The sequence below is a fragment of the Cygnus olor genome, chromosome 2, assembly GCF_009769625.2.
Source record: "Cygnus olor isolate bCygOlo1 chromosome 2, bCygOlo1.pri.v2, whole genome shotgun sequence".
Lineage (NCBI taxonomy): Eukaryota > Metazoa > Chordata > Aves > Anseriformes > Anatidae > Cygnus > Cygnus olor.
This window is the reverse complement of record NC_049170.1, coordinates 67,257,025-67,401,203: the sequence shown is the minus strand read 5'-3', so window position 1 is coordinate 67,401,203 and position 144,179 is coordinate 67,257,025. Positions and strand designations below refer to the sequence as shown.

At 40.3% G+C, this 144,179-nt stretch overlaps 1 protein-coding gene across 5 annotated transcripts; it reads left to right on the top strand.

The window, feature by feature from the left end:
- The first annotated feature begins 39,754 nt into the window (after positions 1-39,754).
- On the top strand, positions 39,755-135,159 carry STAC (SH3 and cysteine rich domain). 5 transcript variants are annotated; one of them, XM_040548584.1, is made up of 15 exons: positions 39,755-39,882; positions 51,128-51,244; positions 53,365-53,711; positions 53,958-54,044; positions 54,636-54,735; positions 82,940-83,213; positions 103,444-103,544; positions 105,747-105,828; positions 107,539-107,654; positions 111,753-111,825; positions 116,012-116,076; positions 117,064-117,152; positions 120,647-120,698; positions 120,828-120,965; positions 132,905-135,159. In XM_040548584.1, exons 5-15 carry the CDS (start codon positions 54,637-54,639, stop codon positions 133,001-133,003), a joined length of 1,188 nt encoding a protein of 395 aa, XP_040404518.1. In that variant the 5' UTR covers positions 39,755-39,882; positions 51,128-51,244; positions 53,365-53,711; positions 53,958-54,044; position 54,636; the 3' UTR covers positions 133,004-135,159. The 5 variants fall into 5 exon arrangements, with proteins under 5 accessions (XP_040404518.1, XP_040404515.1, XP_040404517.1 ...); XM_040548581.1 differs by having other exon boundaries at positions 54,320-54,735; XM_040548583.1 differs by lacking the exon at positions 132,905-135,159 and adding an exon at positions 125,961-126,751 and having other exon boundaries at positions 54,320-54,735.
- The last annotated feature ends 9,020 nt before the right edge of the window (positions 135,160-144,179 follow it).

The window sequence follows — 144,179 nt, the reverse complement described above, 5'->3', positions numbered from 1 at the left end:
GTGTTAATCCATAATTAATGAACGTATGGTGCTTTGAGACCTATAGATGAAAAATAGTTGTAACAACTTCTTACTATTACATTTATTCGAAATTAGAAAATCCTGCATTTTACAATTAGGCTGGATGATTTCATTAACTATGATCTTGATGTGGAACATTATGAACAAGAGCTCCAATCTGAGCACTTTCAGAATTCCTACTACAGAGATGATTAAGGAAAGTGTGTCTGTTTTGTAATGACAATTAAAATGCATTTTTACTCGGTTATTTTTCAGGAATCAAAATGAAACACTTCCATCTTCTAAAATTATGCAAATATCTTCTACAATCTGCTGTTGCTCTTGTTCTTTCCTTCTTCATTTTCCCATAACTTAAATACACTGAAAGTGAAGTTAATGGGAAAGTTTAATTCTCAAACTGTAACCCTATAACCTTTTTGAAAATGGACAATTTTTGAAGGAGTATTAAAAAAAATAGTTGAGATGATAACTAAAAGCTTTAAACCAGAAAAAGCTACATCACAGTTGGTAATCAGAAGAGAGAATGATTTGTGCAATTCTAATTTTTCTTCCTCAGCAGTTCTTGATCATGTTTTGGCTTGGTATCTTCTTTTTCTTTTCAGTAAGACCTTTTCAGTAAGATCTAAGATTTCAGCATGTTTAATCCTGAGTTGGTATCCTGAGGAAACTCCTATTTCTCTAGAACACAGTTCAGCTTTTGCAAACACTTACCAAGTCTTCTTTAGGTTCAAACATTCAAGGTACAAGCAGGACTCTATTCCTGGTTATGAAAGTAAACATACTGAGGAATTAACTGTATATACCTCTAGCTGATTATTCCTCTGATCCCTCTTTCTTTACGAGCCCAGGGCAGAACTAAAACAGACCTTTTTTTTTTTTTTTTAACCTTCCAAATGCATCTGTAGGCTAAATCCTGTCAGCATAAGACTTTTGTTGACTCACAATAATGGGCCCAGAATGGAAAAGAGAAGGACAGCACAGTAAGCAAACAGAATGTTATGATCAACTCACCTGAAAGGTTACATAATACTCTCTTCTAGTGGCAGTGCAAAAACTGTGTGTCTGGGGGTGTGGAGAAGGTGGCTGTTCTGTACACATTTTCCCATGCTTCGCCTTTCCTTGAATTTAGATAGACTAATTGTTAGTAATTGTCAGGTTGAATCTTGATGCTTAAAGGATTGTGCAACTCAATGTTTGTTCAAGGCACAAAATTATATTTCTACTCCCTGTTAGGTGTATTAGACCTGAGCATATGAGATGCAAATGTGGGAATATACATCACAACATTCATAGTTGCACACTACATAATGTGGCCATCAGTATCAGGAAGTCATCCTTTGTGTACCTTAGCAGGCAAAGGACAAGCTGAAGCCACTTATGTTGCTTGCAGACTACAGAAAGTTGCAAATAGATCTTCCTCAGTTGTAGTGCAGAACCACTGATGATGATTTACACTGAAGACATACCTTGTAGTCTTTGCACAGAGCATGCTTTCCTTTTAAGCATTCGTTTAACTCCTTATGGGGAATTGGAGTACTCTAAAGATTTATAGGCTATGCAACTCATCAGTGTGCTTGAGTTCTGTTTGGTGTGAATTGGCATATATCAGGCCAATGTGGTATTAACAGCTTTGTTAAATATCAGATGAACACATGGATTATCTTTATTATAGCTAGTAATGCATTATAATAGTACTGAACTCCAGAATCTAATGTAATACCCATCTGGTTTATATGTAACTAGAGAATAAAACATATCATGCCTACTGAAGCATTGCTATGTCTAAGAATGTTCCTCATTTTTTTCTGGGTTAAATTATCTCTGTAAATTCGTATCTCCTAAGATCTGTACCTTCACTGTTTCTTGTTCTAGCTGAATATGTTGATGACTGCCTTCCCCTTCTTTCCTTTTAGAAATAATGGTTCTTCATGGCACTTATTTTATACTCATACAGCAAAGTATTGGACACAAATAAGTTAATGTAGAGACCCAAGGGGATAAGGATAGGAACATGTTACTACTTCTGGTGTCCTCCTGGGACTGAAAACACTGGTCCTGGAGAAGACAGGATTTCATCCTCTTGGAAAACTCACTTTAAAACTCTTAACAAAGTTATCTCTGAGTCTAATAGGACTAATTCAAAACAGATTTCTTTCTTCTGATAGCTTTGGAAAATAGTGGCAGGAAATTTTCTTCTCTGGCTGGTACTATTATTAGAGTATATAGCATTGGGCTACATATCATGCTTTCCAGCTCTGGATAAACAGAAGTGTTCCAAGGGTTGAATGACATAAACATTTAATTTAGAAAAACAAGGCACAGTGCTCCCCCATGCATATTTATGGAGCTTCTCACCCAGTAACTCATCCTAGAGGACTTTGAAGAGCAAAGCAGCACTCTAGTATTGTGACAATAAATGTTAATATAGTTTATAAAACTGAGAGTACTTTCTGTCAGTTCAAAGCATCTATCAAACAAGTGTGTCTTTTTATTTTACGTTAAAAGTAGATCAGGAAATGCTCTTTTCCTTTCTTCAGATATAGAGTGAGTTAAACAGTGAAAATTAAAACAGACCTGTTCTAATCCTAGGGATTCCAAAGGGAAATTAATACATATTTTCTGTTCTTTAAATTGCCTGTCGTTTATCATGCTTATGAATTCACATTAAGTGTAACCTAATCCCAAGACTTGAATTAAAATAGATAAGACATGGTACTATTTATTTATTTATTTATTTAGAGCTTGGAGAGAAATGGGACATACAGTTAAGATTATCCCCACAAGCTATCTAGAAATCCCCTTTGTTGTAAGTCATGTGTTGTTTTTTTTTTGTTTGTTTGTTTTTTCTGCACAGGTTATGTATATGTTAGTTGAAGAACATGTCAGATTTTGAGAGAAAAATTGCAGGAGTGTTGTTGCATGGATGTGACAATGAAGGATCCTCCCAGTTCTTCTTGTTGCAAAGCAAAAGTAAGAAAGGATGTTGAGAGTCTTTTCCTTCTCCCTTACAGGATAGATATCTGTAGACATACTGAGGATAGCTTGAGCAGCTGAAGATGCAGTGAAGGATGAAGTGAAGTGGGAAAATACCCATAGGGAATTTTCAAAAGTAATTATCTGGACCTTTAAGTACCTGAATACTATCCAAAAATTATAGTTCTTTCTGTTGCATACCTGATTTTGATGTTTCTACTCTATGACAATCTTTCATCAGTGCTGAAATAGAAAGGTTAGTGCCATAGCAACAGTTTCCATTGTGTACTATAATGACCAGAACTCAAAGCTTCAGAGCACTGCACTGTTAGCCTATCTTTAGCCTGCTGTTTCAGCCCTTCTCCCTTGCAATTAAACAGGACTTGCGTATCAGCTAGGTAACTGTTCTCAGAGATTTATGCAAATCACTGCTTATGCATGTTTACTGCTGTCTATAGGTACACAGTCATGAAGGATGTTCCAGTAGAAGTGTGCAGCCATTTTGTGCAGTTTAGAGTTAGTAATGACTATAGGTAGTTCCCTAAATTTAATGATCTTAATTTCTTTTTAAATTGGAGTCTTGAAACACCACCATGGATGCATTTTCCTCTCTTTTTTCCTCTATCGTCTGTAGGATTTACCAAACGTTTAGAGTGGGTAAGTGGAATCTTGACCTTCTCTTCAGGAGCATCCATGACTTCCATAGTAAAATGCTAACATTAGATGTTTTGTGAGTAAAACATGTTTTTCACTCCTTTACACTGACTACTCTGTATAGACCGGAGATCGCATAGCAAATTCCTTACAGATGTGGGTGAGAACAATGCTGGAAACTTCAGGGAGCCTTAAGGAGTAACACAAATATATATTGTGACTATGTAGTTTGCATTAGGATGGTAGGTTGCCTGTAAAACTCCAGTACTCCAAAACGTCATTATTAAGTGCCATTCAGGCTTCTCCATCAAGACAGGGAATATTTGTTTGAAAATAATTGCCAGATCTGCCTTTCCTATCATTTATGCTGGTGATCAGCCCAATCTTCTTCTCTATCAAAGTATGCTTTCCTAGCATATGGCTAAAAAAGCAGACTCTGGAACAAAGATCTAGTTAGCCCTGTATTTTGACAATGCACAGAAGCTGATTCTGCTCCTGGAGATACTTGATGTCCATTTGTTCATTCATTTATTCATTTATTCTCTTCAAGTCCATCTCATTTAGTAGAAGAGCCTTGTGACAGTCTCTTTCTGCCCTCCCTCTGTCCATGTCCCTGCAGTGACCTCCTGGGCTTGAGAAGTTGGGCTTCCTAAAATAGTAACCACTTCTCACTCCATCACAATTCCTTTTTATTAGGCAATAAATCCATCATAACTATTGTAGATGTTTAATGAAGTTAGAGGAGGTGATTAGGTATCCCTAATCCATAATTACCATCTTAAATTCACGTCATCCCCTCTGCTTATTTGCTAATGTTTCTCTGACACTTCAAGTGAATATCCACATACAAAACAAGCCTCCCTTTAACTGTTCTTGTTTCAAAAAAAATATTCATCTGTTTCCCCAGGCTTTTTGGGTATTCCTAATCTTTTGATTTCTTTTTGATAAAGAAAAGAAAAAGCACCTGGGTGCTGGAGATGTCTCACTATTTGATCAGAGTGACTGGCTTCTGCTGGCTTTTTTCTAGAAGGAGTGAAATGCACCAAATAGAGAACACACACACAGCCAGGTGGTGGTGGTAGTATTTATCCCCAGTTGTTTTATAGGGACCTTGTCTCCCAAGCAAAAACTGTAGGATGTCTCCTTCATCAAAGGAGACATCACCATCCACATTTATTGTGTCAGGGAAGTGATAGGCACATTTCTGGCCATGCCCTCTGGTTTATGTCTTGTCTCCCAGAGTTTGGGTGTACAGAGAGGCTCCATTGGTAAATAAGTTTTTGTTTCTGTCCAAATGCTCTGTTGTGGACAGAACAGAGAAGGGTCCCTTTATGAAACCTTTTTTTTTTTCTTTTTTTTTTTTTTTTTAAGAGAAATAACTTGGTGTGAGGTGGAGTGAAAAGGGGAAGAGGGTATGGAGAGAAAAAGAGAGTAGCTGTGTCATATGGCCTAATATAGACTAAATAACTTAGTAACTTAGTAACTGTTGATGCTAAGTTTGTATTTTCAGTTAAATTTTCTTTCTGACATTCCTTTGTTGCTTATAGCTTTCTTCAGTAATGTTCTGCTAATATTTATCTTCTGTTTTGGCTTGGATAATTTACTTCTTCTTTCCCCATCACATTTTCACATCGAATTCTGATACACTTAAGCTAAAATTGCTTTCTATTTGGGTGTACTAAGCAAATACCTCTCTAGTTGTTGTTGTGAATTTAAATAAATCATGTTCAAAACACATTTCCATATAAACCTAGGATCATTCAAGTGGAAGAGACCTTGAGAAGTAATCTAGTCCAACCTCCTGCTCAAAGTGGAATCAGTAGATGCCCTTTTTGCTTCATCAAAAAATTTGCATTAATGAAGCACAAGTGGATGAGTTTTTAGCCACCATACTTTGAGACCATGCATTAAGCAATTTGTACAGGATGAAATTATCTCGTGAGTTCTGCTGGCACGGTATGAGTTGGTCACTGCTGGCAACTTGGCTATAGTCATAAATTCATGTTGACAGCTCTCTTTACAGCCATCATGCTGCTCTCATAGGAGCAGCAATTAACGTATTTGTGGGGCCTGTTCAGGTTCTTCCTCCTCACTGCCCTATTCTTTCTCTGTTGATTTTTATAAAAATGAAGAGGACATGAGATTTTCCTAGGGACCTTCACGCCATGCTTTTCCTACCTAGGAAGTGAGGGAGAAGCTTCAAGTATGACCATATTGTCGTTAGGCACAGAAGGACAACTGAAGAAGTTGCTCACATCTCCTCATCCGAAAGGGTTACTTCTATCTGCGTAGCATTCTGAGAGAAAGTCATAAGGGAGACGAAAAACAATTCAAGATGCAGCATGTGCCACCCACCCCAGGCCAAAGGCCTTTTTGATGTTGTCCTGAGGCTAGGATGGTACAGCATTGAATACAGACACGTTATGCCTCCATTAAGTCACTTTGCTTGTACCATGGTTAGATTAGGGCATACACACACTGTGAATGCCCAGCAGCAAGTGCTAGAAGTCTATCTAGAACAGTGTTCTGAGAAGCTATGAGTGTGACTGCAGCAAACTTCTCTCTTGTTCCTCATATCAATTTCATTTATATTGCAGCATATCCTAAGATACAGATGTCTCCAAGGACTGTGAATACACTACAAGGAACAGAGAGCTGATATGCTGCTAATAAGTTTTGTGTCAAGAGGAGACTCTTACTAGAATTGTGTTAAAAACTCGGTATGTTTGGAGGAGGGAGAGGGGAGTAGAAAAACTTTGGGGGCTGCGAAGCTGCTGCTTTGCAAACCATTTTGATACTTTTTGCTGCAGTTTCTTTGCAATGTCACTTTCTCTCTCCAAACTCCCTTCAGCACAGAATGTGGGAACCATAAGGCAGAAAGACAGGTTTCATACAGTTTTACATTCTTTAATTAGCTGGATCTCCACTGTGCAGTCAGCAGGATCTTTTTTTTTTTCCCTGTAACAGAGTAAGATGAAAAGTAAGAGAAGCTCTTTCTCTGAAGAGAGATGCCCTTTATCTAAATAAAAAAAAAATTGAAAACATGGAGAATTACCCTTAGCACTAGAATACCATCTTCTCTTTCCCTCATTTAGTGTTTTCCATTTTGAATCAATAAGGCTATGAACAACCTAATGTAACTTTGAAATTGTCCCAGACCATGTAGTGAGTTTGGACCAGATGACATCCAATGTTGTCTTCCAACCTAAATTAGTCTATTATTCTAAAACAAAACAAACATAAAAAAGTCTTAATCCTATCTAGTAGTGAAAAGTAGATACTTTCCCTTCTTTTTGCTTTATGTTACTGCAAAAGATTAATGTTTATCCCAAAATTTTGGATACCTAGAAGTTTTTTTTCAAGGACTAGGAGGCACAAATTGTTCTAGATGTGAATCTAGAATTCAGTCCAAGTAAAACCTTTTGAAGCCTGGCACTGTTGTGTTGTATCCAAGGGCATTTGACATCAAGAATGAGATTCTAGGGAAAGTACATTTTCGGAAATGTATGGTAGGTGTTGATTCTAGCTCTTCATGGAAGCTACCTCAGCCAACCTGATCTAATGGGTTACATCCCTGCCTATGGCAGAGGGATTAAAAGCAGATGATCTTTAAGGTCTCTTCCAACCCATGCCACTCTATGATGCTATGGAATTCCCATACTGTGCAAAGGGGCAGGCTAGCAAACAGGCAGTTTGGACTGTAGGCCTGCTGGCTTCTTTTCCCCAACCATTTTTGTCAGGTGGTGTGAGTTTCAGAGGAATAAGTAAATCTATTTGTATATTTGAGTTTGTGGGACCTGAATTATGAGTAGACTTTTGAGTGCATTTCTCTAGAATGTACTACCAGTTGTTCTGACAGATGGAGATTAGCTGAGGGGATGTTCTAGTGGATATAATTAGATTTAATAGGGCATGATAAAGAAAAAGGAAATATGGAGAGAATATTGGAAAAATCTTATCATATATTTGATACATTATAACACATTAGAGAATTTAAAGCTTACATTGGTATTTGAAGAAACAACAAAGAGAGGTGGAGATTGAAGCAGAAAGACAGCAAATTGTTGAAATAACATTATGCAAGTTGCCTGAAAAGGCATGTTCAAAGTATGTATAATAAAATAAAACTGTCTTGGTTGATTCGCTCTTTTGTTGGCTACTGCGAAGAAGTGGGACTTTACAGGTGTTCAAAATCATGCTGAGAAGTATTGGAATCCAGTCCTCCAACCACCAGCTGGCTAACACTTCCCAGATTACCTCAGCCTGCCTCTATGTTGGCATCTTATCTAAAATGAGTAATACTGATTTCGTATCAACAACAACAACAAAGGAACAGCATTAAAAATTAAGATAATTCTCAGCAAGATTGCAGTTTGAATTGTCTGGAAAGGAAAATGTTCATCAAACTTTTCAGTGGCTGCCTTAACTACTATATAAACTACTATGTCTACTGTATTGCTTCTAAACAGGAAAAATAGTTACTGTATGTATACGTGTATGCATCTTATGCTATTTCTAGGAAATGTGACTTGTCTTCCTTCCTTTTGTTTCCTGCAGAAGTTGAAGAAATGTTTCTGGCATGACTATTTTCCATAAATGTATTTTTTCTTTTTCCAAGATACAGGCTTCAAAACCTCTACATCACCTTCTCCCATACCTAATATTTGTGGGAAGGAATCATGCATCTTGAAGGATGTAATTTCAAAAAGCATATTGGCTTATTGAGAGTAAGATATTTTCAGTATCAGTAAGATACTTTCTCTTCCTGTTACATGTTATTTCTTCTGAAAGTTCATCTGAACTCCTCTTCTGCTTGTGATCCTCCTGCTGATGGATGATGACAGAACCATGTAAAATATTGCCAAAAAAATTTAATACATGGTACATCATCTATCATCTAGAATTTATATGTTCTAAAGTCACTGCCATTCTTTATTTAAACATAATATGAAATCATAGCTTTTTTGAAAGCTATGAAATACTACCCCCACCTTTTTCAATATCAAGGATGTCGTATGAGTCACTGTTTCATTTAATTCAGCCAGTGACAGCTGTTCATGCAACCTTAAAGCAAGCAGAGTAATGTTACACAGTCCTTGAACAAAGCGCATTGTGGGACACATTACAGAAAGCCTCTAGCATGACTGGGCAACCATCTAGAAGGGCTTTGTTTGGGAAGTGGAAGAGAAGCATCAGTTAAATGACAGGGGTTGTTCACCTTTGTTAGTATAGCAAGGCGATTTGGTTGAGTACCCAGAGAATAGAGTTTAAAAAGAAATTAAAAAAAGTTGTTGGGTGATGCTCTGTTGAAACCCACTTTTCCTTGAAAAGTTTTTGTTGCACAAAATATTTTGTTGTTGTTGTTGCACAAAATATTTTCCAAACCACGTGCCTTTTCTTTTTATCATTGCAACTAGATGTGGTTGGTGCTGTGGAGGTAGTTATATTATGAGGAGATCTGGGAGGAAGGTAAGGGGAAGCTGGGACTACTTTGTTACTCTGCATTTAGCCTTGTCCATGTTGCCTATGAGCAGGTAGTGCTTGGGCATGACTGTTGTTCAGGCTCAGTCTCCTGCAGCAAATAAGATATCACTAGCGTTAGCTTCAGCCTCACAGAAGCTCAGGTGCCACTCTGAGGCCTTCAGGGAAGCCATGAGACTGACAATGACTGAGGAAAAAGAGACCAGGTGTATGTCTATAGATGGGATCCTGAGGGACATGCAGGTATATCCCGAATGAATTGCAGATGGCAATGTGAAGGCACAGGTATACAAGTGACTTCAGCAGACAAGAGGGTGATGTGTTTACTGCTTTTTAGTAAGGAAATGAGAAGATACAATGGGATATTGAGCAGGACTGATGAGATCAAAGTTTCTCAGTCTCTGACTTTGCCTTGTTGTTTTGTTCCCAGCTGAGATATCCTCACTGGCTTGGTGGAGTGAACCGTGTATTTATACTGCCTTAGTTAGCCAAAATCTCTAGATCACTGAAGAAAATACACATTAAATTACAGAGGTCACTGGGATTGCTGTGGATGCATTTTAACCTAACTACTAAAGAAAATAATTGTTTGGGTAACATCCCAAGCAGTGAACTACTGGCTCAAGATAGGTGGGAGATTTTTTGATAATGGCTAAAATCCCTTGCAATGTGTATGTGTTATTTATTATCAAGACTTTTTAAACCCCACAAATTGACATATTTGGCTGCCTGGAGGATGGTTCTGCTGAAAACACAGATTGTGTGATACAAAGTTCTGTCTCATCAAATTTATGATTATCAAGTGTAGGAAAATCTGCTTTGCTCAGAATTTTGTAATAATTCACTATAAGTTATTTTGTCATATCCTTTCATTTGAAAGAGAAAAATGCTCTTAAATGATTAGGCTGGTGGGCCCATGTATATATGGATGTCTGAGGAAAGCATCTCTCTTCTTGTATGAGTTTTTTGGCCTAGGTCAGTCCATTGGGTGGTCTATTTCTATTACTGAAAACTCAGGATATAACTCTAGTGTAGCTGAACTTTATTATAGCTTTTTGTGAACTTTTCTTTGGTTAATCAAGTGGCTGAGATTAAGCTTGCTTCATTTTACACCAAGCAGGTGTCCTTCTATGTGTTTTAAGGCTGCATAGCCAATCAACATTGATGAACAATACTCTCCAATATCTTTACTAATGATCTGGACAAGGGGATCGAGTGCACCCTCAGTAAGTTTGCAGATGACAGCAAGGTGGGAGTGAGTGTTGATCTGCCATAGAGGGTAGGAAGGCTCAACAGATGGATTTGGATAGGCTGAACAGATGGGCTAAGGCCAATTGTATGAGGTTCAACAAGGCTAAGTGCCAGGTCCTGCACTTGGGGCACAACAACCCCATGCAATGCTACAGGCTGGGGGAAGAGTGGCTGGAAAGCTACCCAGCAGAAAGGGACCTGGGAGTATTGGTTGATAGCTGGCTGAATATGAGGCAGCAGTGTACTCAGGTGGCCAAGAAGGCCAACAGCATCCTGGCTTGTATAAGAAGCACTGTGGCCAGCAGGACTAGGGAAGAAATTGTCCCTCTGTACTTGGCTCTGGTGAGGCTGCACCTTGAGTACTGTGTTCAGTTTTGGGCCCCTCACTACAAAAGGGACGTCGAGGTGCTGGAGCTTCTCCCAAGCACCAAGTGATAAGACGAGGGGAAATGACCTCAAGTTGTGCCAGGGTAGTTTTAAGTTGGTTATTAGGAAAAAATTCTTCATTGAAAGTGTTGTGGAGTGTTGGAACAGGCTGCCCAGGGAAGTAGTTGAGTCACCATCCCTAGAGGTGTTCAAAAAACGTGTAGATGTAGAGCTTTTAGTGACATGGTTTAATGACGGACTTGGCAGTGCTAGGTTAATGGCTGGACTTGATTATGGAGGTCTTTTCCTAAGTGATTCTATGATTGTATGAATATTAAAAGAAATATTTCAGGTGAATTTTACTGACTGCCCTAACACAGATTAATGTATAAAATTTTTTTCCCATCAACATAGTCATGCCATTTGCTTGTATCATTTTTGCTGGCTGAATCCATAGCTGCTAGTTATGCACATCATGATTCTGCTGGCTGAGCACTACATATAATTGCTTCCCAGTCTCTTTAAAACCTAAAACAGTTTATCACAGACTTACTAATTACATTGTTCGTTCTAACCAGGCTGACAGACTGAAGAAGGTATATGTGCAGTCTTACACCCGGGGCCTATAAACGGAGTAGAAATGTTCTACTGAAAATGTATTGATGGTACATGGTATGGAACAAACTCAGCATTATATGTATAGACTGGAAAACTATCACAAAAGCTGCATATACACCAAGCCTGGATTCACTGTTTTCTGTTCTTTTCAGCAGTTTCTGCAGAGCTTTTGTATAAATCTTTCCTCCTTCCTTTCCCACCCCTGAATAATGCTGAATTTTTCCACTCCACAAATATTCCTTTCCATCTCCACTTTCCTCCCCTCCCCAGCTCCCAGTGCTGTGGATGGAATTGAAATTATGCTTGCTATTTTTATTTGATAACTTAATCTGCAGTACATAGCACCTTATTTGACAAAACATCACATTTGTGCACAAGCATACAGAGTGATACCAGCAGAGATCTGAAAATAGTGTGTGCTCGCTAACATTTCTATTAATTGTTAAAATCTCTTCCTGTTACTCTCCCACCACCTACGTTATTTATTAAGATAAAATCCTCTGAAGTCTGAAACCCAGAAGTAATCCCTTAGTATGTTTTTATGCTGGCTTCCTGTGCTAGTTTTAAATGAAGGGAAAAAAAAAAAAAAAAAAACAGAAAAGAGGTTTCTATTACAGGTTGGAGTACCAGCATCACTAACTTTATGTCTCATTCTTTTACTTTATTTTCCTCTCCTTATTTAGATATAGAAAGCTCTGAGTTTTGGCTCACGTGCAATTTGTAGGTTTCTATTTATTGTGCATGCTTGCAATTCAGAAGATCTCGTATCCCCTTCTCCTTGCAGGACTGACTTTGGTACTGCTGAATTAAAAGCAGGAAAGGGGCTGCATAGGTGCTATGTTCTGTCCCTGGCTTACAGGAGAGGAATAGAAGAGTGAGATTTTTGGAAAGTTGTTCCAAATCTCAAGGCTAACCTTGGCTCCCTGAGGAGTCAGAGCTGCTCTTAGACTGTATTAATTCCTGCTGTAGAGGCATAGTCCCAGTCAGTCTTGGTGCTGCCATAGATGTGAGGAATTCCTCTCCACCCCTGAGCATGATGCAAGTCCCAGTGGAAAGAGCAGAGGGAGGCTCAGAGTTGGCTTCACTGTACTTCTAGTGTTTTCCCCTCCAGCTGTTTCTATAATGATGCAAAACTCTTCCAAAACTGTATTTTACCTCTGATCCGTGCTTAGAATCTTAAAAATCTATCAAGTATACTTGTTCTACATTTTAACTGGTTTTTTTTTTGTTACCTTTCTATGAAGGAAGGATGCTATCTTATGATAATTCTGCAAAAGATGAGTTTTATAAGGATTCAGGATGAAGGCTGGAAAATTTTTCGCAGTTTAATTGAAGGATTAGAAATGGAGAGCTCTGGTCCAAGTGGCCCAATTTTATTTAGGGGCCTGTTTACATAAGCTGAGACATTTGCAGTGGCTTTCATGGTAATATACTTCAGTTTCCAGACTATTCTGTGACCCGTTGATTCAATCTGGGGAGTGGGAGGGAAGAAATGAAAGTAAAAACACAATAAACCTACTTTTTTTTTTAAAGTATCCAAATGAGAAAGTGACAGCATCCAAAGTCTTGTGCTAGACATTCCAGCAACAAGCTTGGAAACAGTGACTAAACTCAGCCCTAATAAAGGACTGCCATGCAATTAGAGTCATCTTATGAAGATTAAACTGCTCTGCCCTCTGGGAAACACTGCTTTTATCTCATTAAGGATTCTTGCCACTTTACAATTAATAAAAGGCAGAAGTTTCACCTCTGTTGCAGATAGAAGATAGCTTGAGAGGAATATTCACAGTCATGTTGCTGGACAAAGGCTCACCTGCATCCAGAAGGATGTTGATAGCACTGAGCTACCAGCACCTGCCCTGGATACAAGGAATTATGTGACTGGCTTCCACCAGAGAGATTTAAACCTCTGTGGCAGGACTGAAATGAAAACAACTATAATCAGAAGAGGTTGTTTTGTCCTACAAAGAGTTTTAATTCAGAAATGTGTTTTGTGACTGTTTTATCTAGAGTATTCTCTGTCTCCTTTTCACAACATTTTGACTTCCTTTGTGATAGAAAGCATTTTTAAAAATGTACAATATGTTTTTTGAAACCCTCTTGTAGTGTAAAGAGGTGAGCATGGACTTTGATACTAAGTACCTCAAATCAGAAAATTGCTGACACTTACCTATGTCTTCGCCATTGTCATCCAAAGCAGGTCTGCACTTTTGTGATTTCACCACAGGTTTGCAATGCACAATGTTGCTGCATAGCATAGGACTGTACTTGATCTATGCTGCTGACAGTACAGATGCTTGGAGCAAGTCGTTAAACCTTGTCTTCAGCTTTTTTGCTTTTCAGAAGTAGTAAGTCAAACCAAATATAGTTCAGAGTGGTGAAGAACTATTGCTTTTGATTTGGTAAAACCTATTGCAAAGCATGAACATGTTCATGCCAGAGGCAAGATGCTGCTTCTGCTTATTACATGCTGCTGTGGTGCAATATGTGAGGTGGAGTAATCACTGAGAAGGAAGGAGGAAAATAAGATCCAGGATTCAAAATCCAAGTATAATTCATAGATTGTTGTGATCTAGAACTGCTCAATGGCAACAGCCATCTTCCCAGTGCTTCCTATGAGATCTAGGTGAGAATTCAACTGCCCACTGTGAGACTTTTGAACCACTTGAATGAAAAAGGTAGTCTTAAAATTAACGCTAGAGTATCTCTGTTTCTTATACTATTGCTTTTTTATGAAATTCTTATCCTATCATTCAAATACTCTTAAAAAAATGGTAAAAAGTAAATGTCTTGAAGGCACCTTAAAGCAAATTTAAATTGACCTTATTTCTACTCTGGGGCTCCTTCCTTTGCAATAAGTGAGAACAGAACCCATTCTATCTATTATCTATTGATGTACTATTATCTTTTCTCTCCACACGCAAGCACAGAAATTCCTACAAGGAATGAATTTTTCAAGCAACAAATTAAATTACATAGAATTAAGAAGGTAAAGACTTCCCTGAAAACAGGATCCCAGAAAATGTGCTGAAAAAGAAACTCTAGGAACAAGCTAGAGATAACTCAATTTACATCAGGGCTGTATGATGTTTTTTTCTCCTTTCTTTTCTCTGCCATGTCTTCAAGGTGCCTTAAGAAAATACTGTTTAACAGTAAAACTGAAACTTTACATGCATAAGACAGCATATAGTATAGTACTAAGGTTCTTGTGAAGGATGAAGATTTGATTCTCAAAACCTATCAAAAAACAATGATCAGTCACGTGTTTGAATATTCGTCCATCTTCCTTTTCTGGGAGAAAGGATTAAGAGCATATAAATGGATAAAATTAGTTCATTTTGAGATGATTTCAAGAAAGTTTATATGGTTTCCTCCTTCTTCCATTCAACCTAGTGAGCTGGTGCTTTTTTTGCTGCTAAAATATGAACTAGACCATAGAGAGAATACCTTGAAGTTTTTAGAATGCAGATAGGTGATGCAAACAGGGCAATGCTGTCCTTAAATGTGCTTGTAGATATGTGGCTTCTTTCCAGAAATGAGATGTGAAATATTGCATGAAATATATGTATGTGAGAGCGGGGGGGGGGGGGGGGGGGGGGGGGGGGAGGGAGAGGGTATCATCTAACTTCCTTGTGAAAATTGCAGGTTTTTTAACAGGCTTTTGTTACAATGATTGCAATAACAACAACAACAACAAGAAAAAAAAAAAGGAGAAAAAACACTAAATGAGTGATTTGCTGTGGTTCTTAATCCTAATCTTTTAACAAATCCAAGATTTTTAGCATGACTGATAACTAGCACTGGGCAGAAAACAATTTTCTAGAAAGAGCCTGGAATATACCCTGTGATAGACATAAGCATTTTGGATGATGTTAATTAGGATAATGAATGACATGACAGATACTTGACACACCAAGTGCTTATGTCTACTACCATTCATTCACTGACTGCCAATTCACATCCTTTCTTCAGTTCATTTCGTTTGGTGCTGGCACCCAATGTATACAACCAATTAGCATTGTGCAATGCTTATTAGGTCTTTCAGTTACATACTGAGTAAATTGCTAGTTTGTTTTGATGACCACCATAGGGCTATCTTTAGATGAAAAAAACATTGTTATTTTTAAACTGGAAGTGGGACACTTAAAGGAAACTTATTCCATATTTAAGTTATATAAGAACTTAAGTAATTTAAATAAATAAGAACTATTAAGAAATAGTTCTTTCCCTTGTACATGTCATTTTCTCTGGCCCTTCTGCGTGTTTGTGTCCATCCCTCAAGACACTGCTGTTCCAGCAAACTTTGTGGGAAAAATCTTGGTGTAGCTACGGTGAAAGCATTAGGTCTTATATATATGTTATATATATATATATATATATATAGTGTATATATATATATATATACTATATTCATATTTGAAGGTGAATGTCATTAAATATCGGGTCCTTTATTTTAAAGGATTAAATATCGGGTCCTTTATTTTCTCTTAATTTACAGTAAGAATATAGCTAATGAGTAAAGTATTTGGAGGATGTTGCTTTCAAAGGGGATCTCCAAAGAAACAGAAGGTTTTCAAAGTTTCTTGTCATGAGTTCATCGTTTCTGTGCATTCTTATAACACCTTTAAGGAGACTTTCCAGCTCATAGAAATAGTGCTTTATCATTTCAGAGTTTTGTACCTCCTTCTTTCTTTCTTAGTCACTTCTGCTAATTGCTAGAAATATTTATTATAAAGAAAACTGTCATTTCTCTATTTCAGTTCATCTTCTGCTTGATCCTTTAATGATGCTGTAATGTTGTGGCATCACTGTGGACAGCAAAAACCCTTTAGAAAGAATGGCTTTTATGTCTTGCCTGTGTATTTGGTGGTTGTTTGTGTTTTTTTTTGTTGTTGTTGTTGTTTTTGTTTGTTTTTCACTGTTCTGCTAGTATTATCCTCAGTTTATATCTAGAGAAGCAGATGTTTGGGTTAGTTTAAGTAATGCTGTAACAAAGCCTTGCATTTTCAGAACTTGCCAATAGGCCTGTCATAAACAAAATGTGTTTTAAGGTAATCAGAGCAAGGTTTGCAAAGGAATAAAACTTTTATTTAGGTCTGTAATTAGTTGCCATACTTTTAGATTCATTCACTATGTGCTATGTTCAGCTCTTCTGAGAAAACACTTTTTTTCTTTTTTCTAACAATTCAATGAATACTAAGCCATTGAAGAAATTCATCCCCAGTTAATGTCTGCTGAAGTCTTTCTGACATAGGTGGTCAATTTAACAAAGTATGACAAGTAGTCAATTAAATCTACATACATTTCACTGTGATATTGAAGTGAGAATAGGAAATCTCTGAGAGAAGATGCTTGGCTGTTGTTGTAGCTGTTGTTGGTATTTTAATTGTACAAAGAGTTTTCATGAAGAAAGGATATTACTTATAATTCAAGTAGCTAGAATCAGTATGTATGAAGTAGCTGCACCTTATACTATATACTACATAAATAGAAATATATTTTCCCAAGATTTTAGGATAGAAATGCAAGATAGGTGGAGACAGGCATGAGGATGCAAAGAAGTTCTTGGATAATAATGAATGGGTTTAGCACATCTGTGGCCTAATATGTTTGGTTGTTAATGCATGGGAGGCAGGAGAGGAATGGGCACCAATTTGTCTCTTTTTGTTATCATCAGAGTTAAGAGTTTTAGGGAAGACAGGGTTGATAAGGATGTAATAGTAAGGTTATTAATAACTTGCTTGTTCCAACCTTTTCACATAGCATAGAGGAAAGCACAGAGAGATTATTTTCATATTTACCAAGGGAACAGTGAAGGCCAGCAACTTGGGCTGAGAAGTGACATCCCTCCTCGCTTTGTATGAAATCAAAGATGAGGGATTGGGAAGGCCCAAGTCAGGAAGGAGCTGACTGAAAATGAGAGGAAGAAACCAAACTTCAGCCCTGTATGGAGAGAGCAGACTTCTGGCTGTTCAAGAAACTAGTTAGTAAAGTCTCCTGGAAACTGCTTTTGAAGGTATTGGGATCCATCAGTGCTGGTTACTTTTTAGGAGCACCAGAGCAGGAGATTTCAAAGTGTCAGAAGTCAAGCAAGTGGGGCAGAAGGCTTGCTTGTCTGGGCTTGGATCTTCTTCTAGAGCATAAGCAGAAAAGGAAAGTGTATGGAAGCAAGGTAAGGCAACACAGGAGGATACAGAGTGCTGTTCACCATTATAGGGAGAAAATTTATATAACTAAAGCTCAGAGTTGAAGTTTCCCAGTACTGTGAGGGACAACAGAAAGGGCTTCTTAACATGTGTTAACAGCAAAAGGAGAGCCAGAGATAACATTGGTCCATTACTTGATGAGGTTAGTCACCTCATCAATGGGGATGTAGATAAAGCACAGACATTTAATGTCTTCTTTCCCTCTATTTTTAAGACCAATGATGGTCCCTGGGACCCTCAGAGCCCTGAGCTGGGGGACCATGACTGTGGGAATGACAAATTCCCAGGTGACTTTGAACTAGTATGGGATTTGCTGCTCCAGCTGGATGCTCCTAAGTCTATGGGCCCGATGGGATTCATCCCAAGGTACTGAAAGTGCTGGCTGATGTCATCACAAGACAGTTCATCTCTTCTCTCTGGTGACCAGTGATAGGACCCAAGGGAACAGCTTGAAACTGTAACAGGGGAGGTTCAGGCTGGATGTTAGGAAAAGGTTCTTCACCAGGAGGGTGGTTGGACACTGGAAGAGGTCCCAAGGACTTGGTCACAGCACTGAGCATGCTGGAGTTCAAGAAGTGTTTGGACAGTGCTCTCAGACACATGGTCTGATGTTGGGTTGGTCCTGTGTAGAGCCAGGACTTGGACTCAGGGATCCTTGTTGGTCCCTTCCAACTCAGGATATTCTATGATTCTATAATTCCAGTTATTACAAGACAAAATCATAAAGTTTGTGGCATCACAAAGAAAGGGAAGAAATGTTAAAATAAATAGGCTAGAAAGCATGTCTTTCCATAGGTATTGTTGCAGGAACACATTAGGACTGCTTCTCAGGACAACGGATAAGACTGAATTGCAGACCTCACTAATTGTGATTTCTTGGGCTTTGTTCTGGCAGCAGGAGTTTCATTTTCTAACAGTGTGTTACTCTAGGTATGCTTAATTTCAGATATAATATAGGTGTAGTTGGGCCCTGTAATAAACCTTTATTTTCAGTTTAATTTGTTAGCTTCCAAAAACAGTGTAGCTTACAAAATTTTCGTTTCAGCTTATGAAATGGCATGGAAACTAGGTAGCTGTTAGGTCATCTTGATAATAAGTTTCACATCTCAGTAGACTTAGAATGCCAGCAAATTTTCACTATCATGCAAAACGTCTTTCATATTCCATATTTCCACAGAAAGCATAATGACTTCCAGTGTACAAATACAGTCAGAGCTCATTCGCAGTAATTTCTCCAGTGCATATAATGTGTTTACACGCAAGAACAAACTTCAGTTTTGAAAGGGGCACTTACTGTGAGCAGTAAGGGTTTGAAAGATAATTAAGTAGTTACGTGAAGCACTGTGTGTGACCCTAGGGAACATGAGTATCTCAGGACCAGGTTTGGGGACTACATTAAGGCAGTTACCTTTAAAATGACTATTTAGAATGTTCTTATTTACTTCTATGGCTTATTCTAGATTGATGGAATGAGCCTGAAATATTTCTGTTTTTCTATTATTGTACACTATTATTTAAGTAACCTCAGCAGTCTGACAAATGTTAAAACCAGTCTCCAGAGATGTTTTTCCCCTTTCTCTTTGCTTTCTATATTCTTTTTTTTTATTTTATTTTTTTTTTTCCCCAGCCTGTTTCTCTGGCAGGACCCAAATCTCCTCTGTCAAGAAATATGAAAGCAACAGAGGAATTGTTGACAGCTCTGTGATTCCCTACTTGGCTGGAGACTGACCATGACAGAGAACAGGCCAACCTCAAGACTTCTCTAAAGCTGTTTACCCAAAATTTGCATTAAAAACATTTGATGGGGTTAGGTCCAGTCTTCCCCCTTCTTCCCTCCCCACCCTGCATCTATGTGTGGTCAACATTCAGACATATCATAAATTGATCCCAAAAGATCAATGCAGTCAAACCAATGAGCCTTGGGAGTATAAGTATGCCTCTTCTGAGAAAGCTTTTTTCAGTAACTGCTTTATGAATACTTCAGATAACTTTTTGTTGTTGTTGTTTTTAACAATTCTGCCTGGATTTCTTTATTTTAGCTTAAACTCTGAGGTACATTTTAAATGACTAACCACAACTGCTGTGTTTGGATTATCTCTTTGTTGAGTCATTAAGAGAAATTACATTTCTAAAGAATTTATTAAATAATACGAATTAAAATATATCTTACAAGTGCTAGAGTACATGCCCTTCAGTCCTTTCCCATTAAATATATCAGTTTCTGCTTGCTTTAAGTCTCTTGTTTATTGAGAGACCACAATTCAATTTCATGCAGTTTTTTTTCCCATATTGAGTCCATCAGCAGACACAGTTCCATGGCTAAAGTCATAGTCAAGAAATCAGATACTACACTTTTTGTAAACTTTCTTAGAGGTTTTAGGCAAGTCATCTGATGTCTTCTTGCCTTCTTCTCAACCTCAAGAAAGAAAAAAGAAAGAGTAGTAGGAGGTTTAATCCCCTGTTTGTTTCATTCATCTGAAGTGCAATTTTGATGCATAGGTATTTATAAAGAATGAGATTTTTGATGATTTGGGTCTCCACCTGGAAACTGCTGAGGGGAGTTAGTTTTAGAAAAGCTTGATCAAGATCTTTCTGAAGTATTGCAGTTTAAGCATGTAGAAAGGCTCATTTCTGAAATCTTTTCCAAGATACATTGAGGTAGTTCTGTGGAGACTATTAAAAAGTAATTGCAGAGTATTTACATCCTTAAGGTGGCTTTGTACAGAATATTTATATTATATCCATGCTCATGTCTGACTTATATTACCTTTCATAGAAGGACACAGGTCCTTAGGATATAGAAATGAAAACCCGTATATTATGCTTAATACACATATTTTAGAAGCATTATGTTATATAATGAAATTGCACAGCTTGTAAGACCACATGCAGGGAAATGATTTCTCAAGAGTATTGTTGGAAAACAGCCTTGGTTTAACGTGGAGTATAGAGGAGATATGATACCATACAAAGAAACTCTGTTCGCTGTTTTACAGTCCCCTAGCAATTCTAGCTTTGGGATCCTGTGTCCTAAATGCCCTATATTAATTAGATTGTACTTTTGGTAATTAGTTTTCCTAATGCAATATAGTCAGTCCTCTCTGAAATTTTCTTCTGATGCCTAGGGACACATTACGTCAAAACCTGATGAATGCTATATGCTTATGCATGCAAAAGATGAGTTATAGTCAAGCTCACTCCTCTATACTAGGATAGTGAAGAAAGAGATAATTAGAACAATCATCTTTCTGTCTGCTCCAGCAGGAAAACCAACTTGTTCTTCTTCCATTGTAAGGTTAACGTCTTGCAATAATGAGAACCATGGGAATTTAACCACTGCCACTAGCGATGGCAGATACTTTTCAGTTTCCATCTTTCATTTAGGCTGGTGGATCATCAACACCTGTGCTCAGTAGTGGATGTATCAACCATGTGCACTGATCACCAAATAGCAACTGGTGTAGAGAAGGGCAACTTTTTTTTTCCCCTCAAGATGTATTTTTACACCCAAAATTGTAGCTTTGACTTGACCAATTTCTTTTTTCAAGCTTGACTATTTTACTGAACTGTTTAGAAGAGCAAAGGAGGGTCAGAATATTTTGTTTGATGCTTCTTTCAGTGATATTTTCCAAACTGATAATACCTCGTGTTTAAGTATATGTCACCATGAATAACATATTGGAAAAAAATACATACTTTCTCTGATGAAACCTAGGGTTTGGGTGTTTTCTAAGTTGCTTTACATACTAGGGAACTTTCTGTACTCCACAGAAGTCTGAAGAAGTCTTCATGACTCAAGCAGAACTGAAATGCTAAGTCCCTTGAATATACTAAATTGATTTGTTAAATTATATCAGATGCTGCATATTTTATTACAGTCCTTGAATATTTATCTAACCTGAAAGGACTATGGAAAGGTTAATGAGATATTTCTGTACAGGATTTTTAATGACAAGGAGGAAAAAAAAAAAGGAATTTCTATTTACAGAAAACTATAGGATATTTTATTAATTGGTGAAAGCGGGAAAGTTAGAATATTTGTGCCATAAAAAAAATTCAAGTTATTCTCTGATGAAATGTTTCAGAAGTTCAATAAAAATTCTCAAAAAATCTCAAAGGCAGATTCTGTTGAAATCACACAACACTGTTAGGCAACTTATTACAGTACATTTTCACACACACACACACAAAAAAAGTTTAAAATCTATCCCATGGGATGCATCTCCTGTAATACTCTCATCCTTTGGATACAGTGGATCAACATTCAGACAGATGGTTACAGCTGGCATTACAGGGGGACAGTCTGAGGCTAAGCTGAACTTGGAATCAAAGACAGACAGAGGTGCTCTGGTTTGCAAGTGCTCTTTCCACTTCTCTTGTGTTGATGCAGATTTTGAGAAGTTGCAATTAAAAATAGGTTTCCAATACAGTTGTCGTCGTTGGGATCAGCCCAGGGATATGGGTGAGAGCACAGTTTCCTGGCAGGATGGCACAGGAGGCAGAGGACAGGAACAGGCAGGGGCTGGGACATCTTATGTCATTTTTACTTTAGAAGGTAGAGTATTGTATAACCATGCCCTTAAAGAAGTGTACTTCTAGGTAGTGTAACGCAGGGAAACTGTGAGACCTAAACTCATTTTTTATTTTTTTTCAAGCCTATGCAGTGATGAGACATTTCAGTATATTATTTTATCAATCTGATAGGCAGTTAATGCTTTTAGACGAAGAAATAGAAATATTCTGAGTTGAACACACACAAAGCACAGTATTTCATTTTCTTCATATCTTAACTGAAACTTTTTTTCAAAAAACCCCCTACTTTTTCCATCAAGAAGCTGTTCCAATAGAAAATTCCCCACTGGTTCTAATTAAGTAGTGTAAATATAAAACATAATATACACATCAAAAAAGTTTTTACTGTTTGTGGAGCCTTTGTCAGGACCAGAAAGTGTGCTCCATTTTAAGTGCAGAGATAAGTGCTACAATTTGCAATGTCCCTAAAATGGGAATGAACTAAAATGAACTCATTACAACATTGTTTATGGCAGGCAGAAAAGAACAAACCTCAAATATGTCAGTCAAAATGTTTTGTTTTGTTGATTTTTTTCATGTCATGTCATGGAAAATGAGAACAAAGAAAAGACCAGTTGTCACATTCTCTTCTTAGTTCTCACTTGTGGACAGAATTTAATATTGTGCCTCAGAAGCAGAAAGCACAGCAGCAGATTTCCTGAACAGAAAATGAGACTTTAACATTTAAAGGAGCCCATGAAAAGAGAATATTGAAGCAATTTCTCATTTCATTTGCCTAGCACATTTCTGCAGCTATAGCACAACTATATCGAGGCAGGCTTTTGCAGTGAATGTGAAACAGAAAAGGAGCATTAGGGGTCAGCCTGTGATGTGGGTATTTGTCTAGTGAGGTTGGTACACTCCCTGTTGGTACTGCAGTCCAATGTGATCCAGCTGGCTGTGACTCACATGCCCAACTCTCCTCTCCATGGAAAGCAAAATAAGAGGATGGAAGGTAGAAAAAGGGTTGTCCTCTAATCTAGAGACAAAATGGCTCCAGGTTGAGCTCTCAACTCTGGGAAGTGACTCCTGCAGTATATCTGCAATTTTTTAGCCTCAGCTTGTCTCCTGCACAAAACCAGAGCAAGTACTTCCCCTGGCATCCTCATTATGCTGTTATGTGGATGCCTGCTGACAATTTTAAGGCATCTTCACAGCATGCAACACAGTTACTTAAAGCAGCAAACTCTGTCCACACGGATATTTTAAGTGCACGTTTTTGTCATGGATGTTCATTCATGTATTTTTCACTCATTGACTCTTTAGAGGCATTTTCTCTGATAGGTTTCAGAGGTTGTACTAGATGAACTTAGAAGTCTTGTCCAACATGAATGATGCTATGATTCTATGAAAGGCAACAAAGCCTGGAATGGGACAATTAGTATGTGAGGCTAATAAGAGGATTAGTCTAACTTACTGTGTTCAAATAGCTAATACAGTTACTGAACAAATTTTACTGCATTTAAAGTTTGTTATACAACATGTGAAAAAAAACACGTGTGACAGTAAGTACTGCTATTCTTTTTACCTTCATTTTGTTGGAAAAATAAGCATTTGGCCCAGCTCCATTGCAGCTTGGGCCCATCTGATCCTTTTTGCCCTTTGTCCTGTAAAGAAGGGGTAACTAATTTGCATCACAAGAGTCTCTTCTCTTTCAGCAAGACCAGACTTCAGTTTAGAAACTACCTGAGCGCAGCAATGTGGAGATTTCCTTAGACAACGTTGCAGTCCCTTAGGGAGCAAGTTCCCTAACTTCAGTGCTAAAAGAACAAAAATCAAACTCCATAGCAAAGATAAAGCACACAAAGGGATGGGGATTAATTTCGTTAAAGCCTTGACTGGAAAACTTGATGGTTAACAGAACTAATCAAAACTTAGGCATTCACACAGTTTTTGAATTAAGGGGAAGAAAGAGCCTTTCTCTTATTTCCTAGTACTTTCAGATATGCAGAAAACCCATGAAAAACGATGATAAGCTTATACTCTTAAATTAGTAGAGACTCTGAGAGGAAGACTTTGATGTAAAGTTATTTAGCTCTCTCTCTACTAACACTGTGATCTATTTAATTATAGACACAGTATGTTTTATAAATATTTTGTTTACAGCTTGCTGCATGAAAGTACAGGAAAAATATGGAAAGAAATTTATATAATTACAATTTAATGATCTGTATTTTAATTGAGATTTTACCAAATAATTTTGCAAAAGGTCAGGAATACTCTGGTAATGCTGGCATATGTTTAGGTGCTTGGGGTTTGAATTCTCCTGCTTTTTTATAGTAAGACCTTTAAGGGCACAAAGGTAGGAGCATTAAAATAGGATTTTTTTACTCACTCATGTTTGTGCTATGCTAGAAAAACATCTCCTCTTTGACTGATCAGAAGTAGCCAGACATAAATATATTATATAGTGTGTTGAAGAAGCACTTTAATTAAAGTTGATAGTGAGGTCTACACATACTCACAAGACAGGTAGCTGTGCTACTGTTACTCTCCAAGGTGCCCACCCCCAAATTCTTCTTTGAAGACAGAAATACAACATCTTCATTTTCTACTTGTCTAGTCCTGCAGGTTCTGCCCTGATTCCCTAACAGATACTCGACAGATATTGTCACTTATGAATAGAGAGTTAAGAATGAGGTAGTAGAGGAAGCTGCCAGGACTGCTCCTAAGATATCTTTCTGCATGATTTATTATGGTGTGACAGTTACCATCTTGGTTAAGAAAGCAGGAATTGAACCAAGATATCTAATGGCCTGTGATACTACTATTTCATCCTTATTTGGAGCTGTAATGCACTCTTCTACCCTGTCACTTTGGTCCAGAGGACAAACGTGCCCTTAGTAACGCTAAAGTTAACGCTCTCCCCATTGAATGGTGGTGGAAACTAATTTTCTAGAGCTTTTTGTTGCATTTCCTAGGGCAACAAAGTTCAGCTACTGATATTCTCCCCTTTGTCTTTCACTGATAACTTTGATACAGTTAGCAAATCTTGTCAGAAGCATGGAACTTATCTTTGTGACTGCAAGGTCGGAGGGAGAAAGAGGCCCAAAAGTGTCTTTGGGAGAGATGGTAAACTTGCTTCATGTTAACCCATCTGTACGGGTTCTTGCTATTTAGATGCAAGTCTGTTGGAAATCAGATCCTGTCATGTAAGGTACTGACAAAGCAGTTACCAGTCTGGATTTTGCTACTTTTATAATAACTTTTTTGTATGTCCATATTTCAGACCAAGCACTGAGAAAAATACCAAATGAATGCAGCTCACTGTTTTCAAAGTAGTCCTCTGTAGCAATTCGTGTTCCCCTACTGCTATGTTCAAGGAGCCAGGATTATCTACTTAAATGTGTTTCTTTCCTTTGTGATTTTTCTTTGCTGCCAATTGCTAAGGCATTTTTGACAATTACTAAATCACATGTTTTGTGATTTCTCGATTACTACAGGTACTGAGATTTATTTATTTATTTATTTAAGTATAATAATAAATCAAAATGTTCTTGGTGAATGCACAAAATGAAAATGCAGCTCTTCCCACTTTCAAGGATAAAAGCATCAGGATATATCTCTCTGGATATTGTCATCTTTCAGATGTGCAGAGGGATTCCTACCATTTTGGAGTGTGTTTGGAAGTCACAGCTGGGTGCATTACACTTTGGGAATGGATTGAAAATTGTGTTTGAAGTTAGTTCTTGTAGAAATAACGTTGTAAGTCTGTAACTTTTTATGTGCTGGTTTTTAATTTTCCTAGAAACCTCTTCCTTGTCAGTATCTCACCTCCACTGTCCAGCCTTGCCTTTTCTGCTATAAACTCTAATCCATGTAAAATAGTTATCTTAGTCTGTGAAGCCATGAACAGCATCTTAGGGAATTATTTGTTGTGGGCATTTAGATTTGCAATGTGTGAATATTCACTAAGCTCAACCATACTTACAAGTCATACAAGACTTACTATTTGAGTGCAGCCTTGAGTGGCTACAGTTCAGTTCCCATTAAGTATCAGTTGGGAGAGCCGCATGTGTCATGTAAAGTACACGAGTGAAAATTTTATGCTTCTTTCTCTGCCGGAACTTTTCCAGCTGTGTGCATGTGTCAAAACAGGTTATGTACTTAAATTATGCATAGAAGTCCTCCATAAATAACCTCCTCACTTGGATAAGAAAGGTCTCTCACGCAATACAAACATCTCACTCTTCTACATGTATCTTTTGTAATCCATGTCTTGGATATTATTCTATATCTTATTTTAATGGGTACATTTCAGCTTAAATACCTTTTTTATTTCATTGTCTTTATCTGTGCTTTACCCTTTTTATAAAAGAAGTTTTTTCTCTCAGACACAATGTGTAGCTATCTCAAGGTAGACTGTAGCTGAGAGTCTCTGGCTTCCACTTGTGATTACTTTTGTTTCTTGTTTATGGATAATGTATTCTGTGCTTTGTCATATGCTAAGCAGCCAGCCTGATGAAAAATATACAATCAGCAAACAAACCGGTACTTAAAAACAGGAAAATCAATGATGCAACTCATTGTCTGTACTCTCATTTAACCCTGTCTGATATTCTATTAGACTTTGACCCAAGCTTCCAGCAGGTGTGTATGCAACCCATGAAACACTTAATAGAGACTAATACTGCATTATTTTCATTATTGCAAAATAGTATTGAAAATAGCATTGCTTGCTATAGCTATTCGATCTAGGTTGAAAAAATAGAATACTCAGTTGCGTTAGACAAAATTCAATTTGTCATGTAGGGTCAGAAGTCTAATAGTCTAATAGAAAGAAATTTTGCAAAGAACAAATTTATCCATAACATCTATGCTTTGCCTTTCTTTGTATCAGCCTACTTGCCAGTAGTGGAAATAATGTGACAGAGTAGAGGGAACACCACTGTGGTATCCTAAAGAAAATTCATATCATGTTTAGAGTAACATGTTAAACTGTTCTTCCTGTACAGAAATAAGCAGCAAAGTTTCCTATAGGATCTGGGACAAAGCAGCTGCGACACTTACTGCAAGCCATAATTCTTAGGAAAAAGAGAGGGCTTAGACTATGATGTTGTCCCATGAAGCTAAACATAGGGGAAAATTAAGCCTTTCTGTCTCATTTTGTACTATTGCAGAGTTGTGAAATCCTTGGAGGATGAAAGGACAGATCTGAGCGTGAAAGTGCATGATATTTTCTAAGCAAAGGATGTTAGTTCTATGAATCTAAATGTAGAGGGTGGACAGACTGCATAACAGTTACAAACTCCTAAACAAAGTGTGAGAGAATTATAATTACCATGAGTGTAAAATCACTGTTTATGTAATGCCATAAGAGTCCTGAACCTTGCAAGAAACAAAGAACCAGTATTTTCAGAAAGTCTTGCTATTCACTGATTGGAGCTTCTAATGTAGGCAGAAGGATGCATTCTGTCTTGTAGGAATGTATTTTCTAAATAGAAGGTAGATATGTAAAGAAAAGGAGATGATGATAATATACCGCTTTTTTGAGGACTATGGTTTCAAAGGACTAGCTGCAGAAACTGAATGCAAAGAAACACCACTCCACTCCAAAACTGTGTTTAATATAGAATATTCCAGAGCCTTTTAGACTTTTTCTCTGACTAATCACCTCTATACACATTTGCTCATACCAGAAAGCATAGAGCAAGTTGAACTTACTGTCTTGATCTTCAGAGCAGGGATGAGTCTGCATGAAGTTTTCTTCTTTTATGCTGTTCTTCACCTCTTTGAATGTTTTTGGTGTCATACTTTTATAGTAAAGCTCAGGTAGTTTAGTCTCTCAAGTTTTGTGGGGAGGTATTGGCCTTGTGATGTTAAGATTGCACAGCTGCCAATAATAAAGGTAGATGTACTGTGACTTTGCACAACTTCTTACTCAGGGAAAACTGTACAGATGGCCATAAAACCAGAAGTGATGAGTGTGAGAAACTCCTCTTCAGTCTAGGGGGAAGGCGGTTACTTCACACTCTAGTGGTCTTCCCTTTCATGCTGTCAACAGCTATTTCTCCTCTATTGACAAGAGAGAGAAACCAGGACTGCTCCTGTGCTTATTGCTGTCCCCATTGATTTGTTCATACCAGGAGAAACAGGCAAAAAGCTCTTGTTCTTTACATTTAATTCAGAATTTGTCTTACTGGGGCTGAGTGGGGTGATGGCACATTGAACATCCCCCACTGAACTGATCCATTGCATTCAGGGAAGGCTGTTGAACCATATGACTTTGAAATAAGCGTGTTTTTTTTTTTTTTTTTTTTTTTTCCCTCTACTACTAGGGATTTTTTCCAAATCTGACAGCATTGGATTGCCAATGGTTTTGGTGTCAGATGCGAGTAAGGGAACAGTTAGAGAATTATTTACCTAGAGGGAAACTCATTTAAAAATCCTTCCAAACAAAAACGATGTGTCTGTTCTCTAGCCTTTTTATTTATTTATTTATTTATTAAACCTTTGGTCATGAAATACAAAAATAATGATGAAAAGCTAAAGGGGAAGTGCTGAGATGGTGAAAAAAAATAATAATTTGATAGTCCTAATGAGTCATAGCACTGTTCTGCTTACTCTTTTCTCCAGTTTCTTATTAACAGCCAAATGGACGTATACAAAGGAAAATTTCTTCACACTGGCTTACAGCTGAGCTGTAGGAACCTACTTATGATCTCTCAGCCGGTCATCTCCTCTGCCTTTGTACAAGTGACTTCTCAGGATGCTAATGAAAAGGTTGAATGTTTTGGCTGCTTCCAAAAATAATGTCTTGTGAAATGTTCCTGAGTTTTTTAAATGCATTATTTCAGACCTCTGAATCACTGAGATGTGCTACCAGGGGAAAACAATAGCCCCAGTAAGCCATAGTTAAATTTATGACTAAAATGCTATAAACCCAAGGCTTGTACAAACAGGATTCTAATTCAGTGAAATACTCCAAAGCCAAGATGGAGGGTGAGGACAGCAGCTACCTCTGAGCATCTTCTTGTCAAGCTGCATAGGCTGTTGTTTGTGGTTCAGGGTGTTGAATTGTAAAGCTGTCCTGTGCTGCTGTTAGGAGACCCAACTCTTCAGCCTCCACTCCCATTCATTGTTTAGCAGCACAAAGGTGGGACACCGATATCTCTCAAGGAGCATTCAGATTTTCCAGACCTTGTTTAATTCCCAAAAGACAGTGACAGCTCTGATGGCTGTGACTCAGGTGAGTATTTTGGCACGATCTAACATGGTGTCACCTGCTAGCATTGCCTGGCGTGGCTGCAGTATGTAATTTTCCCTCATTAAGGATGAGAATTTGCATCTCCAAAAGAAGATTCTCTTGCACAAGCTCCATGATTTGGTAACATCAGACAAAGCCTAGTATTATCAGTTTTAATGAGATTGTTGACATCTTCAAATGGGCAAATAAAATGAAATAGCTCTCTCGGCTACAGAAATTGCTATGATTTATTCCAAAGAAGCACAGTAGGCCCTACAGTCATGACAGACCTTGCTCCATGCTGTTGTTCTTCAGCTTCATCAGTGAACTACAGGTAAAGGCAGGGAAATGTCATCCTTATTAATTTTCAGTTTATACTTGTATTTGTTTTTCTTATCAGAAACATATTATGCTGTACTCACTATAGAGCACAGAGCTAGGATATATAATCATCCTTGCATTTTTAATCCTTTTCATCCCCTCTTCTTAGATCAAAAAATGTGCTTACACATTAATTTTCCATTTTATCTTCCTAATGCTTTTTGATCTCCTCTCAGCCATAGTGGGATTATCCACCCTGTTCCAAACTCTTTTATTTACCAGCTCCCTTTCTTTTGTACATTGTTACATACAGGTTGTTTTGTATTTTTTTTACCCAGCATTATAATTCTGTAGAGGTGTGGGTTTTTTTTTTTGTTTGTTTGTTTTCTTCAGCGACTAAACACTTGTTATATATGGTATGATATTACATTTAGAGGAACTGAGGGCCCAGTGTGTTAATGCCTGTTAATGGGTGCTAATAAACTCATGGGGATGTGCAATCAGAAAAGACCAAAGCTTTTGATACACTTCATGTGAATGTGTTTTCTGAAAAACATATAATTTAGTTCAATGTGCAATTACTACTTGATTGAATGGCATATCTGATGGTAGTTTTTAAGTGAATGTTAAGAAATCTGGAAAGTATCCTATGAAATGAGCTTAAGAATAGGTGAAATGCTTTTGACAAAATTGGATGTGATGTTAGATTTAGGCAAAAAGTTTTTAGACATTGTTTACTAGCTGAAAAAAACAATTTCCCTGTGACCTAAACAGTCTACCAGTGGGAACTTGGTTCAGAAATCATTTTTCTTTGGGAAAATTGAGGGCTTTATCATAACATTCCTTCTCATGTGTCACGCTGCATTTTCAAAGTGAAACCATTTTCCTTTTTCAAATTCACATAAACAAAATTAAAATTTTGGAAAGATAGCCAATGTCAATGGAGAAGGACAGCTTTAAATCCTAAAAAAATGTTTTTGCTTCTTTAAATCTAGTGAGAAGTTGGGGGAGGAAATAGTACAGTTCAGAATACCTCATCTAAATTAGTTTTTTTTTTTTGCAGGCTGGTTTATGATTTCAGTCACTAACCTCAAATAATCAATTATTTCTGCAGTTCCATCTTTCCAAATGCTATGCTGAAAAGCAGATTAAAAGTTTTGAGACTTTCTTTAATTATTCTTACAGCTGTGGACTCTTGCCTTCATACATAACTTGTAAAATAGCAGAAGAAAATCTGTCTGTCTTCCTTTTGTGTCCAGGACTAGAAGGATGAGTGAGAAACTCGAAATGAGCTATTTTACTAGGCACAGAGAACTTGTCAAAGTTGTCCCCCATCATCCTCTGCCTAACCCCCTCTCCCTCACAAACCTGCAAGATGTTCAGAAAGGTAATCCAAAATTCTCATCCTGCTATAACTGATTCCTGAGTTTCTAACATAGAATCATAGAATATCCCAAGTTGGAAGGGAGCCATAAGGATCATCGAGCCCAACTCCTGGCATCACACAGGTCTACCCAAAAATTCAGAACATGTGACTAAGTGCACAGTCCAAATGCTTCTTAAACTCCAACAGGCTTGGTGCAGTGACTGCTTCTCTGGGGAGCCTGTTCCAGTGTGTGACAACCCTCTCAGTAAAGAACCTCTTCCTGATGTCTAGCCTAAAACCTCCCCTGCCTCAGCTTGACACCATTTCTATGGGTCCTGTCACTGGTAACCAAGGAGAATAGATCGGCGCCTTCCCCTCCACTCCCCCTCATGAGGAAGCTGTAGACCACGATGAGGTCTCCCCTCAGCCTCCTCTTTTCCAGGCTGAACAGGCCCAGTGACCTCAGCCGCTCCTCATATGTCTTCCCCTCTAGGCCCTTCACCATCTTTGTAGACCTTCCCTGGACACCCTCCAACAGTTTTATGTCCTTTTTGTACTGTGGTGCCCAGAACTGCACACAGTACTCGAGGTGAGGCCGCACCAGTGCAGAGTAGAGTGGGACAATCACTTCCCTTGACCTACTAGCAATGCTGTGTTTGATGCACCCCAGGATATGGTTGGCCCTCCTGGCTGTCAGGGCACACCGCTGGCTCATATTCAACTTGCTATCAACCATAATCCCCAGATCACTCTCTGCGGGGCTGCTCTCCAGCGTCTCGTTGCCCAGTCTGTGTGTATAGCCAGAGTAGCCCTGTCCCAGGTGCAGGACCCGGCACTTGTTCTTGTTAAACTTCACGCGGTTGGTGATCGCCCAGCTCTCCAATCTGTCCAGATCTCTCTGCAAGGCCTTTCCACCCTCAACAGAGTCCACAACTCCTCCAAGTTTAGTGTCATCGGCAAATTTGCTCAAAACACCTTCTAGTCCTACATCCAAATCGTTTATAAAAACATTGAAGAGGACTGGCCCTAAAATGGAGCCTTGGGGGACCCCACTGGTGACCATCCGCCAGCCTGATGTGGCCCCATTTACCACAACCCTGCCCGCCAGCCAATTGCTCACCCATCGTATGATGTTTTTGTTTAGCTGTATGGCGGACATTTTGTCCAGTAGGATCCTATGGGAAATTGTGTCAAGATAGCTTTACTGAAGTCCAAAAAGATCACATCAGCTGGTTTCCTTTGATCAACTAGATGGGTGATCTTATCATAAAAGGAAATCAAATTTATTAAACAGAACCTACCCCTTGTGAACCCATGTTGGCTGGGACCAATGACTGCATTGTCCCCCACGTGTCCTTTAATAACTTCAAGGATAATCTTGTCCATAATTTTACCAGGCAGTGACTGACAGGTCTGTAATTGCCAGGGTCTTATTTCTTGCCCTTCTTGAAAATTGGTGCAACATTTGCCAGATTCCAGTCTACTGCGACCTCTCCAGATTCCCAGGACCACTGAAAAATAATTGAGAGAGGTCCTGCGATGATGTCAGCGAGCTCTCTAAGCACCCTGGGATGAATCCCATCCGGACCCATGGACTTGTATGGATCCAGGTGAAGCAGCAAATGCCGCACACGTTCAGGGTCGGTTGGGAGTTTATCATTCCCACCATCATGGTCCTCCAGCTCAGGGCACCCTGGGTCCTGAAGCCCATCATCAGCATTGAAGATGGAGGCAAAGGCGGCATTAAACATCTCTGCTTTGTCTATGTCCTTGTCTGTGAGGTGACCTTCCCCATCAAGTAGCGTACCTATGTTTTCTCTGGGCCTCCTTTTTCTGTTCACATATCTAAAAAAACCCTTCTTATTGTCTCCCACAGACCTGGCCAGCTTCAACTCTAATTGGGCTTTGGGCACACAAATTTTCTCCCTACAAATGCGAACAGTGTCCCTGTATTCCTTCTGCGTTGCCTGACCCTGCTTCCAGCAGCCGTACATTTTCTTTTTCTGCCTAAGCTCCAAAAGAAGATCCCTGGTCAGCCAGGCCAGTCTTTGGCCTGCCTGCTTGACTTCCGATATTTTGAAATTGCCTCATCCTGTGCTTTTAGGAGGCACTGCTTAAAGACTGACCATCACCAATGGACGCCTGTGCCTTCAAAAGCAGTTTCCTAGGGGACCTTGCTAACTAGTTCCCTGAGCAGCCTGAAGTCTGCTTTCCTCATATCTAGGGCTGAAGTTTTGGTGGCAGTTTTCCTTCTGTCACCAAAAATTTTGAACTCAATCACTTCATGGTCACTATGACCGAGATGGCCGCCAATTGCCACGTCCCCCACAAGACCCTCTCTGTTCTCCAGCAACAGATCTAGGAGGGCGCCTTTCCTAGTTGGCTCCCTTAGCACCTACACCAAGAAGTTATCATCTAGGTGCTTTAGGAACCTCCTGGACTTGCTCGTGTCAGCTGTGTGGTAATCACAGTTGACGTCTGGCAAGTTGAAGTCCCCCGTAAGGACAACTTGTTGAGATTCTGCCAACCTTTGATCAACTTTTTTCATTTAAGGAAAAACCAACATCTCCACCCCCTCACCCATCCCCGGAAAAAGAAAACAGTAGTGAAGAATACAAATTGTTAGCATTTGTTTGTTTGGCCAGAGGTTCAAATTATTTTTCTATGTGTTTCTTCTCATTCCTTATAAAAAGAAATGCCATTTTAGAAAAGTGTTTAAATCATTTTGATTCTGAAGTGACAGAACATTTTCTATAATATCAAGTCTGTTTCTGTAATCTTCTTTTTACATTTTTGTCCTAGCAAATGCATTGTTTTGTGTATCTTAATAAAAAGGGAGTAAAAAATCAATCAAAAAGTCATCATACAATTTCCATGTCAATCTAGTTAGAAATTATCTGTCAGCAAAATAAATAAATAATAAATAAAAATGCAGACATGCATTCATGCTAGCCCAAAATAATACAAAAACATCACAAAGCTTATCTGGGACCTTACTGTTTATCTTTCTGGCTGGGAATCCGGAGAAGTGAAAAGCATTTTGACATTTCATGGTAGTGGCTGTGTCTACATAGTCCTGTAAAGACATCCCAGCAGCAAGTTCAAGCCCTAAAGCTTCAGCTGTCTGTCTGCTGTTGAACTTCAGGGAACTGCCATGCAAGCACAACACCTGATGTGCTGGGAGTCCACAGAGGATATTTTAAGTGCACCTTGTCCCTGTTGTGCTGTCAGTAGGAGCCAACGTGAACAGCATGGCAGACGCTCAGACAGGCCGCTACTCCTCCCTCAAAGGGCTGTGCACCCATGGAGCCCCGTGCTGACCGTGCTCCTTGACAAACTTCATGCTAGGTATACACACTGTTCTTTCCCTTTCTGGGCAACCCACAGGGCTGTGGTAGCATCAAGCTTTCTGCTACAGCCATGCCTTTTGCAGGCACCTCTACTTCTGACTTCACCAAGGGAGAAACACATCCCAGCCGCACACGTCACCTGAGCTTGCTTTGCATCTACCATCCATGAGTAAAGATCTACCCTAATGAGCTCACCACTTGCAATAGCAACTGGCAGCCCTCTGAAGGTCCTTCTTTTCTACAAATGTTGTCTTCACACCTTTGCCAGGGTTGCTCAGAGATCAAAATCTCAGTGTGTGATCCCAGGGTGGCAATGGCCATCACTGCATGCCTTTCTGCAAATGTGTTCACACGCTTTAGGTTGTCTTAGGCCTATGCAGCTTCTTTCCATGGCCATGACTGCTGCCATCTCAGCCTTGCATCCCTTCTCATCCTCATCAACAAGCCCCAATCCAGATGGTTTTACTAGTTTCAAATAGGTACCAGTTCTGCTTTTTTTTTTTTTTTCTGCGTAAAAGTTTAGCTATTCTGATCTTCCCTGACACATACCATTCCGTCTGTGTCTAAATTGAGCCATGGCCATCCGCTCCAATTCTTTGAGCTGCTGCAGGCTTTTGCTGGCAAACTTAGAGCTCTGTCACTTTCCTCATAAACACTGTTTCAGGAAAATTTACTTCCACCTATTGGGGTTGAAATCAAGTGAAGGGATTCAGTCCTAACTACAGAAGACAGCATAAAGGACCATAAAGTGGGAAATTACATTTGTTAAAGGCTATATTTCTACCCACCTTTTTTCCCCCTTTTTATATGGTTCAATGTAATATTAATCAGTTTTTAAAGGGTTTATATCTTCTGCCTATTTTAGTCAGCAGTTCACACCATTTCTCTTTGAGAATCAGATCTGAGCAAAACTTAGGTGGTCCTCACATTTTGGGCCTTAATTTCAAAACTGACTTAATGCACAGTAAGCGTTTATGCACCAGGCTAAGAGAATGGATTTTCAAATTTGTTCCAGGGTCTGGATTGTGTAGGTGCTTCTTAAAATTTCCCCACAAATGCTACAGCATGAAGAAGTTGAAAGTTATCTGGTTTTGAAAACAAACACACAAATAAAAAACATGTTCTTTGTCCTGCCAAGGGATGAGTTCATTTGAAAAATCCTCCTATATTTGCGGATACCTGGAGATGTCAAATGTATAAATATTCTTGGACTGATGGCCCAGTATACCTGTTGCAGACCCAGTTCTTCCTGTTACTAATAGAGAATTGTAGGTGTCTTGCATATTCTGGTAGCAGAGAAAGTTTATATGCTTTTGTTAAGTTTTCTATATTTCATTTTTCAGAATTTAAATCAAACCTTTTTTCTTTCTTTTTTTTTTTCCAATCAAAAAAAATGTTCAGGTCAATGCATTTTTGCTCTAATTTAATTGGAAGGTTGTGCGGTTGGCAGGTTTTGTTTGTTTGATGAGGTTTTCAATTCCCTAAGGTTAGAGTGGTTTGTGATAACATGTCTTTTATTTATAACCACTGAAAGGCACAATCAACGTTTATGTTATTTTTCAGTATTCTAGTATAAGTTTACCACTTTCTTAATGGAGCCAGTGCCTATTGATAATGAAGAGCAATCAATACTTGTAGGAGTCTCCATCTTCCTCCTTTTTATTTTGTCATCAAAGTTTTCTTCTCTGTCCAGATACTCTGCTTGAACTGAACAGTTGCTGGTGTTTAGTAAACATGAAAAACAGTGAGGTTGGCATACAAGGTAGGATGGATCTCTAACTTGTTACTGGCCTTGACATAGCCATCCCCTTGGTACAGAAGCAGAGTTGCGCTTGGCATCAGAGGCCAGTGGGGTGCTGGCTGCAGCATGAGGAACAAACTGTGCAAGTGTTGATGTTGGCTGGAAATTATGACTCACTTCTATCCAAACATGATGCACCAGTGTCCAGTATTATTGTGGAGGATTTCTTGAGAGTACCCTTGACTGCAGATTTCCTTGATAGACTTAACTCAGACACTGCCCATACATCATTGCATGAGAATGACGCCAACCCTAAAATAGAAATAAACACACTTCAATTCAAATTACAGAAGGGAAAGGTTTCAATTTTGTATTGAGAAAATGCACTGTTTCTCCATCAAGCCACTAAAATGTCCTGCATGCAGCTGTGGGAGGGAATGAGGACTTGGGGAAGAGGAAACAGAGGGAAAGTATGGAAAATTGAATCAGAAGATTATAAGACTAGAACCAAGTGCCATTTTAGTGTCTCTGATAATTTAAAGAGAAAAATCTGAAATTCCTTTTTTTTTTTTTCTCCTTTCTCTATTTCTCCTTAACAAGAATAATCAGTTCTCTCACGTGTCCAGTTAGGGACTTTGTTCTGTTTCTGTGTAGATCTTGAACATTCACGATCCTTGTCTTCAAGGATGCAGTACAGCAGCCTTGGAAAAAGTTTTCTAGCAAACCATGTAGTACAAGGGGATTTGGACAAACAGTTGGTCCCTGTCCTTCAGGCTCTTTGAGATGAGGCAAAAAAATAGGGCTTTTCATACAGGTATTGTTGTTAAGAGGAAGAGCCAGAGACTAGAGCCCACACCTGGCAGGGTACCTGACAAGCTCACTCTGAATGCAAGGAGGGAGAACTGATTATGAAGAGTAGGGTAGCAGACACTTTCACAGTGATCCTGACATCACCAAGAGAGGTGTGTCAGCCCCTGAACTTCTCACTACTTGTTGATGAAAAGAACAAAAGTGCCAACAAATTTTGAAAGCATCCAGAACCCAAAGAAACACATTTTGAGTAGGTGTTTGCCCAAATGTGAGACATGTTGGGTGGGGTGTAATGGGATAGCACTGGAGTTCAGAAGAAATGTGTAAAATAAGGCTCCTCCTTTCCTAATGACTGATGCAGACGAGTTTCATTTTTCTTGAAGCAGACACTGCTTTCCATAATCCATGATGCTCTTTTAGGCTGCGGATTCTTAGGGCTGTTTCTTTCTCTTTCTACAACTTCTGCAGTCATCAGATGAAAAGCATAGCTGCTGTGAGCTTGAAAGTGAAGCTTCCCTTACCTTAAAAGTACTATTTCTCACTCCCCATAGCCTTGCTTTGAATCACTGTAACAAGCAAAAAACTGTTAACCTTAACTTTCCTCTTTCTAATCAGGCAACAGCATTAAAACTCTTTATTAATGCCACCCATCCCGGGTGGTTGCAGATATATATGTTTTCACAGAGTAATTGCTTCCTGGCCCTCATTTTAATTGCAGTCAGAGGGGGGTTGTGGAATTCCGCTGCCTTCATCTCCCACCGGCTTGTTGTGCTGTACTGGGTCTGGCTGGGATGTTAACTTTCCCTGCAGCAGCCCATACAATGCTGTGCTCTGCACTTGTAGCTAGAACAGCAGTGGTATCAGTGTTGTCTGCTGCTGAGCAGTGCTGGCACAGCATCAGGACTCTCTCTAACCCTCCTAGGGGGTGGGCAAAAAAGTGAGAACGGAACGTCACCAGGGCAGCTGACCTAAACCAACCAAAGGGATATTCCAGATATTCCATACCATATGATGTCACACTCAGCAATAAAATGTGGAAAAAGGAAGAAGAGGGGAGGGATGGGCTCTTGTTGTGAAAACGTCTGTCCTCCCAAACACCGGCTACGTGCGTTGAGGCCCTGCTTCAAGGACGTGGTCAAGCATCACTCATTTGTGGGAAGTAGAGAGTAATTTCTTTCCTCTGCACATCCACACAGCCTTTATTTTTTTTTTTCCCTTTCCCCCTCCCTTTTCCCCTTTCCCTTTTTTCCCTTTAGTTGAATTGTTTAATTAATAATAATCTTTCCTTAATAATTATTTTTTTCTCTTTAATTAAATTATCCTTATCTCAACCCATTAGTTGTTCTTTCCTTTAGTTCCCCTCTTCTAAGGAGGGGGAGTGAGAGCGCAGTTGTGGTGGAGTTCAGCTGCCTAGCACGGTAAAACCACCACATGTGCCTACGACACAAATTTAGAAATGGGGAACTACTTTCCAGATCTGCATCTGAAAGAATGTGCAAGGGAGGAAAACAAACAAACGAATAAATAAAATAACCACCAAGATGTAACAGGAGTTAGATTGAGAGAAAACAAAGTCTTTCACTTTGGCTCCTTCTTTCACTGTTTTCTGTTTTCTGGCTTTTGTCTAATGTGGTACAGCTTTTAACTAGGTTAACCAGATCCTGAAGGAGCTTAAAGACTGTTTGAGGCTAAGTTTAAATGTTAGTTAAGGTTATATCCATTTTGCAGGGATGACCATCAGTTTTCTGGGTCCTTGGAGTCTCAGGCAAGGTGTGTAGGGAGAGGTAGCATTGTGGCAGAAGGAAAACGTACATGACTTTATAGACCCAAGATGAAAGGAATTGCTTCTCCCAATTGAGATTTTGGCAACTTTAGATTTAGAAAAATGTTTTCATTTTATTGAAGTTCATATTTCACTGGAAATGGATCCTTTTTTTTAGAAGAGGAAAGAAACCATTTGCCAGAAGAAAACATTTTTGTCAAAGAAACTCCAACAAACCAGCAGGTTGGATGGAGAATAGCTGATCATACTGAATTACACAAAAGATAGTCAGGGTTTTTTGTCGCTTGAGAGAGAATGTAAGTCTCTGAGACGTGTGCTTTAGCTATATGTTTCAAATGAAATTAAGAGTAGTGAAATGGTAACAGTATTATCAGTCTTCAGAGTTAATATATGCTAAGGTGAATGAAGTAATTCATACCCATCCAAGCTATTGTTTCAGACAGTGACTGCAGATACTTCTACTCTTTATAGTGTTCCCATTAATGTTTTCTAAATTATAGTCACAATCATAAGGACTAGGAACTATAATTACTCAAAAAACTGTACAGATATGGCAGTATGGAAAGAAATTGTCTCTTATTTCAACATTTTAAAAGAAGTTTTGTTCAGTTCTTTCTGTATTAAAGCAGAAATAACTTCATAAAGCTGCAGCAATATAATTGCCTTTTTTAAAAAACATTTCATACCTTTGACATTTTTTGATTAATTCTGCTAGAATGTACATCAATCCTTCAGTCTTCTTTATATCTTTTCTTGGAGAACCTAGCTACTGGAGCACAGTTTCATGAGAGGCTTAAAATTCCCCAGTACCATATACACAGCTACACAAGTCTCTGCACCTGGGTGTCATTCGGTGGTAATCACCGTGCTAATGTGTTGCTTCTTTCAGAGCTCTCTGATAAAGGGCTGATTATCGTTGCCAGCTCCATGCACAGTTGGGTGTTTCTAGAGAGGACAGTTGCTCCTCATCATGTCTGCCTAATTAGGCTGATCGGTTCACAGCACCAAGCCAACCTGATTGAGAAACATGTTTGGCTTAGTGTCCTGATTTCTAACTGTTTTTGCCTTTCCTTAAAGGAACCTTTGCTGAGGTCCCTCATGAGCTGCTTTTCCAGACAGAATTGAGGCTGAATGGCCAACGTAATGCTAAAGAAGTAAAGCCTGTCCTGCTGACGTGCTGTGGGTAAGCTATATCACAAATATACAGAGGTCATAGTTTTAGGTTGGGGCTGTTTTGAGGGAAAAAGTGGCTGGAGAATTTGCAGGTTAAGGACTTGGAGAGACTCACAAAATATCAGTCAGTACGTGGAGATTAGGGTATGCTGTTTAAACTGGCTTGTCATTTAAAGGTAGCTGGGCCATCTCAAATTGCTTTAAATCTGCATATAAGGTATGCCTGTGTGGACTGTGTTTGTTTCAGAGACTGAGAGAGGCCACGTCAGATGCAGTTTTGGACCCCAGTTCTTGCAGATGTTTCATAATTCATTGCTTCCATTCGATTCTATTCTAGTGACTGAGACACTTGCCTAAGACCACTGACCCTAGAAATGCAGCTTCCAGTGTTGCATAAGATATAGATTTTGTAGTATCATCAATGTGAAAACATGTGAAGAGGCTGCACTTGGTGAGTTGCACTGGAGCAGAGAGAAGGTTGCGATAGGGTTGTGACTGAGATGAATTGTCTGATTAATGGGCTGCAAAATCAAGAGGGAAGCAGAGGGGAGAAGGCTGCACTGTGTGAAGCACAATTCAGATGTATGTTTCTCTTTTTAAATTACAAACTTTGAGATGTTTAGACTGGTGAGATTTATTCACTCTATAGTTGTGGTCCAGGAGCTAATTTTATGTTTGCTGTAATTCTTATGATCAAAACAATTAGTACAGCACACCATGCCTTTGCAGCATTCATATGTATATATTTGAATGTTTAATGCTCTCCTAAATGTGAGAGTGCCCTACTAACAAAGAAAATGTAGGTCTTACAATGCAGCCTTTAAATTATTTGCTGACTTTGACAAGCAGTTACACAGCATTCATGTGATAATATTAAATTTAGTATGGGCAAATGTTTTTTTTGTTGACCCTTATAAGGGAAATGGTTCTAAATGTCTGGAAACCTAGATCTATCAGGTCCTCTACTGTGTTCAAGTTTTGTTAAGGCTAAGGCACTCCTAATATCAAGTACATCAAAATTTGCTGAAATCACTTTCCTTTGAAATAGATGAACCACCTGACAGATTGACATCAAAATCACAGACATATTTTGCAGTTTCATTTGATTGCATGTGAAAGTGTTTCATAATAGGATATTCTGCTGTGAAAGTTTCAAGTGCTGCCATCAGCTTTGAAAACACTGCAGTGAATTCCACCATTCACGTATCTGACCCAGCAAAACTAAACCCAAACCCCACATTCCAGCCAAGATACGAATTCTTAAGGATAAGTAAGGGTAAAAGAGCAAGATAGTAAGGGATTTAAATATATATATAAATATATATATATATATATCAAATTGTACAAATTTGGGACACAAGAAGCTCATACAGCTGCAGCACTCTGCTCCATTTGATGCATTTTCTATTTCAAGTATGCATCGGTATGTAGACCTCACATCCAGTAAGAATTTTGCATTCAGAATGAAAAGCTCATTTGAACGCAGTATACCCAGTGAATTCCCTCCTTTTATAGAAAGACCATTGCTCATGAGTATTTGCCTAGAAAAAGGCTTATATGAAGTACAACAGGTAAGCAAGCAAAGCATTTCTACAAGCACGCTTCATGTTGTTCTTACGTGAGCTCACGTAGTTTGATCAAGGTCTAATGACTCACAGATTTGAAAGGCTTTAGCCACGCCATAAATGATAAACACTGTACAGATTTGTCTGAGGAGACAGGAGAAATTATGCACAACTATTCTAATGAAAGGCTAAGGTATACTTTGGGTGGGAGAGAGTAGTTTACATTGGTCTAAGAGTGGGAGAATTAGGAGACGTGTTTGATGATTCAATAACTAGATATATAGGTATTCGTCTTTAGAGTGTATTGCCTAATGTCTTCATGCCAACATGACTGAAGCTTTACAATGGAAAAGGTGGGCTTAGAAAAGGCTTAATAGACATTGATATGATACTTAAGATACTTTTCATTGTTGATTTAGAAATTTAGGAGTAAACAAAAAAACATTCCTTTTCAGTTTAAACAACAGACCTTCATGCCAGCATCAAGACACAGTGACCAGTGAGTCTATGGTGGGTAGGCATTCATTTCTGATAAATAGTGGGCAGTTTTTCCTCTCAGCTCAGTAGAAAAATACATCCAAGGAGGCAGCAAATCAATGACCAAACCCTACCTTTCTCCCCAACGTGTTGTGAAACCTGCCTGCATCCCACTCCCAAGTCCACATGGTGCGAACACAGGCGCACAGATTTTGTGTAGACTAATCACTCTATAACTCCACATTTTCCTTCCCCACCTGGGGAAGAATGGAAGATCCTCTGGCTGCAGCTCCAATGGGCATGCTCAGATACTTTCAGAGCTGTCCCCCAGAAGCCTTAGTGTTGGTGGCTCCCTACCAGGTCTGCAAGGGGACTTCAATAAATGTCAAGACACCAGAAGTGCTCTCACTGAGCAACAACTCACCTCCTTCATGTTGGGAAAACCTACCTAGCTGGTTACAACACTGCCTCATCTGACAAGCATTGCGTTTCTGCATCTGGCAATAAATCCTAGTAGAGATTAGAGTGTAGTGGTATTCTCAGAATAAAACAATGATATATTAAATTTGTTGGAGAGCCCTGACAATCTGTTTGTTAGATCAGTCCCCCAATATCAAAGCTAGCCCTGTAAGGAATATATAAATCATTTACTTGTCCAGGAATGGTAATAAAATATGAGTTGATAATGAGGGTGACTAGTTAAAACAGAAAATCTCTGTTTCTTGAACTAACATGTAACATTTGTAAGGAATTAATAGGAGCCCTTGAGGCAGAAATAAGGACATGGCTTTTAAACTGTGCTGAAATTCATTGGGATAGTTACACATCTTTATGAGACAGATTAAAAGAAAATCTACAGAAAAACAGGAAAGGACAATTCCTAAAACCAGGAATTGTCCTTTTTGAGTAGGGATGTCTGACACCTAAGACGAATTGGTTCGGTTTTGTCGTTTAAAATAGTAACTGATATTTTGTCAAGTTGCTCCCACATGGGTAGACCTTTACAAAATGAGAGCAATGATTCCATTAACATGTGTCTCTTCTGTGGTCCTAGGAGATATAGTTTAATATAGTTTCTGTAATGCCAAGATAATACTTATTCTTCCTTTTGGTATATTCTTCTGTAAATTTGCCTTCAGCTCATATTATACCCTCTGGCAGTAGTGAAGTCGAAGGCTGAGAATTGGGGGTTTTAGGTTTGATCTAAAAACAAAGTTTGAGCGCTATCAAAATGTAACTTCTAAATGTGTCTTCAGATGCAACTTGAGTTTCCAGCTTATCCTGTTTTCTGGTCTTTTATTTCATTTCTAATGCTACTTCATTTCTAGTGCTACTTATTTGTATAAATTAGCGTAGATCCCTAAAGTCAGTTGAGCTATGCCTGTTTAAACCCATCTGAACACCAACCAATACCTGGTCACAACCAATACCAATACTTGAACTTTTCACAGAAATTTCGCTCTTGTTGCATTCAGGTTTGTATTCACTACCCCTCCCCCCCCGCCACCCGCTTTTTTTCCCTTGAGTGCTGTTTTTAAAGGAAAACAGTATGAAGAGCATGGTCCCATAGCATCTTGATTCACAGGTATTTCAGTGGACATAAATGAAATCCTCTTTCCATAGATGGAAAGAGGTCTAGATATTGGCCATCAGATGATCTTTTTTTTTCTTTTTTTTTTTTTTTTTTTTTGAGCAGAGGTGTTATGTGAAATAGGCTATAAACTGTATATGTATTCAGAAAAAACTGTTACATTTTCAGGAAGGAATTTCACTCCAACATTAATTTCTGTTTTACATAATGATCACAACTGATGAGATTAAATAGTTAACAAAGTAGCTATTGGTATACTTCATGGCTCTAGGAATTTGTGACCAGTCTCCTCAAAGGTGAAATGAATACTGGTGTAAAACTGTATTTTCCAAAGTAAGTTTTTGTTTTCAGGGATCCTTCTCTCTCAGTGACAGAAAAAGAGAAATAATCAGGGCAATTCAGTATAGTCGAGTGGTACAAGAAGTGTTGGAAGGCAGTAAATATTTGAAAGTTATATATACAGAACTTTTTTTTCTTTTTTCATGCTATTTGAAGGGAAAAAAATAAAAAGGTTAAAGCATAGTTAAAATTGATGCTGATCTCTGAGGCTAAGATTGTCATGAGTGAAAAATTTAGGGATGTTTGGCTGTATTCCATTTTTTCAGTTCTCTGCTCTTTTAGGAATTTTAATTTTTTCTTGGGTAATTAGATCTCTGATATTAGATGCATATAATTAACAGGGAAAATGGTTTGCCTGCTGACTATAATAGCACTGTCTGATCTGTTTGCCAGATAACTGTTATGGCCTGTTTTTTCAGAATCATTTTATTCCCACAGATATCTCGCCAGACATCCTTATCTGAAACCATCTGTATTTGGTTGCAGGGATGAAATCCTGGGACCATTTACTGATTTCAGTGGTCCCAGCATTTTGCATGCATCCTCAAAATTCCCCTTTAAGACAATTCTCTTTAAAAATATTTAGTCTCTTGGAAATTGAATGTGAATGTCTTCCCCTTGTCAGTAGTATAATATGACTGAAACTTCATGTGCAAAGCTATGTTGCTCAGGGATGGTGTTTTATAGAATTGGCACAGAAGCTTTTACTGTAATTCTCAAAGCGCCTCCCTGGGTGGGAGGGAGATATGTTCTCTTTATACTGAGAGAATTCTCTAAAAAGTTAGCTTTATCTGTCTTTGGTTAACCAAAGTTTGATGCCCTGGTGTCATTCATGTCTTTTGGAAAACTCTCTCCATGTCTTTTTTGATAGCCTATTTTCCAGTTGCTAAGCAAATAACATCTGACAATAAAGGACTTGGAAAAAATGGTTACAGCTGCATTGTTATCATGTATTTTATTCTACTTTCAACTTCCTTCTTACATGTAGATTAGATAAAATTCAGGTTCAGTGGAATAAAGCTTTCAATCATGACTTTTTTTAAAAAATATGGACATAAAGTGAGTGAATCCAGCACCAGATTATTTTTATTTTTTTCCTGAGCATATGGTTCAGGCATAATTTCTAGGTGACTAATAGTAAGAGAAGTAGTAACAAGTAAAATATATCTAAACCTTTCTGTACAAATGTAGTGGTAGGGATTTCAGCTAACTGCTCAGTTATGGTCCAGCTGTTTTGTATGGGTCAAAGGAAGGCAGTTTTCACATCTCTGGAAGAAGATAAAGCCCCATGATGCATTTTTGAAAATTCCACCCATGGAGATTTGAGGACAGAGTATTTCAGTTAATGGAGAAATGGCTTTTAAGATGTATTGCAAGTATCCTTATAAATCCACTAGCTGCAACAGGATTAAAAATACACCTCTATAAAGTCAAAAGCTTTATCAACAATCTGCAGTTAAAACATGTCTCACATTTCTGCACATTCTTTTCTTCTCTGTGTGGAAGACAGAAATAGATTTGCTACACAAAGCTCTTATTAGGGGGTCACACAAATATGCGGCAGCCATTTTGTTTCCAAATTGGATCTTTCTCCAATTGGATCTTTTTTTTGATGTATGGAGTCCTTGCTGCAGCGATCTTTTCCCCACCTTCCCTGAGCATTACTGCCTAGTATTGTCTATCACTCAATGTTTCTGCAATATGTGAAGCCATTATTGGGCTACGTATGCAGCATAAAAACATATATATAAAAATATCTAGTGTTTAGCTTCTACTTTCTTATTTTGATGTCTTTTTTTTTAATATTTTGGTCTTGAAAATATGATTGTGGGTTTATTTTTCATTGCTAAAATGCTTGAATACCTCCTCCTCTAGTTTCTGATGGTCAGTGCATAAAAGCAGGATTTTGTTTATCACAGCAAATTGGGAGCGTGCGGGAGAAGGGAAAACAAAAGGAAAATTTTGATGATAAGGTCTTTGAACACAGCCAAATATTTCACAAGTTAGATTTACAGTGCTCCTGGGATTGAGCAGACACGCATCCACTATTTTAAATGATTATTTGTTTGTTTTACTGTAATACCCAAGACAAGCCAGAAAGCAAAGGAAGATCCTATGTGCTGTACAAACTCAAAATAGCACGACTGAAGAATAGAGCCTGAAGAGCTCACAGTTCAGGTATAAACTTTGTGTGTTCATATGAGTTCATGTTTGAGGGCTGGTCACATTCACTTGGAAAGAGAATCTCTTCTGTTGTATTGCAGCTTAATTGATAGTACTTTCCTTTTCGTATTATCTTATGAATCAAAATCCTCTTCTGACTGATGTTATATCTTCCTAGTGTTTGTGCCTCTTGAATGTTCTGATCATTTGGATTACCAAATCCACTGGATTTCCTTCTCTGAGATCTCAGAAGAATGCCCCAGTTTGAAACAATCCCTTGCATTATGTGATGATGGCTGCTGCTTCTGCTATAAATGGCTTCTTTCTTTAGTTGTTAGTCCCCTGCATTTCTAAAAGTCAAACCACTTGTACCTTGCTGTTAGTTCTGCTTTTGGCTAACTTAAAGCATGCTAAATATTAGTCCTTCCTAGGAAACTGGAATAACTTGCTTTTCCTCTAGGTTTCAGCTATCCTCATGCTCTTTGCTCGTTATTCTTTTCTTTCCTCATGGTCCAGTAAAAAAAAAAAAAAAAAAAATTAAAATGATACATAAACCTATTAGCTAAATCATCACTTGTGTAATTTAATTGGCTGAATAATCTTGCTAAAATCAATTTGACCAATCATACGAATAAATCTACAACATAATTCAGTATCCTGCGTTCAGCTCTGGGGACTCCAGCACAAGAAGGACGTGGAAGTATTAGAATGAGTCCAAAGGAGGGCGACAAAGATCAAGGGGCTGAAGCACCTGTCCTATGCAGACAGGCTGAGGGAGTTGGGTTTGTTCAGCCTGGAGAAGAGAAGGCTTCAAGAAGACCTTATAGCGGCCTTCCAGTACCTGAAGGGGGCCTGCAGGAAAGCTGGGGAAGGACTCTTTGTCAGGGAATGTGGTGATAGGACAAGGGGTAATGGCTTTAAACTAAAAGAGAGGAGGCTGAGTTTAGATATAAGGAAGAAATTCTTTACTCAGAGGGCAGTGAGGCACTGGTACAGGTTGCCCAGAGAAGCTGTGGATGCCCCAGCCCCAGAGGTGTTCAAGGCCAGACTGGATGGGGCTTTGGGCAACCTGGTCTGGTGGGAGGTGTCCCTGCCCATGGCAGGGTGTTGGAGCTGGGTGATCTTTAAGGTCCCTTCCAATCCAAATCATTCTGTGATCCTGCTTACTCAGTCTAAAACCACAGAGGTCAGTTATTGTGCATTTTGAATTTGAGGTAACCCATTCTGTGGAAAGCTCTTCACTGGGTCTAGTGTGCAATCCTTTTCTGCCTGAACAGCCACTCTGAGACATCAGAATTATATGTATGGCATGATGTTACAGCAGGCAGTATGACTAACAAAATAAAACCTTGTTTGTTTGTTTGTTTGCTTTTGTCTTTCTTTTATCCAAGAAAGAATAGAAATAATTAGAAATTTGGAAAGTAAAGTCATTCATACTTTGAAAAATGTTCCACTCTTTTTTTTTTTTTTTCAATTTATCTTCTTTTCTGATGTTTGTACTTCTAAAAATCTTGACTGTCTTTCCTCATGAAATTCTTTGCTGTTGCAGCTGGGCTTGACCTCTTTGGATAATGAGGCAATGATATGTACTTATAAAAGGAGCAGTGACTCCAAAAAGCTCTGTGTTGAGATTTCAAATGGCAACAAGTGATCATATTCTTTCCTATTGCTTCAAGCAACGAAATACAACTATTGTATGAACTGGAGTGCTTCAAAAAAATGATGGTATATCCATGGAGAGATCTGGTTGGAAAGGTTCTCAACTAAAATACTTAGTGGTTTTTTTAACTGCTTCTAGACATAATAGTGAGACCTGATTTTTTTTCCTCTGTAAATTGACCTTTCACAGCCCTTCTAAAAAGGTATTGATTATATTTGATAGAATCATAGTGATCATATCTACCCTCCTACTATCGTTTTGCACTGGATTATAAGAGTTTTTGTTACTTTAAAATAATACAAAATATTACAGATAACCTCTTGCAGTGTTTTTAAGATTTACCTTTTTTTTTTTTTGAAACTTAATTATTAAATTTTACTTCACATTTTAATTTCAACATTTTAATTTTGGTAACTATGTAGAGAAAGCACAGCCCATCTTCCATCAATATCTTTTAAGTTTTGCATCTTATCAAGATTCAAGAAACAAAAACAATATATTTGGGTTGTAAGATATTCGCTTTCCAATTCAATTTATAATAGGCTGAACACTTTATTTATTCTTGTTTAAGAACTGTAATAGTTCATTATAATAACTTACATAACAGTGGGCAACACTCATCATACATACTCCTATTCCATTTGACACATGCACTAATCAGATAGAGTGGAACGTTAATCTTGATGATGATAATTTCTGATATTTCTGTGAAGCCTTTCATCCTACCAGGTCCAAAGGCACTTAAAGATTTGCTGTGTGTAACTGAGTTCTGACACTCTGTAGAAAAGTCCTGCTTTTCTGACAGAGGTCATTGGCATGTTAAGAAATCCTGTTTTCTTTCAACGCAAAATATGATAGCACAATTGTTGCAGGTTTGCAGTAAACAGGGAGGTTTATTTTGCATTCAGTATACATGTTTGTGCCTAAATATTACAGTGACAGGCACGCTATAACTACCTAAGACAGGAAATTCTGTGCATGCACAGCCTTTTAAAAATTGGTGCGTAGCCATAAGATATCTGTAGGAGAAAAAAAAAATATATATATATATATGTATATATATATACATATCCTTGTGTTCACCATTAGCTATGCTGGGAATGTTTGGCAGATCTTGTTTTGGATTCTATTTACATTCTAAACAAAACTTTGCTCTAAGTGCATTTTCATTGGCATTAGTTAAGAACTAACTCATTATAATACACTCTTCAATACCAGAGTGATGGAACAAGCAGGTACCTAAGACAAATCCAGTAAAGCCCAGTGAGCTGTAATACTCAACTCATACCTGAAAAGGATGACAATTGGACAAGGAAATTTCAGTGAGAATTCAGGTTGGAGGGGATTTAGGAAAGAAAGATGACTGAAAGCTCCCTCCTACTGAAAGCTATTCAGAAAAGGAAAAAAAAAAAAAATGCCCAAGATCCAGGATGGTGACCCTGTTGGGGTTTCCTCCCACCCCACCCTGGAAACAGCTGAGAAGAAGATGAAGTAGGTAGAGCTGGCTGGGTTTATATAAGAGTCTTCTGAGTTGTACTGACAGTAATCAGGAAGAGTCTTACTTTCTATGAGGCTTTTCATCCTGGGGAACAGAGGTGAGGTTAAAGCAGAGTCCAGAAAAAGGGGGGGAGATAGTATTAATTATCATAACTTTGTTACCTCTTTAAATATTTGGAGCACAGATACCATGAAAGGATTTAGTACATTGTGCTTGCATAGCTGAATCACCACCACAGCAACCCTTTGAACTGGGTGAGGGCATTCCCGCTACAGTCATGTTGGACCGAGTCAGTAGATGGCTATTAAATGGCAGGAATTTCTACAAGTATCTGTGAGTTGCAGGAAGTGGTGCTACTGATTCCACAGGCCTCTTTTTATATCACATTCCTATAAAAAGAGAGAAGGAATCACACTGCTAGCAAAGATGTAAAATCAGGTTGGGATTGTTGCTAGTTATTTAAAGGTACCTCACTGCTTTTTGTAAGACTGAACATATTACATGCTGTATCTTGGCTAAATTCCATCTTTTATAATTACATCCTCTTCTCCCCTTCTCAAACATTTCTTGCTGTCACAAGAGGATGCAGCATTCTTCATTTTCTTGAACTAGATGATGGGGTAGCAGTATTTCAATCTCATCATAATCTCTCTGAAAGATAGGTTCAAGTTGCCCAAGCTGCACTGTTGTCTCTGCATCACTCCCTGTAGCATTGCCATGGATGGAGAGAGAGATGGGTTTTGAAATTAATGCTCAGGCAGAGGTTCTATTTATCTCACGCTTAAGTACAAGCACAAATCTGTTGGTTTGGCTTCCTCTACCTTTACTCCCTTGTTACAGTATAAGCACTCCTGGAAGCAGTGGGAGGCTTACTACTTTAACTCCAAAAAGTACTTTGAGATCGTTTTAGTCAAAATACAAGTCACCATTATCCCACTAGTACTGTGAATGCTTTCAGAGCGTTGACTGGCTTCTGCTTCCAGCTTGATGAGCTGGTGACTGTAGCCCTTGGATGGCATTTTGATAAATGAAATCCTGGGGTGTGGGAAGGGTTGTTGCTATGTTAGCTGCTTGATGAACTGCCAAGATTCTACCGATAGCAAACAAGGGGTATGTGGCTACAAACAAAACAAAATAACAAGAAAAAAAAAAAAACAGCCACCTGATGCTATTTTAATACTGTTTTCTCTGCGGGTACAATGTTTTCTGGTGGAGAAGTGCCCACAAGCCTGTTACTTGGAAACACAGGCAAATTCTCTGCTAAAGCAATGGTCTGGTCTTTGCAGTCTAGTAGCCAGCTGTGGGCAATAGTGGATGTTTGAGAGTACAGCCTAGTGAACATGTCTGCTGATACGTCTGGCCAAATGCACTATGCCAAAAGTAAAATTCCCATCGCAAATGGTACTAGATGGGTATCCTGTTGCCAGTTTCCACAAAGACAAAATTGGATGGAGTAAGAAATGAAGCTACAACTTCTCACCTGGAACATTCACAAATTGAACTGAGTGACGTAGAGAGAGGATGATAAAGTTGCACTGCAAGTACCAGAATGATATCCTTTTTCCATGTCTAATGGTTTTCTGTAGCACTCAGTCTGCAACCACTTGGACTCTCAGTAGACTGCAATCCTCTTCCCTTTTAGCACTGTGCTTTGGTGGCAGACATCCTGATTCCTCCCTGCTTTGTCTATTCCTAGAGGGCGGAACATAGTGGTTTAAAAGTGTTGTTTATCGGTATTGTCTCTATAAGCAAGCTTATATCCATTTTGCTCAGGACTATGAGCTGGTTTATGCACCAGGCAGTAAATAATGATACCTGTAGCTCCCTCTCTCCTTTATACTTAGTATTTTTCTCTAGTAAATGCCTGGGGTGTCTAATCAGGTATAACATCTTTTGATAAGTGCTGACTTCATAATTTTCCTCTTAGAGAAATCCAGCTGTGCTCATGTAACTCTTTTGCAGAAAGGTGCTTAAATATATCAGAGGAATGTCTGCACCAGAAGAAGAAGGTGAAAGAACATGGCATGGGCCAAAACACCTACATCAACTTAATCTTGCCACTGTGGAGCTCTACAGCAGGTAGGACTTGGCAGTACAGCCATGTGTATTAATAATCAGAGTATGTATTCCTGGTGCCAGGAGCCTTTTGAATGCTCTGATTGAGCGGGCTGCAGACAGTGCTCAAGAAGAACAGCTGGAGCCCCAGCACAGAGGAGAGCTCTGCATCATACCCTGTCACCTTTATGTGTGTGGCCCGGAGACAGGAGGGAGGATGAAACATAGCATCTATGCACTCAGTTTTGCACCACCCAACAAGAGAGTGCTTGGTGGTGACTCCAGGCAGCATTTAAGTGCCTTTACACAGTGCAACAACTTCAGCTGGGGGCTGAGAATCCATTCTCATATTTTGTTCATCCAAATTTCCTTTCTCCACTTCAGAAATCTACACTCATCTCTTCACTAGAGAATCTGTTCAATTTCCTCTTGTTTAGCACTGTGCTGCAGTGCTCACATTTCCGCTGAGTACCTTCACTTAGAGACTGATCGGCACTAATCATAAGTCCAACTTCTCAAGAGTGAAGCATGGGAGAGAGTGGGAGTTGTAGGCTCATCTAATTTGATCAGTCTGTTTTGTTATACTGAATATTTGATTTTCAGTAGCCAGCTTCTGTGGAAGGAAATAAAAATGTAAGAAATCCAGCTTCTTTCTCTTTTTGCTTTTTTGGTAAGATTTTAGGTTTGACTCATCTTTCCCAGGCTAATTGTCAAGAAACTGACAGATCAGTTGTGGTTGACAAGTGAGTAATTGGAAGAAGAGAGAGAGTGCAGCAGGTGTCAGTACTAATTTGGTAAAACAAAAAAAAAAAAGGGGGGGGTGAGTAGAGAGTGGTATGACAGTCACTTACATAGTCATGACGTTACAAGCTTTTCATACAAAATGTGTGCAGGATTTCATAACACTTAGAGCATTAACTATTAACCAGCCACTCCAGGCCTATTTCAGATGTGGCCTATATGTTCACTATAAGAAGATGCTTTTGAGCCTCTTGACAGAAAAGACTGTTTCTTGGCACTGCTGGGGACATGAATGAAAAATAGTTTTGTGATTCTCACCTGTTCCACTGCTGGACACACAGAGCAAACCTTGCAGCAGGCAGACCCCATGCCCTTGCCCTGTCTGGGCTGGACCATCAGGGAAGGACACCACTGCCAGAGCTGGACTGTTCATTTGCTGTCGCCCTGCCAAGATCTCTGTTGCCTGCAGCTACCCTAATTCTCCCAAATTGTGACTCTGCCCAGTCCCTCCTCATTGCTAGGAGGCTGATTGTACAGCAGCACGTAAATCTCACTTAGTGGGTGGAAGATGTGAGCTTTGTGCCTGGAGAATTCCTCTGGCTCTAAAGAGAACAGTCTAAGACTTTGCCGTATTTTAGAAACCAAACCCTTGGAAATAAATTCCTTCACTTACCTGCCAAATCTGTCCCTCCAAGCTCTGTGTTTCCTTGCTTCAGTCTCAGTTGTCACTGAAGCTGCCTCAACAGCAACCTGTGTTCTCGTTTTGATCCCTGTAATGGTGTTAGCGACTACAGGCCAAATAATGAGTTTTGCTGGCAGACTCCTAAGACGAGCTTTTGCTCTGAAGTGGTGGTACAAATAGCATTGTGGTATTTCATGTTTATTGTCTGCTAAAGATTTCAGTATCTTATATGTTCTATTTCAAAGAAAAAGGCTTTTTTCCTCATCTAACTGCCAGTCCTAAAAATTCACAAAGCTTCACAAGCTTCAAAGAAAGTCTTCCCCCCCTGCCCCCGGTTTCTGCATAGTTATAAAGAATACAGAGTCTGCAGGGCACTTTCTGCTCAGGCTTTCATCTGTACAATTCCTGTCTTGATAAACTGCTTCACTTTCACCCATGGATCATTTGGGGGCAGAGAAGGCCTGCAAGGCGGCCCCAGGTAGCGATTGTGTTTCTAAGGGATGGGACCAGAAGGGAATCTGGTACCCTCTCCCAGAGCTGACAAGGTCCTGAAACTCCTGTCTGGCTCAGATGTCAGCAAATCATCTCCAAACATGTTTACCTGTATCTCCAGGAAAAAATCTACTTAGCAAGATTTTTTTTTTTCCTTCTCACTTTAAGGGATATAAGCACTGCTTATTGGAAACATGTTTGGGTTGCTTTTTTTCTTTTTTCTTCAAAGGAAACACAAAGAGGCATCTCCAGCAGCCATACAGAGTGGCTTCTGCTCTGCAGAACATACATCTGGTGGGGAGCAAATCCATTTAACCTTTCACCACGCAGACCTTAAGTCAGCGGGGAAGAGAGCTGACAGGCACCTTTGCAGCTGATTCAAATCCAAGACAAGAGCTGAGCCAGCCAGCAAAGTCGTACTGACCTTCTGCCAGCGCTACTGCAGCCCCCCAAGTATGACTTTGGGCACCGCATCCTTGGGAAAGACGGCACTGGGGAATGCTGGCAGGCCCTTCCCAACAGCTGCCTCTGCTCCGTTGCAGCCCGATTGAGTGTTATCACTATGACAACCTACAGGTACAGGATTCGTGTGGTGGCAGGAGCTCGGGCTGACCATGATTGCGTGTGCGTGGCTCAGAGTGGGGCTCCCCTGCCCCAGAGGGGAGCAAAAAGCATGTGGAGCCACAGGTGCCTTTCCCCTGCCCCTGTCCTGTCACTTGCTTGGGGTGTAAGGCAGGGTGGGTGTTTTAGAGACATCAGTAGTTAGGATTCTTAATAATCTTCTCTGGGACAAAGTAAAGGGAGGGTCATTTTTCTTCTCAGTTTCTAGAGCCCTTCTTGGGAAATCACCAGATTTATGAGAATATAAAGCTGCCCTTCAAACTCTGCCTTCTTCAGCGTGATTAAAAGGTAAAATGTTGCCAAACCTCACGTACCCTGCCTGCCTGTGTGTGTGTATTGTGTGTGTGTATTGTGTGTGTGTGTTGTGTGTGTGTGTGTGTGCATGCACGCATTACTTTCTTTCACTACTATGACAGCACATGCTCCCCAAAGCTATTCAAAGCATTGGAAATATAACTCCTCCCTCCGGTGCCCCGTGTATGTGCATGGCTGGGGCTTTCTGCTTTGCTTCACTCCCATCTGATCGCGGGGCTGATGGTCACGACTCTGCTCCACACCTCCAGGCTTCACACAGAGGAGAGGAGGATCGGGGAAAGGAGAGAAGCAGGCACACATGTGCCCTATGGAGCCATCGATAACTTACTCCCCTCGCTAGCAGAATTGCATAGAGGAGGGGAGGGAGGGGGAGGAGGATAAGGGAAAAAAGAAAATCCAGAGAATTCTGCTCTTGTAAATGTAGTGAAACTGAGTGGTTGGAGTTCATTTGCTCGAGAAGAGCAGAGAAGAAAGAGGACATTAAATGAAAAAAGCAAGAAAGGTCTGTAGCCCTTTTTCCCGATAGTCGCGGTGTTTTAGAGGCAAAATGATTCCTCCGAGCAGCATGACTGAAGTCAGCGTGGATAGTGTGGAGAAAGAGAATGAAGTGGAGAGCACAGAGCAGCCCCCCTCTCCAGCATCAACCACCAGCCAGGAATCAAAGGTACTTGAAGAATTAGATGTTTTCTTTTCCTTTTTATTTTTTTTTAACTCTTCCTTTGTTTTGAAAAGAGATGTGTTGCTTTGATTTTTATTTGCAGCCCTGTGCCAGGATCAGCATTAGAGTGCTGTGAGCCACCTCTGATTGTGGTGCCTGCTCTGACACTCCTGACTTCTGAATTCTCCCTGTCACCTGGGAGGCTCAGGGTTCTGAACTGGGAAACCATTTGCCTTTTGAGATGTTTGTGTCTGGGGAATTTGGTTTTTATTTTTCATCTCCTTATTACTCAAATGACCTGGGGGAGTGATGGGGGTCAGGGTGGGGATCAATGCCAACAGATGATTTTAGTTATTTTCACACTGAGCATCAGATCACTTAAAGGGTTTTGTTCATAGTTGGAAAGATTGATTTTCTCACAGGTATGGAGAGGAGATTTTTTGGTGGGGGCTTGGGATGTTTCACCTGCCTCATCTAATCTGGCAGACCCATCAGTGAACTTTCACTGTTTAACAAGCCAGCAGTTGAAACGGGATATAAGTGACAGTTTTGGCACAAGAATCCTTATGTACGCTACCTGGAAAATGATTTTTTTTCCCCAACCTTTTATTTATTGATTACTAAATGTGGTTTAATTTACCTTACTGAAAACCAACATCCAGCTCAAAAGGCATGACCTCTAAATTTTTAATTGACTTGCACATGAAAAGTTTTTCTGTCTGCCAGTATGTGATTTGGAAGATAGAGGGGTAAAGGGAGAAAAGTAGGAACCTTAGATAATGAATGTTCTCTGCAGCTTTTCTGGATAATGGGCTTTTACTTATCCTGTGCTACCTACTTATGATTGATACCATGATAGCACCTGCTAGATCTTCCTGTAGGCTTCCACAGTGATGCTGTGTGCTGGGTAAACATGTACAAATAGGGAGGTCCTTGTCACTAGGAGCTTACAGCTGATTAGAGCCTTAGGAAGCACCGTATGAGCAAAACAGCTGCCTGACATGGAACGTTCGTGTTGGCCCGTGTTTGAAGGTACTGGCTGCCTGGGTCTAATGTAGGAAGGCTGCTCCTACATCCGCAGCCTTCTAATGTAGGAAGGCTGTGGAAGGTTATTCCACAGTTACAACTAGGTTTCCAGAGAGCGAGTCGCAAGAGTCTCTCTGGGAGGAGTTCTGACATGGGCTTCGTGATTTTTTTAAGATGCTATACTCCAAGGAGGATAGCTAAGGTATTCCCTATATAAAACAGCCTCTGTAAAAGAAAAGAGCTCTCTCAGCAACAATAGCATTCCCTATTCACACTGTTCACTATACACATTCAGCACTACTGGGACACTGCTGCAGTCTCTCTGGTTAGTGGGAAATGAAAAGTAAATGGATTATTGTTTCAACCCCAGACTCTAAAAGGATCCATTTGATGGGTACCTAAATCCTTTGCAGAGAGCACTTCCCTAGAACTGCTGAGTTGTTATTTGTCTGGTGGGAAGCTCAGCCTGCCACTGAGGTCCCAGAAATAACAGGAGCCTTCACTGCACTGCCAGCACCAGCTCCTCACATGTGCTGGGCTGTGCCCAGGGTCTGGCAGGCTGCGTGCTCCTTCTGCTTCCAGCTAGAGTCTTCACTCAGTGCCAGGCAAGCGGATATGGAGCTCGAGGTGCTGCTCACATGAGGGACTTTCCCATCGGGTGACAGAGCACTGTGCCCAAAATGAAAGAACAGGCAGGAATCCTAAATCTACAGAAAGAGAAGTGCTACATGTAGGGATCCTTCTTGCTGCATGTGAATGCACTCTCAAGGATGACAAAAGGAGTTAGGCACGTCTGGCAAGAGAGCAAATAGACTACTAAATGGTTTATAATCAAACATTATCATCATCAATTTTCCCAGTCTTGTGAGCATTTGAAGTGATACACTGCAATTGGCAAAATCTCTGGCGGTGTAGTTGATGCCATTACTTGCATACAGATATTTTAAGTAAACATATAAACTGTGTATTCACACTTTAGAACTACGAATAAGAAAATGTGTTGTATTATTTCGATAGATGGAGTCAAGAGAGCCCTCAGATCATTAGGAGAATTGCTTTGTTTTTTTGGTCCTAGTAAACAGGAGGATGGAAAAATTCTCAATGATTTCATGAAAACATTATTTTTTTATTATTTTATTTTTATTTTTACCAAGGGAGTTGATATACTTCACAAGCTAAAGTCTCTGACAAAAGCATAAGTCAGTGTGTGCCAACAGCCTGTGCACAAGTTTTTATCCCATGGTGTCCCCTGCTGAGGGAACTATCCTGTCATTCACAGAGGCCTAAGCTTTCTTGAGGTTTCTCTGTTGCATAGGTTAACAAGTTCTTGTCTTCTGCAGTTACTGCAGAACAGTTTGTGCAGTATCTAATTACCTCACAATGACTTGTTTCTGTGGCAAAACACTATTATGACTCCAAATATAGAAACAGAAACAACACGGATAATACCAACCTTCAAAATGCATTTGAAAACATTTCAGCAGAAAGACAATTTTGAAAAACTAATGTTGAGCTAATGTAGAAAGCTTGCTTCCAGTCTTTTTTAAGTAGGTAATGGTGGCAGATAGTCACTTACAGTACCAAAGTCCAATAAAAGGGTTTTAATCTAGCATACTCCAGACTGTACTCAGAAGATGATACAGTGGAGATATTGCAATTCCTGACTAGCATGAGTTTGAGAGGCAGAACTTTAGGTTGTTACAAGTAGCTGAAACTGCGAAGAATGACTCTCATGCATTAGTCACACAGCCCTGCCACAGGAAAGCAGCTCACTCTTAATAAACACTGAAACTTCCCACTGCCTTTTCCTATGGATTAGGAGTATATTTACAGGTGAACACACTCAGATGCTGAAAGCTGAAAGACCAGCGCATGTCCTCCTCATCATGAGCATCTTCACAGCTGAATTTCAGTGCAGCTGCTCAGAATGAGGAAATTCAAATGCACTTTCAGTACACCACATTGCCTGGGCCCTATTTACATGTTCAAAGTATATGTTTGCCTTGTGGTGTAGTAGATACAGTGCTGTATTCTGTGAATGTGTCTTTGGGATTGTGTGTCCTCAGCTGCGTTACATGTAACACCTCCAGTGTACTGTCTTATTGATATAACTTCAAGCAGATGTCCAAAGGCTAGCAAACACACTGTATCTGGGCCATCCTATAGAACTATATATATTGCTGCTGATCTAAAAACCCTAGAGCTTGAATGGTTAAGAATGCTGCAAAACTAGTAATTAACTTATTAATTTATTGGCTCTTGAAAATATTTGCTTCAGACCTAAGTATGACTTGAGTGGATACTTAAAATGTATTAGGAAAATAACTTTATGAGGTTACCATATAAATGCATATAATTGCTAATACGATTACATGTATGTGTTTGTAGTCATGTCTCCTACCTGTTTGGATCCTTCACATCTGGCTTCCAAGAAGGCAAATGGCCAGTTTGACAAACAATTTTGTAGAATTACAACTTAGTAAGGGAGGAAGTCATTAGCTAATGGATCCTAAGGAAAGATTTCTTCCTGTTGGTAGCAATTAAAGACACTGCATGCTGGTACAATCTCTAAGTTAGCAATAGAGGCAGAAATCTAGTGGCAGTGATCAGATATTTCTAATGTCTCTTACATGCACAGGTACTTTGGAGTTTAGTAAAGAAAACTAAAATATAGGGACATACGAGTCAAAAGAAAAGATTCATACACCTGGCAATATTTCTATGTTTTGGCATAGTTGGCACACAACTGTTAGCTTTATCCTTTTTATATTTAACTGGCACTTTGTTCTGGTTTAGCCTGGCTGGCAGCTAAATACCACACAGCCGTTCGCTCACCCTCCCCTCTCCCTCTCTGGGATGGGGGAGAGAAACAGGAAAGTGAAGCCTGTGAGTTGAGATAAAAACAGTTTATTAAGACAGGAAAATAATAATAACAATAATAATAATAATAATGATAATAGTATTAATAATAATAATGTGTACGAAACAAGTGATGCACAATGTAATTGCTCACCACCCGCTGACCGATGCCCAGCCTATGCCTGAGCAGCCGGACCCCTCACCCCGGCTAGCCACCCCTATATATTGTTCAGCATGATGTCACATGGTATGGAATACCCCTTTGGCCACTTTGGGTCAGCTGTCCTGGGTCTGTCCCCTCCCAGCTCCTGCTGCACCCCTAGCCTGCTCGCTGGCAGGACAGAGCGAGAAGCTGAAAAGTCCTTGGCTTGGTGTAAGCACTGCTCTACAACAATTAAAACATCAGCATGTTATCAGCGCTCTTCTCATCCTAATCCAAAACATAGCACTCTACCAGCTACTAGGAGGAAAATTAACTCTGTCCTAACTGAAACCAGGACACACTTCTATATGAAGAGGAAAGAGACCATCTGCTGATTTTTCTCTAGGTGTGAGTCAAGGCATTATTGCTGTATTTTGAATAATAGCTGGGGGTATTCATAGCCAACGGACTACATCTTAGAAAATGCCCTTCCCATTTTTAAATTTTAAGGGGACCTGAGCACCTGTGATGCTTAAGCTAGTAGCAGCAGGGTTGGTCAGTACTGGACTTCAAACTATTAGTGTTTCATTTAAAATATGTAAAATATCTGTCCAGTTCTTTCATACACCCCAGAAAGGGTATCAAGCCCTGATCCTTGCTATTGGAAGCATTCTGTCATGTAGAAGTTACTTACTTGTAGATAGCAGTGGATATCTGTGAAGGCCAAATATTCTTTCACAGCTTTGTCCATTTCCATCTAATTTTTATGAACTTCAGCTGCAATCGTGATGTGCTGCAGTAATACATCTTTGGTGTGAATGCTCCACACCATGATTTCATTGTCCTGACAAATTGCTTACACTTGGGTCAGTTAAGTAAGTTGAATAGCTGAAAAATAAAAAAAAAAAAAAAAATAGAAACTACTCCTCCAACTAAATACGGCATTTGGACTATACGTTTCACAAAATAAATGAATCTATCAGTCTGACACTTCCATACATGGTCTATTCAGCAGCCACTATTCACGGAAATGCAGGCTATCTTCAAATTCAGGAAAGACAATTCAGGAGATGTAGCACAATTGTACTTTCTAACATGATATATAATACATAAAATGGAAGTTTTTGAAAAGCAGTGAACCAAGTAAAGCATGCAGTGCTGAAGTTCAAGATGTAGACATAATTTATTTATATACCCAAATCAGTCAAGAAGTTTGGACTTACTTTGTCCTGTCCTACTGGTCTAGTGGAGCAGTATTGCTTATGTAAATTTTCAAAACCAGGTGTTAATATTAGATACTGAGCTAACATAAACAACTTGAAGCTCTTTGGGTTTTAATAGGATTGTGTGGGATTTAAATCACGTAGGATTTGTGCTATGCAGTTACGCAGAGATCTTCCCTACTTAAATAGTTAATACTTTATGAGGCTGCATGGATGGTTACTTGACAATGAATATTTAAAAAAGGCAGGGAGTATGGTGTACAGTTAGTGCTTCACCCTCCATACTAGTGATGAATATTCAGTATGTAAACTACTGCTACAGTCTTCAAAGGAACACCAAACAGTTTTAAAAAATCATGTGGAAGCATAAGAAAAAAAAGATTCTCCTTAATCTTACCCACATGCCTCTGCATAAAACGCTGAGTACATACTGTGAAGGTAAGACTAAGGGAAAGAAATGAGCTTAAGTATTTTAATGTGTTATTTTTTCATGAAGTGTTAGAACAGATTATGTACAGGAGGATTTCCTTAAGAGCAAGAAAGTAATACTCTGTTCCTATCGATAATTTTTTGAGCAGAGTTCTTATATTTACATTTATTTTGGCCTTTCTTTCTTAATCTTTCCCTGATTAAAACACTCTGGTATTGTTTTTGCTTTGATATATATATGTCAGATCATTTCTTAGGCTCATTGAGGTATCTAAGGCAAAACAGAATTGTCATTTCACTCTCTTCTATCCACACTTTCTACTTTGCCAAAATGAAGAAAGTGTCTATTATCTTTCAACAACTAAAGATGACTTGACTCAACTCTGAAATGGTTAAAAAAACAAAAAAACAAACAAAAAGATTTACTAAAAAGTGCAAATTTTCACTGAAACAAAACAAGTTGTCTTCAAAGCTGGAAGACAGTCCAGCCCTACTATCACAGCCTGTTACCCTGTACTCTTTTTCAGAAAGTAATGCTATTGAATTCAGGATTTACTGCCACTTCTTTTGAAAGGCTGTCTCAACACCTGGGTGCTCTAATGGCTATGAGATGCCCTCTGCTCTCCTCTTCCTTCTAACTCCAGTCTAATTTCATTTCTGTCCAGCTTGTGTGGCATTGTATTTTTGATAATGTTACTTTAGTTCAAACAGTTTTTTCCTTTCTTGGAAAAAAATCTGTGCTTCCATCAATTAGGAGTAGACTTTTGTATCCCTTCTGAGCCTTTTATTTTCTAGACAAAAGAAGGCAGGCTGATATAACATTAACTCTCAATTCTTCATCTCATTCTAGTAGCATATCTGTGCACCTGTTTCAGTTTTTGAATAATCTTTCTTGAAAAAGGGTGACTGAATTTGTGCACAGTGTTCTGTATATGACCTTGTACAATACTACTAATACTTCACTAACTTTCCCAGGAACCCTGCTTCTGTTGCCTTTTAGGTCCTTCCTGTACCTTGTTTATGTCTCTTAGTCACTCTGTGGTCAACCTGAGGTCACCATTCGTTTTCTCCTCTATAATTTCCAGTGAATAGTGTAGATTTGTCCATTCTCATCTGGAGTGGTTTGGAACAGGTCTCAGGTGCCTTGCATTTGCACTGTTGAGCTTTCATCATATTTCTGTGACTCCATCCCTCAAGCCCCAGGCCTTCTCAGTTTTGACGATGCCTCCAGCCCCATGTCAGAAGGAAATGGACTTATCTAATCTTTGCATCAAATTCAGTAATGAAAATACAGAGAGCAAGACTGGCCCTAAGATGGCCAGTGTTGTACTTTGAAGAACTCCACTAATGACCTTCCTTCAAGTTAGTACTGCTTTCAGCAGTTGCAATCTTCCACTGAACTCACTTTCCTTTCTATCTTACAATATCTCCACTATTTCCCTTCTTTTAAAGCTTAGCTAATAGATTCCTATTTGCTAGCATACTGAAAAAATAACAAAATCTGAATAGACGGAATCTACCTCAACCTAACACATTTTCTTTGCCTGGAATATTATTCATCTTGTCCAAGACAACTGGTCTACAAGGGCTTAGTTTTTTTGTTTGTTTGTTTTTTCTACATTCATTGAGAAGTGCTGAGGTTGGACCTACAAATAATTTGCTGGGATCCCTTTTCCCCTTTCTTGAAACAGGCTGTCGTACCATCTATTTCTGCAAGCTCTTTCCTATTATTCCTATTATTTTGCCCCAGGATCATTGTTCTGGGAAGAAAGTGAGATGAAGTGTTCGTTAAGTTCTGAGCCCACCTTTTATCCCATCTTTACTGTACCTCAGCCTATTTCTTCTTTACCTTTTCTCAGTTTGCATCAGTCCTTTGACATTTCCTTAAATGCCTTTTGCAGGGACTCTCATCTTTTCTTGTCAATTAACATGCTTAAACCTAAGCAACTCAGCTTGAAAGATCTGATTTTATTTGCATAATATATTTGTTTGCAGTTTTCTTTTTTTCTCTTTTTCTTTCTCTTGCTCCCCTCTCCACCATTTTTTGTGGACTTTTCCTGATTTCCTTTTTGAGGTAACTATTTTCACGTAGTTTGCCAGGAACACACATCCACGGAATATTTTTATTTCCTTTCATTTCATGTTCCGATAGTATTAACATATTTGCTTTGAAGAAATTCTACACCTCTTACAAATGCATCCAATATCTGACTGTTTCTGTTCAGTCGTCTTTACCAGTGAAGCACATCTCTAATCTGATACCTCATGACTAGCAAAGGCCAAAGCTATTGCACAACCAATAGCCATGTAGGTTCATCAGCTCTTAGTACTTGCTGACAGCCAGCACTCATTAGCAGAGATGCAGTGACTGCTTACATTGCTATGCTCCTTTCTAGACCACTGCTAAGACCTTCATACATCTTTTGGTGGACGTTATTTCAGACATATTCTAGCTTGTATCCTTCTGTGTCACATTCCAGAGTGTTATGTGGTGTAAAATAAATCCCTAGGGAGTTGAAAGTAGTGAAGGCTTTGAATTTCTTCAAGGAAATGTAGCACATCAAAGGCTATCCTCCTGAACTACCAAACATTGCTTAGAGGTTCATTTTTTCCTTACAGTTTATTTAATTTAAATGGAAGTAAATCATTAAAACCTGATTCCAAACTGTTGTTTATATGTCCTTCCATGACAAGTATTTTTCCTTTTGCCTACCTGAGCCATTGATGTATACTCATGATGGGTAGAAGATTGTATCAGACTCATATTTGACAATTTTTCCCCATGTTTGTCAGGCAGAAGACTAATCTTTTAGTAGTGAATGCATGAGTTGAATATTCTTGACTCTGTATTCAGTTCTGCATGACTTGCAGCTGCATAGGCAAGTGGCCAATCAATGTTAAATGCACTGCCTTTTCCAAGCGAGTATCTATATTCTAACTGAAGCTTAAGCAAACATTGTATGTTCATTAGTAAAGATGACCAGCTGTGAAAATTATAAATCTATGTGTGAATGACTGAAATAACTTGATCTTGTTTTCCTTTGACATGTGCTCCTTCTTCAAGAAACTCCCTTGGTTAGACAGACCAACTGATACACTACATGCTTCTTGATAGGGAAACTTGCAAAACGTATCTACAGTGGAAGTCTGAAAAGCAGACTTGTCTTTGACATCACCAGTTAAATATATTAAATGGTTTGCATATCTTCTTATTTCTTTAAAAAAAGGGGTTGCATGTCTGTACTCACACGAATGTGCTAGGCACTCATAGAAGTTTCCTCATTGCCCAGTGCATTTCTTAGCTGACCTGTTTTCAACTGTTGAGAGTAGTTTGCTAAGCATTGTCCCATATAAGTGTTATAGTTTAAGGGCTGCAGTTATGAAGCTGTTACCCAGCATTAATAATTATTAGAGTAGGGTGTTTCCCAGCAGTAGGAGGCTGCAAGTTCAATACAGAATTGCAGACAAGAGTCCTTAAGGTGAGTAGCAGTGACAAATTCAATGCTTTTCTTTTCTTGAGACATAATATGCTCCATTTCTGAGTGCCATTTAAAAGCTTTATTAAAATGCCATACATGCACTGCTTTATTAATAAAGATCATTTTAGCAGTCTAGTGTTTTGAATAGAAAAGCAAAATGCAGCTGACCTACAGTAACCAATGATTAGATTTAATTAGTAAGGAGCAAAATACTAGACACTGGTGTTCACAAAACTATTAAAATCATTATTTAGGATTTTTTTTTCTTAGCTTATTTTTCAGAGTAAGACAAAGAAATATAGGCTACAGATGCACAGCTCAGGTGAGCGAGAAAATTCAACCTGACAGGTTGCTATAGTAAATGCTGTTAAATATGGTTTTAGAGCTGGACTCACATTTCCGTTACCCCAATATCTAACTTCATTTGAATTTTACAAAAAATACTCATGCATAGTGAAGGGAAGCGCCAGCTTTTGTAGGCCAAAAGTCAGATTTCTGACCTGATGCATACAAGTCAATTCCTCACATACCACACATACAGGTGTACTATTCCCTATTGGTTTGCTAGTGTTTCTCCTGCCAGTTTAAATAGTGTGGTAATGATTCTGAAAACCAAAATATTTTAGGATTGAACAGAGACTGACAATCCTGTCCTCGCCGCATTTGTTCCTGTGTATACACAGGTTGAGCAATAGCCATGGACTGGGCACCTCAGTCACAGAATGACCTAGGTTGGAAGAGACCTCCAAGATCACCTAGTCCAACCTCTGACCTAACACTAACAAGTCCTCCACTAAACCATACCACTAAGCTCTACATCTAAACATCTTTTAAAGACCTCCAGGGATGGTGACTCAACCACTTCCCTGGGCAGCCCATTCCAATGCCTAACAACCCTTTCAGTAGAGAAGTTCTTCCTAATATCCAAACTAAACCTCCCCCAGTGCAACATTAGCCCATTCCCCCTCATCCTGTCACCAGGCACATGGGAGAATAGACCAACCCCCACCTTGCTACAGCCTCCTTTAAGGTACCTACAGAGAGCAATAAGGTCTCCCCTGAGCCTCCTCTTCTCCAGGCTGAACAACCCCAGCTCCCTCAGCTGCTCCTTATAAGACTTGTTCTCCAGACCCCTCACCAGCTTCATTGCCCTTCTCTGGACTCGCTCGAGCACCTCGATGTCCTTCTTGTAGTGAGGGGCCTAAAACTGAACACAGTACTCGAGGTACGGCCTCACCAGAGCCGAGTACAGGGGGACAATCTCTTCCCTAGCCCTGCTGCCCACACTGTTTCTTATACAAGCCAGGATGCTGTTGGCCTTCTTGGCCACCTGAGCACACTGCTGGCTCATATGCAGCCAACTATCAACCAATACTCCCAGGTCCTTCTCAGCCAGGCAGCTTTCCAAACACTCATCTCCCAGCCTGTAGCACTGCTTGGGGTTGTTGTGTCCCAGGTGCAGGACCTGGCACTTGGCCTTGTTAAACCTCATACAGTTGGCCTCAGCCCATTGGTCCAGCCTATCCAGATCCTCCTGCAGAGCCTTCCTACCTTCAAGCAGATCAACACACGCACCTAACTTGGTGTCCTCTGCAAACTAATTGAGGGTGCACTCGATCCCCTCATCCAGATCATTGATAAAGATATTAAAGAGAACTGGCCCTAGTACTGAGCCCTGGGGGACTCTACTAGTGACCGGCCTCCAACTGGATTTAACTCCATTCACCACTACTCTTTGGGCCCAGCTATCCAGCCAGTTTCTAACCCAACAAAGCATATGCCAGTCCAAGCCATGAGCAGCCAGTTTCTTGAGGAGAATGCTGTGGGAAACGGTGTCAAAAGCCTTACTGAAGGCAAGGTAGACCACATCCACAGCCTTTCCCTCATCCACCAAGCGCGTCACTTTGTCATAGAAGGAGATCAGGTTTGTCAAGCAGGACCTGCCTTTCATAAACCCATGCTGACTGGGCCTGATCACCTGCTTGCCCTGCGAGTGCCACGTGATGGCACTCAAGATAATCTGCTCCATGAGCTTCCCTGATACTGAAGTCAAACTAACAGGCCTATACTTTCTTGGGTCTACCTTCCAGCCCTTCTTGTAGATGGGCATCACATTTGCTAGCTGCCAGTTGACTGGGACCTCCCCCAATAGCCAGGACTGCTGATAAATGATGGAAAGTGGCTTGGCCAGCTCTTCTGCCAGTTCTCTCCGTACCCTTGGGCGGATCCCATCCGGCCCCATCAACTTGCATATATCCAAGTGCTGTAAGAAGTCGCCAACCATTTCCTCATCTCTCATCACTAAGTTCCCCCCTGCATCCAGTAGAAGATGGAGATTCTCCTTAGTCCTCCTTTTTGTGTTAATGTATTTATATAAACTTTCTGTTATCTTTAACAACAGTAGCCAGATTGAGCTCCAGATGAACTTTGGCCTTTCTAATTTTGTCCCTGCACAGCCTCGCAACATCCTTATAGTCCTCCTGAGTGGCCCGCCCTCTTTTCCAAAGATCATAAACCCTCTTTTTTTTTCCTAAGCTCTAGCCACAACTCTCTGTTCAGCCAGGTTGGCCTTCTTCCGTGCCCACTTGTCTTTGGGCACATGGGGACAGACCGCTCCTGAACCATTAAGATTTCCTTCTTGAAGAGTGCCCAGCCTTCCTGGACTCCTCTGCCCTTCAGAACTGCCTCCCAAAGGACTCTGCCAACCAGGGTCCTGAACAGCTCAAAGTCTGCCCTCCAGAAGTCCAAGACAGTGGTTTTACTGATGCCCCTCCTTACTTTGCCAAGAATACAGAACTCTACCATTTCATGGTCACTCTGCCCAAGACAGCTCCTGACCACCACATCTCCCACCAGTCCTTCCCTGTGAACAGAAAGTCTAGCGCGGCACCTCCCCTGGTAGGCTCACTAACCAGCTGCGTCAGGACGCTTCTTCTTCCACGCTCTCCAGAAACCTCCTAGACTGCTTCCTCTGAGCTGTATTGCATGTCCAGGATATGTCTGGGAAGTTGAAGTCCCCCACAAGAACAAGTGCTGGTGATTTCGCAACTTCTGCCAGCTGCCTGTAGAACTCCTCATCTGTCTCCTCATCCTGGTTTGGCGGTCTGTAACAGACACCCCAGCAGGATGCTTGCCTTGTTGGCCTTCCCGCTGATCCTAACCCATAGGGACTCAACCTTATAATTCCCAGTCTTGAGTTTCACAACATCAAAACACTCTCTAATATAGAGAGCTACACCACCACCCCTTCTGTGCTGCCTGTCCCTTCTGAAGAGCCTATAGCCAGACATTGCAGCACTCCAGTCATGGGAGTGGTCCCACTACGTTTCCGTGATGGCAACCAAGTCATAGCTAGCCTGCTGCACGATGGCTTCCAGCTCCTCCTCTTTGTTGCCCATGCTGCGTGCATTAGTGTAGATACACTTCAGTTGGGCCATTGCTTTCTTCCCCGGCCCTGACATTGTTCCCCCTGGTACACCTCTAACAAGCCTTCTTTCATGCCTGTCTCCCTTCTTACCTAGTTTAAAGCCCTCTCAATGAGCCCTGCCAGCTCCTGGGCTAGTATCCACTTTCCCCTAAGAGACAGGTAGAACCCATCTGAAGTTATCAGGCCGGGTGCCGAGTAAAGCACCCCATGGTCAAAAAAAAAACCCACAAAATTCCTGTGTTGGCCCCAGCCTCTGAGCCATGTGTTTATCAGGTGGGCTTTCCATGTCCTCCCTGCACCCCTCCCTGCCACTGTAGGGATGGTGGAAAACATGACCTGTACTCCCGCTCCATCTACTAATCGTCCCTGTCCCCTAAAGTCCCGTTTCATAGCCTTCAGGTTTCTCTCTTCAGTATTATCACTTCCAGCCTGGGCTATCAAAAGAGGATAGTAGTTAGAGGGGCGAACCAGGTTAGGAAGGTTTCTGGCTACGTCCCTGACCCTGGCCCCAGGGGGGCAGCAGACTTCCCTACGGGTAGGGTTAGGTTGACATATAGGGCCCTCTGTTCCCCTGAGAAGGGAGTCGCCTACAATGATCACCCCTCTCTCTTTCTTAGTGGAGGCAGTCTTGAGGCATGGAGTCAACTTCCTCACCCTAGGCATCCTCCTGGGTAGACTTTTCACCTCATCCTCACCCACCGGTCTCTCAAGCTCCAGGACCTCAAACCTGTTGGGTAAGGGCACCTGGGAAGGTGGGGCCGGTACGGAGGGGGGTTGCCTGCGACGCTGAGCAGGGACCTGCTTCCATTCCTCCTCATCTCCTAGGTCCCCACCCTCTACTCGACAGGGACAGAGCAGGAGATTCACTACTGTTTGTGGTGTCTCACCCCAGTGCCTTTCCTTCAGGCCTTGCAGGGAGTTGCTCCACCAGTCTATCTCCCGCTCGCACTTCCTGATGGCCCTGAACCTCTCCACCTCCTCGAGCTCTGCCACCAGGCGGACCAGGTCATCCACCTGCTCACACCTCACACACACGGTGTCTCTGCCACCCTCAGATGGCAGCAACAGGCTCAGGCACTCCCTGCATCCAGAGACCTGAACTGCCGCATTTTTGAGCAGGCACTCGGTCTGGGTGGCCACAGACCTTCTAGAAAGAGCTTTCTGCCTACTGGAGACCATGGCGGTTTAGCTATAGGTAGACAGCCGGTAGATAAGTTGTTCTTATGAGCGGGGAGGGACGCTCGGCCCTGCCTGAGCGAACTGCAGCCTCATGCCCTGTTTGCCCATCCTGTTTGCCGCGCTCCCTAGGGGCTGCTTTTGAACGTCAGGGGAGGGGGCGTTGCTGGCTCCGCCTACTCCTCGTCAGCCTCCCTCGCGAGGGCTGCCGAGTCCTGGCAGCTCCCGCGGCTCCTTCGAGTGGCCTCGATGCTGAAAAAAAGCTCTGCCCGCCTCGATCCCCCGCTCCGCTGCAGAACGCGTCTGCCCCAGAGCCGATCCACGCGTAAACAAAATGCAGTAGGCAAAATTCATCAGGGCAAACTTGGAAGAGTGCCACTGATTTCTGTGCTGTTAAATTAAAGATCCAGTTGTTAAGACCTTCAGATCCATGTTGATTTTTAAAGTGCACCTACCGTTACATTTTCAACCAGTATCAATCAACTTAAGGACCCAGTATATACAATTTTTTATTTTAAGAGCACCTCTTAGTATACTTCATAAGTTCATAAGTGCATGCAGCTTGTTTCTCACTTTTGTTCACACATCCTCTGTCCACACATCAACTCTCATTAAGGAATTATTTACAAATAAACATAATGTGACTTGTAATGGTATGCCAAACATTTCTAGTAATGAACATTTCAATCAAATACATGCCTGTCAAGTGCTCTTTTTTTAGGTCAAAACCTGTGCTTTTGTGGAAGTATTCATATTTCTTGTTGTGTAAACCATATTCAGAAAGCCTTCCCTCTTTACAGATGAAATTTCTAGTCAAAAAAGGAGAAGAAACATGGGTTAAGTGGTACAGTCCCACCTGTAATTAGAGACCAACTTTAGGCTGTTAAGTTCAGTCTCTCTGTGTTACAGACACAGACTGAAATTGTTTCATCAAAGGTGATTTAGAGCAAAGCCCTGCCTTATGTGCTCTGAATTAGACTCTTTGAGAGGAAATCACTTTCCATTGGTCATAGTAGACAGCTACAGCTGAATTAAGAGCTTGAATTTAAGTAAGGTGAACACCACTTTGAGTCTATCAGAGCAAGGTCTTAAACCTTGCAGACAAAAACCGACAGGTCACTTCCTCTCCTGGAAGTTTACTCTTCTGCCAATAGTACTCAAAGATGTTTTGAAAGGTTGCAGTTGTTTTTTATGTCAACATGGAATGAAATCATTCAAACTTTGAAAACTTTTGTTAAGTGGAATTGTTGTTTTCCAGCCAGACCTATAATGGAATGTACCTATGACAAAAAGAGAGAAAAATGTGAGCCTATCCGGTTTTCAAGATGTAAAGTGCTGCTATTAAACTGTAGCTACAAGATGAATCATGTACCAGTTTCATGAAGTATGGGCACAGAGAAGTCTTTGGCAGGTGCACAGCAGTTAGATCTATCTTCTCTAGTTAGTCGTAATGACAAATGGACTTCATTCTCATAGCCATCCAAAAGATCCAGATGAACGCTTAACTTCTTTTTTGCTAGCTTGCTTGCTCACTCTCTGCCTTTCAATGCTTCTCTCTCTCTGTGTTCCTGTTCTCACCCAGATGCTTTAATCATGGATCAAGCTCTCCAGTACAATAAGCCAATGCAAGATAAGTCTTTACAGGCAAAACTTCTAGGTTTCCAAGCTTAGCCAAGTTTAAAGATGCCTGTTAAGAAAATTAATGGAGGTTCTTCTGTTAGGAGGAGGGATTTTTTTATAAACACTGTGTGGATACTGGCACTCATGTTGTAAGTACTCTTGGAAAAAAAGCAAACCTTACAGTTTGCACATTCTTTTGCATCTATATCCAGGCTGTGCTTGCTTTATTCACAAATAAATATTGTAAGTTGCATTTTAGTTTCCTTGTATTGTGTGGCATTATACTGTCTGTTCCCTACATGTGAATGCCTATTTCTTTATCTTTTAATGTAACATCATGGGTTTTTGTATGTATTTGCAGGAAACAATACATAAATTTAGAACCCAAGCAATGAGGTTTTCAGATTCCTGATCTGGAAGATATGAAACCCTCTTAGTCTCTCTTTGTCTTAGTCTGTCCTAGTCTCCTCTCTGGGTAGGTAGGTGAAGAGTAATGTAACTAAGGATGATCCCTTTTCAACGTTGCTGCCAGTGAAGGGCTTTTGAGATCCTGCCTCTCTAGTGATGTAGGTTCCTACATACATCCTTGGACTCCTATGCCGCCCTTCAACAGCACTTTTTTTTAAGACATTCCTACGGGGCATCTAAGAAAAATGCTCTCAATAAATGATTCCCTGGATATTATCAAAGATAAGATGAATGCTAGCAGCTGTAGTAGACCTGCTTAAGTGTAGATAAATTAAAAGAATTTCACAAAGATTCAAAAAAATGACAGCCACGACTAAAACAAAAATTTTAAGAGGCTGATATGCCTCTGAGGAGAATTCAGCTGTGACTAGATGATGGCCACAAGAAGTAACCACTCAGTCAAGACAGGAAAAAGTCAGACCTTTTTTAAACAAGATGAGAAAACCAACCTAATTTTTCTGACACTGTAGGGAATGCACTGCAATAAACACAATATTCCTGAAGTAGCAATTGAGGTAACATCATTTCGTCTTTACTACCAGCTGTCGAAGTTCAGAAAAAATATCTGCTTTCTTTGAGTTATCATCCCTCCAGCACAGTCATAGTCATAGCCACCACTGAATATATGTATATATATATGAAATCAGTCAATAGGAGAAAACATAAATCTCAGAAATTAGCAATGTGCTTGCTTTTCAGTTCAGCAGTGGTCAGTTGGTCCATACTCTGATTTCTGTGGTAATATGCTACACTCCTTATAAATCAGTGCCACTTTGCTGATACCAAGAATTTTAGCTACTCTGACAGTAGACTAGATGAAGTGAGATACTTCATGGAAATACCCACTTTTACACAGGATTCATGCTCATATTCTTCAAAATGCATTCTGTCCTACCTTGACTTTCCTTTCCTCTTCTTTCTTCTGTTCCACTGTTCCCCTGCCTGCCTGAATCCCTCATGCAATCCCATGCCACATACTGGTCCCACTGAAGTCTTCCATTATTTCTGTCAAGACAGGGCTTCACAGTGTTTTACTGGGTCAAGTTCCCTTGCTTTCCTATCATTTAAGCAACTCCTGTTAAATGTGTTGGCATCTTATGTCAATACCAACAACTCTTTTCTCTCTCAACACCAAAAATATGAAGTTTGAATATGCTTCATTTATTAGGTGAGTACGAACTCATGCAGCCTTACAAGTCTTTTTTATTTATTAATGCTTAGTTCTTTGTGTGCAATCTTTCAGTAGTAACAGGTTCACTTTAGAATATTCTGAGGGATTTAAAATAATCTCTTTTCACATTGAGTAAAAATTGCAGTACTTCAGAAAGTGTTATAGTCTTAAATTCTCTGTCTTTCTGTTTGTGGTACTCTGTATATAACTCTTTTTACAAGAAGCTAGCTGTCTCATTATAAAAACACATTTTTGCAGCGCAGTCAGTCATTCTAATCTTGAAACTTTGATAGAGGTAATTTGAGGAGGAAAGTTCTGCAGCTGGTGAGGATAAAAATAAAATGTTTTTGTTTTGCAGGGTTGATCTTGAAACAATGGCTGGCTGAAGATGTTCAGATGTTCAGGTTTAGGAAAAAATGCAAAAGAAATGGATTAGCCTGAGGTAAAGGAGTAAAAAATGTATGATAAATATTATGCATAACTTTCGCCAATTAACATCTCCAAATATATGTGTTTACACTATCAACTTGATGCAGTGTTCAGGCCTTCAAACTTCTCCATAAAGTGCCAAGTAATTGTGTGTCATATATATGATGATATCATCAACAAATTAAACTCCCTTCATGTGGAGAATTGACTTATTCTTTATGTAGGATACTAAATGCAGTTTTTGCTGGGCATTACTAACTTGTAACAATCATATGACAAAAGACAGACTTAAATGGAAACTTACTGTACTACTAACAGGTTCTTTGGAAACTGGGTACTGCAGGAGTAATTTTTCTTCAAATCATTTGGAAGTACTTTTTGAAAATTAGAAAATGAATGGAGTAGATGTGTTGAAAGGGATAGATGCATGCCATAAGATGCATTTGGAGAAGACCTATAACCAGAAAAATGTGCCAGATCTGGACTGGATCTGGAAATAGATTTCTGCCATGGTGGGCAGTAAGATAATTGGATGCAGAGCAAACAAGGAAGATGTTACCAAGGTGGGAAAAGATTTTAATTGACACAGCATTTGTCTTCTATCTGGTAGCTGCTGTAGGATTTTAGAACCAGAAATATGAGATGAAAGAAACTCAATGGGCCCCCAGGTGGAGCAAGGAGAAGCCCAGAGGAATTAAGTGGCTTTGCTCAACTAGTGCTGTGACACTCCCCAGAAAACCACGGGTGCCAGTGTCAAAACCAGTGGTGCCAGGTCAGTGATGTGGCTCCGCACCAGGACAGCGTGGGTCCTGCTGGGTGTCAGAATGGCATTGCCAAAGTGACCACACGTCCTGGCCTCCAGAGAAGCTGCAAGAAGCAGCTTTTATATGGTGGCACAGTGTCAGTCTTTAGGAGAGAAACAAAGCAGATGGAAGGCAGAAAATTTGCTACCAAGTTGTAAAAATAAGCACATGAAGGGGACTGTGAAAAAGAAAACTGGAAGTGAGTCAGCAAACATTGCTAATATTATGTTAAGGTATAAGTTCCTACACGATCTTCCCACTGAGAAGAGTTTGAAATCAAAAGATGGGAACAAGTTGTATAATCTGGATCTGAATCTCCATTTCTGGATTGACAGCAAGAAACTGGGAGCAGAAACCAGTGGGATCAAATAAGCCAAAAGCCAACCTGTGGATCAAATAAGCCATCTTTTTGTTTGTTTTTTAAACTAATAGGCCACAAAGCACACAAATTCTTGCATTGCAGTTCTGTTGTTTCTTTGATCAGAAAATGAGGTAACACCATGTCAGAGTAAAGGCATAGTAGTTAAGCAAGAAGTGTGGACAGAATTAAGTCACATCTGGTACAAATTTGAAACAAATATCTAGGAAAGATGAAAGAAGCAGGAGGCATATATGTCCCCTGGATTTTTCTACATTTGGTTGTAGAGAAGCAGTAATAGGGTTTGAAAAAGAGGGGAGAATTGAGAAGGGATGAAAAAAGTCACTCAGATAACAGGATCCCACATGTGGCCAGGTGGTTATTCATGCTGCATGCACAAATCCTTTGCTTTTAATGCACAGTGTAAAACAGTTTAAAAAAAAAATGTTTCATGTCAAAACAAACAAAATTATAGTCCAGCCAAACCCCAAGCCTTTACTCAGGAATCATTCTCACTGAAGTCAGCAGGAATTAGCAGCAAGCAAAGACCTTAGGATTTGGCCCAGTGACAACAACTTTGTTGTAGAGCTGAGCACTTACATGCTGTCATCATGAAGCAATTTTAACAGCCTAAGTTTGGAACCCCAGAGGGAGGAGTGGAAACACTGACAGAATATTAACTATAACAACTCCCCGTAGATCTCAGTCCTCCTTTTTCTTTTAAGACAATAGAAATGTGATTATACAGTATGTGGGATCTGGTGCTGATGTTAATTTGCCCTTGGTTAGTATCAGCCTCCCTGCCAGATGTATTTCCATATTTGCTTCAAGAGACATAGTACCATTTAAAGTCTTATAAAACAGCTCTATTAAAAAAAAAAAAAAAAAAAAAAAAGGAGCAAAATAAATTAATGGAAATTATTAGTAGAAGTAGACCAGCACTTCTTAGCAGAAGTCATGCTTTTTAAAAGGTCTGAGTGGTTCTTATTGAGCGTTAATTTCTCATAAGAACAATAGTGGAAAATTATGATGTACACTTCATAGATGGACAGACAAAAGATACAATCAAGGATGATTAATCTTACATTTGCAATAACATTCGCCACAGATTATTTATGAGAAGGGAAAGAAGCAAAACTCAGGCCCTATTATTTTTATTCTTGAAGACTCTCAGCAGGTATATACAGTGTAGCTTCATTCACCTGAGCAGGGCTGCCTGGATTTACATTATTCTGAAATCCAGTCTTTTAATCTCCAAAATTTGTTGTGCCACTTCTACTGCAGCAAAGATTAGTAAATGAGCACATCAGGAGTTACCAAAGGGAAATCACTGTTCCGTTTAGAAGATGAAATGGAAAAGAGATATCCAAATGGGGCAGCAAAATGCAGGATTCCCAGAAGGGACCTCAGAGATAACAGCCCAAATTCCTTCTGTGTCAAGAGGCAGGAGATAACCACGCGTGTGCATCATCCTAATGGGCACAAAGTATGGAGATGACCAGCTGCTTAGCGACCAGATGCCTGAGGTGAAACCCAAAGTAGAAACCAAGATGTTGTAAATGTATCCATTTTGAATCTGAATGTTAGAAGGAGATTTTTAAAGAAATGGAAGGACTGTTCCTAACCATCTCTTGCTTCCTTTTTGAGCTTGCCTGTTGGCTTCAGGAGAAAAGACTGGAAATTATTCAATCGCCCGACCACACAAGAGTCACACAGAGGTTTGTAGCCAGCTATTCCACCAGCTACTTTTCATAACCTGAATTATAAGAGATCTCTTGCAGCTGGTGCCACCTATGTTGGAACGGCTGTTTGGGGTAAAAGGAAATATAATCCTGGATTTAAACACAGGATTTACAGTCATTCCCTCTGGCCTGGAGAAGAGCAGCTCTTCTTTGCTAGGTGAGGCAGGAGAAGAAATAGAAGGGAGAAAGCCTTTTTCACCCCCCCACCCCAAAACAAAACAAAACAAAACAACAACAACAAAAAAAAAACACCAAGCAATAGGTTTTGGTCATGGATGAAGTGTTGCTTAGTTTGATCTGTAACATGTTTTGAGTTATGCACATGTTCACAGAGGAGGAAGAATTGATGACTGTTGAGGTAAATACACTGAAACCAGTATATCTTAGTTTGGGACTATTAGTCTGATTTTCATGATTTGGATGATAAACTTCGGAAAGCTGATGGTAAGCTTCTCTGAAAGATATTCTTGTGAGTTGTTAGTTTGAAATGCTGCAAATTTGAGAAAGATGCACTGTCTTTCCTCTCTGCTAGACACAGGCTTAATACAAGCTATGGCTGAACAACACATATACAATGATAAAACATAGCCACTCTTCCACAAGCATTTTCCCCAAACTTGAATCAAACATGTTATGAAATTTGAAGAAATACTCATAGAGACTAGATCTCTCAGAAACAGAAATATAACATACAGTGTTTTCTTTCTAGATCATTGTTTCTAGTAGAGCTAGATTAAAAGAATACAGATGAATACTTCAAAATAAGGCTGTTTAAAAATGTGATAGAAAACTTGACAGTTTTAGCTAAATAAATAAAGGTATTTAATGTAGTTGTTTTGGGGGGAGAATGATTTGCTTAGTTTTTGTTTAAAAAAACGTCCTGGTTTTCACATGCCTACAAATATTGTTATATTTATTTTGCATATGTTGCCTCCTTTTTACAAGCTGTTTTAAAATGTTTAAATGACAGTGAGTCTTTTGAAGCTAATACAAAAATATATTTGGCAGTGAAGAAGAAACAAACTCAGGGTAAGTCACAATTGCAGAATATCTAACACAGAGTTTAATCTTTTTATATCTCAAGACTAAGTAGACTATTCTGAACATAATGGAAACAAAAAAGGATTTCCTTGAAATGTGATGGCAATTGCTATAGTTAATAAATTATGCTTCAAATAACCCCTCAAACCTGCCACTCCCTGGACTTCAGTACTTTGTCCTGCCACACCTTATGCTGAATTTTGAGTCTATATAAAGGAATTTGGAGTGCAAGGCAGACTTTTCATATTTTTCAGACATTGTATTTCACATTTGTTTCACGTATTTGCTAGTTCTGATTCCTTGCAATATTAGAAGATGTACCCCAAACTGTAAGTTTTCAGACCAACAGCAGGAGGAATTGTTGAGAACTAGAAAAAGTTTTCAGCTTGGTTTAAACCAGACAAGAGAGTTGAACAGAATGGACAAATCTGCTAAGCAAACACACTTTGGGTACATGTGCAGACCGTACCTCTTGATAATTTAGAGGTCTGCCAATTAGATATGCAAACACACAGCTGCCAAGCATGTACTACATCAGTAGAGGGCTGATAACGTGTGATTCAGTGACATTTGTGGGAGAGGTGACAACTGAGCATCTCTTCAGATTTCATGCTTTGAAACCCTGAGGCTCATTCAGGGATTTTTGCTTCTATGCTCTGATGTGCCAATCAGAGTGTTTCATTGTAGTTAGGACTCTACATGTGAAACAAAATCGCAGAAAGAGCCCTGCTTGGAAAGGCTTACACCCTAATTGGGTTTGAGGATCACTGGGTAGGTTTCAGAAACAGTGGAGGGCATGGAGGGTAATGTAAGGATAATAGTCAGAGCAGCAAGAGCCAACCAGAGTAGCTGGAGGTACGCAATAAATCAGTAACATTATTGTTAGGTATTATGGAAAAGGTCTCCCCTTTGACTAGTCTGATACACTATTCAAGTAGACAGATTTATTTATTTTTTTACAGCAATAACAAACTTATTTGTTCCAATGCCAGCTATGCAGTCTGTTTGGGAAAATACACAAATATAATATGTAGCAGATTCTGCAGTAACAAACATTCCCATTTTGTCTGTAGTGGATTAAAAAGATACAGCTTCCAGGAAAGCTGGCTAGGGCAGACACAAATACACGATAGAGCTAGATTCTCAGACTGTAAAAATAAACAGCCATTGAAGTCAGTTTAGCCATTTCAGTTTGTACTAGCATTGTATTTGTTCTATTTCTTATTTAGAAAGCAGAAGGTAGAAAAGGGATCAGCTTTTCTTACAGATTTTATCATGGATGCCTTGCCAGTAAACAATACTAACCCCTTAAGTGTTTGAAATATCATTTTATTTTGTTAATGCTATAAGACATGGTGCTTCTCTCATCAGCAAACACATGTAATATTTATGAAATTGCATACTTGTTGGGCATGTCATAATATTATTTTTGCTCATTAAAATGCCAAAGCAGTGCATTTTAAATCCAAACTAGGAAAAAGAAAAAAAAAAGAGAGAAAAATAAATAAATAAAACCTACCACGCTCACCTGTGCTCAAAAATCCCTTACTTTTGTGTCCCCCAGTTTTAACAAGAAAATAACCAACCTCCATACCCACAAAAGCAAGCACTTTTGTTTGAGCATGTTCTTTGTTTGCTCTTAATCAGTGTAGCTAGCTGAAGCCCAACAGTGCTGCCAGGCTAGCTGACATGCTGGTAACATCCAGCCCTTCAATAAATCTAGTTAACATCTGAAGTATGTTCAAGGGGTTGGTAGTACAAATTGAATGCTTCTTGACCCAGAAAATGGACTGTACTTGGTAGAATAGATTCCATTTGTCAACACTGTTGCCCTTTCCCTTTTTTGAAAGGGTTTTGGTCTGAGTCCCTTTTGGTAAATGTCTTGTATACCTGACGTGATCTCTAGTGAATCTACACAACAACCCTGCATGTTGAAGTCTGTCTTTTATAACAACATGAGAGTCAAATAATTTGAAAAGTTACTCTAAGAAACTGAAATAAAGTAGAAATAATTCCTAATAGAAGGTGGATGTTTATCTCACAGTGATGAGTGAAAACCACTGACAGAGCACTTTTAGTCTGTATAGCTAATAAAATAGGTATGTTTTATAAGAACTGCAGGAATCAAACTGGCTTGATGGCTCATTCCAACTCTGTTAATGCCCTGCATTACTTGTAATCCATTTAATGATATTGATAACGCTAGTGTAAAGAAAGGGATAGAAAAGAGCAAGCAATATTATCATTTTTTGGTAGAACAGTAGCACAGCTGATGTCTTAAAATGAGAGTTTAGTTATACAGTCTGTCAGTAAAGGACAGTTGATGAGCCTGTTTCATTTGCTGTTTTCTTGTGAAAGGTAGTTAAGTGCAGAAATGTATAAAAACAATCTTGTTGTTGGCCCTGTGCCACACAGGAGCCTCTGACGCTGCCAAGGATAGTTAGCCACGGCTGAGAAGGGGGCAAGACTAAGCGTATTGAGAACTAAGCTGACTTGAGCAGACTCCGCAAGAGTTGCTCTGAATGCCAAAGCTGATGGTCCAAGCAAACACAATATAATAGAACAGCTTGTCTTCCCAGTTAACCGTTGCTTGCTCTGAGATCACTAAACAGAGAGCTTCAGAAAGGGGAATGAAGCATTCATGTGGAGGGATAGGGGGGCTTTCTCTGAGCTTTGAATGGTAAGAGGTGTGATGGAGAAGTTGTGCTAGAGAAACGGTGGTGACAGGTAGGGCACCTATCTTAGCATTTTAGTTTGATTTGGGAGTGCAGTTTCAAAGCAAACCTCCTATTTGTTGATCACCCCACTTTGGTCCATGTGGCACAGCCTTGCTGAGCACAGGCTGCATCTCTTGGGGTTATATCCTGCTCATGCTCCAGGTGTGCAGCAATTGCACACCAGGGCTGCTGGGCTAGGCTGGTTCAGAGTACTCTGTGGCCTGAAATGTATACAGTATGTATGCTGGGTCCTCAGCACCCATTTCATTCTGCAGATCTGCTCTTACTGAGCCACAATGTCTGCTACTGTAGACAGAGCCAGAGAGGCAGGGGAAAAAAGTTTGTAGATATCAGGGAAGCAGTTAGGAGCCTGAATAAATTATTCTTTGCAGGGTGGATGACTGGAAATATGTTTATCTTTCCTAATTGCAAAGCTAGTGATTATAAAACAGTTCAAATCACTGATATCTTCCTAACTTCCACAGGAAATTCTTAAAACAAAATTGTAGAAAAGAGTTGTGTATTTTCAGTGTTTGACTAAAATAAAGTCTTAGTGAGGGCAGGTACAATTCCCATTCAAATCAATATCAGTGGTAGCCGTTAACTCTAGGAATTAATTTCAGTAGCTGTCCTCTCACTGCCTGCTGTTTTCTAGTTATAGCAGCTAAAGAGTTATAGTATAGGGAAATTAGGAAACAGAGGAGGTGTTGATAAGCTGTGGTTCATCAGAGCTTCCCAATCCCTTGAAGCATGAGCATTCAGTAATTCTGAAGAAGATGGAGAATGTGCTGGATGTTACTGAAGAAAAGGTTAATCAAGCCCAGTGTTTAGCTATTTCACTTATCTTTTCCTTGCCTGTAGGCTCAGTACGTTCAGTCATGTGACTGATAAAATACGTTTGACTAGAGACAAACTTTTTTCCCTGTCTAATTTAAAGCCACCAGAACATCCTGAATTTTATAGCAAGGGTTCAGGTTTCTGAAATGTCAGTGTTGTGAAGTATTGTGATGCTATCACAATTCTAGAAAAGCTTTTGGGCTTGTGGGAATTTTATTTTGATTTAATTTATTTATTTAAATGAAAGATAATTTGTAAGCTTCTCCTCTTCCTTGCAAAGGAGAAAATATGAAAGGCCCAGGAGAATTCTCAGATGTGTTTCTTAAAGCCTTTTCATGATTGGTTTAGGGTTTTGTTCAGTCCCAATATGAGTTTTTCACTGAAGTGTTGAAGTACTGTCAATTGCAGAGCAACCCTAGTCTCGCCTTTTTCCAAAGTTCAGCAGTGTTTCATTCTATGATTTAACTTTGGACTCATTAATTCTGCAGAAAGAAATTAATAATACTCAAATTTGCATACTTCCCTCTCTCTACTGATAGAGCTGATTCCTGCCTAAGGTGAGCATCTCTATTAGGAGTGGCATCACAAGTACTTTAAATCAGTTTATGTCGGATCAAAATCAGGCAAATTACATGCCTATGTTAACATTTAAAATCTTCTAGTTAAGGAGTGGGCCCAGTCCATAGCAAACTGCAAAATGAGGATCTGCATTTGGGTAGCAACAAGGATACCCACCTGGTCTGGAAAACGATTTAACAACTTTAGCACAGGACAGAGCTCAAGAGATCTCAGGGTTATTAGCTTGTGCAGAGATGTTTGCTAAGTCTATAGATGTAACTTGGTCAACTTGTTCTTGAATATCTGTGTTCTGGTCTGAACATTGTGGCTGTAGATGCATGTAATATGCACTCCTGCATGCTCACCTGAGTGCACATGTGGACATGCATAGCCCGAGTGCTGTATTCTTTGGAAAACTACTGACTTTTCTGCCTAGGTGAGGAAAGGGTGCTGGTACATCCCTAGGCTGGCAAATGATTTTGCACAGGAGAATGCAATAAAGGTATAAAATGCAGAGCTCCTTAAAACATTCTGCATTGCTGAGCTAGCAAGACACTTGTTTCATGATAAAACAAATACTGTACTGCACAGCTTAATCTTCTTTCTGTGGCAGAAGCAGTGTTTTGAAATTTAATTAACTTCATGTGGCACTGTAGAAATGGATGGCAAATCAATAATGAATGCCATTTCAGTCACCTTGTGATGTTGTAATTCTCTGTGTTTTGCAGCACTAATTAGGTCTGACTTCAGTGGGAAGCATTTCAAGAGCAAGGAACAAATTATTACTGAGTCTCTGGTCATCACTGGGGACATGAAGTAATTTCAGTGCTTAATAACCTCAGTGATTTTGGGTGCCATTGACCTAACATCAAAGCAGGAGAGGGAGGATCTCACATTTCGTTGGTGCTGTTGTAAGGTGGTTTTGGGGCTCAGCAAGTCCACAACTTAGCCTTCAGCTGAAAGAGCTTCAGAAACCAGAAACTGCTCTTGCCTCACAGTTGGCATTTAATGACTTAATTGCTCTTATTTACACATTTCCCCACCAGCTGGGCCTTTCTTGCAAACAGGTGGGTATTTCCTTCCTTTGGATCTGGGGCTCCTCCTGTGAGCGCAGAGAGAGCCTCTGGCTCTGATCCCTCCCAGCTTCCCAAAGTAGGGAAACAGCTCAGGGAGCAGAAGCTTTCTCCAGCAGGGTGCTGCAAAACCCTCTGTGCAGCAAACACAAACACTGTTAACCAGAGGCAATGGTATCCCTTTGCCCGTTTATTGGACTTAGGTTATTTTGGTGTTGTACAACACCGAAAGAGAGCTGGAGCATTCCCCTACTTCAAGAGTGAGCTGCCTGCATGTGAAGGTGGGAGAGGGGCTTTCCCACAGGGTGCCTGGAGGCTCCTGTCCCATGGCATGGTTTTGACTGACTCACAAAGACAATATGATGGATCAGAAACAGTAACTGGGAAGAGCAAGTGCTCTGAGACACTGTCAGTGTGACAGACCAGTGCCATGTTTTTTTGGGAAAGTATGTGAACTCCTTCCCTTTATATTAGTGTGAATTATGATTCCCGATCATCATCGTTTCTAACATAAACAGTTTCTAATATAAACCATTCATGCTGGTTTACCACAGACAGCCTGTGCGGCATGGAGAATTTCAGTCGTTACATCACATTTGCCCAGAGAGCTGCAGCACTGATTGAAATGATTTTGTGATGGTTGAAATAATGCTGAGGTAAAATGTGAGATGGAGATATTACACTTCAGAGTTAACAAACATGAAGTAGATGCAAAGCTGGCTTTCCCACAATGTTTTTCTTTTACCCAGACTCTATTTGTGGGCTGTCAGGGTTGATAAAACTACAGACTTGTCTATTAGATGTGCTGATAGCTTCTGTGGCTCACCTAGTGCCCATCTCAGCCTTGTATAAACCTTTTTTGGGGGAAGGATAAGAGGAGCTCTGATAAGGTACGAGACAGTTTATGGTTAAAGAATCATAATATAAATTTGAGTTAATGATGCCCTATTGTGATGCTTAATATTCTGACAAGGAATACACAATGCAATGTATAAGAAAATAAGTGAATATCTCTATTAACTAGTATTAATTAATGTCTTAACTACTAGGTGACTAGTTAACTATATGGCTACTGCTCCTTAGACTTTTTTCCTTAAGAAAATTATCAATAATAATAAAAAAATTCTCAGTCAAAACTGCATGTAGTCTCTGTTTCTGTCAAATTCAAGCTATATAACCACATCAAATTTATTCACTGAATTCATTCTTCTTGTAATGTCATGTAACATCTGTCCTTGAAATGGCTTTACAGACTGCTGAAGGACCATGCAATGCTCTAATTTCTCTCATGCTTGGATACAAAGGATATATTCTTCAAATGACTATGTGCACAACTCTCTGCAGTATTTTTTTGCTGTTATACCTGAAAGAAAGAACAAATAGAAGCATTTATTATCTATCAGAAAGCATATGTAGAGTGGGTTATTTCCTAATAGGAATCTGTTTGCCTTGCTTTGAAATTGCTAGTTAAATTCTAGAGTCAGTTTTATTATTTCGGTGGTTCAAGGTTTGCTGATTGCTCCTAGGTGCTATAGGTGGTTTCGCTTAGCAGTAGCACACACCAAAACCAACAGCATTACCTTGCTTCTGAAGAGGAAGAGGCACTAATTATAGTTTGGTTATTTGTTGCAGCTGCAGAAGCTGAAACGGTCACTCTCCTTCAAGACCAAAAGCTTGCGGAGTAAAAGTGCAGACAATTTCTTCCAGAGGACTAACAGTGACGTGAAACTGCAAGTGGACTTGATGCCTGAGGTGAGCACGAGCACAGGGCAGCTCCCCAGCTCAGAGAGCCAGGCATCTTCCCCCACCAGAGCCCAGCAGCTGCCAGAAAACAAGGCTCACATCTTCCAGGAGCACATCTTCAAAAAACCCACCTTCTGTGATGTCTGCAACCACATGATTGTTGGTAAGAAACAATTTTTGAACTCTGTGTGGGCATCCATGTTAGAACATGCAAGGTGACCTTTCCATAATGTGTGAGCTCAGATGTCTAGTTGACACAAAAAGGATCTGTGTTCATGTCACATCTGCTCTAAACTGATGTAAACTCTACATTCACTCACAGTTCGCTTTCTGCTACAGTTAAATTCTACAGGTTTCTGCTACAGTTAAATTCTGTGCTCATCCAGGTTACACTGAGCACTAAGCCCAAGCCTTGTTGCACTTTATACTAGAATCAGCAGAAGCTGATCTTGCAAATTTGTGTCCAATATCCTTACTCTTTTCTACAGAAGTAATTATAACTCTCTTGCTCTTTGTGACTGCCCCCAGCCCTGCAGTGCCCCCAGTTCCCATTTACTGTGGTGACAGTAGCATCTGCTGGGTGGTAGTCTCCAAGCTACTTGTGTTTATGTGTTGGCTAGCTAGGACACGTGTTTTAGCAGACCAGGTCAACAGATAAATAACAGTTGAATTCACACTGCAGAATTCCTCGAGATTGTTGATTTAAGTCTCTCCCTTCTACCTGTCCCTGGTACTCAAAAAGCCTCATACAAACTCTGTACCTTTAAAGGTTCTCCCTTTCTCTTCTCTGAAACAGCCCATGGAACTATACAGGAAGAGGTCAGGAAAGAAGTGGTGACAAGTGGCTAGAGGTGTAGAATGTGCATGGTGACCACTGTGGGAAGCTGCAGGAGCTGCTATTCAGAAGTGTGGTCCTACAAATGCACATCTCTGTGGCTAGCTTGGTATGCACATGATTTGGTCTTCTTGCTGTTTATCATCTAGTTGTCCCAGCACAGTAGATAGAAATAAATTCAGTGGCAGTGTACCAGTGTAAGAGTGATAAAATTCCAATGTTTTTAGGCAGTAAATGGAGTGGAACACTTGAAACACTGGTTTAGCTTCATGTAGAGGTAGTACAAATCTTTGAGTACAAACTATTGCCTGTAATTTTTCTAGCTTACTGTAAGAAGCTAGAAACTAGCTTACTGTAAGAAGCTGTCCCTTGATGTGGAAGTCACTGCCTTTCGTATAAAAGTATGGTAAGTTCTTGAAAGATGCTGATAGGATTGCTTGACCTTTCTCAAAGAATGGGGCATTCTTTTCCACATGACAGTGCTCGGTGTCATCTCCCCATGCACACATACACACTTGTGTGGGCAGCTATTATTCTTTGGAAGAGGCAGCTGTCTGCAGAATGTTAATTCCAATGCAAGACAATACTGCTTCTGAAAATTACAGAATTAAATGCATGAGTCTTGATTTCATCCTCTCTGTACCACAACTCTACTGAATCCAGGGAAATAGAGGAGTTTTGATTCCATATGCATGGTCTTATTTTCCAGCCTCTTAAGGTTACTTGTACTTTAAGGGGTAGAACAAGTCAAAGAGGAAAGGAGAAAAGTAGTGTTAAGGAATTTTGTAGTCCAGAGGTTGAAAGGAAGTCTGGAAGACAGGCAGATGAAATAACTTCTTGTATGGAAGCAGGCCCAGAACTTGTCTCTTTTTGTAATGTGGATGGATGTTTTATTGTAGCTCAGTTTCACAAATGTATACTGCAAATATAAGTGCTCATTTCTGGCATCTTCTCATAAAAGTTGTATGGAGATTAGTATGATCACAAATCTGTACGAGTCAGCAATACTATTCCAAAACACTGCTGATCAGGACAGATTATTACTGGCAGCAAACTTTGCAGAGAGCAACTCCAGTTCATAAACTCCCGTGCCCTTCTCCCTTGCTAGGCTGCATCCTGCCTGGGATAGGAAAGTCCTGAAGTATGACTATAAGCTTCAAAACATCAGCTTTAACCCCACCTGCCTTCTGAATTTTTCCTTTTCTTTTATATCCTCGGTGGGCTTCCCTTTTCTATTCTGTATCATAGCCTCTTAATTAGAAAAAGAAACCTTTCATAATTGCTGAAGAAGCTAATGCAACCTATTTTTGTCTGGCGGCAGGCTGAGTCAGGCGAATTGCTCTGACCTCCTCCAACACATCTTCAGTTGGAGGTATAGCAGACCAGAAAAGTTGTTAAGAATTTTACATTATAATGCACTAGTCTGGGTGCCCTTATTCTCATAGACAAAAGTCTACTCTATTAACGTGATCCTCTGTCTTTGACCCTTACCACAGTGCATATTTTCACTGTATGGTATTTTAAGCAGCATGGGAGATCTGGGTGTTACTGTTTGTAGCTCAATTAATCCACGTCAATTGTGCAACTGTTGGTCATGGGGATGGTGAAGCAAAGCAGGCAGCTTTTCAGGAAATCATGTCAAGCCTGCTCCCAAGGCAGACTGAAAAAAAAAAAAAAACATTTCTGTGCAGGGGCTCTGAATTTATGCTTGCAACTTGGAGCCTATTTGTTCCATTTATTTGCATTTTTATGGGCAGTGACAGTTGAGAGTAATGAGTCTATGGCTCTAAATTCCTTATTGATGAGAGTAAAGGCAACGGCTAGATACATGTTTTGAAGACTGGGGGAAAGAGTCCAGGAAAATCCCAGCTTGACTTTAGATGGTTTCAATTTTACCACCAAGAATGATTCCAGGTTCACCTTAAATGGCTCTCCAATCTATGAAATGAGCAGCTCTGTTTGGTACGGGGCAGCATGATGAACTGTGCATAGCACAAGCATGCAGTACGCACTTTGGTCTCTGGCCTGGCAGAGCCTGTCTGTAGCTTCAGCATGAACAGAACACTGGGAGTGGAGGCAGCAGGATCCCTGTGCTGCTCTTTTCAGTGACAGCAAAATTAAAGCAAAGGAGCATGAAACATTATCTTCCTACAAAAAATATGTGCATCATCTCTCCTTGATCGTTAGGCACCATGAGCCAAATTTTGCCTTTGGGATGCAGCATGTGCACCTGTTTGTTCATTTGACAGAAGTACAGTCATAAGATAAAAGCCAAATGCATATAATTGGTTTCAGCGTTCAGAGAAAGATGTTTATGAGGATGACTATAATGCAAATTTACTCATTCAAAAGCTTTTCATGCATCCCAGAGTGTATAGCAACATATTCAAAAGAAACTCTTGTCTATTGGTTTACTTTCAATGAAGAAAAAACAGTATTAATAGTGTATTTATACCTCGCGTTAAAGACGGGAGTCACTGTTCCTACTAACTGTACTAAACTGGGGCTAAATCTCCAGCTCTGTAAACAGAAGGAAAATTTGACATAGAAGCAGTAATTTTCTGCCTAATGAAATACGGGAGACTACTTCAGATACAAGGCAGCTCTGTAAAGTGCACAGAACATCCATTTGAAGTTAATGGGGCCTTTGTGCAGCATCAAATACCATGATAAAATCTTCACTTTTAATACTGAAGTCAACAGTAATACTTCACGTAATTTCAGAGCAAATCAATAGTGTGTTGGAGCAGGGCTCTGTACTCTGTTCTGCCACTCACTCTTTTACCACTCTGAATTCACCCTCCTCTGCCACTGTGAGCTCCAGGTGCTGTTTGGTTTAGGAATGGGGATTCAGCTCCATGATGGGTTACATATTTTCCTACTCATGAACATTCTCTCACAGTACAACTCTTAGAAACTGTTTGATTTGCTGTTCTTGCTCTTAGTTTTAATTACTGTTATTGCTATTTTAATATCTAAGCTCAACAAGGGAAAATTTTGGAAACCAAAGTATCTAAGGTAAAGTATTGCTCAATCATCATTTAGAAGATGCTGGTTTGTTTATTTTAGATTACCAAAAAGAAAATGAAAGAAACTCAGAGATGTTTTGGCTTGGTGTTATCTACAATCTTCTGTGTTTAGCAAAAATGTGGTAAGCTTTGGCAATGTCCAATACAGGGAGGCAAAGCTGTCTGGCACTAGCAAAGAGAGAAACTGTTAAATTAATGTTGCATCAGATTACAGGCTTTAACTATGCTGATCAGAAGGAAGTTCTTGCTCTTCTTCAGTCTCTGGTGTGTCATCAGTCACCTCTGTGGTACTTTGCTCTGTAAGAAAACGTGATGTCAGTACTCTAGTCTTGAAAAACATTGTGTTTTTAAAAAAAATCTCCAGACTTCTCAACATTTTACTCATTTGCAGTTCATTTCCTGTGCTGACTCATATGGAAAAAAAATATTTCCCACACATTCAAAGCATATTACATGCAATTAATGTACTTCCATCTAAGTCAAATATAAGTAGTGTAGCAAAAAAAGTAAGTCACTTTGCCTTCAAAAATAGGTGACTTGAAAGTTGATTTTTTTTTTTTAAACTCTGTTTTAAGGTAAGAGGTACTCATTTATAACATTACTCTGTTTCTTTGTGTTTCTGAGGTGTACCTAGCATTTTTCATTGCTTGCTTGACCTCAACTCTGACACACAATTTTGACCAACTACCTGCTTTACTGGAATACATGCAGGGGTATCTTTGCCTGGAAAGACATGGTAGATGGCCACAAGCATTCAGAATGACCAAAACGAAACTGTGGTCTGCAACATCCAACAATAATTAAAAACATGTCCTTTTGGATCGTACCACTGCCATGCTGCCCTTGGATATTCTGTAATATTTATTCTACCAGAAACAACAAGACTACAAATTCAGGAACAAAATGTGTTTTCATTAAATCTTTACATATAGGCAATGTTTTTTGGACGGGTATCTGTTCACCTTTCAAAAAAAGGTGTGTTGCAGTGATTGCCCACAATCTGCAGACAATATAAGGTTGAATTTAATCTGAAACTTCAACAGGACAGTCAAGCCTGTGGCCTAGGTACCTGAGATATATGCATTTATAGTTGGTCTCAAGGCAATCACGTTTCTGGTTTGGATGCAGGTCCTCCAGACCTTTGCAGTCCTTTTGCAGGTAAATTGTTCAGTAACTCCTCTCTCATGGAACTAGTTCAGTTGCAGACAGAGAAACCTGTAAAAAACAAACAGATAAAAATTAATAATAACTCCAAAAAACTAGCACAGCTTACTTTAGTCTACTAATAGTACACTTTGTGCACTTAAACAGTGAAATTGTGCTGTCTCTTCAGTACTGATTCACTCCTACCACCGTCTGTTCTGGTTTACCCAGTGTTTTTGGAACTCCAGCCAGCCATCCAAGTGCCATGAATAATTCCTTCTGGCCACATCTTTTAAAAACAGCCTGTGTTTCTTTAATCCACTGTGCTGCTGTGGCTTTTGGAACTTTCAACTATCTTCTCCCCTCAACGTGGTAATGCAACTTCCTCCATAAAGCTGGGCTCAACACTGATAAAGTGACCCCAGCTTTTCAAATGCAAGAGATTTAAAAAAAAAAAAAAAAAAAAGAGAGTTCTAGTTTGCAGCTATGGTCCCCTATTTTTTTATCGCTACATCTGTACCTCTTCTTCCAGTCTATCAGTAACTGCAACTAATAAGTGATGGAAAGACTCCATAGTTTGAGAAAGTGTTTATCTAACCTTAATTTATGTGTTGTGTTTTTTTATTATTATTATTAAACATAGTAGAATTTCACAGAAACTGTCAGTCAGTGCTTTTTGCCTCCAGTCTGACCAGCTCCTTCATAAAGAGTATTCTTGACATTTTATTTTAAGCTTGCAGACTCACTGCTTCAAGTAGATACTCTGGTTTGATCCAAGCCTGCATTTATGCAGCTTTATGCAGGTAGACAAGGATGCTATAAACAGTCACAGGTTGATCACCACTGCTTGACATCTACACAAAATGAAATTGCGTTTTCAAGCAATGGTAGTTTGGAAAGCTCCCCCAGAACTTTTTTTTTTTTCTTTAAAGGTAATTTTATTTTCTGAAAGTTTTCTTGCAGGCTAAAGGAAAAAATGTTATTCATTCAGTGTTCATTCTTCCCTCCCCTCCTCCCAGTCCCTCTGACACCTGCCAGCCCAGATGAACTCAGGAAGATAGATGCACGTTGCCACTGCAACAACACAGGAGTTGTCCCCTATGGAGAAGGGTGAAGAGCTGTCAGTGAGGAGGAGGTGCCTCTGGAGCAGCTTGTGAATGAAGCTTTGTGACCACCTCTCCAATGGGCTTGTGCAGTCACAGCTGAGCCTTCCCAGGTCCATTTTCCAAATGATAGTGTGTTATGGTATAGTATTGTGTCTTTGATTATAGTTTGTTATTAATGCAAGTGGGCAACAGGTTTCCCTATGGAAAGAGGTTTTCAAAAAAATCTGGATCCAGCCTCTTTTGGTTTTGATTGTGAGGGAAAGGAGTAGTTGTGTAACCTTGTCAATGACTGCTACCAGGTGTCAACCCATATGTTATTTAAATGGCCTAAAGTCATTGTCTCTTCTCCTTCCCTCCAGTAAAGCTAGTCCTGGATTTAGGAGAATTAGCTTCTCACTTCAGTTGACTCAGAATGGATCTGGGCACCTAAATCCTCTAGTACTTTTGAGCATCACTGAGCAAGTGAGGATTAGTTCAGTCCCCTCTGACCTGCTGTGCAAGAGTTTAAAAGAAACATTGTGTTGTTTTTTTTAACAAACATTTGAAAAAAAAATATGCAAAATAATGATCTTAACATATCTACTAGCTTAATACTCAGCCAAGCTTCTCTTATGATTTCTTTCTTGAGTTAATAATTCTCCATAAGCGTAGATCTTCCCAGGAAGAGCCTTCTAACAAGAGCTAAACAAAAGCCTGCTGGAAATAGGAAGTTAAGTGCTACATGAATCAATTTATGCAGCATGCAGTTAACTGCTAGTTATAGACTAGTCAGGTATAGACAATGTCACCTGGACTCTGTAAAATTTCCAGAAAATTGATAGTTTGTATAGCAAAATAAATAGAGTGTGGATGAAAAGGTGGAAAGAAAAGTAGACATGCATACAGTATATGTAGTATAGATATGTTTCATGGGTACCTCTCCTATTTCTTCTAAATGTGACAAAAAATATCCTATTTGTGCAGCCCCACATTTGTGAAGTAGGTACAGAGGGTCAGACATTATACATGTGTTAAATTAGTATTTTTCTTTGGTAATAAATAGTTAAACATACTTTAAGGCAAATATTGAAAAGGAAATATTTAGCCTGTTTATCCTCTGGGAGGGCTTCCTCCTCTGAGATGAGGCAGGAATGTTATCAGTAAATTGGATAATCAGGAACAGCTTAGCTGAGAAAAGAGGGTGGAAATATATTTTAAAATCAAATTTGTCCTTGAACAGCATCAAGCATGTTTCACATTTGTTCCTAGATAATTTCCAAGCTCACTGTAATTTTTGTAAAATTGCTATTAATATGAAATTGCAGTTAATGCTTAGTGAAAAGAGACGTTAAAGATGTTGACCAACATTTGCTGCCTAACTAGATTGAAAACAAAAACATTTCCAGTACATCTACAATCAGTATTTCAGTGATGTTAGCCTAGATGATTATGACCCAAAAGTACATTGAAAAACACCAATGTAGCTGAAGTAATGCTTATCTTAGGTCCCTGTGACTGCTCGGTACTGGCCATTGCTCCTGAGATCAGCCCTAGAGAGGAACGTAATGGTAAGCTTAATTTTTTTTAAAGACCCAGGAATGAAGAAGAATACAAACTTTTTTTTTTTTTAATGTCCTTCTATGTACTTTTTCTGAGCTCATGTGGGACATCAGGTGTTTTCAGAGAAGAAAATTAGATACATCTTCTTTGAAACCAACCTTCTGTCGACCAAAGTATCACTATTATGTGGATAACACATTGTCATATAGCTGACAAAAGCATCATCTAGAAGGGAAATTATTAAGCGCTCCACCTTGTTAGAAGTTGCAAAAACCATAAAATGAGGCAATTGTCAGAAATGTTTTTTCAAGTAGGGCATTGCCGTCATGTGGAGTAAAATGCCTGCCCACCATTGCTTGTTGCTGTCCTTAATATGTCTCAGAGAGCAGTGATTCTTGTGGCTCATATGAAGCATTGATTGATGAGACTTATCACTTCTCCCAGACTCTTTCTGCTTTTGTAATATGAATGCAAGTAAATGCAAGTTAAGTAGTTATCTACTCTAAATTGCATAAAGTTTAATTTTCCAGGTTATACAGAATCTGTAACTTTTCCTCTTTGACATAAGTTTATCTTATGTGATGAAGGGTGCTGCACATACACGGATCCCCTCCTTTTCTTCAAATTCTGAAGACGTGTTCTGTGCTTGGAAATTGTGGTTATGTTATAGTTTCCTTTAAAACATGCAAGCAATGATTTTGAAAATCTTGAAATACTTGTTCTTAATAAAAGGGATGGAAGTATGCGTCTTCCTCCCTTGAAAACAATTCCACTTTCCCAGCCAAGAGTGGAAATGGGTTATGGATGGCATAGTCTCTGAGTCGTTGTGAACTACAAAGCCATAGTCAGTATTTCCCTGATTGGTGTAGTGTTATACATTAATGGGGGTTGTGTACTGATGAGGGAATGAGTATTTGCAATGCTAATATAGCTTGCTTTTCAAGCTGCAACTCTCAGAAGTGTAGCAGGCTTTACAATCCCTGTGGCATATGAAACTCTCTAGGCGGACTCAGTGCTGCCCCAGGTCTTTTTCTGAAACATGGGGACAAAGTAGTGTCATAAAGTGACACCTTGTCTACCTCTCTAAACGCAGGCACAACATATTGGCATCATCAGGGGTTCATCTGCACATCTGTTTACAGCTGCATGTTAAGATGTTGTCTGTCTTGTAATGTTTGTTATAGCTAATAAACATGGAGAAGTTACACCAAAGATGTTTTTCTAAACCTTGTCCCTCAACTCAGCTGAGCATAAAAATCCATTTTCCATTAATAATCTCTGGATAGGACAAATGACCTCTGAGTACAACAAATCTTAAATATCACCAGAAGGGAGGACACAGAATGGTTTCTCTTGAAGAGCAGCAGATGAGCAACAACCTCTGACAAGCAGTTTTTTCCATAACAAGCTGATGAAATGCTCTGGCAGACTGTACTGCTTAGTGGTGTTCTCTAAGGGCAACAAATTCTTTGTTAGCTGAAACAGATTTTTCTGAGAGCAACAGAAAATTCAGCACTTAGGACTGATGGAATTTGGGTGCATCTCTCACAGATGCTCTTTCAAAATGCCTCATCTGTAAAATTGAGCCTGTTGCTTAATGAAAGAATCAGAAATAATGCTGACCTCTTATAGGCAAGGCAGCATAAATGCCAACATAGAGGAGACACTGGGTTATACTGAAGAACCATGTTCATTCCTGCAGTGATGCTGCTTACACTTAGTAATCTTGAGCACCCCTGGCCAAGGTCCATGGACCTTCCCCAACATTGATCTCCATGGCTGCCTCATCTCCAAGACACTTCCCTACTATCAGGATCTTCTCTCTGACCAGAGTCTTCACCTTGTTCTCTCTGAGACCGCTTCTTTTCAGAAATCCATCTTCTAGCACCAGCTCTTCTGGAAACGAAGCCTACAGTTTCTCCAGTGTAAGTAGACTGTGCAAAAAGAAGAACAGAGCACGATTAGCCTCTTAATTGAGGGGTCTGTCTCATGTCTTTTTATTAGCTGGAGGATTTGAGATGTGTCACTTCTGTTTAGTCCAAGTGTTATCAAAATTTCCAAGCAGCCATACCGCTTGCAAGGAGCAGGCTCCTTCTTTAGGGTTCAGGAATTCAGTTTTGGATGTTCACACGTGCATACACACAGTTATCTGCTGCCAATTAGTGTTCACAATTTCAGCTATTTTTGCTTATGACAGCTCCATCTCCTAAATCTGAATACATGTATTGACCCAGCTGCCTGTTAGTAAAATCCATCTGTGCCAGTGCAATCTGACATAACAATCTTCCCCCCTCCCAGCGCCCCCCCCCCCCCCCAAATAAATAAATAAATAAATAAACACCATGGCTTCAGAGGCATCCCACCAACAAACAGCTCCTCTTGCACTGGAAATCATTTTACTAAAAGCAAAGTTGTTTGATGGAATTTACTGGATTTTTTTTTTCACAGGTTATATCAGTGTACAGGCCAGACAGTTGTAGCTACCTAGGCTGTTTATGCCTATAGTTTTCCTTATCTCTGATAGCAGTAACATAATTATGTGGTCAATACTTTAAATCAGGCTTTGGGCAACAAATGACATTATCATGCTGGTGCAAGCTGCGCATGTAGATGAGAAAAGTTATGACCTGAATCAGTTTGGCTTATTCCTACTTAAATCTAGGGTGAATTGAGATAATGCAAATCTTTGTTAACCCTGGAGAGTTTCAGTGATGCATTGAAGCTGTTCCTGGGGACAGGTAAAATCTTAGAAAGCAGTTTGGCAATTTTGGTTTAATTTGTAGGAATCAAGTAAAATTTCAGCTAAATGTCCTTTTCGGTTTTTTTTGCTTCCCAGATTGACCCCAAGGCAGGTAACACTATTTTGCATTGCTGAGCTGCAGAAACTTGCATATAATCATTCAACAGAAGTTTTTCTTTTTCTTTTAAACAATAATTGATGCCACATAGAGGTGCACTTGTAAGTGTGCTTTAAGCCAGCACTGCAATGAGTCAGGGTCTAAATTTGGTCTCAGGTTGTAACAGTGAAGGCTGAGATTGGCTCTCTGAGCAGATGGCAGAAATAGTCAAAAGTGGTTTTATGCCTGACTTCTGTCATTTCGCTGAAATCAGTAACCTTTTCTTGAAATGTGTTAGTTTGTTTTGAAAAAGATTTTTCTGAAAACTTGCACGTGGATTGAAAAGTTTAATTTGAATGTTTTTCCACATCTAGCATTTCATTTTTTTGCTTTCATAATTGCTGTGGAAAAGGAACTGAAACACCTCATTATACAATATGGTTGTAAAACTCTGTAAAGCAGCAGCGTGCTGTGATTAACAGTAAAAATAATTCCCTGAAAACTGATCCCAGCAAAATGCCCAGTTACCTACAGCAGTGCCCTGAATCACCTCTGATCTCACCACATCCTGCTGTCACCTACACCTGGAGCTTCTGATGAAGTCTTACCCAGCTATGTGTGCATCCAAGGGCAGAAATGGCTTTGGAGCAGAAGCCTGTTTCTGGCCGCATCCTGACCATGCAATAGGTGTTAGGCAGAGATGAGTGTAGTTATCCTCTGTCACTCCGCTTTCCAGCTTCGTTGCCAGCTACTGTGAAATGGATAAAAGAGGGAGAGGGAGGAGAATCATGGCCATGGTAAACCACGTCATGTGAGGCCCTTTGCTGCAGGCGCTGCTAGTCTGTCTGTGCTAACAAAGAACAGGAACAAGGAGAGAGGTTGCGCTGATGACAGGAGTATTCATGCTGCACCACAGAAGAGCCAAAACCCTCAGTAAGTCTGAAAGAGCAGAAGGCCAGAGAGCACTGTCTGTTTACATATCAGTTGTTTTTGTTTTGTTTTTTTTTTTAACTAAACCTTTTATAGTCAGATTGCCCTCATCTTCTAGCACATAGCAGCCTCTCATTTCAAGCCCATTGATGATGGAGCTCTGTAACCAACAAGAAATGTTAAAAAATCCATTAACAGAGCAGAGAGGATATTAAATCCCTTTGCTAAGGGCAGGCTGTTCTTTTATTCTATAACTCTTTTCCCACATTTTCAGCAAGCCTAGAGACACACTCTTCATTTTGCAGCATAGTCTTTGTTCACATACTATTTTTCTTGTTTTCAACTCCTCGATAATGGTATAAGCCTGAAGGGATGCACGACACGGACTCCTGATGGCTCTCGAACAGGAGACGTTTATTGCCCTTTTTCACTACTACATATACTTTCCCTGTAGCCCCACGCGCTGTCCACGCGCCCGAATCTGTCATACGATTGTTTAGAGACCCTCAGACACGCACCTCGAGCCAGCCAGCAATTGGCCACTGCCCAAAGCTCATCTTTAACACTGTAGCCAATTTACTTTATCTCGACCTTGCTCAAGTTTTTGTTTCCACCGCTTTGTTCCTCATTATCTCTAATTCAGGTACATGTGAAACAGCGCAAAGCCACCTGCAAATTCGTTTCCCACATAAGCCCTTCAAAAAAATCAAGATTTCAGCGTATATAAGTGGTTCTAAAATATTCATGTGCTTTTTCAAAGCATCTCAAAACAGAAGGAAAAAAAGTTGCAACTGGACAGCTCTTCATTTCAGCATATGCAAGAACAGAGGTACAAATGAATTGAGCTTGCCAACATGGGGACCTTGTTTGAAGTCTGACTTTAATCATTTTCATATCAATGAGAGTTACTGTCCATGCTGTATTTGCTAATATTACTAAGACCAAGATCAGCCACCAATCAGCCATCTAGTCTTTCTTTGGGCCACCATACCAGGTTTAATTTCTCCGTATCACCTTGTCCTTCTCAGCACTGGTACAATCATCTCCAGTGTAGTTCAGTAGCAACCTCCATAGACAAGTCCATGCCTATCACCTTTGAGCTATTTTCCTTCTCAGAAAAATAACCCAGTGCAAAGATCTACAAAGAAGTCTGGGAGTGCTAATGATTGTCTACAATAGTTGTTATTGAGATATCAGCGTCAGTTTATTTAGAGCAAAGAACATTAGAGACATTGATTATGTTTGGGTTTTAGAGGACGGGATTTTTTCTTTCGATAATACAGTTAGCTGTTAGTTTATTTATCATGGTGTTCCTGCATCTCAGCTAACATTTAGATGATCAAAAACATAAGACAATATTTTAAGAAATATGGAGGTGGATATTTCCTTTCAGGGGCAGACATTTATAGCAAAGCTGCTGAATATGTGAAAAGTGCATTGCCAAAAGAAACCCTTGCAGCTGATTTTTTCAGTACAGGGCAGTGAATTTCATCCTCTTCTGATCATTAAACATCAACAATGAGAATCTCTTTTGGACCAGGAGATAGGAAAAGCCTATTTGCCTTTTAAGTAAATCTCATTGCTCCTGTACCACAGTATAAAAGGGCTGTCAGCATTGGAAGTTCTTTGTAAAGAAGTTATGAAGTTGATTTGCAGGAGAAATAAAGGCATTTCCTCTTGCTGTTATGTATGATTTAAAACCATGAATTTAGAAAGAACTTTATTTTAGCATGGATATTTTTCTTTTCTGTAACAGCCCTTGAAGGAAAACTTGTCTATTACTGCCTCATTTTTTTCTCAGCACATCGTTTCTAAAGAAAACTATTTCTCTAGTAAGTCGGTTCTAATTTTATGCACTGTTTTGTAGCCTGCCTACATACAAGGCAACTTTTTGTGCTATTTAAACATTGTATATTGCTACAGGGAAACTGAATGAGGTAGGCACTCAGATAGACCCAGACCTCTCAGGGACACGTAATCTAAAAATTATTAATTGGACAGGACAGGTACTGTGGCTAGAAATCAAGTTCTGCTCTACAAAATACAAACATACAAGTCACTGCTTGTCCCAGCACCCAATTGAGTTTAGACTGGCACAAAATGAACTCAGGAAAAGGGGATGCTCACTCCAACCAGTTGAGGTGTCAGGTCCGGACCTGGCAACTTGGGTGCAAATAGAGAGGTTCCTCTTCTAGATCGTACCTGGTGTTGGACCTCTTTGTATAGTATTCCCCTTCCAGAAGAACTACAGGTTTAGCCTACCTGTAACTCAGCATGTTTTGAACTGACAGATTCAACTATAAAAAAAAATACCAACCAGAAGATAAAACTTTTGAAGTCAATCCCATGCTGCTTTTACTCATGAAAACTTGCCTAAATAAGATTTTTGCCTGCTTTTATCTATATGCTTTGATCTCTTCATCCTACCTGTATGGTATTCATGCATGGAGTGTTTTTGCCAGTGTTCAAATGAGCGTAGACCATTTAGGCAAGTCAAAAGGAAAGGCTACCTATAAAGTGTGATTTTTTTCTCCTCAAAAAGGAAGATAGATCCTTTTGTATTGACAAAATGGAAATGCCGAGAGCTGCTGTAATCCATTTATCTGTGAACAGTCTAGGAACATTTCCTCTCCTTATTGCTTTTTTTGAATAATCCATTTGGTCCTATATTTAACAGTAGAAAGCGCAATGGGTCAATTGCTAATGGCACTGGTAGTTTTATGCAAGAGGAATATTTGTGTATCAGTCAATACACCTGGCAACGTTGCATCCAACAGTATCGCACAGGATTGACATTCAGTGGCTGGTCATCTAGGATGTCTAGGAAGCATGGGTTTGGACTCCAATCTGTAGGCCAGTTGGGATTCTGTGTGTCAGCTGGGGCAAGTGATGGGATCCCTGTGTCATTTAAGAAGATGAAGCAAGAGGATGTTGTCTAGGGCAGATAAAGGGGCAATTCCTGAGGTCAGCCAAGGCAAAGTGATGAAGACCAAGGAAGGATGAGCAAAATGATGCCTAGCTTATCCTTGTTAACCTAATGATTTTGGGGAATCAAGATTTTTAAATTAAAAGGGGTAGGTATCCTGCACAGAAAATGTCATTCTCTGTTTTACCTGCAGCTCTTGTGGTCTGAGGCAGAGTGAGGACAAAGGAGGAGAGTGAGCATTGTCTCCAGTGGCAGCCAGATGTGGGGAAAGGAAGTAGCCATAGAGGAATTTTTAAAAATAGTCTCCATCCTTTCAGCGTCAGAGCTTTTACGCAAAAACAATTAATTAAAAAAATGAAGAAGGGGGCAGGGGAGGACATTGCGCAAAGACTAAGAGATGGATATAGAGTCACCAGTGCCATTTCAGGGACTTCTCTTTCTCCTTCTAAGGTGACATCCCAAACCCCTCACTGCTACAGTACTGGCCTAGCTTGCTTTAAATTCTCCATTTCCCATAAATTCTGGCACAGAGACAGATTTCCGGTGACAATTCCAAACGTGCTCAGGGAGAAAGGGGGCAAGGCACTCATTATTTTTATCAGCCTCCCACAGCAGAAGTTGAAGTTCTGTGGAAAATAAGTAATTTTAAATGTATTTATTTATGAAAGCTTTAAATCAAAACAATTTCTGATTGGCACGTTCATCTCAGCTGGAACAACAAAAAATAATGGTCGGGTCACAGCTGGGCTAGCTGGAGGTGCCAGCCTGTGTCTTTGCCCTTCTTAGTTTTCTCTGTCTCTTACTGATATAGACCTGAATCTTTTTACCCTTTCTTCTTCTTTTTTTTTTTCTCACTTTAGCATAAGTGCCTAATATAGTTATCTTTATATACTCAGCATGATGTCATGTTGTTACCAACATTTGAAATTTTCTTTCAGATTTCTTCAGGCTGTAGAGCTCATTCTCACTTACTAGCTATTAATCTTACGTTAAGTCTAGAAACAACAGGCAAAAAGCATCATCCAACAGTGCTGCAGCCATAGCTGTGCTGGCCAAGAGGATGATAAAGGTTCTGTTTGCAAGCATGTGACAAATGCAATTCTCATTTGCATTCCCTAGGATAAAAGTCACTTTCCTGAAATGAAGAGTAGTTACTAAATTACTTTCATTGGAGAGACAGGCATAAAGCCTTGGAATCGAATTCTGCCCTTTCCATCTCCTCTATCTCTCTCTGCCTTCAAATGTTTACATTCACCTGAATTGAGGTGTTCTGATCCCATTAGGACTTCCTCCAGAAAAGGCTTAGATTTATGAAAGTGATGTTCTTTTGGTAGTATTTAGGGTCACATTATCAGAACAGTTTAAGATTGAATTTTCCATGGCTGTTCCAAAAAACCTAGCCCCTGGTTTAGATATTCAGATGGGAGCTGACCCAGTTGTAGAGTATTTCTAGCAAGGTGTTATTAAATATGACCTGCTTCTCAAAACAATGTGTCCTTCTAGTGTTAGGTGTCTGGATGCATTAACTGGTATCTGAAGAAAACAACTGTGACAGAACCTCATTTGTAAGTTTAAGACCCACTCAAGTATTCTGACATGAATTTTCCTCATTTGCTTCCAGTGAAACACTGTTTCTTTTGGCAGTTTTGGGTTTTTCATTTGCAAAACTATACCAGACTTTACTGACCATGATAAAATGAATAGATGTGTTAATAAACAGGACACCAGACATGTGCACGTGCATTTGTGAGTGTTGTCTTCCTATATGAATTTTGTGACTATATTGACAGGTATGTTTATGTGCACTACAAGTCAACTAAACATGTCTAGTACTTTCCATTCTAAACCACAGTTCTAACAGCTTGCAATTTTCACAACTTAAACACCAGCATCTGGGCCAAGTAGTGCCTTATCAGAGACACCTCTTCCCCTTTTACCTATTAGTCCCTCAGATAGGAGCCATGGCATCCTAGTTTTGGCAAACATGTTCATATTGCAAGGCATAAAGAGGCAAAGACAGTGGGACCACAGGAAAGCTAATGATGCTATTAATCATCTTCTATTTGGAAATATGCAGATGACGTAAAAGAACACATACTGACCGATGAAGGTAAAAAAGAAGTATTAAATAAAGGTGCCCATTCATTGAACACTGTCCACTCTGTTCACTGAATGAAGTACTGTGCATTGAATAAAAATAATCTCAAGACTGCAAACAAAAAGGGACCGAGCAGGACATTTGTTCTGATATGCTCAGCATTTAATAATTTAAGCAACCACAATAAGGTTTTTCAGAGAAGGGAATAGGGATCATTACTTATTTAAAATAATGATAAAGAGTCCATCAAAGCTGTTCGTCTCCTCCTCCTTTGAGAGAAAACTGAAGCAAATGGTAGTTAGGGTACTCAAAGTTCAGCTTAATTGCAAAGCCTTTAGTCCCTCTATTTCTGATCCACCACAAATGGAGATGACTGGCATGTTTGGGATGGGTAAAGGCATTTCAGTGGGTATGTTATACCAGTAGCTTCCAGCTGTGCATTAAGGTTGGCATAGAGGAATATCTGCTATTGGAAATAAATCGTAGGCTGCGGTCATGCTGCCAGATATTTAGGGGGCAGGAAGCAAAGAGCAATGACCAGGCTTGCTGTTCACCAGAGCAATATGCCCAGCAGAAATCCCTGAGAAGAGCATTTTTAGTGTCCCAAACTTCACAGGTTCTGCAGGAATAGTGCCCCTTCCAGAAACTGCTTTGGCCATCTCAAATATGAACTCTTTCCTCATTTTCTCCCATCCCCACATTTCAGTTTGTGGAAAGACTAACCCAGTGGGAATAAGCCCACCACAGAGAGGCTTTCAACTTCAAACACACCCTGGTGTCCTATGAGAGATAAGTGAACCTACCCAAGTTCCCTCAAATAGTCTGCCCCAGTATGTTGTTATTATTATTACCATCATTATTACATTATTTCTTTTTTACTTTTAGTGATTAATGCCACTTATTTTCTACTATTTAATGTATGTTCAGTCCAAATTCATTACTTTCTCATGCTCTCTGGGGGAATTTATTTTCAAATAATGTTTCTAGACATTGCTATATCCTATGCTACTACTTTAGGCATCATGAAATACCTCTTTCATACTGGTGTGACTGTCAACAAGTTCAATCAGCTTTATGTAAATTGCTTGCAACACCCATGTTCGGCCTGCTTTTTCCCAGTTTCAAACTATAGGGATGCCTTCCAAAACCAGCAAAGTCAAACAAAGCCCCTGCAAAATCAACAAGCTTGCTTACATGTTAGCCCAAAAACTGACCCCATTGGTCAAACCCTGGTCTTATTTACACCTGTACCACATGTGGACCAGTCTTCTTCGCAGCGTGAGCTTTGACTGTACCTCAGTGCTGAATCTCAGGAGTTTTGGGGGCAGATGCACTGCCGGTATGTATTTGTCTAACTTCTGGCATGCAGTTTTGAAATAGCTTAGCCATGATCTTCTGAGGAGGTTTGAGTTAGTGTGATGGAGAAAAGAAACTGGAGAAGAAAGATTTATCCTGGGGGAAAATTAAAATGTTTCCTGTAGAAATGCCTTTTTCAGAGCTTGAGGTATGATGGGTAAGTGTAAATACAGAATAAACTCTTCTTTAAGCCCTCAGAGGGAGGGTGGGAGATGCATGCAAATTACTTCCAAGCTGCCTAGTCCCAAAGTAAACCAAGTAGTTAAAAGTGACAATGAATTGATGATTGAAGCTTTTGGTAGTTGAAGGCAATTTCATTTTTATTAAAAAAAAAAAAAAAAAACAACTTATTGTAGACTCAAATGTATGAAATACTTTTCCTCTCTTGGAAGCAACTATTTACCTATCCGTATGTAACAAATGGCATTCAGTAATAGAAACGTAAAGTATTACTCTTTTGTAACTTACTGCATTACACTGATCATGGCTTATTTCTACATGCCCACAGATTTCTCTTCTGAATAAGTTGTTTGATTTTGAAAGTAGCACGTCTACTTTGCATTCATTTTGCACATCATTTGGATGCTCAGTTACATCAACAAATGTGCATCTTCTGTGGTCACACAGTTATACCATGTAACATTAGCATTAAAATGGCTGGAATAGCATAACAGCCAGCAGAAAGGACTGCCTTTCTGCCCACTGCCCACTGTCTGCCCTTTTAGCTGAACCTCAGGAATGATCTGGTAAAGCAGGTAAGAGTTACACCATTACAGACCAGCCTGAGAAGAGAGCTAGACCCAGTGTAAACACTGATGCTAAACACCTGTTCTGTAGGCAAAGATGTCATTTTCCTTTCTTGTTCCATTCAGTAGATCTAATAAAGCAATGTGGAGGAAGTCCCAGTTTCTCACAGCTGTGTTGGTCATTGACCATCAGGAGGGATGAAAAAGAGTCCTCACAGCACACTAATCCAGGTGCAACCACACAGGAAAACAAACAAACATACAAACAAACAAAACAGCAGGGATATATTCCAGTGAATTTTGTGCTTACTAGAAAAAAAGGCCCTATGAGTGAGGCTAGGAATCTGCAGGTACCTGAGCAGTGCGTCTCCGTGCATCAGCTCAGCTGAGAAGGGCTGGATAGGCAGCACATGGGGGGCACCCAGAGTGCACCCCAAAATGCCCAGTTCCATTCACTCTTTGTCTCTCCAATGGTCTTGGCAGCAAGGCAGTGAAGATGCCGGTTCCCTGTCCTACAAACAGCACACAAATGAAACGCCTGGGCCTTGCTCAGCGCAGCCACCCCAGCTCCTCCAGCCTGCCTATGCATGGCGTGGAAGTGGCCACTTCAGGGACATCCTCCCCTGAAAGCAGTCCTACTAAGGCTCATTTTTTTGGCACCAATTTGATGCATCTTTCCCTGAAATGCTTCTTTCAGAAGCAGCATTTAACTGAGTGAAGTCAGCAGCGTGTAAATGGTGTTGACTACTCGAATAACCAAGAGCTACATGAGTACTTTCAGATGTGAGATCTTCTGACTCCTCTGACTAATATTCCTATCATAGCTGACTAATGAGGGCTGGTTAAAATGTCAAGAATTTTTTTTGGTTTGTTTCAGTTTTGTTTTTGTTTTTACTACATCATTCACTCTCACAGTAGATGATAATGAACTGACATACTGTTTACTCATCCTACTTATACAGTCCCATGGCAGGAGGAAAAGAGTTGCTGCAGCCTAACTGATACTGCATAGTTCAGAAAGTCTTACAGGTGTATGAATAAGAGTGACTGCTCCTACCTGGAAGCACAGATTCAGCTCTGATATTTAAGTCCACATTGAAGATAATGCAGAACAACTATTGCCCAACAAGGAGAAGTCTGCTTCTGTACAGCAAAATTTCTGCTGGAGCTCCCCAAACTGTGGGACTAGATTTTTTCACTGTCAGTGAAAGAGAGCAAGGAAAGGTCCATGACATCCTTGCTGCCCAGCTCAGGGCTATGCAAGGGGCAGGGAGCAATTCCTGCATGTTCCTGAGCACTGGCCTGGGGAAGCAAGAGCTGCAGCCCCTAGGTGGATGGGAAGGTAACACTAAGCAAGATGTCTCAGCCCCTTTCTTGCACATCTGGAGCTACCTCTTACCCATGAAACCTGTCCCTCTGCTGATGGCTTGGCTCCCGAGGACAGCTTCAGAGCCTGGATGGTCCTCTGGTGGCTCCCTCAGCCATGCACAGCTCCCATGCCAAACCCTTATGAAATAGCAAAGGAATTTTGCTTGATGTTCATAAGGATGAGACATCACTAACAGAACTATCACACAATAGAGGATAATTCAATATATATCTGAAGGCAGCACTAGCTTGAGAAAGAGCCTAGGGAAGAAATGCCTAAATTGAAGAGGATGTAAAGAAAATGCATGTATATATGCGTACAAAAAAATAGGCAAGGTAAAGTTTGCCATCACTATTTACACTACTACAACTGACCTACCCATCAGCTCTTTCGGGTCATTCGTTAAATGCATGGAAATTTGTTTAGTGCATGGAAACTATTGATTTTGCCTAATTAAATTATTTCCTTGCATTTCACAGGGACAAACACTAAACATGGACTGCGCTGTAAAGCTTGTAAGATGAGCATCCACCACAAGTGTGCAGACAGTATTGGACAACAGCGTTGTATGGGCAAGCTGGTAAGTGAGCAGCCCAGGGCAGCAAGTTGGGGGGGGGGGGAACAGGGCACAACATACCTTGCTTTGTATGCCAGACCCCCAGGCTAGCATTTATTTGAAAATACAATTACATAATCCCCCAGGCTAGCATTTACTTGAAAATACAATTACATAATCCAAACCTAGCTACATATCAGAATTAATTCCTATAATTGAAACCGTACTTGCTGTAGTTGAAATCTCTACAGGAAAAGCTACATATTAGTCAAAATATTTTGGCGGAGTTTAACAAAAGAAAAAGCCTTCAAATTATGTTTTATTGTTTTTTTCCTACTGTTAGGGCTTGAAGAAAAAACAATAATTCATCTTTAAAAAAAAAAAAAAACTGAAGGAGATTTCACAGTGAGACAGTACAGAGCTTGAAGCAATCTCTCAGTAGGACAGGAGACCTGCCCTGTATGGACACAGCACCTTAGTGCCTGGGTCACCTTCTGAGCAGCAGGTTCTCATTACTGGCAAAGGCAGGATACTGTGTTTGAGATGATTCTAACCTAACTTGGTGACTTTTTATGGGAAAATGGTTCTTTTGGTTACTTCTGGGGAAAAAAGAAAAAACACTTGGGAAAATGGCTATTTGGAATATGGAAAATGGGTATAAATATTCCTGTTTCAGATGTTTTCAGTTCTGTTGCAAACGTGCCAACTGAAGGCACTTAAGACAAATCTAAGCTAAAAAAAGAGCCTCATATATTAAATGAGGAAAAAAAGCAAGCATTGACTTCAAAAGGGCCAGAAAACCCACCTCTCCCTGGAAAGATCTTTTCTCTCCAAGTATATTTAGTGAATGCTATCATTGTTTGTACTCCTGAAGCAAATCTTGATACATTTAAAGCATAATCATAGCCCTAGTGTGAGTCTTTCTGGTACAGGAAGTTGAAGAGCTGAATTACCCTCTTGCAGGCCTGGGGCAAGCCATATATTAAGTCACACTAATTGTTTCACACATTGCTTGATCCCAGCCTCAACTGTTGTGGTCACTAGTTTACAAAAACAGAAAACAAGAGGCAAAATTTATAGCAGAAAGAAGTCCAGCAAAGTCATGGGAGTTTTACGAGTTCATGTGGTGTCTGAATTTGGTTTGTTTGGGGCCAAACTGAGGCTGGGGAATTGGAATTTATTCTTGTAAGAAACCACATATATCAGTCCCCTTATTCCTTCTTAATCCGTACTGCAGCTCATTAGTGAAAGAACTAGTTCTGTATCTTTTTTTTTTTTTTAATGTATATTGAATATAGGGTACAGAAAATATGCATATCCTCATGAGGCTTTTCCACTTCTCAGTGTGGCTAGAGGTTATAAAGGCCTGCAAAGATCAGAGGTCTGAAAATCCTTTTGTGAATCTCTAATGCCTTGAAAGGTATTTCCAAAGACTTAGGTGTTAGCACCTTCATTTTGGGTACTCAGCCTTTACCTAAGGTACTTCCAGCCTGAGATGGTAGATAGAAAATTAACAGAAAATATTTAATCTTCTAAGAATGGTCTTTAGAGTGATATAGGACACCTTTACTGACAATACTGTGGTATTCTTTAATGGTATAGCCTGAGTTGTTATAGTGCATTTCTCTACAAACAGACATTTAGGGGACATCTGGTGTTGACTTGGGGAATTTTTTGACCTTGCTAGACAAAAAAAGCAGTGGAAGCTGTGGTCAGTCAGCAGCAAGCTTTAAAAAAATACATAGAATTGCTCTATGTTTCTTGGGTTTCACAACTTTTTTACTTGAGAACATGGAAATTTGGAGACAGGGTGAGGAAGGATAGATGCTTGTTTAGCAAATGAAAATCAATGCAAATTCACTTCACATAAGAAGAAAGGGAGAGGTGAACATAGAGCTTCCCAGAACATCTAATGATTCAGCACTTCTGCTGCAATTAATTAGTGCTGCTTTTGTGTAGGATGAAAGAAAAGAGGAGGCTGGAAATGAGCCCCTCCTTCTACATAAATACGGGAAATTAGTTTTTTCCAGGAGAAAAAATCAAATAAATCCCTGATCTCTGCACCCTGCAGTGACTCAACAACAGGAGGCAAATTTCCATCCTTGCCACACTTCACAGAAGAAAAATCCTCTCTGTTATGCCACTAGCCAAAGAGCTGAGTTTATTTCTACTATGTCAATCATGGCAGCAACGCACATCATATGTTTTTGCTTTCTCTCCCTCCAGCCAAAGGGATTTCGACGGTACTACAGCTCACCACTACTCATTCATGAACAGTTTGGCTGCATCAAAGAAGTGATGCCTATTGGTAGGTTTTGATTGCTTTTCCATTCAGTCTCCCTTTGGCAGTGCTCTGCAACAGCAGTGGCAGACTTCCAGCCATGGTATTTGCCCTCAGCAGCCTTCCAGCTCCTTTCAGTGACTGTATGTCCTTTTGCCATCTCAGGAAAGGACCACTTCAAAGATACAAAGCTGGAAGAGGAGAGGGTGTGTTTATTGTGCATTTCACTCAAAACCCCCTACACATAACCTCTTAGCAATAATCTTGTTTATAATAATAGCCACCTGATCTCAAGGTAGAAACTTAGAAGAGAGGTGACAGTAGAATATTGAGGTGAAGGTCTGAGCTGGGAAGAACAAGGTAAGAGACAGACATCAAAACAATGAGAGGCATTCACATCACTGGTCTGGCTCTTGAGGGACTTGCTAGGTTCCTGTTCTTTCTCACCCACCTTTCTTACTTTATTTTTTTTCCTTATTGAATGTTTCTACGCTTTTCCCAAGTATTTAAAAGAACAGATTTTGCTCATTGTAATAATTGAAAGGGAAAATTTTGAAATGGAGAAGCTGAGTTGGTTCTGGATAATACTCCTTTCCACAAGTACTATGACCAAGCAAACCTGGCAGTATAAAAAGAAGAATGCCAAAAATAAGAGCCTGTTAAAAATGGCATTTTGTTTTTTTTAATGATTAAAAAAAAAAAAGTCAATTAAGTGAATTTCATTTACGTTTCTCTTTCTAAAAAACATGTCATTTTTGTCAAAAGTAGTTGAAACATTTTGAGAAAATGACTTTTTTTTTGACTAAAAAATGAGGTGTGCTTTTTTCTCATCAAAAATCAAAATTCCTTGTATTTTTTCAGTACTTTGCCAAAATTCACTTCCTTTTATACAGTGCTGCTAAGGTACTGTATGCTAAATGTTTACTGCCTTGTATAACAAAGGAGGCTGAGGTCTAATAATGCAGTAAGTATAAAAGGGTTTCATCTGGATCCCTTCATGCCAATTGAAGACAGCCATTTCTCTGCCATGGGAGACTATTTCAGAACTAGCTAAGAGGGAGAGTGGGAGTGGGAAATGACACACCAGTGGGGGTGGTGGCCTTTCTGGCTACCCCTAGACTGTGCTGAGCAACCTGGAGCAAATTCCTAACTGTGAGTACTTTCTGATGACTGCCCCCAGACCCCAGTTTGTCCCACACTGGGGATATCAACATCTCTCCAGGAAGATCCAGGTCATCTTGCTTATCCATGTTATCGCAGTAGCAGCGCTATGAGGGTTAATGGCATAAAGGTGATGGCCCACGCACACCACCCAGATGCTCTGTCATGGTTTTTCCCATCAAGTAGCCAGTATTGAAAGTGATCCCTGAACAGGCAGGAAACATGGATTAAAGTCTCTTGGTATATTGTCTCCTTTACATTGACATAAGCAGTATCAGTGGTGAGTAGGGAAGGAGGGTTGCAGGTGAAGTGAGATGAGGGAATGACAGGGATTCAGAGAACCTGTATGAGGGAAGGATGATCTTTATGTGAGCAGAAAGGCAGCAAAAAAATTGCTAGCAAAAGCCAATTCCACTAAGTTATTCAAGTGCTTTTTATCAAGATAGTCTCTCAACTTACATTTCTAAACATACATCCCAACATGTTGGTACAAGCAGATGTTTCTCCAAGTGGAGCAGGAACACAGCCAGAAATACCTTTCAGGGATTGATGCGTGTTTTGCTCCTTCTGTTGCAGCCTGTGGCAATAAAGTTGATCCTGTGTACGAAACTCTCCGCTTTGGGACTTCCTTAGCTCAGAAAACTAAGAAGGGCAGTTCTGGCAGTGGGTCTGACTCTCCCAATAGGAATTCTGTAAGTATCCCACACCTTTGTTCCATTTTCTCTGTAGAGGAGCAACACACATTGATTCACAGGAGCTGGTACTGGAGTTCACAAAACTTGCATTTCAAGCTGAAAAAATAATAATAATAATAATAAATAAATAAAAGCTCATTCCCAGCTCCTGAAATGAGACAAGAAAACACTTTATTTTTATAAACTCAGGTTTTAAGTATCTTTTCAATGACTCTTGAGAAAAAGAGTAAAATACAAATTAAGTGAATAATGTTCTCTTATCAGATTGGAAAAGGTAATTATATTATTTATTTTTGCATATCTGTGGAAAAGCAGAACAGAAATATTTAACTGTGATCCCAGAGTGAACACATCCTGCCTGTTGCTGGTAGTGGACATTTACCCTTCACACAAACGATAGTGTTGGGTTTGAAGTCCTCAGAGCCTAGATTTAGAAGTACACCTTCTTCCTTCGCCATTGTATTCTCAAGGGGAGCATCACAGGGTTGGGCTCCTCTCTCCAAATCCCAAATGCTGGCAGGTGTTCTCAGTTTGTTATATCCCAAGAAAGAGATTTTCACCTTAATGTTAATCTTTGTCATTCATTCTCCCTCGTCATGAAAGTCACTTTCTTCAGGACTATGGCATGAGGGTGGAGAAGGTTCTTTTCCCAAGAGATTCTCCTCACCCCTCAAAAAGCAATCACAACTGAAGGCACTGCAGACTGAAGCTGATTGTCATGTCTAAAAATTAGACCCATGCCATCTGACAATCTTTCCTGCACTCACCTCAGAAAAAAAAAAATGGCATGCACAGAGGCACCATGAGAGTTGGTCTGCAGGCCTCAGAATGAATACTTACATGTTTAATTTAAACTTGTGCTAAATTCTATTTATGTTTGGTAAAATGTTTTCCTAGGACTTAAACGTATGCTCACTCACATGACTGAACTGTAATTTCAGATGGTATAGGTGACCTCTAAACGGACTTGCAATTGTCTCAGATGGGAAGGAAGGCAGACAAATTTACACAAGAACCAAGTGTAATCTGCAAGGGGGTTATTGAAGGATATGTCCTTCATATACTCTTGTATGTGCCTTAAAAGGAACTTGGTAATTTTCACTCTTTTTTTAAAAAAAAACAAACAAAAAATCACAAAATGACTCCACCGCCTGTCATATTGTGGTTACAGTTCTTTCTTTCAATTATTTCATTTACTTTGAAACAGCAGTTCTACAAATGTAATTATTGCCTTCTAAATCAATAAAGCATTGAATTATGAATGACTACTCATGCACAGAAATCATGAATGCTGTGTCAGCTTTCCCTAGAGAGCTGATCATAACTAGGTGGGGTGTGGGTGTAGAATGAGGAACGCGGGTTCATTGTGGGAATTTCTCCAGGGTATTGACACTGAAAGAGAATATAAAACGTGTCAGCATACAGAAAATAGAGAACACTAGAGAACTGAATAAACAGACATGTGAAACCATACATTCTGCCAGTGCAAGCCTATAGATTAAGTCAAGGATAAAAACCAGGGGCAGACCCAATCCTATCCAAAATGATGGGGCCATAGAGCTTCACAGCCATTATGTGTCACCAAGGAGCAGGCACTGACCAGTATCCAGAGCAGAGAGTGACACAGAGCCCTTAGTGCCCAGGTAAAAATGTACTGGAGTATGCATGCTAACTGTGCAGTTAACAACACACAGGGACTAAAATCCTTCCCCAGTGCTTCCTCAACTCTGTGCTGCTCTACTCCTCTGAAAACAGAAGCAGCAATGCAGCTGTGAGGCTCACAGCATCACTGGGGCTTTGCACTCGTCCGTGCTTCAGTCCTGGGAGCTGGGGACTGCTTCGGGGTTCTGCTGTGGGACCAAACCATGGACACCAGGGATATGGTGACACCTGGGAGCCTACTGCACCTTGCAGGTGTGTCCAAGCCATCAAAAGGCTAGCTCCGGGTCAGAGCAGTATAGCTGCACCTGCCAAGGCTAGTTAAAAGGCCAGGAGCTGGGATTTGCCTCTTCAGCTTCCAGGACTGCAGCTCATGCCTGTGCAGTGTAGAGATACTGTCTTGTTCTGAATTAGCCAAGGTATTTTTAACACGACTAAGCAGTGTGGATGCACCCACTATGATTTTCAGCCCAGATTCTGCATTTCCCATAAAAGAAAGTAGCCATATGCTCCAGATTTACTACCTACTGCTTCCTTCAAAATGTGTTTCTGCAACCCACATTTATACAGAAAGTCACTTGAGGTGATGTAAATGTGATTCCAGTTCTTGTTAGTGTTTGGGGGATCAGCTCCTCTCAAAAGCAGCTTTGTAACTCTGTGATTTCTATTAGACCCTTTGTCATATAACTCTTAACTGAGTTAGTCCTTAAGCATGCCTGAGGTTTCAGATGAGATATATGTTGAAAAGACAGACACTGCACATCCCACATGCAGTAGTACCCAACAAAGTATGAAGCTAATTAACAATTTTGATGCTAGTCTATGAAGACTGAGAAACATGCCATAGCAATGAGCTGAAAAGTAGCTGGTACTTACTGTTTCAACAAAACCAGTCTTTCCCTTCCCCACACATTGATTAGAAATCCCTAGATATGTTCTACATTGACTCCTAGTTATCATTTCTATTGCAGTGCCTTCTCATCCAGGGGTGACCCATTTGTGCAAGGTGCAAGACAAGCATGGCCTGGTCCAAAAGGTTGAGTCTAAAAACAATGCTTAACAGAGCAGTAAAATATAAGGGTGTGAAAACAGCAAGGGAAACAAGATAATCACAGGATGCCTGTGGCATAAATCTACTCTTAACTCCTTCATTCATCAGTATACTTGGGTTGAGAAGTAGCTAGGAAAGTACTTAATACTGGAAATAAATTTACCAGGAAATATACTAAATTGCTAAAGTACTTTCTAAAAAAAATATTTGTTGTCAGCATTAATGAAAGGAAAACATAATATCAAAAGCTGCAAAGCAATTCTGATTTTTGCTCCCTGAACAAAGGCAATTAATGTTTCTCATTTGGCTTTTCTTCCTGAAATTCAGGCAAAGGTCTACAAATCACTGGATAGAGTTGTGTATACAGTGTAATTCTAGAGTGTCATAGAATAATTAAGTTAAATCCTTCCATGTGTCTTAAAATCCTGTTTACAAGAAATAAATAAAGCTTAGGAGCATATAAGGACTTGCAGTTTTTCGTACTGGAAATACTCTCTCATTCTTCAGTGTAAAGTTTTGTTTGTTTGTTTGTATAGTTATAAAAGATGTTTTACCCAAAAGAAGTCATGGGGGTAGAGTTCAGAAACTGAAGATCCGTAAGGTCAGATTTGGAGAGTTGTTTGGAGTAGCTCGTGGTTCCTCTCAGGCTATACATGGAGAAGCCAAGGCTTGGGATTTTGTCATCCCATATTTCCCTATATCCTAGAACAATGGGTCCCTAATAGCAATTAACATTAAGATTGTACACATCAGAAATCATAGTAATTCTAACAACAATATTTGGGTTTAATTTGTCTCTAACTATACCAATCAGATGACTATATAAAAAGAAATTGAGGGCAGATATTTCAAAACTGACTTCACCAACTCCAGCACACTCCAGCTCCTTCTTTCAAAGCATGTTAACAGAATTAAAATCACAGTTATGCTACAGTTATTTTACTGAAAAAAATATTTAAGGTTAATAATTTGATAGTCAATAGTTTCAATTAACGGTCAGTTTCTTCTGTAGACAGCTTTTTAGAAAACCTGCATCATCTACAAATTCTACAAAATCCCTTCTATTATATAAAGACAACTACATTTTTTAACGTATAGTCTTTTTTTCCTTAACTTTCACTTCACTTTTCACTGCAAAAGTTTTTTACTCCAGGCTGGAAATCTGTTCTGGAGTTCTTTCTGGGCTTTTACTGCTCCCTGTGGAGTAGGGTATTTGTTGTGTACCACCAGATAAAATGTTTTCTGCAATCCCATCAGGCTGGCTTGCTCTGCTCTGATAGCACCCAAATGCTGCATTCCCCAAAGGCTCATGTGTGGTCCTATTTCACCTTGTCACTTGCTTTTTCTGGCTTTTCCCATCTCATTTGCTCTTTCTGTCCCTGCAGACAGCTGACCTGGCAGAAGTTCCTGAGGAAGCTGACAGCAGCCTTGACATAACCAGGAAACGCAGCAACAGTGGTGAGTGCTGCCAGGCCAGGATCATAGAATCATAGAATATCCCGAGTTGGAAGGGACCCATAAGGATCATCAAGTCCAACTCCTGGATAGCATCTTCAGATGTATTGGCCTTATGCTAGGCATGTGTGCAACCTATTTTGGATGTTTTTTTAATAGAATGTCTATGTTTCAGCAGTATTCTGGTTTTAGAAGGGGGAGGTGGGTGGCACGAGTAGTTGGTGAAAGAATTTCAGTGATTTTTTTTTGAATGTCAGATGAGACCCAAGCCATTGGTTTTCTTAATTTGTTGTGTCCTGACATGGGACAAGGTTCAGGCCCATTCCCTATCTCCTGTGCTTCATGAACATTGCTGTAATCACTTTAAAAGCTTCAGTTCCACATTGGTAAAGGGGAACAAAAATAAACCTTATTTTTTTCTTTTTCTATATGTCTAACTTGTCTACGTATCTCTATATACCATAATCTTATTGGGATAGGAAATGAATCATATAACATCCATATGTCTGTAAAATATCTATCACAATGAATCCTGATTATAATTGCAGCTTCTCAGTACAACTACAGTATGTGCCTCAGTAATATTAGTAGCCAATTCCTTTGTCTACTTTGCGGCGTGAGAGTAATGTTTTTACAGTGTTGGTGTGATGGGATTTTTAAGTCCAGAGTTAGGGGTGAGATCTCAGCCACTGCAGGATGGTGTTCGTGACCCTCTTCTTGAATGGTGAGGTGCATGGTGAGGGAAGCAATAAGTACAAACACGTTTGAAGCACTTCTAGCAAATCTTTTCTAATAGCACAAGGAGTCTACTTTGCTGAATCTCACATGAGATATACGCTACAAAAATAAATCACAGTGAGCATAGGTTTCTTCTGTTAGACCCCCCATGATCCTTACGTACAGCTGGTAATATATGTAGGTGAAATGCCAGCTTTAGCTGTCTATTCCCCCTTTATGCTACCGTCTCCTCATTCCTTTCCTTTCCACATGGTGCCATCACTTCTCCTCACTGTGTTCAGTCATTCCCTTCCTTTCATTTTGTAAACATCCCATCTACATTATCTTTTCTCTTCTGACAATTTATTTAGCTTTTCCATCTCGCAAGTGTAAGTTGTCCTGACCTGGTTAAAGATAAAGAATTCATACTGCTTCACACTTTGTAATCCTGCCCACCTGAGATTAATTTGGCCCTGTCTTAGTTTCCAGATAACTTTTTTTCATTGTTGAACAGGAGTTTCATTTCTGAAATCCAAAGATACTTTTTACTGTGAGATCTGCCTTCGTTGAATGCACTAAGAGGCATTCAAGGAACTTACTCAAAGAGGTTAGTTTAAAAACCAAGCATGTGTCAAACCTCCAAATAACTTCCATGGCACATTAACAATTCCTTTGATCACTACTGGCTTTTTTACAGTCCATCCTTCAGAGGCTTAGGGTATAAATTATGCATAAGTCACTCCAAAAATTTCCCCTTGGTAGATTTTTAATAAACTGCCCACACTATTTGCACAAACTATGGAAATGGTAAAATCCTTTTCAGACTGTCAAAATTCCTCTTTTTTCTTGTTTGCTTTTTTTTTTTTTTTCCAAGTGCCTCCTAGTAATATCCAGAGACCATGAGCTAAACAGAGATTAAAAATTTAACAAAGTAAATTCAGAATATTGCTACAGGGTGATTCACCACTCCTTTTTCCTCAGTTGTCCACTGCCTCTTTAGCAGGCGGTTCCACAGTAATGCCTTGATGAATCAGGTCCATTCCACTTCTTTTCTTTCCAAAAAAAAAAAAAAAAAGCTGACTTCTGGAAATAAGATTTTAGGAATATGCACATTTGAGCCTCTTTGTTTAATGGGAACAATGGGAACAGCAAACAGCAGAAAGGACTCAGCACATGGATGGCAATGTAATCAATCCTATAGACATATGACAGTAACTTCAAGGGAAGATGGTGTCTTTCAGGCCCTGGCACACGAACTATATAGCAAAGCTACCTAGTTTAGAACTGTAAGATAGCATACTTAATTTCCAGCCCTTCAGCCTCCTCTAAGCCAGTTACACTCCATCGTTACTGTGAATTACCATCTGTAACAGAAGTCCCACAGGCCAAAATGTACTTTAAATGGTATGTATGAGCCTGTTATCAACAGGGATTTCAGGAAATATGGGACTTCTTCCTGGCAAAGCCAGGTTTGGTGGGCACTTCTGTGCATACACAAGGATATGGTCCATGACCCCTCCCCACCACCTGGGTCAGCACCACAGCTCACAAGACATGTTAGTAACCAGGCTTTATTTTCTGTCACTGAGCAGAAATTACCCTGAGCATGCTGCTCTGCTGCAGTACTTCCACTTCCCCTGGTGAAAGACTTTCTGCAAGTCCAAAGTGCTCCTGGTTACTCAACTCATTTACCAGGACTTGTTCAATTTGCTTCCCTATTTCCTTTTCCTCTACCAAAACAAAAATAATAAAAAATAATAATAATAATAATTAAAAGAAAGGCTTAGAAATTTGAGTAGGATTTAAACACCGCTAGAGCACTTTATACCCCTTTGTACACATGCCAGGTACCTGTATACCTCTCTGTTAGAAGATTTTGCAAAGTGTTTTTTTTTTTTCTTAAGGTTTCCCCTTCTGGTGCTGGTGACAGTGTGCAGGGTCAGTGTCCCTCTGTGACAAGACCTGGTGAAGTGAGCAGTGAGGCCTCCAGGTCAGCCACAGTCACACCACCTGGAGACAGCGTAAGGCATTTTTGGGGTTAAAAGCTGTAGGTGTCAGCTCACATGCAGCCTTCACATTCACAGTTTGGACTTTATGACTTCAAAATTGTCTTACATTTTATAGGAGTATATGTGCTTTTGTGTGTATGAAGTCTTTTTGTATGAAGTCTTTCTCATGCATGCTGTCTGCCATTTTATCTATCTTTCCCCTTTTACAGGACCACTGCATTTTTTCAAGATCTAAATACAACTGTCTATTCTAAAGGATCCTTACTATTTAACTCCTAAAACTTCTTCAAAGACTCTTTACCTGGTCATTGGCAATCTAGAATAGCCACAGTAATACATTTTCATGGCAGAAAGTTGAGCAAGAGGAGGAGCAGATGGGGAAGAAAGTTTAACCATTTATTGGTTCCCTGGCCACTTCTTTTCTCTGAACACATGAAGCAGTATCACAATGAAACAAAAAGAAAATAAACTCAAGCAATAAGCCTGCTCCTTATTACTGTTTCTGAAATTTGCAAAATGTTGTTAGAGACTACAAAATACAGCTTCTGCTTGAAACACCTGCAGGTGTAAATGGTGGGAGGAGAAGCTGATGGTTCTAGCTGCTCAAAGACTCCAGCTATTAAGATCATATTCAGACTTTATCCAGAAGCAGAAAACACCAAGTGATTTTTCGAATGTGAAGGGGGATTCAGTGAATGTAATAAAGCCACTGTGGTGTTTCCAGGGACATAAGTGAAGACAGGCATCTGTCAGCTCACAAAGCAATTACGAATACAGCATAACTGATCAGTATCATGTACTGTTAGATGCTGCCTCTGTGCCCTATTCCATAAGTTTCTGATTTAGTAACTTAGAAGCAAATTTCCAAACATACAGGCCTGTGTCTCATATAACCCATCTCGACTTAAAGGCATTTCAAGTAGCCCTATGAAATCAGAAGGAGAGGCAGCATATCTAGTGTCCCCAGGCAGGGTCTACTGGAGAGAAAGGGCAATGGCTCCCAAACATTCAGGGACAGAGGGTCCAGAAGCAGGGTTGGCTACAAACTTCCCTCAGTATCACTCATGTGTGGTCATCAGGTTTTGCAGTTGCTTTTAAATGGAAATCCTGCTGGTCCTAAACATGAAAATGCAGCATTGAGTATGAAGAAAAGGCTGCAGGGCTTTAAGTAGCAATGCAACCGGGGGACTTAGGTTCTATGCTGTACCTATGCATATTCATCTGATAAAAATGGCTTATTTATTATGATTGTAAATTGTTCAGGACAGAGATTGTTTCCAGCCATGAGCCAAGGTTAGTGGGATACCTGGTTTTGTTGGGGGTATAAAAAGGTTCAGAGGAGAGCACAGGGGATCAAAGAAAGTAAGGGGGGGAAAGGAAGAGTTTAACAAAATTAAGCTGGTTCTGATGAGGTCAAGAGCCTTAACCTATTCCTAAAATGTCATGTGTTTGCTTTATTTCAGTGTTTACATATTCTGAAAATGGCACAGAACACTTTGGAGAAGAACCAAAAAATATACATTCCCTGGTATGGGCATTTTTTTCTGAGAATGCAATGGGAATGGGAAGACATATATAAAGCTTATTTTTACAGACAGCTGTGAATTTACCTTCGGCTGTGGAATTGTAGTGCGACTGCTGGGGCACTATTATTGGGAAGCGTCGGTATCTGACTATCACATAATTATACCATTTCTGCACCACTGACCACAGTTGGAAGCAGTATACTGGATTGGATGCCTCTTTGGTTGACCCATTATGGAGCCTTTTGTGTTCTTTCTTCTGTTTATTACAAATTGACATTGTGAACACAAAAAATCCACTGTGGAGGCCATGTCATTACAACAGAACTGCAGTAACATAAAAATCACAGGCCTGACACAATCTGAAAAATTACCTGGGGTTTGTTTTAGGTGCTTTTTATTTTGCTCCAGATTTCCAGTGGAGAAGAGGAGGTGAGAGAGTCTTCTCCATGGGAAGCTCAGTGCAAACAGCTTTCTGTTTAAGAAAGTGATTTTCCCTCTGTGCTCATTGGAGCTATGCATTGCACAGCTCTAGCTCATCCATAATGAGGACTGTATAATAGACACATCATATAATGCCAGTAATATATTACTGGACTTGCAACATTCATACTTTAACAGAGAGCAAAAGACAGACTCATTTTTAAGAGCTTGCCCAAAAGACCAACTTGTGCAGATTTCTGCTTGTCTCCTCTGGAAGCCTGAAATTGGATTTTGGTGTTCAAAGAATCTTGTGTCACATACATGAAGACATTTACTGCCTTAGTGGCTCACAGTGTTTCTGGGTGACAGTCCTCCAAGATGTGAAAGCAATGAGATTCTGGCTCATCTCTTGGAAGACCAGGCTCTGGTTCCTCACTGTGACAAAGTCAACCAAATTCCTGAGTTTTCCTACACGTCAATAAGCACCAGATATCGGTACATGTTACACCTCATTTCTAACTCTGTGAAGGACAGATATTTACATTTTCTCTTTATCTTTTTTCTTAAAGGGACCATTTTATAAAAGCACGCTACAAATGAACACTTATGTTGCCTTGTACAAATTTGTACCACAAGAAAATGAAGACTTAGAGATCAGGTAAAGTCCCAAAATGTTTATTAGTTGATTTGACCCAAGCAAACTGAGGCTCATATGGCTACATATGACTTAGGGAGGTGATATGGGAGAGAGGGTATTTGGAAGAAGGGAGAATTTATTCTGACATTTGTTCTAGACATTTTTTTAATATAGGTATCCACTCATAGAAACCACTCATAGTCTCATAGAAACAAAACTGGCGACCAGTTTTTTGGCAAGGACACAACAGATAAAATGTTTCAAGGACACCTACATCACTTCAGGAGGAAGATGACTTTCAGCTAGAAAGCATTCAGTTTTTAGTTGCCTTTTTTTTTTTTTTTCCAAACAGAAGTTTTCAGCTAGGAATTCCTCACCAGCTCTCAGCACCCCTGTGTTCAGCTAATGCTGAACATTTTAATAGTCCTGTTTAATTTTCCCTCATATTCAAATTATATCTGAGAAAAAAAAAGAAAAAGAAAAAAAAAGAAACGAAACGAAACGAAACGAAAAGAAAAGAAAAGAAAAGAAAAGAAAAGAAAAGAAAAGAAAAGAAAAGAAAAAAAGAATGATGTCCAGCTGCTGGATGGCAGTGTTTTCACCAGAAAGATGCATTCTAAGCTTTGCAAAATAACCTTGTTAATTATCATTTTTAACACTTCCTGCCTCAATTCTGCATCAGTTGCTAGCACTGCAAGGTCTAATCCAAACCCACTGAAGTGTAAGGGCATCTTTCCTTTGGGTACAATTAGCTTGACTCATGCTCCTCACATTTTGCAGGACCTTGCTAGAGCTGTTGACTTTAAATGTGTCAACTCTCTTCAAGGCATCCCCCGCATGAAAATAATCATGCACATGCCACAGAATGTAGGGAATTGCTAGAGAAATGTCCCTGTTGTCAGCACCTCCTTCACAGAGAGCCTTTTTGGTGTTCCCAGCTGCAGCTTCTCATTGCTCTGGAAAGAATGGGTGGGATGTAAGGCAGAAATAACAAGCTTCCCTATTAGTCTGCTTTGTTAGCATTTCTTTAGGCATGACAATTCTTCCACTGAGACACCAGTCACAATTTGGACTTGTGTCACTTGGCTACAGCAATGTTGTTTGTTCCATGGCCATAAATTAGTAATGGATGGATTAACACTATTACATACACGTTGCCAATAGCCAATAGCACCAAAATGCTGTTTGGTGGCTGCAAAGCCAGGCAGGATTCAGGTTGTTTGAATGACTTTTCATTTAACATAGTTGAGTTAACCCACATGTTCAGCATAGCAGCATTGTTAAGACTGACATGCCCTGTCCTGGGACCCCGAGTCAGGGACCAGTTGAACACTGATCCTGCCTAACAGAATGACAGGAACTAGCAGGGGAAGGAGCTGAGCTGGGATGAAGAGTTAGGGGAGATTTCTGGAAATCTGAGCTCATGTCAGAGGGGATGCAATGGGTGGCAGACTGCTGCAGCTGAGAGGTGCCAGCCCTGATGACATCAGTAATTAGTATTTGACACAGCTGTGATTTCTTTTTCAACAGCAGGAGCAGCCAGCATGGTTTTCCAAAACTGTCGCATAAGCAAAATGGGATATCCCAATAATAATCTTATTCTAAGAGAGAGCCTTATTTTACAATGCCTAGAGCAAGTCCTGGAGACATGCACCCCTGTGTTTCAGACTCTGAAGTGATGAGCACCTATCTTGGCACCTACTGAAATCTAGAGCACTGATGTTGAGCAGACAACTTGTCCAGGGCTGTGAAGAAGGATAAGGCCAGAGAGACATTTCAACCAGCAGTAATCACCAAGCAGGTTGCCTCTTTTCAGGCACTTAGCAGCCTAAGTCTAGGCAGTAAAAGTAATATAGATTCACCTGGTACTTCTATTTGTGAATCCTTCGGGGAGATTAGATACATCTGTTAGTCCTGTACTAAAATAATCAGAAAGTAAACTTTGCAGGTCTTGCATGTAAAATCTCAGTGCTCAGACCACTGACATGGAAAACTTTAGGTTTAGTTGCCCTCTGCCTGAAATGTTTTTTTTTGTTTGTTTGTTTGTTTGTTTTTCTCATTTTTTCTTGTATCCACAAGGTTGGAAGGTGTTTGGAGGATGGAGTTCCCTAAATCCTTCTTTCTGAAAATGTTCCCCGTTGCAGTGTAAGGGCACCAGTGACATTACAGCCTATTTGCTTTGAAGTGACAAGTTGGGCTCATTCAAAACCTAAGTATTTTATATTAAATGTTGACTGGAATAAAGGACTTGGATGTCCTTTACCATGGAAGAAATCTTTTACCACAGGGGTACCAAGTCATGCTTTTTCTCTAGCTTCCTTTCTCACTGCAGTAACATTTAATTATTCCAAACACAGTGGAACAGCTTCCTGAGGAAGGATTGAGGAAAATCCCACCCTCTTGCCCTATTGATTAACACCTTTCTTTGAAACCAGAACATTCTGGTTCAGATCCCACAGTGTTAGAGGAAAGACTAAATGCCTGTTTTGCCATTCATAAGCAGCAGTGATAACTGTTGGGCAAGTAGACCAGAGGTCCACTGCTACCCCCACCTCCAGCTGGAGAAGACCGTATCTTCTATGTGTACTCTGTGAGAGCCCATTAAATTGAACCCTCTGTTCATCACTTACTTCAGATGTGATGCAAGCTCTTTTGCTGATACCTCAGTGACACAATAATCCTAACACGGTGTGCAAGGAAAGCTGAATAATTAGGGGTCAACCATTAATTTTTTTAAGATCAAAGAGATACCTCTTATCAAGCAGACAGATTTCTGAGGTTAATCCATTTGCAAATGGGCTGCCACTTATTTTCTACAACACAGCACTATTATAATTACATAATAACATTGATGAAGTGCTACCAGTGGGGGGAAGGAGGTCTAATGACTGTTCAACTACCTGGAAAAAATCAGCTCAGTACATTTCACTATTAGCGTTTCCAGCCAAATTATTCTCCTAGCTCTGCTTTGGAACTAGTCAGCTGGATGCTGATACTTAGCAATTACAACCCTGCACCATGCATTATAAAGGTAAATATGTCCCATTCAAATCAAAAAGACATTCCTGGGCAGAATTATATTTCCTGCTGACTAATTGCCTTTGTCAGTTAAATAGAACTATTCTCCTGCTGCCTTCCTTCTGCAATCACAGCTTGAAAACACAGATGATAAAGTAGTGTGTCCCAACAGTGGAAAATGTCTTGAAGTAACAAGACAATGCCTGTAACAAATAGAGACTGTATTTTAAACAGTTTATTATTAAACAGGAAACAAAAATTCCAGTTCACAGAAGATGTTGTCTCCCAGTAAAGATCTAGCCTCAGCATACAGACTCTTTTCCTACATTACTGAGTCTGATTTAAGAAAACCTTGCTGCCTCATTGAGTCTACCTGCAGTAAATGCTCAGATAAAATGACCAAGGAAGGACCGCCTTCCTATTAGAAGCTAATTGTGGAAGCTGATGCAGCATAGCTATTGAGTTATCTTAATCCACTTTCCCTCTTCTAATTACAGGCCAGGGGATATGATCACTCTTCTGGAAGACTCCAATGAAGACTGGTGGAAGGTATGCGCTAATTATTTTGTATCTATCTATCTTGTTTCCAGAGGGAAAAAAATGTTATTTTCAATGCTGAACTTGTATTAAAGCTCCAAGTGTTAATAAGGTTCTTCTGTCAATATGTTTTCTCTACAGGGCAAAATTGATGACAGAACTGGATTTTTTCCTGCTAACTTTGTTCAGAGAGTGCAACACGATGAGAAGATTTACAGGTGTATCAGGACATTCATTGGCTGCAAGGAGCAGGGACAGATAACTCTGAAAGAGAACCAGGTAACTGCATGGGGATCCCCTGGGCTGGATCCCCACGAGACTTGAGCATCCAGCAGTCTGATGTGACTGGAGGGAAAGCTGTCTAAACTGAGCACAAGCAGATACTGTTCATTGCAATTTAACTACATATTCAAGATTTTTTATTGATGTGGTAATAGTCTAGCAACCAGCTAAGAGCAGCATTGGCCTTGTGTGAACACATACTCCCTGCCTATTGTGGCCTAAATTTTCAGTCTCACAGATGTTCATAAAGATGCTTTACATGTCACTCACCTGCTGACCTCAGAAGAACAGCTTGAAAACACAGAGTCTTAGAAATAGACCTTGAGGGCCTGACAAATGGTCTGCTTTTCTCCACACAATTAGAGCTAATCTAATAAAATACATTAGCTCCCTCCCCAGACTTTACTTTACCTAAATATTTAGCACAGTGTATTGTTTCAGCTTCAGCAGGAGCAGAGTTAAGACAGCACTGAACAAACTTCTGAATCTTAAATGTACCCCTTACTCACTGGTTACAAAATATCCCTAATCATTAATTGCTTGTGATGCCACTTACACATCCTCTCTACAAGTCGTAATTTATTCTAAACTACAAGTGTTGCTCTGAATTATAGTACACCACAAACAGAGAAGATTTGCAGGGTCCATTCATCCTGCTGAATTTTCAGCAGCTTCTTCTACTTTGTGCTGTTTCGGTGGGCTCACAACATAAAAGCTATGGCCACCATTTTGTTGTGTGCCTTTGATCTGATTCTAAGTACATTTTTAAAGACAATTTTTACTGGACTTTTAATACATCCAGGTGTCAAGTCTAGTGATGCTGCAATAAATGCTTGCTGGGGTAAAGTGAGAGAAGAATATAGCTCAAAATCTGTAGTAAGGGACAGTCAAGTTTGGGGCATAAGCTCATGTAAATGGGAGGACCGCTGACTAACAGCCATGTACAGCCTAGGTTCTACAACACCTGGATGAAACAGGAAGCTAGATTTTTCTCACTGTGTCTTGTCAAGTCCAGCTTTCTTCCACTTCATTAGGCATTTCCTTTCCTCAGGTAATTTATGTCACATTACCAGGAGGTGGTTGCCTTACGGTGCCTGGAAAGCCACTGATTTTAATATAAGTAGGGCAAAAACCAGAGTGGACGCCAGAACCATAATTTTTTTCATGCAGAACCTCTGTAATGTTTCACTACAGGGGTAGATAAGGTTAACTTGTACTTTTGCAGCTGCCTTGTGGCATAGCAAAACGTACAAGTGCTAACAGTCATTGGGTGTATGCAGCTTTTAAAGGAAGGCATAGCAATACAGTAACCAGAATATATTTTAACTGCTCCTGTGCACTTATTACATTGGGCAGCCCTGAAGTTGCTAGAAAGAGATAAGGTGCCTAATTTTCTTTCTCTCTTTTTTTAACCCAGCTCTTCTTCTGATTGTTTATATATACACACGCAGAGGGAAAATTATTACCAAAGCAGAACTGTAGGTTTGGCACCCTTTGTGCTCTAGTATAAACCAAGCACAAAGGCAAAGCTTGGGGAAATGAGAGTGTGGAATTGGTGTGCCAGCATGAGAGAATGGTCACAGTCTGAGTCCTTCCTCTTCAGTGGGCCTACCATATTCTCTCCATCAGTGTGTCTGCAGAGCAGACAGCAAGGGCACGGTTTCTCACCTCATTTCTCACAAGACCACAGTTTTTAAGTGGGAAGGTCTGGCAGCTGCATCTGAACACAAGGGCTTCAGATTGTCCCTAGTTCTTAATAGGTTTACAAAGGAGCTCACAATCTTGAGTCAATTATTGTCTGTGGTAGGGCAGGAGGTAAAAAGGGGATGAATCCATCCTGTCTGTCTACTCCCTCCTTTTTTTGGCAAACTTATTTAACCCCATCTATCTCAAATCCATAAAAATGCTGAGGGTGAAAGTGAGTGCTAACATGTTCTTGCTCCACATGGGTGAGGCTTCAGAGGAAGAAAAGGAAATAGATGTTTGGTGTAAAACAGGGGACAACGATCAGGCTGCACCAGCATTTGAGTGCAGGGCACTGAGAGAAAAGGAGTGGAGCCAACAAAGCCTGCTCCATCCTCACACAAATTATGCAAAGAGGGGACACTGAAGGAGCTTCAAAGACATTTTGAGTAATTTCTAAGTGGTATGAGTTCCAGACAGTCATTTGCCTCCCCCTGTAGCTCCATGAAGGGATTGGGCTCCATAGTAGTCCCCAGTGGGAGCTGGCAGCCTGCACAGGACCAGCGTGCAGCTGCAGCGTGGAGGCAGGAGCACAAGGACTCCACGACCCAGCCTGCAGGACATGTGCCTGTCTCAGAGATCACTTCCTTAATGGCACAATTAGTTGTCTTTTTTTTTTTTTTTTTTTTTTTAGCAGAACAACTTTTCCTTTGCTGTGGAAAAATAATTCTTGTGGGAAAAAAAAAAAAGACATTTTAATTTTTACTGGGAATTTTGTACTTTAAAAATTTGTTATATTTCCAAAGACAATTTTCCTTCCTTCTTTCTTCAGACACTTCTCTTATTTTCTGTCCTTTACTTTCCCATCGTTTATTTCTCCTGCTAGGAGAGGTGAACAGCATGGAATGCATAGAAAGTTTAAAAAAAATCATCTGAGTAGGACTTCTGGAAAAAAAAATCACTTTTTTTTTTTTTAATTCCATTTCCATTTGGGAAATATCTGTGGGATATAAGCAGGCTTTTTAGCTTTCTCTGGGCACAGTGTCCAGAGCCCCATGAGCACAATATATGTACTATGTGCAAAGCACTGGCTTGTTTCAGATGAGCAAGAAGGAGAGATCATTCATTGCTACCAATTCCTGTCAAGTCTCACTTAAGCTAGAAAAACTCATTAACTCATCTAATAAATTCCCGTAACTATTCTTATGGCAGACCACCTTCATTTTATTGTTTTAATTCACTGGGTAAAATTCTGCAGGGCTTTTAGAGGGGGCCAGAGCCATTCATACAATGAAGGCAGGGAAGATATACCAACAGGAAAAAACATTCAGTGACAGTAATATGAATTTTCAGTATATTGCTTGATAACATCCATGGTTTATACTGCAATTCTCTATCTCCTCTGTACCTTACATGAATATTCTCAGATTGAGAGTCTAGACTTATAAAGCAAAAGGCAAAAAATGATGGGTATTTTTTACACAAAGGAATATAAGCACATTAACAATGCCTAAAAAAAGCCATTTCAGGCAAGCAGAGCCATTTTCAAAGTTTGAAACACAGTGGGTGAGGCTTTCTCTGGAATCATTTGACATTTTCAGGTCCTGTGAAGAACATGTTGGGTTTCAGCTTCATGCGGACCTTTCTGGCAAAGCCAGTACTCAGGTAGAGCAGCACTAAGCGAAAAACAAAACAGCACATTTGCACATCTTGTGCAATATGCATGGTTTAGCCTTCACAAAGGATTCCTTGAAAATTTCATTATGGAATATGGAACTCAGCCTGGGGAATAAGAAGTGTACTGCTTCAGAGACACCAGCATCTTGGAGTTTAGGGTTCACTGGCAGACTTGTGGTTCCTGAAACCAATGCAGGAGGTGACTGGGCACCACTGGGCTCAATCAGAAATCTACAAGAGAGAGGCAGACTTAGCCCCTGATATCAATAAAGCAGGATTCTTAACAGGGAAAACAAAACCGGCCATTTTATGTTTTTTTGTTTGTTTGTTTTTTATGTTTTTAAGCTGTCCCACACACAATACTGTCTTCATAGTTTCCAGCTGTGATTGCAGCTTCACTTGGATATATAAAGTTTTCTCCAGCCTGTAGCTTTTGCTCTAGTCTACCTGAATTCATAACCTCATATTATACAAATGTTTCTTTGCATACCTACAGGCTCTGTTTTGACCTCTTTTCACAAAAAAAAAAAAAAAAAAAAGTTGCCATTTTGAAAAGTTATATCCAATATATCATCAGGGTTTGGAAAAGCATCTCTCTTAAAATGCTTCTAAGATTTTTGGTCATTCTTATTTTTAAAGAAGTCATAATAGTCTATTGTCTAAATGTCTGTTTTCACTCCTCTTCTAACATCCTATTTAAATAAAGGAAATAAACTCTTAAAAACAAAAACAAAAACAAAAAAACTACTCACACCCTTCATTGGCAGCTCTTCTGATGTTTACAGGTTCACAAATATAAACCACTTTAGGGATTAGCTCTTTGTGATTAAATAACACAATTGATCTTAAATTGCACAAGTGCTCTTGTGCAACAGAAATAACCCCAAACCACGACATTTGTAACAAGATTGCCAATTAGAAACTGCCTTATCCAAATGTGGACTGTGAGTTTACGTAAAGGTCAGTGCAACTTTTTGCAATGGATGTAGTTTTTAAATATTACTGACATAAACTAGCCCCACTGCAGAAAGCATCTCCCAGTCAGGTTCTGCAGTGACTGCAAACAGTCCTCTGCTGTTGTGATGGTCATAGCGTCTAAACCAGAGCTGTCAGCCTTGCTGTCCCTGAGGCACCCCCCAACACCTGGTCACCCAAATTTCAAAAGGCATAACTTTTAGGTACATGTACATAAGCAGCTATGTGTACGTCTGATCCAGCCACCCGAGGAGAGCCTGGGAATGGACTTAAACACAGGCACAGGCTCCCAACCTTGAGGCTGGGCTCAACAGGGCAGGATTGCAGCCTAGGGGATCCAACAGGCTCAGGTCTTCTTCTGATTAGTCAGGGTGCTTTTTTGGTATCTGGTTTTTCACTTCACTGCCTGGGAATTACTTTAGGTCCCCACACTGTACATCCTGAAGTACTCTAAAAGGAGCTGAATTTCTAAAAGCATGACTCAGCTGCCTTTGAAAATCAGCTGCACTGCTGACACAAACCCAGCTCAGAAAGTGAAGCTGCAGTTATTCTTGTGCTCCCCTGCAATAGATGCTGCTCTTGAGAGCTAGGCTTGAAGGAAAAGGGGTCTTTTTTTCCAGCTTTTTGATTTGCACTGATGCCAGTCTTTCTCAACAGGGACATTCATTCAGAGACACTGAGTGGCACACAAATTCTGCAAGGACCTACAACCCGAACACAGCCCATTATGCATCCACGTCAACTTTAAAACCCTAAATAAGTGCCATATGTAAAACATGCTGGTGTTCTTGGTCCAAAAGCTAGTGAAGCTGCTGATATAAAACCTGTCATTATCATTTGCACTATGCAAAAATGGGCATGAAACCTGAATTACTTATCATTTCCATCCACAGAGCTCACTTAGACAAGTACTTCAGTGCACAGACAGCAGCAGATGTAGAAATTCATGGTGTCCCTGTCATTCCTAGAGACAAACAGAAGACCTCTTGACCTGGTGTACTGGGTCTGGCTGGGATATTAACTTTCCCCGCAGCAGCCCATACAGTGCTGTGCTCTGCACTTATAGCTAGAACATAAGTGGTATGACACCAGTGTTGTGTCTGCTGCTGAGCAGTGCTGGCACAGCATTAGGACCTCTCTAACCCTCCTAGGAGGTGGGCAAAAAAGTGAGAAAGGAACATCACCAGGGCAGCTGACCTAAACCAACCAAAGGGATATTCCATACCATATGATGTCACACTCAGCAATAAAAGGTAGGAAAAGGAAGAAGAGGGGAGGGATGAGCTCTTGTTGTGAAAACGTCTGTCTTCCCAAACACCGGCTACGTGTGTTGAGGCCCTGCTTCAAGGACGTGGTCAAGCATCGTTCATTTGTGGGAAGCAGAGAATAATTTCTTTCCTCTGCACATCCACACAGCCTTTACTTGTTTGTTTTGTTTTGTTTTTTCCCTTTCCCCCTCCCTTTTCCCCTTTCCCTTTTTTCCCTTTAGTTAAGTTGTTTAATTAATAATAATCTTTCCTTAATAATTATTTTTTCCCTTTAATTAAATTATCCTTATCTCAACCCATTAGTTGTTCTTTCCTTTACTTCTTCCCCTCCTCTTCTAAGGAGGGGGAGTGAGAGCGCAGTTGTGGTGGAGTTCAGCTGCCTAGCTTGGTAAAACCACCACAGTCCTTGTTGGCACCCAACGTGGGGCTCTAAGGGTTGAGATAACAATAGAATTGATTAAAACTCTTACAACTAACACACTTACTTGCTAGTCGCCGTGTTCAGTGTCCTGTTAATATTTGCTTGTTTGATCATGTGTCATGTAGTCTGTGTCATGTTCCCCTTTCTCCTCTATATCCGATCTGAGAGCGTGCTACAGTCTGTGTTCTTTTTTTTTTTAATTCGCTGTGCTGCCAAGCACTGGCCTTGAGTTTAATCTGGCATTCAGGCTCTGCACTGTTACCATTTGGGTCTCATGGAAACTATCTTTTAGAGAATATTCAGAATTACACTGCCTTCCTTTCCTCATCTGGAAGTCAGTTTATGAATAATATCAGGAATGGTACCTCCTCCTTCTTTCACAGTGGGCTAATTACAACAGTTTTGAGTATTTTGAATATCCATGTGTAACCCATATATTGCTATTTCTAATTCTGACTTATTGGTTTCCTCTTCTCTGTAAGATTAATCAACTGTTTAGAAAGCTTACCCGGGAATTTGTCCCAAAACAGTTGGGTGGCAAGGTGTGTGGGAGGATATAGACACCTGTCACGGGTGTCTCCTCCAATAGTTTTGAACTTCACCCCAGAACAAGTGCAAAATCCTAAAAACCTGATAGAATGTTTGAGAGTCGTATGCCCTGACCCTGACAACGCCAGAGAACGACAGCTTGCAGCACTGTGCTGGGTCCTGGCTTACGCCTATCAAACACTATTTAACGCTGCCCAGCACCCTCAAGGGAGGGAGGAGGTCTCTGAATCTGATGACCAGATAACACAAGCTGTGGCTGACCCAGAGGACCAACCGACTATGGTATCAGTTGTCCCCATAGTCAAGTCAAAACAATGGAAACGGAAGTCAGCTCATTTAGTAAGGGAAGAAGCCTCTTCTAAGAAGGAGGGAGAAGGGGAAAAGGCAGGCACCTCTAAAGCGGAGCCATCACAAAAAACAGCAGGAAGAAGAGATGGAAATCATAAAGGAAACAGAAACCACCCGATCCCTATCCCTCAGTGAGTTGCGAGAAGTACGAAAGGATTATGGTCAGCACCCAGGTGAACACATCCTCACCTGGCTGCTTCGATGCTGGGACACTAGGGCCAATAGCCAACAATTAGAAGGCAATGAAGCCAAGCAGCTGGGGTCCCTCTCTAGAGAAATGGTAATTGACAAAGGAACTGGGAGAGAGACACAGGTTCTCAGCCTCTGGAGGCGACTCCTGGCAGGTGTGAAAGAAAGGTATCCCCACAAGGAAGATATTGTATATCAAATAGGCAAGTGGACCACTATGGATAAAGGTCTCCGGCATCTGTGGGAATTAGCTGTGCTGGAGATGGTTTATAGTGATTTGGACAATGCCCAGATACCTAAGGATCCCGATGAAGTCCAGTGCACAGCATCCATGTGGCATAAATTTGTGCGGAGTGCACCATCATCACATGCCAGTACGCTGGCAGTATTTAATTGGGATGAGGGGATGGGACCAACAGTGTATACTCTGTCCTGCCAGCTTCAAAAACATGAGGACAATCTCTCTGTTCCACTATGGGCATGTGCCTCAGCTGTGGAGAAACTCTCCCAAAGGCTTGACCATCTCATAGAACGAGCATATCCCTCCTCATCCAGACAGAGTGATATTTCAGCCACTAAGAATCAGTATTTTCCTGCTTGAGGGAGAGAGTACCCAAGATGCACACCACATGATACCTTGTGGTTTTATCTGCATGACCACGGGGAAGATATGAGGAAGTGGGAAGGTGAACCTACTTCAACCCTAGCTGCTCGAGTACGTGAACTGCAAGGAAATACAGCAGCAAGAAGAGGGTCTCCTAAGAAAAATGCTGCTCCATTTTCTGTTGGGCAGTACTCCAGAGGCAGTAGAAGGGCTGATGCTATTCTTGACCCTGATGAAGGGACCTCTGCTTCTCATTTGCAAGAATTAAGTGGCAGACAGTCCAACCAGGACTAGAGGGGCCCTGCCTCTGGCCAGGTAGAGGAGAGGGATAACCAGATGTATTGGACTGTGTGGATCTGATGGCCTGGCACATTGGAACCACAAGAATACAAAGCTCTAGTGGACACTGGCGCACAATGTACCTTAATGCCATCAGGCTACCAAGGGACAGACCTCATCTGTATCTCTGGAGTGACAGGAGGATCCCAACAACTAACTGTATTGGAAGCTGAAGTGCGTCTAACTGGGAATGAGTGGCAAAAGCATCCCATTGTGACTGGCCCAGAGGCTCCATGCATCCTTGGCATAGACTACCTCAAGAGAAGGTACTTCAAGGATCCAAAAGGGTACTGGTGAGCTTTTGGCACAGCTGCTTTGAGCACAGAGGAGATTAGGCAGCTGTCCACCCTGCCTGGGCTTTCAGAAGACCCTTCCATTGTAGGACTGCTGAAGGTTGAAGAACAGCAGGTACCAATCACTACCACAACAGTATACCAATGGCAATATCGCACCAACCAAGACTCCTTGATCCCCATCCATGAGTTGGTTCATCGACTGGAGAGCCAAGGAGTGATCAGCAAGACTCGCTCACCCTTTAATAGTCCTATATGGCCAGTGCGAAAGTCTAATGGAGAGTGGAGGCGAACAGTGGACTATCGCGGCCTGAACGAAGTCATGCCACCACTGAGTGCTGCAGTGCCGGACATGCTAGAACTTCAGTACGAACTAGAGTCAAAGGCAGCCAAGTGGTACACCACAACTGATACTGCTAATGCATTTTTCTCCATCCCTTTGGCAGCAGCATGCAGACCTTTGTAGTTTGCTTTCACTTGGAGGGGCATCCAGTACACCTGGAATCGACTGCCCCAGGGGTGAAAACACAGCCCTACCATTTGCCATGGACTGATCCAGTCTGCACTGGAACAAGGGGGAGCTCCTGAACACCTGCAGTACATTGATGACATCCTCGTGTGGGGCACCACAGCAGAAGAAGTTTTTGAGAAAAGGAATAAAGTAATCCAAATTCTCCTGAAAGCTATTTTTGCCATTAAACAGAGTAAGGTCAAGGGAGCTGCACAGGAAATCCAGTTCTTGGGGGTAAAATGGCAGGATGGACGTCGCCATATTCCGATGGATGTGATCAACAAAACAACGGCAATGTCTCTGCCAACTAGCAAAAAGAAACGCAAGCTTTCCTAGGCCTTGTGGGATTCTGGAGAATGCATGTTCCAGGCTATAGTCAGCTTGTGAGTCCTCTATATCGAGTGACTCAGAAGAGAAACTATTTCGAGTGGGGCCCCGAGCAACAACAGGCCTTTGAACAAATGAAACAAGAAATAGCTCATGCAGTAGCCCTTGGGCCTGTCCGTACTGGACCAGCTGTGCAAAACATACTTTACACTGCAGCTGGGGAGCATGGCCTCACCTGGAGCCCCTGGCAGAAAACCCCAGAAGAAACTCGAGGTTGACCTCTGGGTTTCTGGAGCCAGGGCTATCAAGGATCAGAAGCCAATTACACCCCAACTGAAAAAGAGATACTAATGGCATATGAGGGTGTTCGAGCTGCTTCAGAAGTTGTGGGTAGAGAAGCACAGTTCCTCTTGGCACCACGGCTACCTGTGTTACATTGGATGTTCAAAGGGAAAATTCCCACTACACACCATGCGACTGACGGTACGTGGAGTAAGTGGATAGCATTAATTACACAGCGGGCTCAAATGGGAAAACCTAACCACCCAGGAATCCTGGAAGAGATCATGGACTGGCGAGAAGGCAGAGATTTCGGAGTGCCGACAGAAGAGGTAACCCGTGCTGAAGAGGCACCACCATATAATGAGTTGCCAGAAGACAGAAAGTAGTATGTGTTGTTCACTGACGGATCCTGCTGTGTGGTAGGGAGCTATCAGAAATGGAAAGCTGCAGGCTCCAGAACAGCCCTCAAAACTGTGCTGTCCTCATAACCAAATTCCTAGATCATCAGAACCAGCCTGTGGCTGACATACAGGTTAAACAGATGGGAGAGAGAAGAAAAGCAAAAGACAGCTGCAGAAAACTAGAGTGAATTCGAAGTTACTCTTGGACAAAGAGAATTTGCCACTTGAGCTCAAATTCAAAGCACAGGACTTAGAAGAACAGGAAATTATAAATGACTGAACAGCTTGAAGGATTGTTTCCTGATTGCTTGTGGGCAATTGCTTGTGAGCCCTCATCTTGTGAGCCCTCATTGCTTGTGAGCCCTCATCTGCTCAGGGCTGACTGATGGATAAAAAATCCTGAGGGCAGATGTTGACAAGTTCAGCCAACAGTCAGGATCTGAGCAATTGTTTGTTTTGTTTTCTTTGTGTGTTTTTTGTTTCTTTCTTTCTTTTTCAGAAACAGAAAAATAGATGAAAGAATGGGAAGTAACTTTATAATGCTAGATCCCAGTTAAGTTATTTCTGAATATATCTTACTTTATCTCTTTCAACCAAAGTGGTTTTTGGATTCTCTGCTGTGCTCAGTCATTCTTATAGTCTGGTGGGTTTTTTTTTGTAGGCTTCTTCTGTTGTCATTGAAGTTTCCACAGTCTTTCTCAGAGGCACAGACCAGTCATTCTGCCCCAGGGATGCAATTCAGTTAGAATTACATAGGTAGCTTAAGTAAGAATATTAAAGAGTACATTTGCTTTCCAAACCCATGTTTGTAGCTACAGAAATGCACCTGACCATTTCCAAATACTGGAGGTGGCAAATATGAAGCAACTTCAGCTCCATCATAAGACCACTCATTTCTCACTGGCAGCATTAGTATTCCTAGTAAATTTTATATGTGTGACAAAAGGAAGACAATCCAGCCCAGAATTCAGATGTGGTATTGAAGTATCACCATGCAATCTGTAACAGTCATGCTGAAATTAATTTAGCCAGGAACATTTTAGAGCCATTTTTGTTCATTTCATACTCTCTGAATTATTATAATTAAACACTGTAAATAGCTATCAGACAGAGCATTTGTGATTGTTAGTCCAGACAGAATGCTTAAAAGACATGGCATCATGAGAAATTAGTTAGTTGGTTTCAATAGCAAAATCAGTTTTCTGTCTATTTTTAACCATAATTGATTAATAGGAAATACATACTTCTTTGGAACAGAAGTTTGAAAACAATTCCTAATTCTGTGTGCCTCAATGCTCATGTGCTCAGTACCTCTGCTTTCAAATAGCTCAGATGTTATCAAACGTGCCCCAGGATAAGCACTAAAATGGAAATATCTGAGTTCACAAAGGTCTTTAGGAAATGCAAATCTTTACCTTGATATCGTATTTGTACTATTGTAAAGACCATATGGTTTCCACCGTAATTGCCTCCATTAGGAGCATGTGTTGTACAAACACACTTGCAGAGCTGTATTCAGATCACATACTTTGGTATCCAAAACAGACACAGACACCTGTTGGTGAGAGAGACGAGTAAATAACATACACTGCCCATCTGAGAAGTGCCTGGGCTCTTTAAACATGCCAAAAAGAATATGCCTGCATTCAGATCAGCTACTATGTGTGACCCACCTTGGCATCATGATTATTTTCCACACCAACTGTTGAGGGAGCCAGGTAGCCTGTGGTCTGAATTACCCACACTTCTCATATACAGACAAGTAAATCATGGTAGTTAGAGTAGGTTGAAGTCATAATTCAAGCTTCAAGATCTTTGATCTGCTACAAGGTTGTTAATGATTTTGATGTCTCTCATGCATATGTGGCACTTCAGGGAGGCAGGGGGAGAGGTAATGTTCTGAATACAAGTTCAAGTTTCTTGTCAAAGCAGTGAGAATTAAACAAAAGATTCTTATGCTTACAGAAGTAACTAGCAGAGTGTCTAACCCACCTGATAAATAGTGTGTAATAATTTGTCTTTTGATCATGGCAAAGAGTTTTTTGGTTTTGTACCTTCTTTGCATTCAGATTTGCGTGACTTCAGAAAAGGAACGCGACGGCTTTATCAAAGTATACAGTGGGAAGAAGAAAGGTTTTGTCCCCATAGACATCTTAGAAAACATCTGATTTCAGCACCCCACTTTGCCCTTTGTTGGCAATGCCTGTCTGCCTCATCTCACACTGTGTCAACCCAGATGGGCTATCTTGCAGATGTTCAGGGAAACTGTGAGAAAACTGCAACTACAAGAAGAAAAAGATTGCCACAAGAAGAAAAAGACTGCCACAGCAACACTAAGAAATAAGAAAAGTGAAATGATCAGAAGAAAATATAGTCAGAAAACAGCAGGAAAATTAGAGGTCCTTGGAAACTAACAGAAATAAGGTACGAAAAAGAAGTCTGGGCTGATTTCTAGTGCAAGATGGCTATTACGACCCTGATGGAGAAAGACAGCTGTTCTGAACAACTAAACTCACGTCCTGTTCTTGTGTCATAGGTAACTGTTGGGCAGCTTTCCTTTTTGAGGTGTGTATTTGGGGGGAGGGGAGAAAATACCATTCAAACTGTCCTCATACTTCAGTCCAATGCTTGTAGTAAAGTGTGGCTGTGGTTCTACAGTTCTGTCTCCAGCATCAACCGATCAGTTTAAGCATTTAATCCTGATTTTTAGTCTCATAACAAAGCAGTTTGGAGTCACCATGTGAACGTCAGTCCAAGAAATGCACTGTGCCCTGGAGGTCGTCAGCTTTCTCTTTCTGTGCCATCTTACCACACGAAACAGTAGCGACCCTTGTGTGTCCTTTGTTTTCTCTGTATACAAACAAAATCTCTCAGCCTGCATCAGGTGTGATGGCTGCTCTCATAGCTCACAACAATAGCTGGTCCTCCAATTCAGAAGCCTGCTTGGAAGCATCTCTCTGTGTTTCCTGAACCTTTATCTGGTGAGGCAGAAAATGGGAAAAAATGCTGGGAGAGAGACACAGACTTGAAATGAATATTTTTCTGTGTTTATTGCACTTAAAAGATTTTATATATTAATCCTATTTGTAAAAAATCAGGCAGCTAACTAACCCTGGAAGACTGAAAATGGTAGGAAAGGACAGACTGCACATAGAAGTGAAGTCTGTAATTACCAAAATCCAGAACTTGTGACAGAAAGGCACAAAGTGTCTTAGCATTTTGTTCACCCACCAAAGCCATCTTTTTCATTTGCTAAAACAGAAGTTTTGCAGATTCAGCAGTAAATACACTAACATAAATTCCACCTTGGCATAAACCACCAGGAGCCTCCCATAAATCCTTTCAATCCCAGTGAGACAGTGCAGCCAGGTCTGGTCTGCTGCGTAAGCCTCCACCTTCAAATATGTTTTGGGCATATGAACATTTTGGTACCCAGAGGGCAGCCCATGGGACCCATGGATCTTGACCAAATTACACAGGTCAGCCGGTGCCAATCCTGTTGTAGATCAGGGGCCTTATGATCTTTCAAGACAGGGAACCTAATTTCCAAGTATTTGATTGGATGTAATTGCACCAAATACATTTAAACTACCTAGCATGTATTATGACATTGAGATTAAATCCTATCCCAAAGCTCTCTGCTGAATTCATGCCTTATTTGACCAGTTTGAGATTGAATGCCAGTCTTTAACACCACTGTAATTGGCCCCTAATGGATGCCCTAAATGCCAATACTGCAGAAAGAAATCCAGATGCTGCTAGGTTTGTAAAAGCCTTTTTGCAAAGTTGACACAATTTCTAAAAAGATGCTGTCAGTCTGCTTCCAGTTTGAATCTGTGTTGCACAGCCCAAGTGTCATAGTGTGGTTGCCCTAGTTGAACAGCTGATCTTACGCAAAGCCTTAAGAAATCCAGCGCAATGCTACACATGACCAGAAGCTCACATGGTAGATCAAGCTGCCCACTCAGAGACACGTTTTGCAGCTCTTACGTATTACTTAATTGCAGAGGAAGGAGTTGCAGGGCTGTTGACTGCTGAAACTTCGTCCTTTGTAGTGCAAATGGTCTACACCGATAATTCATGTCCTTCTGGCTGATCAAAAGTATCTGATTTCATATCATCCTCTATGAGAATATCAGCAATTTATAAATGGCTTTTCTTCAGTGCAAACAATGAATGTTTGCTCAGCTCATTTTCCGAAGTAACAGTAAACTCAATGGGAGGACAGAGGATTCTGATAAGCCTTAAAGATCAAGAGGAAAGCAGTAGAGACGTTAATCCACTCTGCTTTATAAGATTTTATATATATATATATATATATATATTCACCAGTTCAAAGAAAAAGCTCAAGTGTTTGTTAGAATTGAAATATTTGCTATTTTTGATCAGGCCTGTAAAGTAGGCAAAGGAAATCTGTATTAACATATATATGTGCTATTGTTTACATGATTGCATCATACTGTGATTCCCTATTTGAGTCTTCTATGATTTCAATTTATCCCTACAATGTGCATCATACTATTCTAAGAATGATATGAATATTACCTACAACTCACAATGGCCTTTAATTAATGTCAGTTTGATTCCTTTTGATACTGAGCAATAAGTAATAAAGTGATTGAGTAAAACAAAGCAAACCTTATGTGGACTGTACTACATCTGAGCAAGTATTGATTCTGAACCAAAGCTTTCATGGTTATCTTTTTCTTTGTATATTTTGTTTTGCCTTTTTACTGAGTTTTTGTTGCTGTTTCATATGGAGACATAATTTATGCCTAATTTAGCAAGAAACACATATATGAGTCTTACTTTAAGCATGTGATTCATTGGCTATTTGCATGCTTAAAGTTGAAGCACTTTGCTGAATTAAAGGCATTTTCCTCAAGTTAATTTTGGATGCCTTACTCTGAATCCAGATGAGTATCCCATTATTTTTTTCCTACCATATGCAGTTTGCAATAGATACTGAATTAGCAAGCACTTAAAAGTCAGACAGAAGATGGAATGGAATTTATCTGACATTTGCTCAGAAAATTTGAACTTTCGGAGATGAATGCTGTTCACATTTACTTTAATATTCTGCTTAATAAAAAATACACAATGGTTGGAAGGAGAATAGAAGTGTATGTTTCTTGGTTTCTTTGCATCAACCTCTATCATTTTCAGTTAGCCACCTTCAAGAGCATTTAGTAAAATCAATAGCAACAGACATTACTGAGCATTGCCATTTAAAACTACAGCTCTTGCATTTGCCATATTTAGCAAACCATTCCTAAAGTATTTCTTCTGTAAAGTATGTAGTATGTATAGACTGCATACATAAAGTTTTGTCTTGAAGCCAGCCTAAATTTTGTTTCTGGCAGATCAGAACATATTTTAAGCCATTCCACATCTCATCACAGCATAAAACTGGCTACAGAATATTTTCAAAGTGCTAGGGAGACTTGACCAACATGAGTTGAGCATGAGCTGCCTGAGCCATGATTTACTCCCACCCATAAACAACACAGTATCTATCTCAGTGTATTATCATCTTGCTCTACACCCAACCACTTTGACTCGGTGACTTACTTCAGCAACAGATGCTGCAGTACATGCTTAGCTGCAGACTCATTGCACTGGTGAACAAGACACTTACTTATTCCTACAAACACTGTGTGCCTTTAGCATTGCTTACAGGCCTTTTTGCTGTAATTATTGGTTGAGGTTCAATTAACTAAGTATAGCACCGAGTGCCATTATAGACTGAGGAGCCTACACAAGAATCATGGAGTCACAGAATCACAAAATGATTTGGGTTGAAAGTGACCTTAAAGACCATCTAAATCCAACCCTCTGCCAAACCAGGTTGCCCAAAGCTCCATCCATCCTGGCCTTGAACACCAAAAGGGATGGGGCATCCACAGCTTCTCTGGGCAACCTGCACCAATGCCTCACAACCCTCTGAGTAAAGAATTCATTCCTAATATCTTATCTAAATCTACACTTTTTAGCTTAAAGCCATTACTCTTTATTCTATTACTATACTCCCTGACAAAGAGTCCCTCCCCAGCTGTCCTGTAGCCCCCTTTAGGTTCTCGAAGGCTGCTATAACGTCTCCCCAGAGCCTTCTCCAGGCTGAAAAACCCCAACTCCCTCAGCTTGTCTTCACAGGAGAGGTGTTCCAGTCCTCTGATCATCCTAGTGGACTCCCCTGGGTTCACTCTAATACATCAATGTCCTTCTTTTGCTGGAGGCCCCAGACCTGAATACAGTGCTCCAGGTGGGGTCTCACAAGAGCAAAGCAGAGGGGGACAATCACCTCCCTCACCCTGCTGGCCATGCTTCTTTTGATGCAGCCCAGGATACAGTTGGCTTTCTGGGCTGCAAGCACACATTGCCCACTCATGTTGAGATTCTTATCAACTGTTCTCCCCATCCACCCTGTGATTGTGCTTGGGATTGCCTTGGCCCAGATGCAGGACTTTGCACTTGGCCTTGCTGAATTTCATGATGTTCGCACAGGCCCAACTCTCAAGCCTATTAAGGTCCCTCTTTTCCCTCCAGCATGCCAACCACACCACACAGCTTGGTGTCATTGGCAAATCTGCTGCGGGTGCACTCGATCCCACTGTCCATTTCACCAAGAAAGACGTTAAACAGCGTCGGTCCCAATACTGACCCCTGAGGAACACCACTCGTTATTGATCTCCACCTGGAGTCATTGACCACAACTCTTTGAGTGTGACCATCCAGACAATTCCTTACCCACCAAGTGGTCCATCCATCAAATCCACGTCTCTCCAATTTAGAGACAGGGATGTCATGGGGGACAGTGCCAAATGCTTTACACAAGTCAGGTAGATGATGTAAGTTGCTCTTCCCTTATCTGCCAACACTGTAACCCTTTTTTAGAAGGCCACCAGATTTGTCAGGCATGATCTGCCATTAGAGAAACTATCAGGCAGTGACACTGGGGATTTGGAAGAGCCGTGACCTTTTGAAGAAGCCACTGGAAACCATGTAAATCGTCTAAATGGCACTGGACAGATATATTTAGAGAATGAACCCAACTCGTTTCTTCTAAATGTATGCAGACAAGTCTGATTTATTGAGCACTCAAATTACATCTTTCTTTCCCTAAAGGACACCGAATAAATGCACCTAACCATATCAGTCTTGTCTCATTTAAAGTCCACTGTAAAAAGAATCTTTGAATTCCACGGGGACTGTGTTACCATTCTTCCAAAACTTTGTGATGTAATTTATCTGATCTAACTGAAAATGTCTACAAATAAGCTAGTAACTCAATTGTCTTCTCCCCCTTCCCCAGAAAAGAGAGTAATAGGCACTTCAATAGTGTGGTTCATCTGACCTACTGAAGCCTTCTGCTTTTGTATGAGCTATATTGTGCCTCACAAGTGCCTGATACAGCTATCCAAGGCTTCCTGGAGTGTCAATGAATAGAAATAGTCATTCAATAGAAATTCATTGACACTCCAGGAAGCCTTGGATAGCTGTATCATATGCAGACCTCTGTAGAGGAAAGGTCTATACTAGGACAGACTTCTTAGCCCCAGTTTCTAGATGTGTAGGTGTGGCACATACATGTGCATAACAAATACATGTGACTACCATGTGTCTTTTTGGTGCTTTTTACAATGCTTATGAAGTTGCTAATTATGATTATTATCAGAAATTAGAAAAAAAGAGGTGCATTTTTCCCTGTTTTCTTTCTATAGAATTTCTTTCACTAGCTGGTGGGCAAGGGCAGCTTTGTAAATAGAATATTTTGCATTTAAATAAAAATATAACTTCAATACAGTATTGAACTAATCCTAAGGACATTTTAATTTAAAATGTTTTAATTAAAAAAAAATGGAGAATATTAGCCTGGACCCATCCCTGCCTGCAAGAATAGTGTCTGCCCAAAATTCTGACAGCAACAGTAGCACACAGGGACCATAGTCCTGGGGAGGTAGACTAGTGTATGGTTCATTTTCCATTAATATTTCACAGTGTATCACAGCACTGAAAATTTCACAGCACAAAAGAAAGTGAACAGGTACACACAGGTCAGGCCCTGTTTAAAAAAAATAATAAGAGGGGGAAATGTAAATGATATTCCCATGAATACTCCTTTTATATTTTACTGTATTACAAGTAGGGTCAGAACAACACAAGTGTTTCATTTCTTATTTCAGACATTCGGAAAAATGTAGACTCAAATTATCATCCAGAATGTGCACTACATTTTGTAAAGCAGGGTGAATAAATACTTTCCCCAGTGGGAATATATGTCACCACAATGTTGAGATTTTCATGGGAAAAAAAAAAAAAAAAAGCATCTGAATCTAAGAGGTACATCAGTGTTATTTTTAAAACCATTCTTATATAGAAAATTGTCATGGGCCCAGGGAATGAACACTTGGCAGACTCAACATAAAGAGGCCCAGAAAACTACATAGGGCTGCTTCAGTTCTGAATGTATGTCCTTTTCCTGAATGGTTCAAGGAACTCTATTCAACACCTACTCGAATTAACATCACCTGTTCTATCAGATAAGCTGACATTCTTTTCTTGTTTTGCATATATGCATACAGACGATGCACGAACATATAGATAGATAGATATGAATATCTATATATAATTATTTATTACATTCAGTAACATCATTCAGTAACATCAAGCCAAAGGCAAGAGGACATTTGTCCTGGTTTCAGCTAGGATAGAGTTAATTTTCCTCCTAGTAGCTGGTAGAGTGCTATGTTTTGGATTTAGGATGAGAATAACATTGATAACACACTGATGTTTTAATTGTTGCAGAGCAGTGCTTACACCAAGCCAAGGACTTTTCAGCTTCTTGCTGTGTCCTGCCAGAGGGCAGGCTGGGGGTGCAGCGGGAGCTGGGAGGGAACAAACCCAGGACAGCTGACCCAAAGTGGCTAAAGGGGTATTCCATACCATCTGACGACATGCTAAACAATATATAGGGGTGGCTAGCCAGGGTGAGGGGACCAGCTGCTCAGGGATCGGTCATCAGTCAGCGGGTGGTGAGCAATTGCATTGTGCATCACTTGTTTTGTATACATTATTAGTAGAAGTACTATTATCGTTATTATTATTTTCCTTTTCTTTTCTGTCCTAATAAACTGTCTCTATCTCAACCCACAGGCTTCATTTTCCTGATTCTCTCCCCCATCCCAGAGAGGGAGGGGGGAGGGTGAGTGAACAGCTGTGTGGTGCTGAGCTGCCAGTCGAGTTAAACCACACCACCATTCCCTTAAAAATCTGTCTCAGCTGATTTCTTCCTTATCTTAACATGCTTAGCACCTGGTTAGGACAGTAATCGGTGCCCTACAAGTACTGAGACAGACAGCTATATGGACAGAGAAGTGTAGCCCTGACAAGTTTTATCTGTGTTAGACAAAGCATATAACATATAAACCCAGAGTTGCAGGCAGTTGAACTGCAAATATGCAACACATTGAGCACAGTCAAGATACTCACTGATCTGTAATGCGTGTCATCCATCAAGCAAAGTTAGGACCGTATGCTGCATACAAACAGGCAGCCTGAAAACATTGTCAGAGCAACTTGTAAATCATACCTCTTTGACCTGTCTGCCTCACAATAATGAGATATTGAAAATAAAGAATAACTTCTCCTTGGAGGCCTGAAGGAGAGGAAGAAACAGGGAGCATTCCTGTGGGCTTCAAATTAACAAAAAAAAGGGCTAGTCAGTCACATACGCACACCATGAAGAGGGCATATAAATTTACCTTCGTTAGAATAAAGTAAATCATCGTCTGAGTAATTACTATGCTACTGACTTGCGGAAAACAGACCTTAAAACTAAAGTTGTAAATATGTAAATCTGTAAGTAGGTATGTTTATTCGGTGCTGCGCACACACGTTGGACACAAGGGGGATAGCTCCACCTAACTTGCGCACCAACGGTTACTGGCAGTGTGCTTATATTAGTGGGACAAATACATATTCCTTTCATTTCCCGTAAGTCTCTTGTATGTTCATCAGGTCTCCGAAGAATCATTAACGTAGGCTCCGTCTCTATTTGTATGCATACTGGAGTCCTTGGGTGGTTGGTCGTCTGGCGTACTCTGGTGGTCTTTTGTTGAAGGCCAGAAGTCTTCCTTGCTGCTTATCTTCTGGCCTTTCCTGTCTTTGACAGACTTCAGCAGTCAAGCCAGTTCTTGCTGGTTCCATTATCTATGCACAGAGACTTTTGTTCCCTTATCTTTGGGTCGTTAACATACAATTGTGGTAGCTAAGACCTAGGAATCACCATCCTTTATCTTGTTCCCTGTCTCACTACCAGAGGTTTGCCAGCTGGTAGGGTCAGAAGCTGACAACACAAAACTGAAAGACTTTGAGAGTTATTTCAGGGTTGAATCACGAAGAGGAAAAAGAGAGAGAGAGGCAGCTGAGGGTAAAATCTGACTTTTAAAGGAAATGGTCCAGTTGCAGCACTGAAGCAATCCCTTCAAGGTGCTCTGGCTTTTCCCTGCAGCCCTCTCCCTAGTGCAGCTAGTCCGGGTGGTGGTTGCAGCGGCTCCCACCCCATGCCCTCGCCCCAGAGCAGCACTGTGCGTGAGACAGGACAACCATAGAGCAGAGCCCCAGGCTCTTCCCGGCGTGCCCAGCCCACGTTGGCAGAGCCTCTTCCCACCGCTTTCCTTCCAGGGATCACCTGTCTTCTTGTTGGCTGGTCACCGCTTGCCCTTGTGTCTGGCAGAAGAAGAAAGCTGAAATTATCCCTAGCGAACAGAGACAAAACCAAAGCAGCCAAAGCAGCAATACCCCCAAAAACCTTGGGGGTCCGGCTTTATTGCACATGTTGCTAACTGTGCCACAGAAAATGGCCGCTCTTGCTGCCTCCCTGCCAGGAGTCACTTCCCTCCACCTCTCGTGGTCCTCCTCTGGCTGGGCGGGCTGCAGCACCTTTCTTACCAGCACAGTGGCCTCACTCCCTGTCCTGCTAGGAAAAACCTTTCAGGGTCACCTAGTGTGTCTGCTCCATTAAATGCCTGCTGTCTGTCCTAAGTCAAACAGCTTTCCTACATGGCACCTCCTACAAACTAGCTGGAAGCCCTCACTCGAGGGCTGATGTGAGACACAGCCCCTCCAGCACTGAGGACGGAGAGGGTCCACTGCTGTGTGACCAAGGATGGAAGGAGAAAACCAGATGCTACCTTATTTTGACTCTTTGGGAGAAGTCTGGGTCCCTAAGGCCCAAGTGTTACATGAGTCATACTAAATACAGGAGGAAAATCTTCAGTGACCAGCCCATTCACATGGTTTAGTACTCTGTGTCAGCATATTTTGCCTCAAGAAATGCAACATGAATGCAAATGTCTTTTATTCTCTTTTGCACTCACTGCACATCCTAATCAGCCACTTCCTTGTGTCCTTGTGCTCAGCCTCACAAAGGGTTCCCCTCTCTGGCTTTTCTCCTCCTGCCAAAGGCAATTCTTACAGAGATTATCCAAGTGGCAGTGAGACATTCCTCTGCAGGATGCTAGGGCTAGGCTTTCTGTGTTGACAGTGTCCCATAGCAGTTCCCCTGCAGACACAGTTCACACCATGGACACTGATGCCCAAGCAGAAGGAAGAGAGGGAGTGCAATGATCTTCACTAGGGCTTTTGTTTTCTGGGCAGTGCCTGGAGCAACTGGAATGCAAAATGCCTGATCTGCAGCTGGGCAGCATCTGGACCCACTGAAAGACCTGTTCCACAGTTGGGTCTGAAATGGCCAGTGCAGCAACCTGATTTGCAATTCACTCCTCTCGCAAGGAGGTGTAGGGTCAAGATTTTTTTTTTGATTTTTTTTAAACCACCGTACACACCTTAACCAGAAGCCAGTAGATGCCAAATGGGCACTGGGAAGGAGAATTATTTGACTGATGGGGAGAGATCAGGCTCCTAATCACACACAGCAGACTTGCTTGCCACTTCTTCACACTTACGTCCAGGCCTGAAGTACATCCTCCTATGTTAGCAGGCATAGGGGACGCTAAGCTGACAATACCTGAGAAATGTCTCCCTGAAGCACTGCTATCTGCAGCACCAAGCATTGCCTGCACTGACTGAGCAACCTGGGCCTCAGTCCTGCCAGGAACAATCTGTCAGCAGCACTGGGAAGAAGCATGCCCAGACTGTTCCGGTCCAAGGAGAAGGTTACCCCATAAAAATAGTACCTAGACTCCATAGGTTCAGTTTCTTGCTTAACCATGGAGAAGGCACTTCATCCAACAGTACAGGAGTTAATGCTGTGGTGGGACAGCCTAGAAAAGCATACTAGAGCAGGTATATGCTTTTCTGTGTTTATCCAGTTTGCATCATTTCACCATGCTATATTACACTTACATAGCCCAAGATAAAATTATTCCCTGGCTCCTACCCTTCATCTTAAACATGCAGCTCTTAAACTGTCTGCTGTAGATTGACTTCCTGTAGAGATGTGTACGGTCCTGTGGCCTCGAGAGGCTACTGTAATATGAATCATTAGTACAAATGGGAGGCAAATCTGCTTTACTGACATCCTGAGAAGAACTCCCAGGTGCTTTATTGAAGGAAGGAAGAATCAGTTTAATTCCTGTACTGGGCAGTAAATGATGTTTTCTTCAGCCTTTCTTAGAAGGGCAAAAAGTCCCATGTACCTGGACTGGAAGAGACAGATTTCTTCGTGAAGACCACAGTTCCAAGACTATCACTATTCTCCATATGGCTTGCAAAGCTCTGCTCTGTAAGCACCTCAAAGACACCATGAAGACACTGTGCTGGCCTCCCATCAGAAAACCAAGAGTGCAACAGGATATGCAAACCTGCATGCAATCCTAAGTGGGACAATCTTTGTATCCTGTGCTTTTGTAATGTAATGAAGCCTTGGTTGTGGGCTTAGTCTCAGCTTCTCTGCAGCACTGCTGGTGCACAGGCTAGATTTTTGCTGCATAAAAGCATTACTTTGTTGTTTGCATTCAGGCAACACCATTGTGCAGCAGCGCTCTGCCTGGTGTGGACTGCATATTTTTTTCCTAGGTCACAGTGCTCTAGCTTGGTTTGTCAAAAATCTCAGTGGCCTTTATTTTGGCTTATGTGACATTAGTAAGGGTTGTGAAGGTACAGTTTGCCTCTCTATACAATCCCAGCCAACACCCCCAAACAAACGAACAAACAAACAAACAAAACCACACATGAACCCAGTTAACATAATGTATCAGTTGAGAGATCAGGTGCTGGAGCAGACTTGTGGTCCTTCCTCTAACAGCACTTTGCTTACCCCCTCATCTTCCATTACACAAAAGCTGCTAATTGAAAAGGAAGCTCCATAATGTCTTGAGTTTT

Excerpts from the sequence above, each read along its gene's own strand:
- STAC (XM_040548581.1), top strand. The coding sequence starts at position 54,619 with ATGATTCCTCCGAGCAGCATGACTGAAGTCAGCGTGGATAGTGTGGAG. Across the intron at positions 54,736-82,939 it reads CCACCAGCCAGGAATCAAAG|CTGCAGAAGCTGAAACGGTC; the intron begins GTACTTGAAGAA and ends TATTTGTTGCAG. Across the intron at positions 120,966-132,904 it reads TAACTCTGAAAGAGAACCAG|ATTTGCGTGACTTCAGAAAA; the intron begins GTAACTGCATGG and ends CTTTGCATTCAG.